Raw genomic sequence first — 139838 nt, 5'->3', positions numbered from 1 at the left:
ATGTATGTGCGTGTTTCTGTACAAGTCAATGACCGGGCTACGCAGATGGTCTCGCTGCTGCCCCCACAGCTGCCTTCGGCCCGTCTGAGCGCACTCCACAGATCAGCAGGACTCTGCTGTTCTGGAATCTCTGCCCGGGACCCAGGACACACACACTTTGTCCGTCTGTGCTCTCGGCAGAGGAAATCCCCACAGACTGAGCTGCAGCTAGCCTAGCGTAGCGGAGTATGGGCAGGTACTCTATTAGCAGTACTGAGTGCAGGGGCGACAGGACAGGCCATTCAGTCTTATTTATAGCCGGATAGCAGGAGGAGCTCAGTCAGACTCGCACCTCTCCCTGACCTATCGCAGCGGATTTATCAAGACTCGTCTGTGTCTCGGCACCCCCTCCTTAGTAGCGATGATATATTTTTTCCTCCTAACCCGTCCTCCCACCATGTCTTGCTTTGTGTGAGACCTGTCTATTCCCGCGTGTATTGATTTATTGATGATGTGAGTCGTGCAGCATCAGCTATCTATATCACCATCTATGATGCCATTCTCTTATTAAGTGTGTTTATCATTTCTTGAAAGGACCAGCAGGGTCAGCGCCTCGCAGTGACTTGTAGTGTCGTAGGAAAGATGAAAAACATCCTTCATTTACGTGTCCTATTAGCCACACTAAGAGCCTGCGATATTGAGCCACTAGTCTCTTGCTGGATGGATGATGTGATTTACAATCCACATGACAAAAAAAGAGTTTAATCTACCTCTAAGCGCTTAATATTTGCTCTCATGCTTGCTCATTCCTGATCTCTCTATGACTAATTATAGAGGAACAGCGAGGATTCCTGCACACCTACACAGGTCAGCTATATTAGTCCTCAGCTCCGGATGAAATTGGTTGGAGCTATGTGGAGAATTACATGGAGTTACCACGTACAAGTTCTTAAGGTGTAAGCTGTCTCCTCATTGAAGGTACAAGGTGGTACAAATCCACAGTTCCAGTTGTCTGAGAAGAAATTTAACCAAGCGAAATAAGTGGAAGTATCTGTGAGGGTTGACTGTTACTATTGATGTTACTCAGAGGTCCCCAACCGTTGGTTGAGTGATCACAGAGCACAGTTTCCTCGCATGAGCATATAAAAGTCTTATGACTCCACGATATCACTCTACTTCTTTACTAGCAACAAGATAGCCCCATTGATTGATGATAGGAGACAGTGATAGTCAAAGCGTGTATTCTCATATTCCTCAGTTTGGTCCTCGTCCATTACAAACCACTCCACCTCACAGAGATATGATGTTGGGAATGAAAGCAAGCTTTTCTTCATATAGAGCCTTGGCTTTGATCCAGAATCCCTGCATTATTATGTCGAACATACTCTTCAGTTCATTGTCATTTGGGACATATAAACAAATGAGCGAGGGATGTATCGTTTGTCCTTTGCGTTGGATCATCTGCCGTTTGAAGTAAATTCTGTCAAGGCCTGTCGACAGGTAATCCAGGTGACTACAAGAAAGATAGATAGATAGATAGATAGGTTTTATTTGTCACATGCACAGTTATACATAGTACAATGCACAGTGAAATGTATTGTTGTACCTGCAGCCAGTAGTAAAAAAAAATAGAAGTACTACAGTAAACAGTAGTTTGCACACAAGGTAAGCAATATAAGTGTAATGTACACCGATAGAGAAATAAAATAAAATAAAAATAAAATATAGACTGAATAAAAATATAGACTGGTAAACTTAGAGGGGGGGGGTAGTTGTATATGTACATACGTTTACAGTATTTAGCAGCTACATGAATAAAGTGCAGTGATATTTAAATCCAGTTAGAGCTAGAGCTAGATGATCCACCCTTAAGCTCCACTCAACACACATGCATTTCCAGTTTGGGTTTGAATTATGGCTGCGAGAAACAGTTGTTGTTTTTTTCAGTCCATTAATCTGTCGATTTTTAATTTTTTTTGTATCGACACTTTTCTAAGTAGTTGAATATTAATCTTTTGGTTAACTACTCAAATACGTATAACAGAGCTTTTCTTTGTACATTCTATTCAAACACAACGCCATATTTGAGCACGATATCTATGAGTGAAAAAGTCATTTGATTAAAACCACAGCAAAAGGTTGCTTCCATCCACTTAGAGCGTGAAGTTGATTGAAATTCATGTTGTTTAGATTTATAGGTTTACATGTGCAGACTCAATCTGCTTACAACTTGTGAATGCTCTGGAAAACGGCACTGCCACGCCAGGGATTAGTATCGTGATTAGTATCTGCTCTTGAGTCTCTTCTTATGAATACAGCGACAGATTGATTTCAGTGAGCGAGTTGAAGATGTCAAGTATGTGAGTTTTACCATTAACTCCTCTTAGTGTGACATTTTCTGTGACATTTTCTAGACACAGGTCTCCCCCATCACGTCATACTACCTTTAGATTACCTGTAATGTTGTACGTCTATTATTACATTTTTTTTTTTGCAGGACCATATCATCTTCATCTAAAAAAATAGCCTGGTACTGGTCTGTGGCACACTCAACAATGACCTGTACTAGCCATTTCAATATAGGACTATAACAGATTATGAATGTGGTTTTATTTGGAGTCTGTGGTTCTAGTCATGGAGATGCAGTCAAAACACACTGACCTATAAGACACTCAAAAGTTATAGCAGCATAGTGCAGGGACTGCTTCTTTATTTATACATGAAGACCAAAATAGATCCCTGGCTAACTTTGTGAGGCTGTATGGTACAATGTACTGAGGAGGGAGGGACACGGGAGGGCTGACTCACATCCCAGCTGCCCTCACACTAACACCCCAATTCATAACTGCTGCATGCCCTTTCCTTACCGCCGTAATGGATAAATCAAGTTTCCGGTTTGCCGTTCCGAAACATCACCTCACCAGTGGAAAATATGGCTGTTGGTCTCTGGGTCTGTATTAGTGCCGTAAATCTCGGCGTGCCGCCAGAAGTTATGACGAATAGTTTTCCAAACCATGGCGCTCTATTTATGGAGCCCCTTCACGCTTCTTCATGTGAAGCATGCTGATGATGCCAATAGATATGTGTGGTTATAAATCAATACAGCCAGATGCGGCTCCTTAATCTCATAAGACCATTAGCAGATAAAGTGGCCCCACAAGGAATAATGTAATTCTTTAAAAGCCCTTAGAGAGTAACAAGAGGGGTCTTGCACTCAGTGGCCCTGCAGGATTAGTGTATGAATGTATCTACAGTATGTGTTACCGTGGGTGAGGCTGTGTCTGTGTGTGCCAGTTTACATGGATTCATGAGTGCATCGGAGTCTGTCCTCGTTATGTGTATAGAGGTCAGGGTTTGAGTGAGTAGCAGAGGGCCCCCTTTTTTGGCAGACGTATCAGTGCAGGGGATGCTACGTGCCAGTGAGTATCTTTGCTGATGAGCCAAGCTTTTCCTCACACACACACACACACAGACACGTTTGAGTGATCGACGATCAGTGTAGGATTTCCTTTCTGAAAATATGCAGTTACATCGGTCAGTAAATAAATGTTCTGAAGAGACAAGGAAGTGCACATTGAAGGTGATTATCACAAGTCAGAGGACAAGCTCATGAGTTTTCCCCCGTGCACTATTTCTGTTGGCTGTGCTCCTCTTAAACCTTCACAGCAGCACTTGTTATAGTATGTGTGTGTGATGTCCCATGTTCTGTCCAAGTGCAACCACTGCAACATTTTTATCGCTTGCATTTTGAGTAATGACTGGCCAGAGGCTCCAGATATTAAATGCATTAATGACTGAGTCATTCTGCCTTCAGGTTTGCTTTTGCAGAGAGGCCTGAGTCAATTATAGTAATGCAGGTTTTAGCATTTATTAGATCCTTTTAAATCTTAAAAGATCAAACAAGGAGGTCGATATTGTACTGGTTTGTCTCATGTAGACTTTGTTGATCTACTGTTTCCATTTAGTATTTGTTATTAGTGTATCTGTATCAGTATGGATACATCCACGTGAACTTCTTCGCCTTAACTTATTGTTTTAGTGTTTATTGTTTAGTTTTGAAACCAAAGGTGGATTTTGCTTCACATTTTCATTTTGCATGTTGGATAAGAATAGACCGCTTGAATCCCAAGAAAGACATCAAAGAGATGTGTCATCATTAGTTTTTTTGCTACGTTGTTATGAGAACAAAAAGCCGTTCTGTCGGCTTGTATCAAGAGAACCATATAAGCTGTAAGGAGAGTGATGGGGCCTCGGGAGAGCAAGCTGTCATTTAATTAAGTAGACGTGAAGCATGGGGAGCTGTGTGTGCGTGAGTGCGTGCGCCCTGGATGTGTGCTGGTCCCTGTGCTCGTTCATCTGTGTGCGTTTGCTGACAGTATCAGCAGGGGATGCTCGGTGCTATAGGTTCCACGTTGGAGAACAAAAGACCAAGCTCAAGATCAGATTTCTTCCCGGCTCTTATCCCTTGCCTCTGAAATTATATAGAACAGAACAAAATTCAATTTTTCTTTGTATCATTCATGTTGTGATTGACCTAACGTAGGGGGAGGAGGTGGGGGGCTGAAATGCCAAACAAATGGATTTTCCTCATCTAATTCTCTTACCAAACAGCCCAGGTTAGAGCAATAATCTGGATCTGAGCCTTGTCACAGTCCATTAGCTTTACTCGCTACGGATTGCCTCCTCTGCAGAAGGAGAACTGTAAACACTGGCTTGGCCTGGTTGCGAAAAGTTGGGGGGATAAAGAAATTTCTAGTGACATGACCCTGGAAAAGTCTCCCAGTGTTAATGGGACGGCACCGGCACACTGGTGACCGTCCGGATACAAGCTGTTGAAGTTGTAGCCCTGACAGTGAAACAGAGGAACAGTCAGTCATCTGTCTGAATGGAGACTAGTATCTCTGGAATTTGTGCTGGCCTGTTTTCTATTGTAATGTGATGAAGTTTCATGAAGTGCTGACTGAGGACAGACATGCTTGTGTTCTCCTGTGATTGAGCCGTCATCAGAGTAATTTGGCTCACAGAATAAACAGACAGACAGATGACATCACTTCATCTCACCGGAAATGAGTTGGTAATTGGGAATATCTGTGCTCCATAGACATAGCCTATTAAGGTGTATTCATTTAGAGATTTCGAAGGCTTCGTTGAACGACATCCTGTGCTCTAAGGGAAGTGTTGTAGAATCAAAGCTCACATTTCAGAGCTGTCTTTAAGCGCAGTGTGGTGGCTGCAGATTTCAGCATCATTGATATTTCCTGACTAAAAAACAACTACCTGGTTAATTAAAAAAATTTCAAAAAGGGGGGGCAGGTGATGCCTAGACAGACAGCTAGCAACCTGTGAGCTAGCAACCAAAACTGTTTATGTACCCGGCTGTAAACATGTTTATTTCAGCTGTTAAGTTGGGCATTTTAACATGGAGGTCTATGGGGACTGATGCATGCACTTTGAGCCATTTGAGGAACTGCAATTTTTGGCACTTCCCTGCTGAAACATTTTTTAACCTGGTCTCATAGGAAATTTTTTTTATTTTTCTCTTTTCTTTGGTTGCTAAAATAGCTTTTGTTGTGTGTGTTAAACCCTATAAATATCAAAAGAGTTTTTTGCAAGTTGAAAGTTGTTGCCAGTTGATTTTGGCTTCGTGTACATCCAGAAAATCTAAACCTTAATCTAAATTAGTGCAGTTTTTGGACTGTTTTCAAGCTAGAAATCCTCTTGCAAACCACAACAAACAAACTTCAAGTATGAGCTTGATCAGCATTAAGGGATGGTCTGAGTTTAAAGTAAATATAATTAATAAACCATAAGGATTCTAAATAAATAATCCAAACAACAAAAACACACATTTAAAAGGATCAAGATGTTCTTACTGTTGAACTTGTAGCGGACTGTGAGGCTGCTTGTGTCCCGGTTTATAGCTCAATAAAAGCAAGTCCAAGACAGTGCACTAGAACAAATGTGTATTTTTCTGCATCAAAATCAAGTTTTCAACTCTCTGCCACAACACCACTATTTTTGCTGTAACCCTTTTCTCATCGAAAGAGACAGCAGTGTGTGGACAAGAATAGCTCTGTGGCATTATGCCTGGTGGTCATAGTCAGGGTCCTCCAGGGACCCTGATTCGGGTTAATATGAGGCCATCGTGGTCATATTCACCTTGGTCAACCTAAAGCCAGAGGTTAGGGTCAATGTGCAGCCATGACGGGAATGATGATGACAGCGGGTAAATGTGAAGTCATGGTTGCCATGGTGATATGAAGGAAAGAGGACTAATTGAAGGGACTAAAAGGAGGGTCAGCATCACAGCTGGGCTCTCTGTCGTCCATCATGAAGACGGCTCAGGCTTCTTCATGGCCCAAGGTGAGATGAAGATGAATATACAAAGACGGGAGGAGAGAGAGAGAGTCCATATAGAGGAGGGAGATGTGGGAGAGAGTGAGGGAATCGGAGAGGAAAAGTGGTAGGAGGAATAAAGGATGTGTTCATCAATCACTCAAGGCGCCTGCTGACATGGCAGCTACAGGACTACTTTTGTTGGCAGAGACAAGATCTATCTAAAGTAGGTGTTTTGGCAACTCTATACATACCGTATGTACCTCAGTGTTGAGGTAACGGCTCGTCCTCTGCTTACAGATTTAGTCATAGGATGGTGTGTGTGTGCAGCAGTGCTCGTCAGCAGTAGAGAGACACAGAGGGAAGCTCAGTAAGTTATCCATCTATTAAACTGACAGATTTCAGCATGTCTTTGCAATCCTTTCGATGAAATCGTTGTGTCAGAACTGAAAGCCTCCAGGTCTCCCAGAGGAAGTGCTGCCGCTCAGCTGTAGGGACAGCTGACCCTTTTGACGTACAAGGAGCTTCGTGTGATTTTCTTCTGAGACAATTTGTTTCTTCTGTTGTTTGTTAATTGAGCACAGCCCTCCTCCCTCTCTGCGTGGAATGATATTTAGCGCTGAAAAGAGACTCCCCTGGTGGCAACATGCCATGCTTGGAAATGGACCTGAAGAACATGAGGGAAATCGTGTGTGAAAGCGACGTCATTTTGTGCTGCTCATGCTGATGGCGGGAGAACTGAGTAAAAGAGAATCTGGTGTCAGGGAGACCATTAGTGGATCTCAATCTATAGCATCGGCTCTCTCAATCCTCCCCCCAGCCTCTTCCACATTCATGGTATGCTGCGAATGTGGGACAAACCACGCATGCTGCACAGATTGCTAATGGAATTCCCCTGCTGTCATCTGGGAGCACTTTCCTTTGCTGTCATGTCTGTAGGCTGTATGTATGTCACATTTGAGTCCCTGGGATTGTCACGGACAAATGGAATTGAATAAAAGTGAAGCTCAAAGCATGAGTTTCAGTAGCAGTCAATTCTACCACTATTGTCTCCTTGCCTCACATCTGTCCCATGGGTCTATCCCAGCTTAGAATAAACATCAGCAACCAGCTTTGTCTCTATGGCAACAGCTGTGCATGCTGAACAGTGGAGCAGGCATGCAGTAGGCAGGGAAGTGTTGCAGTGAATGTGATCTGCCGGTCCTTCGGGTGATTTGATGGAAGGTTTAGAGGCTTTGAGATGAGCAGATCCCCGGGGGGCACATTTACCTTTCAGGTGGAAACCAGAGGACAGAGAGCACAATTAAAGAGGGTGGAGTAGTTACTTGCCCCGGGTAACACAGTATAATAGGTCAGTGGGCTTGGGCTTTGAGAGGCAGTCAGTCAGTCTGTCAGTGTAAGTCTACCCTGACCCCCATCTCCCTTAACCCCTCAGTCACCCGGCTATCCAGCAACAATTAAAACAAGCTGTACCTCCATCCCACTTTCTGAGGAAGTGTTGGATTGATCCGGCCAATACGCTCAATCTGTTCAAGCATGCAGAGTATTTGTTTTTCCTTTTTTCCCAGTTCAGCTGTCTAAATATTATTTAGTTCCACCCTTGAGCCGGATTTGTCAGCAGGGATTTTGCCGGGCATGTTTTCACTCCCCATTTCTGATCGCTGAGTATTTCCAACGTTGGATGTTTTAAAGTTTTTTTTATTCCTGGCCCGTTTTTTTTTTTTTAATGCAATTTGAGGATTGTGCTCAGTTTTATGAATCTGCTTCCCTGGTTGTTTCCAAGCAAGGTGCAATCTGTTTCCAGAGCAGGATGACCCCAAACCTGATTAATGCGTCAGCAGACAGATGTCTGTTTAGACCTCTGTCAGGCAAAGGATAAAACTACTGCTAACATAGACATGATGTGACGTCGTCATTGCTGGTGTCTTCCGCTGTAAGTTGGCCGCTGTACTCACCACTAACAATCCCTGAAGGTTATCAGATACTAGCAGCTCAAGGTCGTTCCTTGGGGGTTGTCTCTTGACAGTCAGGAAGCGACTCTCGGCTGCCTAGTCCTGCGGTTGGCTAATCCTCTGGCCAATTGCATTTGTCCTTACTTCCTGCCTGTTTCTTTTAATATCATGTGCTTTTGTTCTGATAGATGCTGTCCTTTTATGCAAAGGCTGTGTTTTGTGCGGCGCAGGCTGATTTGGCTTTGTCTTCCAGTTGTGAGCGATGACCTAGAAGAGGCAGAGGCTCCATCTGCTGTTATTTGCAACATGAGCCATGCTCTTGGGCACTGCCTGGTAATTCAATACTACTTCCTGTCCTCACCTTTTTCAAACAGGCAAGGCCGGAGTGGTACCGTTTCAGGGAAGGTGAGGGAGGGGGAGCGTTATTTTTTTGCGTCAGTGTTCTTGTTTTGTAATTATGTGCAGGGACGAACGGCTACCTTCAAGGAGAAAACAAATGAGGTGGGCTTTAGAGCTTCTTGTTAAACCAGGCCTGATCCATCTTGGTGCATGCACGCCTGTTTGGCTAGAAATGTGCCCTTTCCCCAAGATGTGAGAAAACCTCCTCTATTCCAGATCCTCAGCTCTTATATGATCAAATACTGTGAGTATCACAGTGTACAGAGTCCAGAAACAAGGCATCTGAGATAGAGACAGAGATACCTTCAATGCAATACTACTATAAATGAGTCACCTTGGATCGTGGGAATTTGACAGGGGTTTTCTGTATTTTTTTTTGTTTTGTTTTTTTCACGTCAATGATGAAAATGATCATTAGAATCAGTCAGACACACCCTGACAAATGAGTCTAAAGTGAATTCAGACATCATCTGTCAGTCATGATTTTATTAATTTGTATTTAAAGCAAATTGAAAGATGATCATATTTTCTACTGATGTCTTCTCGCTGTTTTTATTGGTGGACACAGAGCTTTTATGCTGTACACTTTCGCTCACATGTCTCCTGCTGTTTATTATTTCTGAGTATTTTCTTTTTTCTTGTTGGACAGATTTGTTCAGAGTGACCAGACAGGAAGATGGATGAGCTGCAGGATGTACAGCTGACTGAGATCAAGCCTCTGCTGACCAATAAGGTGAGATGTGGCGAGAACCAGACAATGACAAGCTGCTACGGTGACAAACATACTGCACTTGTACACATCTGTTCACTTTGTGTATGGTTATACAGAAGTGGTGTGTGCTCTGTAAGTGAATAGTGCACCCACTGTGGTACTCCTGAGCAAATACATACGCTAGGCATGCATACTGTGCAGTCTTGTTCATCATAGTGAATTATTCATGTCTGCACAACTGACGAGAGGAAAAAGAAAAGAAGGGAAAAAAATTTAGGGAGCAAGTGGATAGGAAAGGAAGAGATTGGAGATGGGATGAGAGAGGGAGGAAGAGAGGTGGGTTTATAACATCGTAAGAGAGTCAGAGAAAACCGTTGAGCAAGAACAAAGAGATCAAAGCAGGAAGAGAGCTGTCTATTTTATTTTTGGGAGCATGAAAGGTTCTCGCAAGTGAGCAACAGCAAAAGCAGAGGGAATTACGGAAGCAAAAACACCTGAGTGGCAGATCAAAGCTCTTCACAGGAAGATAGCTCTTCCTGTCCTTCTCTGGCCTCATCCTCTTCTCAGGTTCTTCTCAACGGCTGATTAACTGATTAGAAAGAGAGTGTGTCTGGGGATGGAAAGGGGTTATTTTATTCTTTCTCCAGGCACAGACTGTCAGGGGGTACAGAGCCTCAGAGGAGGGCGAGTGGTAGATGTAACAGGTCTGAGTGGGCTGCATCACCTCAGTGGTGGGTCTGAAGAACAAGTGTTTCTCCTCATCACTTTCTGACACTTAGGGTAAATGTCTTGTATGAGGGGACAGCGTGGGTGATGTGAGTGATGGAGGCTGGCACTGACCTCTCACTCCACCTAGTGGCCAGCTCATTATAAAGATAAACAGGAGTCAGACTGAGAGGATGATATAACACATCCTGTAACAAGATCCTTGTTTTCATTTTGATCCTATGTAAAAGTGATGAAAACCGTTCCTTTAAAAGGCCGACCAAACAGGTCTAATCAACAAAGGTTAGGAATGTTTGTGATTATAGGTGGCTTTCAATCTTAGCAGGACATATGCGGTGATCAGCTGCAACATTAAAACTACCTGATTTTTTTTCTGTAGTCTGTAGGACTTAGATGATCAGACTGTGCCTCTCTTGCTGACACCACAGGGCACCTTCAGTGATCTTATATAGTCCATGACAAGGCTGGTCAGAGCTGTTACTGCAGTACACATGGCATCATGGCATCAGGCAGAGTTGGCATCTCACATCAGATTATGTAGAACAAGATGCTAATTTCTTAAGAAATGTAATTACTCACTAGCAATGCATTCATGTGATGATGGACTAATCAATTTTTTTTTTTTTCTGGACTGCAAAAACTCACGTAAACACCCCAAAGTCAGAACAACAACTCGGAAAGTGGTTCTAAATTTTGCTACACAACTTGCAGTTGTTGATGTCACATAGACAGAAACATGGCAGATGTAAATAATCTTAGTTCAAGTTCCTGGCAAAATTTACAGTTTTGTGATTTGCACACCAAACTTTTGAGCAAATACAGTTTTTTTTTGTAATTAACTTGAATCTGTCCAATGTCAAAACTTTGGAGCAGCAAAAGTGCAAGATCTTGTTTTTAGCAGACATGTTGCATTCACATTCAATCGTAAAAGCACATGAACAAACCAAATACAGAACAACTATTTCCCAACTTGGGAAACGACACCATCCAAAGAATCTCACAACCAACACAAGCACTTTCACTATCTTCATCCTAAGTTCACATTTCAGAATTTGAGAACTGCATTGTAGTGACATGGTGGAGAAGTATAGTCCTTGCAAATAGGATTCTTCTTACTAGTTGTATTTCTGTGCAGCAGAAATCATAACAATGAAAGGGAAAGCTTTGTAGCTACCATCTGCCTCCAAACTCATGAGCACCCTGCTGCTCGGCACTATAACTGAATTCCAGTTTTCTTGTCTACTGCCCACTCTCATTTCTCTACCCATCTACTCTGTAGCTTCCCGCTGACTCAGTACCAACTTAGACAACAGACTAAAAATGCTGTATCATCAGTTATACTGTACGCAGCAAAGAGTTTAACTTTTATACTGTTAAACTTAAGTATTGATCGATTAAAGATGCATAGAAAGAGGGGGTGTCTGTCTGCTGACTGGACAGTCATAATCATTCCTAAAAGTCTTGCATGAACGCATTCATTCAGACATAAGGTGTGTATGTAACTAATGCATGTTGGCTTTTTTTTCTTTACTTTCAGAATGCACGCAACTTCCAGGACTTCGACTGCCAGGTGAGTAATACTTTCTGCTGCTGTTTTTGGCATCGTTAGAGAAGATGATCTTACTCTTGTGGATGGGGCTGAAGTACTGGGACTCTGTCTGGGACTTAGGCCCCTACTACTGAACCTGTCCACTTGATTCATTGTTTCTCAGTGGTAACCCTCAACTTAACCACACAACACATTCAGCTAAAATTATTTTTTTCTGGATAATCAGTGAGGACAAGATATGTTTTTCCCCGGCTTGTTCGTCAAATCCTTTTTCACTCTGACTGTGAAGGGAAGAGAAAAAAAATGACAGTTGAGTGACTAACCCTGTGTGGTGGACGAAAAGGCAGAGGTTATTTCAAAATCCTTTCGTAATTTTGAATACTATTTTGCTGCCTACACTCCACAAGTGAGCAAACACAGTGGCACTGAGTCTTGATAGAAGGTATTGGAGAAGAAGATTATGTTGAGTGTGATAGATAGATGTTCAACTAGTATGCATGCACCCTAAATTTGTGTGAACATGCTTGTTGATTATTATTACTGATATGGAAACCCAGTACATTCACATGAGCAGCCTGTGTAGTGGAGGTCATGCAGTTTGTGGGGAGCCAAGGTGGTGCAGTGATCAGCACTGGCAGCTCACACAGTGAAGAGGTTCAGGCTGGGACGTTGGCGACATGTTCAATATTGCTATCTGGGATAGGCTTGACATAATAAAGGGGGAAACGGCTTTGGATACATGGTTCAGGGGCTTGTTGGGTCTTGTGAGTGGGTCACCCTTGCAAATGTGTAAAATAACGTATTGCAGGACATTCCTAGAAGAAAACTTCCAAGATTATATTTATGGATTTGACACTGTAGAGTTATTCACAGGACATTTCAATTGCTCTCTGGTTCTTCTTCTTTCTGTGGTTTTGTGATGTATGCAGGTGGTCTTTTCAGAGTCAGATCTTGTTGAAGAGGTATCATATCTCAGGTTGTGTCTTAGTGAGGATGTAGTATTGCAGAGAATAAGCTTTTAGCAGTGACTATTTCAGCCATAGTCAGATCTTTTTATGTGATAATGTGAGAATCATTATCTTTCCTTAAAATAGGAGATAGGCCTAGAGTGGGCGATGGTCCAGATTCCTTTCTGTGATGTTTTTTTTTTTAATTGCCAGCCCTCTGTGCCTCTTGTATTGCTTTTCTTACAAGGACTCTTCTTCATGAGGAGTAGAGCAAAGGCTCTCTGCTGTGTTTTAATGTGCGTCATGGCTGCGAAGGGTTAAATCTTTCATCCCTCCCTCACTTTCTGCAGTCAGGCCTGCTTCCAGCATCCCACCAGAGCTAAAAATAGCTACTGCAGGCAGGAAGAGAGAGTAAGCATGTTAGCTGGAGCAGGCGTGCTACATGCTCTCCAGCATCCTTTTTAATTTGCACTATTATTAATACATTTGTACACTGCTGCACTTAATCAGTGGCTCATATTCACAGCGTTATATTTCTTCCCCCCTCACCTTTTTGGGATTCACTTCATGTCATGCAGTTGTAAGTTACAGAAAGAACTGTACCAGAATTTGTCTCAGTGGTATTGAGGCAGACTTAAGTGTATTTGACCTCATTTCCATGGCAGCCATTTTGACCTCACACAGTTTCATGGATTAGTTGACAGAAATCCTTAGGATTTTCCTTCTTTGGATGGTTTTCTTTAGAAATACCATCGTAACAGTGTGAAAACTTAATGGATCTGAATGGAGATTTAAGAGTCAAAGTAGCTCACAGTCTTTATGAATTATAACAGAAATGTGTTGGACAATCACTCAGTGAGTTTTTACTTTGGCGTTCATTACTGTTGGCTAGCTTACTATATGTTAAGTAGTTGGCTACAGTCTAGGAGCAATATTTAGTTGACCAGTAATATAAAAATGTTCAAAGGGAAATTTGAGTTTCAGATTTTCCTACTTTGTCTGGAAATGTTGCAAATTTGGAGTAAACTGGTCTGTGTGTGTTTTCATTGTCCCTGCCACACACAGATGAAAGGAGCCCACACTTTGTAAGGTTTCAGCAGCAGACTATTCATGACTACAGTCAATGTGGGAGGAGTCCTCACCGCTGCACCATCACTCTGAGCTGTGACATTCCTGCAGCTGGAGGACGAATCCAGCTGCTCTCGTCCTGCTGCTAAAGCTCCCACCACAGGCCTCAGCTGGTTACTGCAGCAGTCAGGCCAAAGCCGCGTTCACCTGCATAAGTAGAGCAGTGATGGCGGTGAGGCGGGGTCAGACAGTAGAACCTGAAGGGGCCCTGCTGCAGTCTTGTGTCTCCTATGATGTCCTGCTTACGTCACTGAGAGCCGCAGAGATGGAGGAAGGTCTGAGTCAGCCTTCTCGTACCCATGAGACCTGCTTTAGAACACAGTGTTACTTCATAGACATGGAAAGTGCTGAGTGATGCATTCCTACAAACATTGCTTTGGATGGTGTTGTGGATAATCTGACGTTTTCATCATTACTTGTTTTATTATTATTATTCAAAGAAGTGACTCTGAAGTGATGTCTTTTGCTTTTTGAATCCTCACTGACTCATTAAGTTCAGCAGAGGGCGCCATCAGCCTGTTCATGTTGTGGTTACAGCTACTGCTTCTATCTGATGTCTTTTCTGTCAACTCTTGTTGGATTGTCCTCATGGGAGGCTTAGACATCACGTAAAAGCTAGAATTATCCACATATGTGCTGTCAGCATCTTAAATTGGGCTAAAAGTGACGATGTCATGTCGCATTGTGGAGAGCTTAATACAAAATGTTTTCATGATTTTTTTGCATTTTAATATAAAGAAACGTGTTTAAGTAAAACTGTAAATACTATGAATGTTGACGTAAAACCAGGTCCTCACCATGTACAGATAGGACACCTCAGACTGCAGAGCCGTGCTGAGACATTCGTTGGTGCAGTGTATGACTCAAATAGACACCCGCTCTGTGGAGGAAATATCGTAAATGTGTCTGATCACACACGTCACTGCCATCATCTGATGTGCCCCAGAGCATGTAAACTGTAACATCAGAGTGTCGGTTAGTCACCAGTCTGCCTAGAGTGACTAGAGAAACAACATGTGTATGTAAATAAAATGTGTTTGGCGTGGACTAGTTTAGTGTTTAGTCCTTAGTCCTTTTCACATTTTGTACATGCACTACATGTGTGTCAGTGGCACCATCTGTAGGTTAGAAGAGGGACATTTTAGAGAAGTTTACAACCAAACCTGCTGCTACATTAGCCGAGACAATGACGCACCCCTCGTCCCTGTGAGCCCACCGACTCCATGCTGTCTGCATGTTCGTCACTGGCTGCACTGTCTCAGACAAAGGCGTGACACGCTGCTCTGCTAGTACTTGTGGAGATGACAGAGGAGAGTAGAAAAGGAGAAATCAATACACTATGTGGATCAAATGACTCAGCGAGAACTTTAGAGGACATTGATCCCGATGATGTACGGCCGTAATTGTTGACAAAAAAAAAGTAGCGTTTCGTTTTCTGGTAAGGACGGAACACGAGAAGGGTTATCTTGTCGATACTGAAATGAATAACAGGCATTTATGTGATTTAAATGAGGCAACATTTGCAGGAAATCTATCTCTGGTGTGTGTCACACTGCTGCAATGTAGCCTAGTTCAGCTGAATGACTCACTCTTGCATTTGGAAATGATTATGTTCATTCACACCGAGGTCTTTCTTGGATGTTAAAGTCATTCAGGTACTTCTCCTTCAGAAAGGTAGTGAATGTAGAGGCAGTATTGTTGAGGCTTGGTGAAGAGCAGCCATTTTGCTGATGCAGAAAACAGCCCAGGGTGAGCTGTCAGAGTCGGCCTCCTCTCCCCTCCTCATCAATAACAACGTGACGTCAGCAGCCTGCCCATTTTCCTGGACTGCCTCTGCATCCTTTGCACCCCATCACCCCTCTACCATGCAGCCGTCCTTCTCTTCCTCCCACTCTCCCCCTCTTCCTCCTCTGCATTCTCCGCTAGGCCCCACCCTCTCCCCCTACCCACCTGACCCTCCACAATCCAATTAGATGCGCCAGTGGCTGGATGCACGGACGCGCTGTGACTACCAAGCACAAACTGCAGTCTCACTCTCCTCCCCCTCTGTCTCTTTTCCTGCTCTATTTCCCACCTCTTGTCTCTGTCTCTCTCTCTCTCGTTCTCTCTGCATCCTATCCGGCCCCCCTGCTCTCCTCATTCTGCTTTCATTCAGGCTATTTACCCATCTCCTCCTCACTCCGTCTGCTGTGTCTTTCTCCTCCCTCTCTTCCCGTCTTCCTTCCTTGTCGCTAGTGCTGTAGCCGCCTCACCCTACATCCCTCCCTTCCTACTAACGCTCCCTCCCACCTCCTCCTCCTCCCTTTGGGGATCTTCAAAGCTGCCCAGCTCACACTTGCACATAGCATAACACACTCCTGCGTGAGGAAAAACATGTCAGCTGTACTGGACCTGGACCAGATTGCATGCGCTGGAAATGCAGTGGTGAGTTACGAATGTGTCTTGCTTTACTTGACACACCTTGGTTAGTCCTTGCAGCAAGGAGGTTCTGGATCAGACGAGGGGTTGCTGTTGTGTGGTTTCTACAAAGACGGGGTGACAGCAGGTGGCTTTAGGAATGGAATAGCAGGCGGGGTCTTTCCTATCTTGCTTGCTGGGGCTTTTTGTGTCTGGGCACCTGCTGGTATAGGGCGAACATTTGGTCAATGTGTGTGTGTGTGTGTGTGTGTATATGTGTGCACCTACAGGTCACACAGTGCCCATGTGTGCAATCTGTGCAGGATAAACATGCTCAGGGTTCAGCGGTGCATAGTAATGTGATATGAAAGATGCATGTGTATCTCTTATTCTGTTGAAGCCGCATACCTGAGAATGTGTGTCAGTGTGTGCGTGTCATCTATAGAGCTGTTTGGTACATGGATGAAATGTGTCCGTTTTATCATAGCTGCAGGGATGTGTGTTCTGCCCGGTGACCAGTGAGTGGCTGTGGATGTTGCATTGTACATCCATTCATTGTGTTCATGATTCCGTTATCACTGAAAACAGGGAGGGAGGTCACTCATCCCTCCTCACACCAAAACCACTGTAGCGCTTCCTCCCCTGCAGAGACCTTGAGTTTGTAGGTGCTTTAATGACACACAAGTAGCATGGGTGCTGCAGGTCAGGAGGGGTGCACTTGAGTCAAAACTGGATCGTGAATAGGATGCATAGATGTGTGTCTTGGTGCATGCACTTAGTATATATACTGGCCTCTTGGTGTTTCTGCTCTGTAATGCTGCTTTCTGAGGTGATTGATTCCCTTCCTGGCAGGGCGGGGAAAATAGGGAGGAGAGATTGATAATCAGAAGATTGCGGGAAGAGCGTAAGCATGTCATAGTGCCCTCATTCTTTGTAACCAAAAATGAGACACCCCGTCCACCCCTCAAAAATTGCCCCTCTCTTCAAAGCACAAACCTTTCCTCTGTAGTCCTCTCTCACCTACCACCCCCAAACACCTGCACACACTTTCTGTCCAGCTACCGTGACTGTGTGAAAGGGGGGAAAGGCTAATGCCATTGCAGTGTTCTCCTTCTTCCCCCCTCTAGCTGTCCAGACCAGCAGCAGCCCCACCCCATGTCTGTTTTATTCCTGTGCCTCTATGTGTGCATATACACCCAAACATGTGTGTGAGAGGGAATGATTAAAGGCTCCCAGATCAATACAGCTTTGAAGTATGCTGAGGGCTAAATGGACACTCTCCTTCAGTCCCTTTCCTCTGTCCCTTCCTTCTTTAAGCTCCATATTTAAGGACATGTCTGGGACCCATGTTAAATTAAAGGGATGCGTCCTGTCCTGTCTCCAGTCTGTGCTTTAAGGCACACCCTTCTGTTAGTCATACAGGACTCCTTCTGTCTTCTCTCTCTCTCTTTCCTCCTGTCTCTTTCCCTGTTTGCTTCATGCTCTATTTCCTCCTATCCATTTCCAGACTCACTCTATCTCTTCTTCTATCTGTTCTTCATTCTGTTTCCATGTTCCATCAAGTCTTTTATTTCCTATCACTGGTGGGGTGCTTTTTCTGAAAGCAGGCACTTGTACCAAGTGTCGTTTTTTTAGAGCAAATCATTTCTTTGTGTTCACTGAGTGTCCTTGATTCTGTCCTTGTGTAAAAAAATAAAAAATAAAAATCTGCTGCAATGTAGCAAGTTTCCTCTGAATCTATAACAGGTTGTCCTGCTGCCCCACTGTGCCGAGGTTGCAGAGTCATTTCATTATCTGTGAAAAGGCCTTGCATGAGCATAAGGCTTCCTGTCAGCAGGAGACTTTCTTCAGGGTTTATTCCATCTCTAGAAGGCAGGGTTCTTAGCTGTAGCTGTAGATTGTAACACGCTGTCACTAGCGAGCAGCCAGGATTGTTTTATGCTGTTCTTGTATGAACAGTTTTCATGTTCAGTGCGACAGGCTAATCTCAGGCTGCACCAACTCCCACTCAAATGAAAATATCTCTTTCTGTTATTGACTGGATGGGCACTTTTCCTCTCACGTTGCTGCAACACAATTACTGCAGCCTTGTCCTTGAGAATTAACCTTCGTTTCCTCTGAAGAGATTGTGACACATATCCGTCAACTAAACGCGGACAGTAGAAATCCAGCAGGGGAAGCAGCGGTGCGCTGTCAGAGTCACTCTCCCTCTTGGTCTCTTAGCCATAACCCGTGTCTCTCTTTCGCTTCGGCTCACTCTCTTTATTATTGATGACCACTGGGCCGTAAGAACAGCAGAAACATTTGGGCCCCGCCTGCCGCTCTGTTCACTACACACATATATGCAAGTAGCTTCATCATGCGCATTGTTGTTTGCAGCACCATATAATGCTGACCTTGGATAGTGTGTGTGATTGTGATGTAAAACAGTGACTCTGGGAGAAATCTGAAAACTGGCATTGTTCACTTGTCTGTATAGTTTAATCATTTCTCTTTATGTCTGTACAAACACTGTTAAGAGAATGTGTTTGGCATGCCGTCTCCCAGCTAATATTTCTATTAATCCTAATCACATTAGTCACATTGAGTGTCAGCTGAAATTACCTTTAAGCCATTTAATGTGTTTCCTTTGCAGACGTGGGGCTTCCCTGTGACAAATTGAGATATTCAGAGAATAAAGGTCTTTGAATCTGAATCGTTCTAAGAAGACATTTGAATGATGCTTCCATTTTTGCGGAGTCATACTTGTGAAAGCGCTGCGAGTTTCAGACTCTGGGATAAAAAGACACTTCTCCTAGATGGAAAAGAATGTTTTGCACACAGCCCATTCAGTGCTTTGTTTGTCCAAGGGCACTGGGAATGTGTTGTGGAGCCAAGAGGTGCATGCTTTGCATCCCTAATTCTAGATACAAACCCCAAGTGTTGTGTTGTCCTGTGGGTGTTTACTTGGGGGAATATGTGTCTCGTTGTTGAAGCTTTCATGTAGATTTAATCAAACAGTATCAGTTTAATCAATTCAGTGCATGTAATAACATAGATAATGTTCTTCTGTCTATTTGACAGATGATGTTCCAGAAAACTCCAGAGTCAAATGATGCTAAAATTATGTCCAGCTTTAAATGTACTGAACATTTTTATATTATTGCTGAACACTTGAGAGAATTTGTATTAGGTGACATTCCTTCATTATAACAAACACAGACAGTGTAGTTGATCTTGGGACTGCATGTCCTGTCTCTAGTAATTATCTATGAGTCAGACTGGTTGTACTGAGTGTGCTTATGTTCCTTTTCTAGTGTCACATACTGAGAGAAACAGAATGCAGTGGTCAGGTTCGTCGTTGTGAAGAAATAAGTCATCCGAAGGCAGCACTATACTCTGTATCTTTCTTTCTAATTGTCTTTGGTCCGTCCTGGAGTTCTTGAGCTAAGCTACAACCGACTTTAGATACAATGACAAAATTGTTACTGATTTGTAACATAAAGCCAGAATTATCCTTTAAATGTGACAACAGTGGCCATGCTTCAGACAGATGTATATCATACTCTTTATTCTTCTCTTTGGCTGCAGGAGCATGATATTGAGACTCCTCATGGCGTTCTTCATGTGACAATGAGAGGTGTTCCCAAGGGCAACAGACCCATCATCCTCACCTATCACGACATCGGCCTCAACCGTGAGTCAGCCAACAGCAGACTTGCCAGTGTGCAGTGTCCTGGTTTTTTAATGAAACAGTTTGAAGTGTTGATTTTGAACTCCTGCACCTTTGCACCCTTCTAGACAAGTCTTGCTTCAACACCCTGTTCAACTATGAGGATATGCAGGAGATCACTCAGCACTTTGCAGTGGTTCACGTGGACGCACCCGGCCAGCAGGAGGGTGCACCTCCCTTCCCCAGTGGGTGAGTGATTGGTTTTGCATGCATCCATAGATAAGGATAAATGGGAGTACATTTATTCCCCTGCTGTGGCAGGAGGTGCAATCCTGACTGTTTGTTCCCTTACTGAACCACATTACCTCAGCAGTTTATTAGTCAAATTCCTCAAGTATTTAAATTTAGGATATCCTCTATTTCCCTGATTAACTGAAACCAAACAACCTGAAGTCGTCCTTTTTACTCATATGGAGTCACATGTGTTGTCTGGCTGCAGGTATCGCTACCCGACCATGGACGAGTTGGCTGAAATGCTCCCATCAGTGATGACGGAGTTGAAGTGAGTGGCACTCTGCTGATATCTGATCAGCAATGTGAAGAATGTGTATTCATCTCCAGTCCCATGGTAACCTGTGGTTTCTTTGTAGAGTCAACAGCGTGATTGGTATCGGCGTGGGAGCAGGAGCGTACATCCTCTCGCGCTTTGCAGTGAGTCCTCAGCATCCACAAACGCACCCCTCTTGTATTTTTCTCATCATTTCTCCCCTCCCAGTCTTTTTTGTGCGACTCTCTGTCTCGCCTGTAGTAATTGAAGGTTTTCAAACCATGCTGCTTGTTACACTGAACATTAAAGCCTCCCATCAAACCCACACGGGGCATCAGGTTGCTCCACAGTCTGCTGCATATGCTGCCATCCCCCTGACGATGAATCACCTTGGTGATTTGCTCTTTTTTTTTACTTGCCTCTGCCTTGTTTCCACACTCAGCGCAGTGGAGCTAAAATAAGCACAATCTAGCAGAAAGATCCAGAGGTGACAGATAGAAGTAAGGGAATATGAAATATGAATAATGAAAAGACAGGGATGGTAGAAGTGGGTGGAGATTAGAAATTGTAACACTGAACTCTCTGTGAAGAGTCTGTTCTTGTTTAGTATTAATGAGGAAAAATGGATTCTGAAATGCTTTTGCTTTAACTGGCGTGGAACAAAATGCATTTACCCATGATAGGCTAACAGCAGCTGTTGCCGCACTGTATTTGCATCACGGTAAAAACAGCATCCAGAGCATTCCCTCTGCATTGAGCAAGATGGATCTTAGATTTCCCCAGACATCCTCCTTCTGTTTTTAGGCAATACCAAAGCCACACATTTTAATCTAAAAGCTCAAGCCTCCATCTTCTCTGTTTCATTTAAGGAAGCAGCCCAGGTTCGCTTTTCATTATGTTTTATCAGTTTTTCCTCCTGTATCCGCCCCGTTCAGGGAATACACAAAATCATGAACAAAAGGTGCAAATCACCGTCACGATTCTTTCAGAGATTCCCAGGTTACACAAGAGTTAAAACAAATTCATTGTCTGAAAACTGCCACAACACTAAAAACTCCTACTAAACACTACTTATTGTCTTTGGCACTGACATCCATCTTTGTCTTCCCAGTTGAACAACCCCACGCTGGTGGAGGGGCTGGTTCTGATCAATGTTGACCCATGTGCTGAAGGCTGGATCGACTGGGCTGCTTCAAAGGTCAGTATTACCTCTGCACCACAACAAAGAGGGACATCATTACACTGTGCAATATAGAGCTATTCTTCTAATACCCTCTATGGACATGTTTCTAGATATACTCTCCTGTGAATAATAATTTGTGCCTTTTTTTTCTCCATTAAATTCACTTAACTGGTTAGAAATTACATCTACACCTCATCCTCAATGAATGATCCTGAATCTATGCTGCTAATGTTTAGACTTATATTGCTTACATCTTTTTGATTTGGTTCAAGAACTATAAATGTACTAATAATTATGGGAGTTTGTGTTTACCACATTTAGCGTTTACCTTAAATATGTATAATACATGTCTACTACTATGAAATATTGTGGTAAAGGGATCAGAGTGGCATTAGAAGCAGGCAGGGGTCCTAATCCTGTGTTAATTTGATTATACTTGCTGTTTCAGGGTTGAGCGCACTTCAAAGTTAATCAAACCTAAGCTTCAGCTTTTACAGAGCAACACCGACAAGTTTAACATAGTTTCATTTTCAAGGACACAGCGGGTCACAGTACTACCGTTCTGTTTCTTGACTGCCAGTGTTAGTCATGAGGCTGAAGGAGCTTGATGTGACCTTTGTCCCATATACTTTTAAAACGTCACACATGATGCTCTCTTGTTGTTATGTATTTGAGTTTCAAAAAAGGTAATGAGAGCAAAGGAACACAATGATGAAGTCTTCCAATTTCTTTGTTTGTGTGGGATTTAGAGCATTTTACATGTTTTAAATAATAGTGAAGATAGACAACTGAGGGTTGGTGGGTGTATAACAGGCAAGTTCCTCAGCCAAAGTTCATTGAAGGACTTTATAACACTGTTCTTTTTAAACCACTTGGTAGCCAGAGGTTTTAATATGTTTTAATTTACTTCTCTATATATTTGTTGACCATTATTAGTCATTAAATCTATAAATCTGTCAGTACATGTAGACACCTTTATATCCATATAGCCACATACATAATCATATAGTTCCCAAGTAACCAAAAATATCAGCTCCTGATCTCTTTTCCTTTTGTGTGCAGCTCTCTGGATGGACCAGTAACTTGGTGGATATCGTCATGGCTCACCACTTCAGCACTGTGAGTCCGCTGTGTATTTCTCACCCTGTACTCTTTCTTTTTTTTTAACAGTGCTGCTGACCTTTGTCATGAATTATGTGAATCTAAAACAGAGCCCCTGGAGATTTTATCTTGATTTCCCTCGATACCTTTACCTCATCTTGCTCTGAAGAATCACATTTGTTAATTATTTTTATTTCGGTCTTCCTGGACACAAACTTGTCGACAGTGACGTGAAGCTTCAGATCCAACAGCTTGAGTTACATGGACTATATACATGTACCCCCCACCCCACCCCACCCCCCTTACTGTTTTTAGTGGTTTTACTTGACTTAAGACTTCCTGTTTGGCATGTATTCTGTTCTCCAGGATGAGCTGACAGAGAACCAGGAGCTGATCCAGACCTACCGCCTCCACATCGCCCAAGACATCAACCAGGACAACCTGGCTCTCTTCTGTGGCTCGTACCAATAGTATGATTCAGTACATGATTATTATACATTGTGCATTGGGCGTTTTTGCATTTGTCCTCATTTATTGTGGTTTTAACCACATCTGAGACACATAACTCCTAACTCTAAACCCAGTATCAAAATTATAATCCACTAACATTCTTGTCCATCCTGTATGCTGCTGTGCATATTTGGATTATTTTATCCTTCAGCCACTTATATAATATTTGCACATAATCAAAAACCTGTTAAGTGTTTCTAAATGACTGATAGTTTCAGTGGTACTAACCGACCATAACGTGTCCCCCTGAACCAGCCGTCGGGACCTTGAGATCGAGAGGCCAGTGGTAGGCCTGAATGAGGACACCGTCAACACACTAACGTAGGTTATGAGAATATGATGATGTACATGCACATTTGCCTTTTCAGTGCATTGTGTGATTTGACACTGTGTACTCACCAGGTGCCCTGCTTTACTGGTGGTTGGTGACACATCACCGGCTGTGGAAGCTGTGGTAAGTCCCATCATCTCAGCCCATGTCCCATCATCTTATGTCCCATCTGTTACACCAAAACATGGCAGTCACTTATCTCTAATTCTTTTGCTCAGCATTGATTTGTGTTTGTTTCAGGTGGAGTGCAATTCCAGGTTAAATCCAACCAAGACTACATTGCTAAAGGTGAAGTTTTTGTAACATATTATCACATGTGTAAAATATATTTTTAAAGGTAAAATGGATTTATTAATGAGACTGATCATATCCTCCCAGATGGCTGATTGTGGAGGCCTGCCCCAGGTTGTGCAGGTGGGTTTTCATTCATTCAGATTCTTTTCTTTATTTAATTTTTGCTCAAATTTGAAATTTAAATGTTTATGTTTCATCTTTTTACAGCCTGGGAAACTTGCAGAGGCATTCAAGTACTTTGTTCAGGGCATGGGCTACAGTAAGTAAACGCGTCTTTCATTTAATGAGGCTTAAGGTCAAAACCCCCTAACTATATAATAAAACGGGTTCAAACTAGTCGACTCAGAAGTCGGTGTCGAAGAATTGTTGACAACTACCTGTGTAGGCTGACGTGTTTGTGGTCCAGGTTTCTCTTGTGATATTCGCTGAGTTTCCTGTTGACGTGAGTGCAATGACAAAAGTTGCTTAAATAAGGATTGTTTTCACTGCAGTCTCTATGAGCGGTTGCTAAACGCCCCTGCTGATGGGGTTTGGACTGTTGCCAGCGCTGCGTGAAAAGAAACAGTTTTTGTCAGCCTGGTCACGGAGAGGCAGCCTGTGCCGCTCGATGGATGCTAACACCATTTCATCTCTGCTCTTTGCAGTGTGTGGCACCCACAATCCTCAGTAGGTGAGGAGTAAGTGCTTCTAGCATGACTGAAATGACAGTGGCACTCGATGTGCTGAACAGCAATTTGCTTCCTGTTCAGTCCGGAGTGGACATAAAAAAAAAAAAACTCTATTTTTTTTGGTTGTTTTTCTTCATTTTTTTGCCCAGTGTGCTTTTCCTTTCTATCCAGAACTGTTTACTGATGCAGTCTCTCTCTATAAAGACTCGAGGTGCATAGTTAAACAGGCCTCCAGGTTTTACAGTCACATCTCTGCCAGACCACACTGAATTGCTGTGCAATAACCAGACTCTGATCCATGGATGGTTGAAGCCATAATAAAGTTGCTGTAGCAGATGACATCTATGTGTGTATTTCTTTAAGGCTAATTCTCTCTTGCCGTGTCTCCCTTTCCTAAACCCTTCACTGTGCGAGGCCCCCTCAGGTACAGCTAGTATGTTAGTGCCTCAGTGTTGCATTAAAGGCCACGAGTCCCCCCATTGAGTAAATGCCACTGCAGGATTACAGCAGATTAAAAAGAGTGTTTTCATGCAGAGAAAGTGTGGAAAATAAATCTTAACATCTCAGCATGCTTCTGAAAGCTGCTTTACCCTCATTAACACATTGCCACGGTGTGAAATGCAAAGGGAAACGGCCAAAGAGGACAGGAAATAAACATCATAGTTTGCACATGCCCTGTTTTCCTACCAGGTGCTAGCAAACACCCATTTGTCCTCAACAACCACCAAGCAGCAACAAAGCTCCGGTTTTAATCAGAAATAGGCAGAGGTGGGATAAAGCAACCTGAGATCTTCCTTTTCAACACGTCTTTCTCCTTTCTTTCCTTTTCTAATCACTGCTCACAGTTCCCTACGTTCTTCTCAGTCACCTGAGCAACGAATCAGGTACCAGCTTCCAGACAAGGAGGCTTTGAACCCAGTGGCCTCTAAACACTCTACACTGGATGAATGTCATGTATGCAGACATTTCCCCAGAGAGCACAGTTTGATATTTGTGATGGCAGCTCAGGCTGGTGGATACAGTCAGTATTACACACAGTGAGATTCTGTTTGCATACCTTGACAGCATTCATCTCACTGTAGGACTTTGTTCTGTTGGCATGGACTCTGCTCAGTGTCTTATTTTGCTGCATGCTCTGCTGGTGCTGCTTCTCTTCAGTTCGGTTAGATTGAAAATGCATCAGCTGTTTTATTCGTTCATCGTTTTTTCTTTTCAGTGGACACAACTTCCTGTCACACGTGTCTTTAATTTAATTTGATTAGTCTCCGTATTTTAGAATTGTTTGCATGGTAAGCATTTTTTCTGCGTTGTGAATGAGCCGTCTGTGTATGCCCTCACCTCACTGGGCCCGTGTGATGTGTGACTGGAATATTAATGCGTGTTTCTGTGTTTCAGTGCCGTCAGCAGGAATGACTCGCCTGGCTCGCTCACGTACCACCTCCTCTTCCAGCATCACCTCCATGGACAGCAGCCGCAGCCGCAACAACCTCAACAGCCTGCTGGAGGGCAGTGCCACCGGAGCCCTGGACAGCCAAGCTGGACCCCAGACCATGGAGGTCTCCTGCTAAACCCCACCCTTCCCCTGCACTCTCCCATAGTAACTTATGTGCCCTCACCCCCTCTCTTTCTCTCTCTCTCTCTCTCTATCATATCCCACTCCTAAGTCAGGAGGATCTGTAATGACCTATGTGATTAGAAAGGAGGATGTAATGAATATATTAACGGATGCATACTATAAAATATTATATTGAGTACACTGTCAAAGTCACATTCCTACCAGAAACCATAACTACATCAGATGTGCTGTATATTCAGTTCATATCACTGACCAAGAGTCTCAACTGTCCAACCTTGTATTTATTTTTTTTTTCACGTTGTCTTTATGTTAAATGTCTTCACACGCTGTAGAAATCAAAATAACTGTTTGTTTTTTTTTAACTCGATGTGGGCTACTTTTACCATGAGTCATTGTTTTTATCTTCAGACTTACTGCAATGCGAATTAGTCACAAAGTCACTGAGTTATCATTAAACCTACAGTCGCCGCAGAAATAGAACTGCTGTTCATGTTTAAAATCGTGCTGCCAGATAAAGTGAAGTGGGTGATACATGGTACTAGCGTTGCAAACTGTAGCACACTGCAAATAGTCACTTCAGAAAGCATTTGCTTTGGATTATCATTTTTGTAATTGAACTCACCACCTTCTTTTTCTTTCTGCTTTGTGTTGTTGTTTTTGTTCGGTTGAATAAATAATTCAGTGATGTTCTAACCTTTAAGAAGTTGGATCTGATGTGAAACGTTTGTGTCCCCTCCCTCGAGGGCCAAGCGGTGCTTCTCACTGTCTGCTGATTCAGCTCATTTATATTACTACTGAATAAAGCTACAAGATGAGAACATGTCGGGTGTTTTCATTTGTTCACGTGTCGCTGGGATGTTTACTAGGTGCAAGTAAACAAGTGTATTTGTTTCAATGAAAGTAAAAGAAAGAACATGTAGCTAGCGAGTGCTTATGTTAGTGGAAAAGTGAGGTGAGTGTGGTGAGTGAGTTTCCAACCACACTTGTCTAGTTTCCTTTCAGAGCGCTGATTGTTGATGAAGCTCTATATTTAGAACAAATTAAAAGAAAAAAAAAACTGATCAGCTGCTTACCAAATGAGATAAATATGGGCACCATGCTGAGAGTGAAGTAAAGGCCACTGTATTTCATTATCAGTCTGGGTTTCTCCATTGCGCAGCACTACAGTTTTCCTGATGGCAAATAAAAATGAACCTTTCAGCAAGCATTTAGACAGTGATACCTGTATATTACAATGAAATGCAGTGCAACAACCCTGTAAGCATCGTTTGCCCATTTTTTGTTGTCATCTTTACTGATGCCAGAGTGGATTGGACTGCCAAATACCAGGCCTGTGTGTGCTAAAATCCTATTTATTTAATTGGAATCCAAGCAAACCATGTTAGCAGAACTCGTGCAAAGTCAGATAATACATTACACATCGGAAAATGTGCAGCGTAGTGAACCAATTTCAAAATCTATTACAGAGAGATATGCCACAGCGGTATGGAATGATTCAATTCCTGATAGAAGCGTTCTTTCCATCCGTGAGAACGAGCTGCTCTGGTGATTTAGCACATATCTGATCTGTTCTTGTTTTATTTTTTCCGCTCACAGCAGAGTTGCTCCTTTGCTGCTCGTAAAGCTCGCAGTGTATCTGATTAAAAACTGCAACCTGGAGAGATCTGACATTTTTCTGTTAGACTTATTAACTTCAGAGACAAAACACTTATTACATGTTTTATTCTGCCTTCTCCAATGAACATAAGTTAATATTTATTCAGGCCCTTCAGCTGTCACTGAATAAATTATTATTTATTATAAAAAAATTAATTGCTGTTTGTCTTCGACATTTGCACATCAAAAAAATTAACAACCTGGCATCACTAATAACTTGTCGCAGGAGAGTCTTTGTCATAGTTCTGCAGAGGTTTGCCTCTTAACTGATGTTAATATTTATCCATAAGCAACATTTTAATGAGATCACAAGGAAAATGTGGTCACTGTCTTCCATCTTAGTTCAGCTGCAGATCCTGTGATCACTTATTTTGCATTAGCTGTCACCATGAATTGATGTCACCTCTTTAACCCACAGCATTTAACCACTGTAAATACTGCTTACGTCGATGTACAGTTCATTCCATAAACAAGCGACGCACTATTAGCTTCATTTTACAGCATCAGTGAGAACAGCACAAGGCGTTCTGAGTCAGGATGTTGAAGTCTTGAGCGTCACAGGAAGCTGCAGCAGGGTGACATACATAAAGACCATGCAGGAGGCCTCCTCGTTTCAGTCAGCCCACACTTTAAACAGCTGCAACAACATAGCAGTCTTTGTGGGAGCAGGGCAGAGGAGGCAACACGGTGGTTCTGATTGATCAGCAGGCCTGAGTGGGAACTTACGCATATATCACGGGTCGTCCATGGGTTCTACGTCTGTGTGCTGAAAGCAGGCGAGCATTTTTCATCAAGACGACTTGGAATTTACTTGTTGCTGTGAGAAGAATCTATCAAACTACTTGTGCTGAATTCAGTAGAACTGAAGGAGGTGAGCATGACAACATTTGCTTTTCTTTCTTTTTTCTTCCCCTTTTTGCTCTTGACTTGTCTTTTACCTCCAGGATCATTTAAACACACCTCACTGTGTATTTGTATTACATCAAATATCAGTTGTTTCCACTTGTCAATGCCCATGCACTGCGGCTAAATAAGTTATTAGTTCATGTTTTTCGAAGTTAATTGAAGGTATTTTACTCTCTTGTACATTTTACTCTCGTAATAAAAAATGTGAGCCAGCAGTGTGGGAATAAAATCTCATCTTTCTACTCTCATGAATAGCAGACCTTACTCCTGACATTACATGTTGCATGGAAATTTAACACAGGATATTGAAGCCTCTTATTGTGGTTAGGCGCCTTCCTGTATCATCTTGGTGTTGTTGCCGGGTAAAGAGTGATATATGGCGCAGGAGCGTAGTTGCATTTCTAAATTTGCTTCACGGTTCTAAACTTATCTCTTTGTTTTCTTTTAAAGCTACAACAGACATATAAAAAATTCAAAAAGCAAGCAACCGAAGAACATGGGGACCTGTCCAATCAGATGTCGATCAAACATGACAATCCTTGAAAATGCACCTGAATCTATGACAGCAGGTAGGTTCCTTCAAACCCAAGACATAAATATGCACAACAAAACAAAGGAAAATGTCACATCTAATATCCTTCCTTTCTCTCTGCAGACCTCCAGGAAAGCATCACTGTGTCTCTCAATAACTACCCAACATATGGAAACACAGAACTGACCATGTCCATTGGGGAAAGACTAACCATCCTATCAGAGTATGTGGTACTGCCATCAGTGTTTCGCTTTCATCCATGTTTTGAGCTAGACGGCAGAATACAATTAATTCCAATTTTTCTTTTCTCCATCAAACAGTGATGGCGATTTTATGATGGTGAGATCCACGACCACAGGACGTGAGAGCTACATTCCCACCACATATACTGCCAAGGTTACACACAGGTGAGTTGCAGTCTCAAGGACATGGCGTTGACATTTTGTTCCTTCTCTCTGAGAAAGCAGAGGAGTTGTTCAGAACAAACGAGAGGCGGGGAGTTCCCTGACAGGTGGGAGGAGTCTTTGAGTAAGTGGCATTTACCTCAGTGGCAACAGACGTTTGGAACATCTGTTCTCTCTGTGACATGATCAGCCTCTGCCTCCTGTAGTTTCAGTCCTCCTCCAGTGGGGAATGTGCTTTGCTGTTTTTTCCAGTGTATTTTCCAGACTTGAATACCACAGAAGAAATATCTGTGTCTATTTGTCATTATGGGCGGCACAGTGGTAGGGTGGTTAGCACTGATGGCTCACAGCAAGAAGGTTCCGGGTTCGAATCCAGGCAGACTGGGCCTTTCTGTGTAGAGTTTGCATGTTCTCCCTGTATCTGCGTGGGTTCTCTCCGGGTACTCCGGCTTCCTTCCACTGTCCAAAGACATGCTGGTTAGGTTAATTGTAGATCTGTCCAGGGTGTACCCCACCTCTCGCCCAATCGCAGCTGGGGTAGGCTCCTGCGACCCTTAAAAATTAATGAACGAACGTATTTGTCATTATGACATTCCGTCTTATTGTCCCACTGACGTGAATGTGTGACTCTTCAACAGGTGGCTCTTCACAGGCATCGGCAGGTACAAAGCGGAGGAGCTGCTCATGCATCCTAATAACCAGACTGGAGCCTTCTTGATCCGAAATTCAGAGACACACAGAGGTTAGAGGGCTGTTTACATTTTTCTTTGCAAATAGTATCACAGACATTTTAAATCAAGCCCAACCTATGGAGTAAAGTATCTAGGTACACTGCAATTTCGATGTATTCTTCTTCTTTACGTGAGCATTTCCATTTCTTGTTACTTTATATTCCACTACATTTCAGAAGAAAATAGAACACTTTTGATCCAAAGCAATTATTTGATAATTGTACTTGTTTCTTTCAAAAATACTTTCAAAATGCATTAATTCTTTAAAGACTGGATCTCTATTTTAAAAATAATAGACGTAAAACACAGTCTAGTTGGCCTTTCCACCAAAAAGATATTTCCTCTATAAAAATCTTATAATAATTTAGTCCCCCGGGCCATTTTATTCTGTGCTTATTTACTTTTGAATGATGGATATAAATTCTGAACCCCACATTTTTACACTTAGAACATCATATGCAACAGAGATTAGTGGGACAACATCATTCCAATATCTAATGCAGGTTGTTTTAAAAATCCCGTGCAGAACTTTGTATTCTATAATCATGACCACTGTATTGTAACTGCTGCATGTGTCCTATCATTAGATTCCTACTCGCTTTCTGTTCTGAAGAGAACCAACCCTTCGTACATGGACAGCGTGAAGCACTACCGCATCTCCCACCTCCACAATGGCTGGGTCTACATATCTCCACGACTCACATTCCCCTCCCTGCATCACCTGGTGGAACACTATGCAGGTGTGTACTGAGGTCGTGACACTATCTTCTTTCCTCAACACTCCAAACTTAACTTTAAAAGATTGATGATAATATGCTGCCTCCTTTTACAGAGTTTACAGATGGATTGTGCTGTCGGCTGACTGTGCCTTGCTTCATCCAGGGTGCAGACATGGACGTTAGGCCTATCCCCACAACTGTCAGGAGGCCTACCATCAACTGGAAGGACATTAGCAGGTGTGGTTGACTCCCTCTGTCTAGCTTTGCTTCTCTTGATGACTGCCACAAGATGTCGCCCTATTACTTGATTTGCAGCTCAGCATGAACGCCTTGTGGCAGCAAAAATGTTGATTCAACTGTACAGTAATGTGTGGTTCAGTGCTGAGTAAACTGCTGGTAGAGTGTGGAAATATTGCCAACAAATAAGCCTGTGGTTGCACTGGGTACGTGCCAGATGTGGCTGAGTGCGACCCACAAACATAGAGCAGGAAGTTCAACTTGAAAAATATGGCCTTAACAATGGATTCACTTATTTAATACTGTTCAACATCTCACAAGGATATTTCTGGACCTTACATGCATATTTGGGTCTCTTAAATAAGTAATATTGTAATCTCTTCAAGTCTCAAATCCTTGTTTGTGCATACAGGTCAGTGATATTCAGGAGGAAGAGAACAGAGTCAGAATCCCACTCTCTGGTGAGCGAGGGGCTGAGGGAGGCCATCCGTTCCTACCTCGAGATGACAGAAGGCCACGATCACAGCTGGGACACTTGAGCAGAGACCGTCTGTCAGTCAGAGAGAAAGAAGTCAGTCAGTCAGACGGAGCGGAGACATAATAACTGCCCTGCCTCAGCAGCAGCTCAGGCAAACTACTGGAAGAGGTCATCTGCGTGCCCTGATGTCATGTTTACGGACTGCCCCGGAATAGCAGGAGGGCAGAGACACTACACTGTGTGGACGTGGGAACTGGAGACTGTATCAGCAAGAGGATTGTTTTTGTGTCACCTGTGAGTGTCCAAAGTGGTGCACATTATTAAGTCAGTGAGACTTTTTTTTTTTTTTTTCATTTGACTTAAATGTTTCTCTTAATATAATAACTTAATGTGTAATGCAATTTGAATCCAATATTATATGTTAATATTATCGTTATATGATTGTTATCATGGTTGTGTTGTTGGAATCCAATAAATGATGCTAGCTATGAGATGAATGTGCAACGTATATAAAAATAACCACACACAAAAAAAAGTCTGGCCTGTGTTTTCTTGGAATTCTATTGTGTAAAGTTTGTTATCTATGATAAAAAATAAAAAATAAACAAAAATAAACAAAAACAAACAGACAAACTCCCAAGCTGCTCGGTTCTGTCGGAGTCTTCTTCTCTGCCAGTAGATGCCGCTTCATTACCTCCAACTATTCATCAAAGCCTTCCACTTCCTGCCTGAGCAGTTCAGTTCAGGAAGAAGAAATAATGGCGACGCTTCTGGGGTCCGAGTCCCCCTGTACCAGAGGAAAACGAAGAAATTTAAACGGCAATATCGTCAAGAATTTGACGTCCAGTAAAATTACTGGTCAAGGTTTCAGTCGAGGGACGCAGGTGAGAGAAACGATACGTGTTTGCGACAGTTAAGGCACCCGAAAATTGGTCGACTGAGACCAGGGACTTGCGCTTGTAATCAAGCCTAGGACTGAAGACGTTGTCCTGGACGCTTGGCATGAGATGAGTTCGCCCCTGTCGGCTTCTGTGATACACAGGCTAAAGCATTACCATGCAGTGTTTGAAATGCGAAGCTTTAATGTCGATACAACAGATTTTTGGAGACCAGTATTTGCTCCCTGACAAGCCAAATAACGCTAATAGCAAGGGTATGAAGAAAGCTGCGCTTCTGGTGGGTCTTTTGTTGTTAGCTCAGCGCTAGCTTAGCATTGTAGGTTAGGTTTACTGCGATAACAAACGCCTTCAGCAGACGTTTTGCGGGTTATTGTCGTTTCTGTCGGACATTTAAGTCTCAATGTTACTAAAGGGACCTCATTTTAATTATAGAAGCCCTTGGACCTGCTAATCAACGGCAGTAGCATTTGCTAATGTTAGCAAACAGGCTAACGTCAGTCAGCTAGCTAGCTAGCTAGCTAATCCAGCTGAACAGCTCAGGTGATTACGTAACGACACACAAACCACAATAACTATCGTTTCCATAAATGGTTACGCTACAACAGCTGTTTGTACGGGTTAACGTTAGGACGTTTATTTTTGTTTCCACACAAGAAAACATTTCCACGATAACTGTGACTTTAAAGAACACATTCGTTGGGCTAGTTTCGGTACAACGGCAGGGATAGATTGCGTCAATTGTTTTGATTCTCACCGGTCACCGTTGCACCTGGCTGGACATTTTCACCCATTCATCCACCGAGTATGTGTTTTACGCTCTTGTCTGTCGTTTGGGACCGTTATGAATAAAAAAAACATTATTTTGCTTAAGTAATATTTCCGCCGTGCTTTAAATATCGTTACTTGCTGACTTGCAGTTTTCAACCTAGTTTGTCTCAGTGGTTATTTTTACACTATAATTTTAAGCAGGCGTGCTAATAACCCATAGTATGATGACCCTGATAAATGTCCAGTTCGACAAGTTTTGTCAAAGTCCTGCAGTATGAGCAGTTTTCAAAACACTGGTGTCATGTCAGTGCTACAGACTCACCGCATCTTATTGATGAAATCAGCAAAGATTTTCAGGAGAGCAGGGTCTGAACACAGGCCCTGAACTTATTGGTTTGGCCGTACTGTGATTTCCTTAAAACCTTGTACATGCCAAGTACGCACTTAGAAGGAGGGCTTGCTTTCTGTTGTCACTCTGAGCCCCTGTCTAGATGAAATAAACGTATTATTACTCGTCATATAGGTAAAAACATTAGTTTTAGGAGTAAATATACAATGTCAGGAGAATCTTTTTCTACTAAGAGCCAAGCAAGGTGAGGAATTGACAAGTAATTTATGCAGAAATTAGTGCATGAAAAAATACATCTAAACAAACCCATGGCTTTGTTATAGTCTCTTATTTTTAAGATCAACCAGACTGAGAACTTTTTATGGCATTCATTACTTCACAAGCCGATAAATATTCTAGGTAAAGGTCCTCATCTAAAAGCTCAGCTCAGAAATCCCCAGAGGAGAACATATGAGCTAACATCGCTGTGCTGACATCCACTATGCTGTAAGATCTGCAGCTTGAGCTTCGTAATAAAAATGAGTTTACTCATGAGTTGACTATCAATCAACCTGACTGGGATTCTCTGTAGGTATTGGAGTGTAAAATTGATGAATCATTAAAACCCCATTGGAGCTCTAAAACAATGTATGTTGCGCTATTTAAAGTTGCCTCTGTTTGTGTGTGGTAGCTCCCCGGAGGCCTGCTCCTGGAGAGAGATAAACGCGCAAAGTGGAATGGCATCCCTACTCTGCTGAAGAAGCTCTATGAGAGCAGCCATCCCAACAGTGACCTCTCCCATGCCCACAGCTTTCTAAAGGTAGCCACACAGCTCTAGACTGTCCTACAGCTAGTCTGTGGAATTTTTTTGTTGTTGCTGAATGTTTCACTCTTAAACGTGAGTGATGGGATTTACATTTAAACAATGCTCTTTGTCAGGTATTATCATCCCAGCTCTCCATGGAGGCTATGTCCTTTGTCACAGAGGACAGGAAGACCGCTCAGGAATCCACCTTCCCCAACACATACACTTTTGACCTCTTTGGTGGAGTCGATGTAAGTTTGACGTTACTAGTGGGTTGATGATGTTATTATTGGACTTGGAGGTGATGAAGCTTGATACATGTAAAGAATCAGTTGTCATGCTGTGGCACATCTCATGCTGAGACACTGTAGAAATTGATTTCTCACTTTTCTGTTTCCTCAAAGCTGCTTGTGGAGATCCTTATGAGACCCACACTAACTATGCAGAAGAAAAAACCCAAAAGTAAGTATGACTGACACTAACCTGTTTATATGTCTGAACATTTCTGGTAAGCCAACACATTTTTATGACAATAATCGGTTTGGTTTCTATTGAAAGTGAAACAGTTGGACTTCTGTTTTTTTATTCAGTGAATGATGACTTGGTCAAAGACTGCCTTAGTGTTCTCTACAACTGTTGTATATGTGTAAGTATCCCATTACATTTTTAACCACCAGAAAATGTCCAAGGTTCCTTCAGTTTTAGCACATTCATGTTACTATATTTATACTACAATACTATATATGTATTTTCCTCTCATTTTGTTTGTGCTCTACTGTTCTCTTTTCTCCACGTCCCTTACATAACGGAATAAGCATGATTTAATTAACATGCATAATTTGTTCTTTCAATTCCTAGACGGAGGGAGTCACAAAGACCCTGGCAGCGAGAGACGACTTTGTTCTGTTTCTCTTCACACTCATGACAAACAAGAAGACCTTCCTCCAGACTGCGACCCTAATTGAAGATATTCTTGGAGTAAAGAAGGTCAGAGTTAAACCTGAATCCTAAGCATAAACATGGAAACATTGTTTATTTTAAAATGTTTAGATATCTGTAGCATTGTTTTTTGAAGATCCGTCAATTAATTACTAGTCTTATATTTTCTGTGAAAGTACTCATCAACTTTGGTTTGCCGGTAACTTCTAATTCCCTCGGGTGAAATTCATATCTTAAATTTGAATGCTGCGGTCAGATTTAGTTTAACTTTTTTTCCACTGTATTGTGAAACTTAACTTATTTGCCAGATTGTTGGCAAGCAATACATCTCTGTAGCCTGTAGTTTTAGAGATAACACCAGTCACGGTTGGGATATAATCTTATATTTATCTTACTTACTAATTGTAACAAATTCATTAATTTAATTATGACAATTTTCCAAAAATGTCAAAACATGGAGTGAGAAAGCATATAAACACTATAATTGACTAATCAATTACTATGCTAATCAATTACTTGTTTTGCAAAGGAAAATATTTTGGATTACATTTGTTGTTATGCTTTAAGTATTATTTAACATTCCTCCATAAATCTGTAATAGTACTCAACCTCGAAACGTCCTGCTAGTAAGAATGCAGCATGGTCTTTGATAACGGAGCATCTGTTTGTTTTTGTCAGGAGATGATCCAGTTAGAGGGCATCCCCAACTTGTCAGGCCTGGTCCAAAGCTTTGACCAGCAACAGCTGGCCAACTTCTGTCGCATCCTGTCCGTCACCATCTCAGAACCTGATGTAGGAAACGATGACAAGCACACCCTGTTGGCCAAAAATGCCCAGCAGAAGCGCAATGCTAGCCCCTCACGGGCAGAGGTCAACCAGGGTACGTTGGCTTTGGAGGAGAAAGGGGCAAGCTGCATATCATGGTTTGTGCCAGTGCTCAAAAAATGGACTAGTAACTGAACTATCCAACACTCTTTTCTAACAGTAACCTTGCTGAACATCCCTGGCTTCATTGAGCGGTTGTGTAAGCTGGCCACTAGAAAAGTGTCTGAAGCCACAGGAGCTAACTTCCTGCAGGAGCTGGAGGACTGGTACACGTGGCTGGACAATGCTCTGGTGTTGGACGCCCTCATGCAGATGGCTACGGAAGAGGCTGAACAAAGCAGTACAGGTGAGACAGTGGTCACTTGTGGTGGTGCTGCTTCTTCTCCCTGGTTTAAATCTTATGAACTTTTTATTCAGATTTTTTTGTATCTCACCTTCAGAGTCTTCAGATGAAAGCTCTCTGGCCACCAGCCCTCTAAGACATCGATTGCCCCAGTCCATGAAGATTGTCCATGAGATCATGTATAAAGTGGAAGTGCTCTATGTGCTCTGTGTCCTCCTTATGGGCCGACAGAGGAACCAGGTACCGTCTTCCCTCCTGTAGAAGTGAACTGACGTGTTGGGTCTAAGCAGAATTAAACAGTGTAAATCTTGTATTGTCTCTTCACAGGTTCACAAGATGCTGGCTGAGTTCCGTCTCATCCCGGGGCTCAATAACCTGTTTGACAAGCTGATCTGGAGGAAATACACGGCTTCAAATCACGTGGTGCATGGCCAGAATGAGAACTGCGACTGTAGTCCAGTATGCACTTTCAATCCAGTCTATGGGCTATTAAAAGAAATTTTGCATTTCATCATTGACCATTTACACTCTTTATTCTCATTGTGCAGGAAATATCCTTCAAAATCCAGTTCTTGCGGCTACTCCAAAGTTTCAGTGACCACCATGAGTAAGCAAACCTTTATTCAATAACTTTCAATCAAACTTCTCCTTTCTGTTTATATTTCTTAAATGTTGTCTCTCTTTCAGGAACAAGTATCTCCTCCTGAATAGCCAAGAGCTGAATGAACTGAGTGCCATATCCATGAAGGCTAATATCCCTGAGGTGGAAGCTCTCGTCAACACAGACAGAAGCCTTGTGTGTGATGGCAAGAAGGGCCTCCTCACACGCCTCCTCACGGTCATGAAGAGGGAACCTCCAGACTCCTCTTTCAGGTTTGCATCAAAGAAGGCCAAACATACAGTTGCTGACATTAACTGTCAGTGTTCTTGTTCGAGGCAAAAGTCCCCAAATTAGAGACCCATGATGTCTGCTGTTTTTCAAAGATTGCTCAAGATCTAGTTCTGCTTCTTTGCTGAATCTCCTTTCTATATGTGTACGCAGATTCTGGCAGGCAAGGGCAGTGGAAAGTTTTCTCAGAGGAGCCACATCCTATGCAGACCAAATGTTCCTCCTCAAGAGGGGACTACTAGAGGTAAAACTGGAGCCGTGGATGTTTTTCCTTGTCACTCATGAAAATCAGCTGCAATACTCAGATCTCTATTTAATTTCCACTTGAATGAACGCCTGCTCACTTTCTGATTCTGTCCCTCCACAGCACATCCTTTTCTGCATCATAGACAGTGGTTGTACATCTCGAGATGTCCTTCAGAGCTACTTTGATCTGCTTGGAGAGCTCATGAAGTTCAACATTGATGCCTTCAAAAGATTCAACAAATATGTCAACACTCCAGAAAAGGTATAATTGTAAATCTTAAGTGTCTTGCACAAATATGTTTCATATAGTGGCTTAATACAGTTAAAATCTGTTTATTGTTAAAGTTTATAATTGTGGCTTGATATCTCTTTTTCAGTTTCAGACCTTCCTGACACAGATCAACAGCTCTCTGGTAGACTCTAACATGCTGGTGCGCTGCATCGTCCTGTCACTGGACCGCTTTGAGAGCCAGACTGAAGATGTCAAAGGTAAACAGGGATGTAAGGTTTACACTTGTGGACTAGGTCCTTTAATTAAATCCAGAAGTACTTGTGTTTACAAACAGGATATTTGTTAAAAGTCGTACCGCGTCCGCACTAGTATAAATAAATCACTGAAAACACTGGCTATGTTTACACAGTGAATATTTCTTCAACTGATTGAAATCAATCTGATAGAGATTTCAAGTTAATACTAAGGTGCTAATATTTTAAAAGTTTTACAACATACCTCTAAATCTGATTGAAAAGTCCTTCTAACCAGGCCAGTCTATTCCAATTGAGGTGGTTACATGAGGCACTGTGCTTTTATTCTGATCATGAGAACAATATAAGTGTAAATGTAAACAATGCTGGTGTTAAATAAGGTTTACTTAGGCCACGTCCACACGTACGAAAACGATCTTTTCCCTCTCCGTTTTCGAGGGCATCGTTTCAAGAAATATCCGCGTCCACACGGGTCCGTTTCAGCACGACCGAAAACGCTACTTCATATTCCAGGCCTATAGGTGGCGCTGTTTCAGTTTCAGAAATTCACCAAAAACGGAGAGGAAGAGGCGGAGCATGCGCACAAATCTTGAGCGCTGTTTACAAATCGCCTTTTTTGCTCAGCGTGGTGGCACAGGAGCATGATATGTTGCCCTAGTAACCCTAATAGGCTCAATATCTTCTCCAGCAGGAAAACTAGCATGTAGTCCGCCATTGTTGTTGATGTTGTTATGAGACGTCTTGCGGGAGGTGGAAGGCTGCTCGGGGGTGTGGCGATGACATCATCGTTTTCTCCGTTTTCGCTGTCCACACAGAAACGCAAGAGTTGCGTTTTCGAATTTCTCCACCCTGGGACCCGTTTTCAGAAAAGTGCGTTTTAGGGCTATGCGTTTACAGGATACGTGTGGACGATCGGCCAAAACAATGCAAAACTTCTGCGTTTTTGCGTTTCCGTGTGGACGGCCCCTTAGACTAGTATTTTAAGAGCTTTAGCACTCGTTCAGATTTTCTTCCATTGACTTGGGTGTTTTTTTTCCTCAGTGGTGGAGGTACTTTCAGAGTGCTGTTTGCTGTCCTACATGGCCAGAGTTGAGAACAGGCTCTCCTTCCTCTTCCGACTGATCAACATCATCAACGTACAGACACTCACACAGGTCTTGTTTTATTTTCCTTTCTGTTTAACAGAGAAACACTTCAAGAATGACAGATTATTATTTGGCTAAATAAGTTAATGACTATATGATATAAACCTGAAATAATGTTAGATCAGTTCATTTTAATTGTTGTGCAAAACAGTTTCTCACTGAATTCTTTTCCATCTCTTTCTCCTGCAGGAGAATGTGAGCTGTTTAAACACCAGTTTGGTGATCTTGATGCTGGCCAGAAGAAGGGCTAAACTGCCCTTCTACCTCAACGCCTTGCGGGAGAAGGAGTTTGCTGAGAAGTACCCGGGCTGCCTGCTCAACAACTTCCACAACCTACTGCGTTTCTGGCAGCGCCACTACCTCAACAAGGACAAGGACAGCACCTGTCTGGAGAATGTGAGTAGCTGTCACTCTTCTCTGTACTCAATTAGTACCTATCTTTGTTTCAGAGTTCATAGCAGCTGCATCACCAGCAAGTTAAGAATCTCCTCAGTGTTTGCTGATTCACATTCAAAACATTCCTGAAGAGAAATCACAAGACTTTTAAGTGCTTACAGAGCTGTGTCATAACAGCACGAATGTGACCGGACTGACATACAAGCTTGTACTACCAGTTTAGACAGTACTGCTTCAAATATTCAAAAACAAATTATTGTAGAAATTCATGAGTTGTATTCTCTGTAGTCAAGATTATGTCTTGCATTTGTGGAAATCACTGTTGTTTGCCAAGCACATATTCTGTGCAGGAGCTCATAGATTGTACTGTGTCCTCTTCCATATTTGATTTTGATATTTTTGTGTGAATGTTTGTCTCTCTGTGTTAACCCTTGTTACATGAACGACATGGCCAGGGTGATCCCCAGGGTATACCATGGCCCCTGTGAACCTTATAGACAGTGAATAGATTTTGCTACTTGAGAGAAAGAGTCAGCAATGTTCTTCTTGATGTCTTCAACATCAAGGATCTCACCTGTAGTGACAAACCTACAGAAGATTATCTCCTCATACAACTTTACTTTTGTTCACTGTCGATGCTTGCGTGAGGTGCTGTCAAAAGCCCTATTCGCACAGGACTAGTTTTACCCGGGGACCTCCGGTAATTTGTAATAATAGCGGAGGTCGTCTGTGATCTCAATCCTGTGCGAATCGACCATGTCCGTAATTTGTAAAGTAAAGATTACACCGCAAATTACCTACCCTATTTCTCGTAACACAGAGGTCCTGTGATAATACTAATCCAGTGTGAATCAACATTTTTGTGATTTTGTGGTGTGTTTTTACTTTTTCAAGACTTTTGTTTGATTCGCAGCTTTTTTCTGCCTCTCGTCACTTAAGAATTATGAAGGATTTGCTGTAAATCAAAGTCTGGACAGCGGGAGAAAGGTCGTTCGTAATTTCTTTCCCGGGATCAATAGTCTCATCATGTTTAATTTTTAAAAATATATTTTTTTATTATCAATTAGAATTCGCAAAGTAACTGAAGCTGTCAAAAAGGGTAAAATGTCCTCTGACATGCAGTGGAATGAACCGGAAAGTAGCAGAGACATAACTGTGCATAGTAAATTAGAGTAAAACACAGAGTTTGCTTATCCCGTGCGAATGCGCCACATGAAACACAGACGTAGGGGGGTCGTTTCTGAATCACATGGCGTCCCCAGGAAAAAGTAGTCCCGTGCGAATAGGGCTTTAAATCCACCCTAAACAACCTGCTCAGCACGAAGCAGCAGACAAATAAAGTCAGTGTTTAGCTGCTGAACATAGTGGAGCATTCAAGAGTCAAATATTTCTCCTAAGGGTTAAGGAGGGTGAAAGCTAAAAGCAGGGCCAATGTAAGCCCAAGATAGTGGCCAGTGGAGTCAAAATGAATGTCACAGCCAGTGTCTTCTGGATGTGTAAAGTGACAGCTCTTTGTCAGACATGTTAACTTTAAAAAGGTGATGGCACTGCAGTTTTTTTTTCCTTGTACTACTGCCCCCAAGTGGCAAAAAATATAAGGCATGGCTGTTACAGCTTAACAGTGTTTCATAGAATCGTTTGGTGTGTGTAAACACAAACCTGATCACTTTGGTATGCTGCATTATTTAACAATGGAATTATTAATTTTAGATCTTTGTACTGTAAGTGTTAATGCTGCCAGTAGACGTCCAGCAGTGCAGCTAAGCTATGCTGAGTTGTTCTATCGAACACTCTCCCAGTCTGTCCTTGACATCAAAATGCTAAGTGGACAACCAGTTGTAGCAAAAAAATCAAACCATGTGTTGCTGTTCTAATTGCTCTCTGGTTTCCCTCTCAGAGTTCCTGTATCCCCTTCAGCTACTGGAAGGAGACGGTGTCAGTGCTGCTGGGCTCAGACAGGACTTCTCTGTGTGCCATAGCGAGCTACATCGATGAGCCCTTCATGGATCTTGACAGAGACCTGGTGGAAGATTGACCTGCAGTGTGTTCACTCAGTGGTCTGGGGATGGGATGGGGCAGATGGTCGCTGGGAGCATGGACATCTAAAGCTGGTGATGATGACTCCACTGAGCTGAGGCATCCAGGTGCTCCGTTATTGCCCTCTGGATGTAAAGACTCAACTGATTGCTGTCTGTCCCTTCGCATGGAGGCCGTCATCACAAATGTGAGCAGACAGGGAATTTTTAAGTTGCCATCCTCTTCTTGACAGGAAGAGATGGACACCCTGAATGCCCTCTCCAGACTGGCCACACGGTATCACAGACTATTAATGGACCTTGGAAAATGACGCCTGCATTGGTTGTTGGCTTTAGGTGAAGTTCAAAGAGCCTTTTATATAATCTATACAAAATTCTATAAAAATATATGTATGATTCAACAAATGATATGTTAGACAAAAAGATTCTTTTCACATGGACTTGGTTTGGAAATGATCAGAGTGAACTTTCGCACAGATGCTACCAGGAGTCACCAGCTTCACTCTCACACTACCTTTATGCTCTCCATGTCACTCCACTGCCTGCCCTGAGTGCAAAGCTGGTGACACTGGAGCTTTTGCAGGGGTCTTCTCAAAACAGCATTTTCATTTAATCTTTCTGTGGATCTGTTCTATTAGGTGGCTATTGTTAATCGGTGCTTTTTGGCTCTACTCTGCACATTTAGGTGGCTCGAGGGCCGGCTGAGTTGTCCCACATATCACACGGGGTTCCTCTCACCTAAAATCATCCATTCTGTCAGGGCTTCCGAAGCCTCACCCAGGAACTCGTCCTTTTTCCGGGTTATTTTGTTGATTTCTTTTTGTCTTGTTTAAAACAACGGCTTTTAGCTCTGGATAAACTGTAGAATAAAACGTTGCACAGATGGATTGTTTTTGGTTATTATATTTTAACACGTGTTCATTAAAAACAACTTTATTGTGTAAGTGAATTTGTGTCCATGATGTGAGAGAAGCTTGGGGAAGAGAATAAACTATGCAGGCGTTAGTGTTAAGACACAACTTTTTGTTTCACCCCGCACAAAATTTTATGTGAATTAGATTTCAGTCTAACATCATCAGCATCAGATTGAAAGTCGGCCTCTTTCTCTGCTGTCTCGCATTTCTCAAAATTTTTGACTACAAGCTGAGAGTGACAATCTTTCTGTTTGACGGCTCTTTATGCATGGCGCAACTTGAGTTCGGGTTGAGCGGAAGCAGTGAGCGCGGCTGTGTTAAACTTGTGTCAACAGCCACAAATAATTTGGTTTCTTGAACAGACCGAACGTGAGATAAGTACAAATAAAGCAGCTACCTCATATTTTATGCTGGCACAGTACAGATCAAACCACTTCTAATGACTAGTGTACAGATTTGCTCCCAGCATGTCATGAGTCATTATACATGTTCACGTGAATGTATAAGGGCATTTCTACAGTGGACCCCATGAGGCACTTGTGCTATGCTGCTTTAGGATGCAAACAAACATGTCCTTCACACTTTCAAAGCCTTTTATTTGCTTGCTTATTTGTTAAGTTAAGCTACTTAACTAGAAACATTAGCTTTCATTCAGCATGTCTTAAATCTCTCCTGTGCATATTTTGAATTAGTCCATCTCTTGTGCTTTGCAGTGAAGTTGACTCTACATTTAACAAGTGCTTCTCTTGCGATACTCAGTTTCTCTGCCCGAGTGGCTCGGATGCCCGAGAAAGTCTGCAATGGTTTCTTGATATGATTTTTTTCTGCAGTGGTTCTTTTGTACTGGTTGTGTATTATCAGTCCTGTCACATCCACAGCAGAAGTCAGGGAGGCTATTCGTATGAAAGCATGAATGTTGTGAGCTCTCTGCAGCAACTACAAACAATCTCTGAACCCTGACTTCTGTAGCTGATTTTCTGAGAGAGCGATTACTTCTGTATGATGCACAAGAGAACTGGTTCTCAACAGTGAACGCTGTATGTGGTGTGTTGCTCCTAGTAGGCCTTAGATTTCATTCATTAGTTTGTATAGAAAATGGTGAGATGTTATACTCTCGGCCAGGAACATGCTGAATTATATAACGCACTGAGTTTTCTTTTAGACTCCTGATATTTTGACTTCAACTGTAGATTTATGTAATGTTTAGCATGATGAGAACCTTATTAGACACTCTGAAGCCGACTACCATGTGGTGCTTTTTCTGATTAAATTGTGATTGTATCTCACCTCAGTAGGATTGGCAGCACACTGCTGACAGTGGTGTTGAATCTTCATAAGATTTTAGAAAACAGCCCACATATTTTCTTCTTTACACCTCAGTCTTAATCTCCTTCTAACCCTGTTTGACTAACGAACAAAAAAAGAGTCCTGTTTCATTTTCACATTCTACTATAACCACTTCTGTAACCAACTTTCACCCTCATGCTTCACCTCTAATGCTGGTAATGAACTTCAATTTTGTTATTTAACAGCTGTTTGTCAAATTAATTATATAATAAATTCTTTAGACCGTCACTTTGGGATTGGATGTTTTTATGACATTATCCAGACTGGAAAACACTGTCACACTTAAAAGTTGAAAAGTCTTTATTTGGGTGTGTCGTCACAGTTGCAGCTTGGCTGATTGTGACTGGTTTGTCCGTAGCTTTCTTCCTCGCCACATCACTCAGCAAGCTGAAATGCACGAGACAGGGATGTTTATTAGCAACAACATACACAGTGTCAAGAGTTGCTCATAACCACATGAGAAGGCTATGTGAGTTCATCTTTACTGGAGGATTACATCCAGTCTCTTCTAATATTAGCTCTTGCTATGTAACCCGCTGGCTAATTTTAATAGATTCTTCCAAAGGTCAGACAGTTTCGTCCGGTGGCATACTGTGATATGAATTGTAGGCTGTGTACCAACCTTGCCGCCTTGGTCGCGGGTGCGGACGCGAAGCTTGTTGACCTGCGATTCGGCCATATCCGCCCTCTCCTCTGCGTCGTCAAGCTCGTGCTGGAGCTTCCTGAACTTAGATAGGTTGGTGTTTGCCTGATCCTCCTGCAGAAAGTAAATCAAGGTGGCTATTGAGTAAACGGTGAGCTGAAGCTGAAGAGGGTTTTGCACTGACTGTGAAGACTCATCTCCGATAAATTCTAGTCATCGCCTCTAACTCACCGCTTCTTCAGCCTGTCTCTTGTAACTTTTCACTTTGGCCTGCAGCTTGTCAATTAGGTCTTGCAGGCGAATCAGGTTCTTCTTATCTTCCTCTGCCTGCAAAAACGGCACAAGGAGCTTAGACCATTCTGTTGTGTGACCATTGAGAGTGTGGTCAGTGCGTAAACACAGTGGTGGTTTTACCTGGTAGGAGAGCTCTTTGATTCTCCTCTCATACTTGCGGATTCCCTTCTGATACTCCTGGCTCTTCTTTTGCTCAGACTCCAGTTCACTCTCGAGTTCTTTGACCTGCCAGTGATATATGCGAGTGAGCAATCCACGCAAGTCATAGCGGGTGTAAATATACAAACATATATTTGAAATCGCCTCGGCTCTTACTCTGGCTTCCAGCTTCTGGAGTTGTTTCTTGCCGCCTTTGAGGGCGATCTGCTCAGCCTCATCCAGACGCATCTGCAGGTCCTTTGTGGTTTGCTCCATGTTCTTCTTCATTCTCTCCAGGTGGGCACTTGTGTCTTGCTCCTTCTTCAGCTCCTCTGCCATCATGGCTGCCTACAAATACAGAGAATCTCTATAGAATGGGCCTGAAGGGATCTCTAACGGCACTGAAACCATTGACATTAAAGGTCCTCTGGCATAGATGTATGTACGACTTTGAGTAGACAGAATCTCCATCAGTTGTAGATATTCTTTAAGGTACGCGAGTGTAAATAAAGCATCTTGTAGTTTGATGATTAAAACTCTTGAACTTATATATTTTGTTTATTCAGGTTCTTACATCAGTGATAGCCTTCTTGGCTTTATCTTCTGCGTTGCGACACTCCTGAACAGCATCATCCACCTCATTCGACAGCGTGGTCAGATCATTCTCCAGCTTCTTCTTATGGTTGATCAGCCCAGTGTTCTGAAATAGCAGTCAGTTAAGTCACTTCCAAAACATATATATAAATAACCACACAATTTAAAACAGACAGTAACTAAGAGGCTAGGAAAATGTACCAATCACAAAGAGTAGTTTGCTTGCACAAACTAAATAATTAATTTACAAAAGTTTGGGTATTGGGTATTTCTACCTGAGAGTGCAACAGGTTCACTCTTTCTGTGGCCTCCAGCAGCTCATGCTCAGCCAGCTTGCGTGCACGGTCGTTCTGCTCCAACAGGCCCCCGAGCTCCTCCACCTCAGCAGCGAGCAGGTTGTTTCGGCGCTCTGTCACTGCCACCTGCTCCTTCAGGTCTTCATTATGGTGAATAGTCTCATCCAGCTCTAGCTGAATGTCCTGGAGTCACAGATCGCATACGGGTAAGTGACTTTATTGACCTGATGCACATGAGCCTGTGCCTGTGGTGTTGGACTCACCTTGATCTGGACCTGAAGGTTTCTGAGGAGTTTCTGGGACTCTGAGGCCTGCCTGTTAGCATGGCTCAGCTGCACCTCCATCTCATTCAGGTCACCTTCCATCTTCTTCTTCAGGCGCACTGCCTCGTTGCGAGACTTGGCCTCGGCATCCAAGGTGGCCTGCATGGACTCCAGTGTTCTCTGGTGGTTTCGACTAGAAGGTGGAAGCTGTAAATAGGCATTCTGTAGGATAGCAATCGTGTGTGTGATGTGTTTGATGGAGTTATTTAGAAAACTCACCGAAGGTTGTCAATTTCCTCATCCTTTTCTGCCAGCTTCCTGTCAACATCAGCCTTGATCTGGTTAAACTCCAGCTGGATCCGGAGAGTTTTGCTCTCTTCGTGCTCCAGAGTGGCCTGAGACAGACAGATGCAGCAGCTTGAAGAGATTCTCCTCACTCAGGAATATCCCACACACCACAAAAAGGAGGAATTGAGAGTACTCAGTAAACGCCTTACTTCTGCTTCCTCTAGTGCAGCTTGAATCTCGCTTTTTTCAATGTCCAGGCCCTTCTTCATCTTCTCCAACTCATGGATGGTCTTTGCTCCCTGACTGATTTGATCTGAGAGGTCAACAATCTCCTCTGGGGGAGCAGAGGTAGAAGAGTACTTTTACCTCACATTGCATCAGGAACAAGGAAAACCAACGTCCCACTTAATGCAGCTTTCCGGTAGGATTTAATGAGCTGTACCTTGGAGGTTCTTGTTCTCCCTCTTGATGGTCTCCAGATTGTCCAGGGCCTCCTCATATGAGTTCTTCAGTTTGAAGAGCTCTGTGCTCAGGCTGCGAGACTCTTTTTGAGACATCTCCAGCTCTGACTGACACTCTTCATACTTCTGCCTCCACTCAGCCAGCACCTTCGGGACAATGACAATAGCTTTTAAATAGCATCTCTTCGCAAGTGGACTGGAGCCCAGTCATTTGTAATAAGTTAGTTTAGAGCTATATCCCCCAAAGCAGGCAAATGCAATCCTTTCTAGTAGCTGCAGCAACAGGAACACATTACTTTTGTAGACATATTGCCAGTACCTTGTCAAAGTTACGTTGCTTTTTGTCTAGGGTAGCAGCTGCAGCATTGGCACGCTCCAGATCAACGATGAGGTCCTCAATCTCTGTCTGGAGACGATGTTTAGTCTTCTCCAGGGAGGAGCACTTGGCGTTGGAAGCTTCCACCGCCTCTTCCGCCTCCTGCAGACGTGTCACCAGCTTTTTCCTAGTGACAGTTGAACAAGTTTGACCATTACGTCTTCAAATAATCATTCGTCACCATCTGGTTCTAAAACTTAAAAACACATTTCGCTCACTTTGCTTCCTCCAACTCCTCAGTCCTCTGAATGGCGTCAGTCTCATACTTAGTCCTCCACTGAGCCACCTCAGCGTTGGCTTTGGACAGAGCTCTCTGCAGCTCAGCCTTGGCCTCTTGCTCTTCGTCGTACTGCTCTCTCAGAAGATCGCAGTCGTGTCGAGATGACTGCAGAGCGTGAGCCAGGGCGTTCTTGGCCTAAAGAGATCAGCAATGATGGTCGATAGCATTTAGTTTTGTTTAGAGAAATTCAGGATGTCTGCTGATGTAGCTACTGCTGTTTTACTTAATGAATATTGACAAGTGAATTGTTAGGTAGCTGACCTTATTCTCCTCATCGTGCTGCTTCTTGAGCTCCTCCACGTTCTGGCTGAAGGAACTCTTGGCACGCTGGAGCTGGGAGACCATGGCTTCCCGCTCTTCAAGTTTCCTTCCCAGCTCGGCTAAATGGGAGAGGGGAGGCAAAGTAGGAGCATGCATTACTTACAAATCTGTGAAATTTGTAAGTGAGATATTTCTATTAATCAAAGTCCCTTACCACTCTCAGCCTGAACCCGGGCCCTATGTGTGTTGGTTTCATTGAGCTGCCTCTGGAGCTCCTCCACCTTGGCTTTAGCCTCATTCATTTGATCTTCATAGAGACGACACATCTTCTCTGAAGCGGCCTGCCAACGAAATGGAAATTTTATCCTTATGAAGCAATGCTCTAGTTTGGTTCTGTACTTCTCTCTGTATGCTTCTTGTACATTTCTCTACCTTTCCTTTGGAGAGCTGCTCCACAGTGGAGGCCAGATCGTCTGCCTCCATCTTTGCTTCGCTTCTCTCCTTCTCCAGCTTCTGTTTGACACGCTGCAGGCTGTCGGTCTGTTCGCTCAGCTCTACAAGGCTGTCAGCATGCTTTTTCCGTAAAGCTGCCGTCGTGGCCTCGTGGTGCAGCATGGCTTCCTCCAGGTCTCGCCGCAGTTTCAGAAAATCTGCCTCTCTCTTCTTGTTCATTTCAATCTGCGCCGAAGTGGCCCCCCCGGCCTCCTCCAGGCGCTCGCTCAGCTCCTCCAGCTCTCGAGCCACATCACCACGCTGCTTCTCCACTTTAGCCCTGCAAGCCCTGTCGGCCTCCAGCTCCTCCTCCAACTCCTCTGTACGAGCCTGGAGGAAAGATGTAGTTAGTTATTTTATGCTCACGCTTCATGACTGCTCTATTAGAACTGAAGAGACAAGTTTCCACCTGTAGCTCTTTGATCTTCTTCTGAAGCTGAATGACCAAGGCTTGCTCATCTTCAACTCTGTTGCTCAGCTCATTCATTTCAAAGTCTTTCCTGTGGAAAATATTTGGTGATCATTCTTCATATATAGCCTCAAAGGCAATATGATGTTTATCTGTGAATATACAACAAATCTCACTTTTTCAGCTTCTCTTCAAGTTGCTGCTTGTCATTTTCAAGGTCCATAACAGACTCCAGGGAGAGTTTCAGATCTCCCTCCAGCTTACGCTTGGCCCGTTCCAGGTCCATACGCAGCTTTTTCTCTTGTTCTAAAGTGCCTTCCAGCTAATTCACAGAAAGAAGAGAATAAATGTTAATTACAGTACATAATATTTCGACCACTCTAGACTTAATAACACAACTGTATAGATTTTCCCCTGCTGTTTTCTTAAACTCACATCATCAACTTGTTGCTCCAGCTTGGCCTTGGCTTTGGTCAGAGAGTTGACTTTGTCTTCCTCTGCCTGTAGGTCATCCAGAGTCTGCTGGTGATTCTCCTGAAGAGCCTTCTTCTCCTTGGTTAGCTTCAGGATGGTTTCATCCAGAGCTGCCATTTCCTCAATCAGGTTTTTCACCTGTGACCAAGAGGGTGAAAATAAATAAACACATTTCTTTTTCTTTTTTCCACTACATATACAGTACAATCCACTGAAAATGAAGTGGGACCTTCTGTGTCCTCTTAGCACTTTCCACTTTCCACTATGCTTACCTTATTTTCAGTGGCATGTTTCTCCTTTTCCACTTTAGCCAGGGTCATCTCCAGATCGTCTATGTCTTTCTTCAGTTCGGCACACTCATCTTCCAGCTTGCGCTTCTTAGCGAGCACATTAGCGCTCATCTCCTCCTCGTCCTCCAGCCTCTCCGTGATTTCCTTGACTTTGGCCTCCAGCTGGATCTTAGTTTTGATGAGCAGGTCACAGCGGTCCTCTGCATCGGCCAGATTGTCCTGCTCCTGTTGGAGAAAAAGTCTGCGTGTTCAGTGCCATCACGCATAGAATCTGTAAATGCTGTGAATGCTGTACATCATGAGTGACACTTACAGCCTGCAGCTGTAGAGAGAGGTCATTCTTCTCTTGGACCAGGCTGACCTGCCTCTCCTCCAGCTCTTTCCGCTTGACCTCTGATTTCTCCAGAGCCTCCTTCAGCTTGGCTAGCTCCTCCTTCAGAGAGGCCAGCTCTTTCTCTGTAGCAGCGCTCTTCAGTAAAGGCTTTATTTTGAAAAAGAGCCTCATCCAGGGCCAGTGCTTCACAATGTTGAAGGCCCGGATGTTCCACTGAATGATCATCAGAGCATCCCTGTAAATGATAAAAAAGATGGACTGGTCAAATGAAGATTTTAAAACTGATATATCTGTTATTTGGCCACCAAGGTCCCATTGAGATACGATATTTCTTCTACCAGGGAGAGAGTTACTCCTACAGTTGCCAAGGGGAATGTAACAAGACTGTAGAGAATCTAAAGTAATCAGACTCTAGACCGTATTTAAAAATATATAATTTATTCACAAATGGAGTATTAATACAGCAGAATTACCCAAACATCAGAGTTTGGGACTGAGCGTGTGTAACAAAGCGAGGCAGAGTGGTCATTTTTAGTCATTTTTATATCAAACTTCGGTCCAAAAGTAACATTTTACATAGAAAATAGATAGAGAAAACACAGGATAAATGCTAAAAATAGCCCAAACTAACTGATAAACTTGTGCCACACGTGCACATGTGACCAATCTTTTTAATATTATTCTGACAGTATACTATAGTCTTATACTATAGTCATATAATTATGTTAAACAGCTGTCATCTTCAGATCAGTTCAAAACTTAAAGTTTACACCAGTGAAGTTCAGAGCAAACAGGTCGAAAAGATTCATCCTGGATGTTTATTTGTTCAGTAACTTCTCCTTGGAGCTTGATGTTTTGGCACTAATGCTGCAACTATCCATTCCCTTGTATCTAATCATACGCTGAGGGATGCCACATGAAATCATACACCTAATGCTGCTTTTGATGTTTCACGGCACTAAATATGGACCCAGTGCAGATTGGTCAAGGACTTCCCGTCAGTGTTTAAAGGGTCCAAGTGAGGTGGGAGAAGGGAGGGCGACTGAATGAGGGCGGGGGAGCCGGCTGCATTTTTGACATGACTCCATGGCGGGCTCTTTTCAAAGGTGAGCGTTTGTGTTTATTTAGGAACTAAAACCCTCTGTCCAACGGCACCCTTTAATCCTGCCACCCGCCACACATCCCATCTATGCACTCACTTAGAAGTGCAGGCGCCGTGGACAAAAGGAGCCAGGGGCCATTGGACATCCAGGGAGGGGGCCGGGGTTATATTTTTAGGGAGGGCCCCAGCAGCTGCCACTTGACACATGTCGCCACCTGGCTCTGAGGACACCGTCCACATTGTTTAATTTAGAGAGAGTGGAGGGAGAGAATGGCCAGAGACCTGTGAGTGTGTGGTGTCTGTGTGTGTATGTGTGCGTGAGAAAGGGATGGGACCCTTATTAACAGCACGGCCACACACATGCCTGGTAACCATACAAGGGCAAGCACACGCCTCACACACGCCGATAACACTGCCCTTGCATGCCACACATACTTGACCAAGGGAGTGAACGCTAAGGTATAGTGTATCACGAGCTGGAAAGCTCACGGCTGACCGTGTTATTAAACCTGTTCAGAGAAGCAACTGGTGCTGGAGGTCTTTCAGTTCTTTGTGCTCATGTCGTCACCTTCCTGTGAGCTGGAGCTCAAAGACCAAGAATACATTTTATATTCTTTCTGTGCCGTGAGAAGTTTTCTTTACCTCCTTTCCATCATCTTCAGCAGCTCCATCCTCATGATTTTGCCGCGAGCGACTGCCTGGAACAGCGTCATTACTTTGGCCAAGCGCTCGTCCCTCACCTCCTCGAGGTGACCCAGCAGGCCTGCTTTAAAGAACACCTACGTAAAACCAAGTGGAAAACAAACAATAATTAAGTTGGCAGCGCAATTTGTCTTGATTAAAAACTAATTAACTGAATTGTGGAAACAGTATGGATCACTGAGATCTTTTGATAATTAAGGTCTCATTCATTATTTCATTTTAGGTATCGTTGTCGGTCCGTGCATTTTTTGGTATTTCAAGTTTGCTTTTAAAACCGAGAATGAAACTGGAAAAGCAACTGTTTAATTTAACATTTAATAAATTTATTTTTAAATCCAAAAACAAAAAACGAAAAAAAGAAACCCTTCTTTTATTCTGGCATAAAATAAAAAGTAGAAAGTTAATATTAGACTTATAACTATTTCTGCTAACGTAAATTAAAAAAATCAAGGTGCAACAGGTCTAAAAACAACGTGGAACATTGCGACGGCCCAGGGCGTGTTCAGGGTCCAGCAAAACATTTTAGAGGTTTGTGGAGGAGGCACACAACGCTCAGAGATAAATTCAGATGACATACCTTATGTCATAAAGTCTAAAATTACATCTGAATATTATTCCAAAGTCATGTACATGGTCTGTTTGGATCAAGAAAATATTTTCGTAGGGATCAACAAAATCAATGACTGCTGTAAACAACTTCTTCATCGTCTTCATCTTCACTTATAAAAACATCTGGTTTTATATGAATATTTCTCATTTAGATTTCTTTCTGTTTTCTAGTTTTATATATTAAAAGACAAAAGTTAAATTTACTACCATTTTTTTGTTATTTTTTTCTTGTTAAATTGAAAATAGAAAAACTATTAATTTTTTATTTTTATTTTGGAGTGTAAAATCAAACTTGAAATACCAAAAAGCATACGGACCGTTGTCTTTGTGTTAAAACATTTTATTGTCATATTGTTGTTATGAAGCGTGCTCTGTTTTTTTTAAAAGTCTTTTCTAGCTGACGTTAAATCTGCCAGAGTATGGCAGAAATGTTATAAATGTTTATTAATGTCATTTTCAATACTAAAAAAAGAAAACAAAAATTCTATATCAATAACCTTTTTTTGAATTATTTTTACATACATCCCTGCACACTATACTATAGAGAACTAAAGTATGAAAAGCACATTGTTATATTAATGGATTATTAACACTGATGCAATAACATTTAAACATTCTCATGTAATTTGTCATCAACTGGCTAATTTTGCTACTTTTATAATATATTTTATAATATATTCTACCTCATAATTTGTGCTAATGTGCAAATTAAAGTACCAACAACTAGAATCTCCAAATTGTGCAGATACTGTATTAACGGCGCCCCACTCCACAACTTTTTCTGTACAGAACACAAGCTGTATCTGTTTTTAAGCTTTGGGTTCTGTAAAGTATCTTAAGACAAATTTGCTTATTGTCGACATTAAATAATAATAATAATTGAATTGAACCTTTGTGTGTCCAAATCTGTACTGGTTGTGGTCTAAATCCAGTGAGGCCAGCAGCTTCTCTGCAGCTTTCCTGCTGTCCACAAACGTATCATCAGGGATGGCGTGAGGATTCAGGATGCGGTAGCTGAATGAATAAAATAAAAAGAGTGGCTGTCAGTATCAATGCCACGATATTCCAAAAGCGATCTGATTGTGAATGCGTTTGTTTTACCGCTGTTTGAACTCAGCATAGATGGTGCGGTTTGGAAAGCCCTTCCTACAGATCCTGATGCCTTCCAGCACGCCGTTGCAGCGCAGCTGGTGCAGCACCAGAAATGAGTCCATGATCCCTGTGCATAACCAGTTATAGACATGAGCCTGGTCCCTGTTGTTTAACCACCTGTGATTGGTGATGATTTTGCCTTGTGTTACCTGGAGTTTTGGTCTCATTAGGGATGATGCAGCGAACGAAGTGGGGCTGTGTGCTGCGGAGGTTGGTCATCAGCTTGTTCAGATTTTCCTGCAGGAAGAAAGAAACAATCGATATGAATGAATAAATAAAAGCACGCTGACATTTCTATTAAACTGACATTTCTATTAAACTAACAACCACAGCAACATCGTCATGTGAAACATTTTACTCTGCAGGATTTTGTGGTGCTCACATGCGAAGTCGACGTAAGGAGAGAGGAGCCAGCACAGACTTAAAGTGATGTTCATGTGATCATTGCCCTAAACATCACTGCAAGTCTTAACTGCCTCCATCCCCGTTGTCCAGTGATGTCTGCAATTTCTCATAAATTCGATGATATTGACAAATACAACATCTCATTACTTTCAATATGTGTACAAGGCCTGTGGTGACTTCCTCACCTTGTGAAGCTGAGACACAGTCTGGAAAGAGGCCGCTTTCTTTCTCTTCTCCTTGGCACCAGTCTTCGGGTCAGATGCTGCAAGTCAATCAGAGGAGTGAATAATCTGACCACCTTCAAGCATTTGTTATTTGTTCTATAGTGCTCTGTCCTGTACCTGTGTCTGATCCAATGTAGTTCTCATACAGACAAGCTAGCAGCTTGTTGGAGGACTTTCGGAAACACGCCACCACTGTCTCGTTCAGTGGGTCCTTGTTTTTGTCTAACCAGCCAAAAATATTGTATGGTACCTGTAAGAAAACACCAGTGGCTTCCAGATGAATAAATGTGCACTGAATCATATGTAGCATTTAATTTTGTAAGATTGTGTTAATGCTTTAGTGATAACACACTTACCACACCAGCGTAGTGCACCAGCTCAAAATGGGCCTCGTACTTGCGCTTCTTGTCTGGCCGAGGTTTTTGGAAATTGGGCGATTTGCCAAGGTGATTATCATACATCTTGGCTTTAAAGCTCTGGTCTGTGGCTTTGGGGAACATGCATTCCTCTTCGAGGATGGACATGATGCCCAGTGGCTGTAGGAAAAACGGTATTAATTAGTACCATATAGAAGAAATCAATGTGGATTGAAAATAGGCTACCATGAATACAGGTCTGTGTTTACCTTTTCAATGAGATCAATGCAAGCCTGAAGGTCCAGCCCAAAGTCAATGAAGGTCCATTCAATGCCCTCTCTCTTGTACTCCTCCTGCTCCAGGATGAACATGTGGTGGTTGAAAAACTGTTGCAGTTTCTCATTCGTGAAGTTGATGCACAGCTGCTCAAAGCTGTTGAGCTGCAATGAAATGGAGCAGATGTTCAGAGGAAGGACAAGTGAAGTGAACAGCGTGACCAATATGACAGTCTGTTTAGAGATCCATCCTGCAGTTAATTCATCAGGAGGATGATACACAAGCAGAGCATCTGTTGATACTTAAACTGTATACCACCATGCAAGCACACAACTTTGACCCTGTACTGATTATAATTATCCATATATAGAACTAACTGGAATCAACTTACATCAAAGATCTCAAACCCGGCAATGTCCAGGACTCCTATGAAGTACTGGCGAGGCAGGGAGGTGTACAGGGTCCGGTTGATGCGTCCCACGAGCCATTTGAACATACGGTCATACGTAGCTTTGGCCAGAGCACCGACTGCATAGGTAACCTTCAGCACCCACGCACAAATACACACACACACACACAGAAGGAGAACAGCTGTCATTCACATTGATAGCCTCTGTTGCTTAGATACCAGACTCTAGTGTGCGTGGAGAGGCAGGCGTATTGATTGACAGAGTATTAAGAAGCCGTTCTCCATCTGCATACTGGTCCTGCAGCAGGACTGAACACACAGAACTGAGCAGTTCTTCTCTTTGGGCTGGATTTTATTATCTGAAATTATTATCTTTATTTATCTGAAATAATAAAACAAAAACATAGACAGCACAGGTTGTAGCCCCTCACCTGCTCGACATTCTGCCCCTTCACCACATACTCGTTCCCAACCTTCACCCTTGGGTGGAGGAGGCCCTTTATGAGATCAGCTGAACTGACTCCCATCAGGTACGAGGCCTTGTCTGCACCTGCCCACCACAAATGACAAAAATTAAAAAAAGAAAGTGAACCAACCTCATATTTAATGTCTTTGACTACTGCTGGAACGCTGCTGGATCTTACTTTCAGTGCCGTCGGCCTCAGCCTGCTCCTCACGTTGCTTTTGCTTGAATTTCATGTTGCCAAAGTGCATGATGGCTCCGACTATTTTATAGCAGCCGTACTTCTCATCAGGGAGAAAGCCTAGGATGTCCATGGCATGCTGTAAGAAATGATCACAGCTCAATGTGCTGTATTTTGTTCAGCGCTTCACTCTCCGTGTAAAAAAAGACAAAATCTCTTACATCAGTGGCCATCAACTCCTGGGCGTCGTCCAGGTTCTCCACAGTGGTCACGCCCTGGGAGCAAAAGTGGTAGTCGTACGGGTTGGAGGACACCAGCAGAATGTCTGGAACAGAGAGTTTACAAGATCACGTCGTGGTTCTGAAGAAGTGAGCAAATACATATCTAAAGCAGTCACAACGACTAACCTAAGAGTTCGGGTTTCTTCTGCGACATGATCTGGTAGTAGATATGGTAGCTCCTCTCACCGGGCTGCTGAAATATCACTCTGGATTTTTCCAGGAGATCTGAAGGAAAGAAGCGCTGCATGTTTGTAGTGAACCAACATGCGAACTGCATGGTGTTTAAAGACAGTTTGTGACCATTTACTCACATATATCAACATCAGCCGAGGCCAGTTTGCCAGTCGGTCCAAAGTGGATCCTGATGAACTTGCCCTGCAGGAGAAAGATCAGAATAAGTAAGAAATGAACCAGAACAACAGAATATAAACCCAGCTGAATCTATTTACTGTGTTCTTCACACAGGGAAATTTACAGGTACTCACAAATCGGGATGAGTTGTCATTCCTTAGCGTTTTGGCATTCCCAAACGCCTCCATGGCAGGGTTTGCCTCAATGATCTGATCCTCCAGAGTCCCCTAGACAGAACAGAAGCAAAATATAAAAATGCTATGCCACATTATTTTCACAATTTAGTTTTCATTTCTGTTAAACTCACCCTTGTTTTAGTGGCAGGACCTTGCTGCAAAAAAAGATAGTGAGAAGCATGTGAATGTCACATCATGGAAAGAACAAAGCTTTCTGAGTCAAAGGGGAACACCATGACCGACTGGAAAATTAGGAACCGAATGTTAAAGCCGAGGTAAAAACCAATGGTCACCTTGTTTTATATGATGGTGAACACAGGGGAGAAAAGGGAGGACAAATAAGCATCAAACAACATAGAAAAGTCAAAAAGCAAAAATCAAGGCAAAGGGGAAAATAATGGAAAATGGAAAAATAGGAGCCATAAAAAGGACATGGGAAGGGGGAAAGAAAAAACATTTTAAACCAATGAGAAAGCGGAGTGGAACGGCTGGAAATGGCTACAACACACGAGGGAAAAGACATGAATGTAATCAACTGTCACATTCACCATTTTGACAGTGAGGACAATGTATGGACACGGTTTAAAGGGAGTACACTGAAGGATTCCTGGGACCAAAAAATGGAGGATATAAAAATAAAATACAGCAAAAAAAAAAAAAAAAAAAAAAAAAAAGCTTAAAAACAGGAGGTGGTAAACAAAAATATGAGTTGCCATATCGGCCTTACTCCTTTTTTGGCAGATGTGTCCCCAAGAGCTGCCACAATGGCAAAATACTGAATGACACGTTTCGTGTTGACAGTTTTGCCAGCACCGGATTCTCCGCTATAGGAGTGTAAAAAATAACAAAGTGTACATACAACTGGTCAAAGTCACATGTTACAAGAGGGACAAAAAAAGAAAAAAGGCCAGGAATAAATTTAAGTCAAAGCAAAAAACTTGTATGAAAAAAATATGAAACCTTTAAAGTGACCGTTACTTTCTGCATGTTAAATCCTGTTTATACACTTACAGGCTGCGTGTTTCTTCTCTAATCTGTGGCTAGAAACAAGACAAATATATTAATCTAAGGCACTTAATACTCACGTAATGAGCATGGACTGGTTCTCCCGATCTGATGAGGACAAGATAAACACGTGTTGGTATTTGATATGTGTTTGAGTATTCTCTGTCTTAGTTAATAAATGTGTGTTGCACTCACTGCGCAGCATGTCATTGTAGGCATTGTCTGCGATGGAGTAGATGTGTGGCGGCGCATCAGAGCGGCGTTTGCCTTTGTAGGCAGCGACCACAGGAGCTGAATAGACAGGCAGCCATTTGTATGGATTCACGGTCACACAGAAGAGCCCGGAGTAGGTCTGAGGAAACAGGAGGACGTGAGACAAGATTAACTTACTGTGATATCCTTACCTAAAAACATCTTGCTACTGTCAGGTTGACATTGCTCAAGCTCACAGTTGTTCTCTGTAATTTAATCTGGATAATCTTTCCTCTCAAGGAAACATGGGAGAGGGAAAGTACCACCTCACATTACTCACATAGATCATCCAGGCAGCGTAGCGTCTGCGCAGGTTAAAAAGCACAGAGGCCTCGTTGAGGTGTGTCAGCATGGCCATGTCTTCAATCATGTCATACTTAGGAGGATTCATCTGCTGGATGTCACAGTCCTTCACTGTCAGAGTCTAGAGTCATGGGCGCAGGGGAGACATGAGGAGGGGTCATGTACATATGTTGAAGTGTTAAGAAGAGGTGTCAATAGTTTCTGTGGACGGATGGAAACTTACCTTCCTATCTTTGGTCTCAACAATGACTTTGTCACCAGTGAGCTCCTTGATCTCAACCTCAATGTAAGCCTCTTTTTCATCAGGGATCCAAGCTCGCTTCTTACCTAACAGCACAGCAGAGAGATGTGTATTTAATGACAGGGCAAAACTCTGTCAACCCTGCACATTTCTTATTTAAATTTTAAATTTTAAATTTAACTTAGAAGTTTCCTTGTTTTTCAAAAAGAAATTTACAATAAAAAGGAATACATTTTTTAAGGCCCTGTTTGACTTTTAAAACAGGAGGCGTTGTGTTTGTTTCCATCAGAATTATCTCTAATAAAACATATATTTTATACAATACATATACATACAATTATGTTATTTATATACATATATACACAGTATAGTACACAGTTAAGATAGTTTAAACATTGAACCAAATACAACTGTAATTTCTAAGAGTTATCCCACAAAATTACCTTATTTAACCACTGATAGTAATTTAAGACAGCATCAAAAACTAACTTAATTTCTCATATAAATGTGATTAACGTGGTGTGCCCTATAAGGGTCCGTTCCTTTGCAGTTTCCTTATTAGGCCTACCGTCAAAAGCGATGGTTCGCGCCGCCAGCAGCTCCAGGTCCGTTTTGCGCAAAAACGGCGCAGCCTCTCCAAACTCCTTCATGTCAAATTGGTACGACATGTTGGCACAGCCACTCGCCGGCCCCGGAAACTGGAGACACAGACGAGTTGAGGAATTCCTCTGGTAAGAAAACAGATCTTTACGTTAGGGTCAATAGTTCGTTACAAGCTAAAGCTGCTTTTTGTCTCTTCCGGCTTCCAATACTGATGAAACACTGCCTGTGTGTAAAGAGCGCAAATCCACTATCACAGACGGATAGCGCCGAAACCGAGACGTGCCAGCGAAGACAAAAGTTATTGCCCTACTGCTGAGAATGAAATTCAGACTCTTTAAGAGGAGTCAATTCTCTGTGCAACTGCGCAGTGATCAACCTACCAAACAAATGCAAAAGGTTGTCCACCTACTTCAGAACGACCACAACAGCTTACTGAGATGTGCCCTCCTTTATATTATGTTCCTCAAGGTCATGGTCAGTGGACATTTGTCCCTCATTAGCATATGCCACCTCCTCCGACGCCTATTGGTGCGGAGCACTTGTCTCAATTGACACAAAAGGAAAGCTACGTTTTTGTCATTGCGCTAAACTCAAGCCGTCTATTTTTGTATCCCAGTTATTTTATGCACTGTACACACTACGAGGGAGTGGGAGAGAGTTTCATCGGGAGCATCCCAGTAGTGGGAGATTTTTTTCACTCCATAGACTGTGAAGGGCAAAAAAACACGGAATGATTAAAACGGACAAGAAAATGAAAGTTACATCCAGTAGTAATAAATCCGCATCTAGAACGGTGTTAAGTCCTGTACCAGGCCACCTGCTGAACACACCACATTCACTCACTTTGGGTGACTTTGATGCTGTGAACTCATGCTGGCCTCCAGGCACTCAGCCTTTGTGTTGTGCTGCCAGGGATGTTTGCTATTGTGTGTGGCCTCAGAGGATGCAACCTTAGAAGAGATTATTTCAGGAGCTGCATGGTATTAAACATGCTACTATAAATACACAACATTATATTAATAGAGAGAAACATGGCGTATGTTTAATACTACACAACAGAGTTGCTCATGTTTAAAGCTAATACATTTGTGAGATATCGTCCAATCGATGTGTTGAACTATTTTGAATTTATATTTACAGTTTTTGTTTTTTGTTTTTTGTTTTTTTTTTTAAAAATAGTATTGCACAGAGGGTCCAGAAACCTTTTCTGAATAGGACATTGGGCCTCTGAGAAAAATGTGACGTATCTTGGTAACTGCTCATTGGTAGCAAGGTGCGTTATATTGTTGCATGTAGCTGCTGCAATTTTGTGTATCCAGTAATTGTGTCATATGCAACGTGCCTCTTGTTCCACCAGATCTGACCTTCAGAGCAAGGGGAGAGGTTGGTGCCTGGTATGAGAGCAGGGTGACAGTGTAGCGTGGGGGGAGGGAAAGGGGACCACAGTTTCTCAGAATAGACAAAGCCAGAGTCCAGCATTCCTGATAGGGAGATCGACAGTTAGCTGTTGGCTCCGCTAGAATTCTGCAAAAGTTTCATAGATAAGCCAGAATGGCCGCCAACTGCCAACAGAGGGGCCGTAATTTCTACTAAACCCTGAGAAGTGATAGGCCTTCCAGCGATATGCTATGAGGGGTTTGTACTCCATACACAAAGACACAAACACAGAGAGAAGCAACACAACAAGTCCTGAAGGGATGTTTTGGCTTTAGGGTCAGCCATCTTTGTTGATGCCGCTATCTGTTGCCGTGGCAGACTGAGAGGTGTTGCCGTGATGGCTCAAACTTTCTTGGGCATCAGTTAGATAGAGCTATTCTGGGACAAGGGGCTCTTCAGAGAGGCAGAGGCTGGTTTATGTACTATGTCACTTGGTGCACCATTTGAAAAGTTGGCATGCTGATAACACATGAGGAGGAGATGAATCCCAAAGTCCCCAGAGCTGCTGGCTTTAAATAAGTCCACATACGCCGGCAAGTAAACACACACAAACGCATAGTGAAGTGCGTGCGATGTGAGCGTCGTCCCCCAGCACATCTCTCTGCACTGCTATACTGCAGCCCATTGCAACAGCTGACTTCTCAGAGAAACAGCTCTCCTTACGTCCCTAGTGTTCCTCAAAATCATTTAGAACCCAAATGCAGCCAGGCCCATTAATGCTCATGTTTTGATTATTGGACATTTGTCCAGCTTTGAATTACCTCCCCATATAAAATATCTGAACCAACAGGCAGCTGTAGGCCTCAGCACCAAAATGTTGGGACAGAGTCGTCAGTTCATTCTGGGAGATTGGGGGAGCGAGGAGCTGACATTTTGGGCATCAAGACTTGATCTGGGGGTCAGTCACAGTTGTTTTAGATCATCATGCACTGAATGCCAGCAGGCTTAGGCTGCGAGATGGAGAGAGATTGGGAATTATTACAGCATTCATTCTCCGCTGCGTTCAATCACACACAGCACAGACACACCTCTCTCCATGTTTGGTCTCTGCACAGGTTGGACTCTTCATCAGAGACAGCAAAATGTAACTTCCCTAAAAGAAACAAACAGCCTTTCAAGCTCCAATCATGATTGTATCTTTGAAAAACAAAAGTTCATTGGAAAATGAAATGATCAGTACTTTACATTTTGTTATTTTTATTGCATTCAAGTATTGGGAGGGTGTTAATTTATTAAAATAATGCAAAAGACAGTATCTTACATGGTGTAGCCACCATTGTCTGTTTCATCTTTTATGTTGACTCTCACAAAAACATTTAGAAAATTCAAATTTGTGCGTCTTTTTCCTTTGTGCTTTGTGCGCACTTTGTGTCCTTGTCTTTTTACACAGTACTATCTTGTTGGTCTCTGTCGCTTGTTTTTGTTTTCTTTCACGTATAAGGAAGTTGGTAGCTGCTGTATTAAAAGGTGCAACACTAAATAAAGTTTGCTTGCTTGCTTGCTTCAGTGAACTGTCCTGTACTACGGCAGTAACCTAAAATTGGCCGGTGAAGCAGTGTTTCATTTTGGATCAAAGCATTCATCGCTGGTGGATATTTCTGTAATCGCCTCGTGCCTGCCCACAATACCTTGCAGCAACTGTGTGGGCTCAGGTCTTAGCCATCGGTTCATCAGAGTGGAGACGGGCAGACGCGTGGCACAAACACACTCTAAAGCCCCAATTACTCTTCCACACCCCGCTCTGCCTCCTCTGTCATGTACCCATACACAGGCAACAATAACACACGGTGGGGTTAATCAGCCTTTTAGCGATCTGTTTGGGGGGGTTGATACCTTGGCTATTAGCCTCTGGCTCCAGACAATAACCCGTCTTTCATTGTGCTAAGTTGCGGTCTGGGTCAGTGGGCCCGGCCCGCCTGGCCAGCCCTGCCCTCAGAATGCATGGCAGCCCTCAGCTGTCTTTCTATTTCAGGAGCATGGAGGCATACCTCGGCCCAGCTGGGGCATCAGAGACAATGGGCATACTGCCTTATCCAAACACAGGCCCGCAGACAATCTGACGCACTCCAGGATCCCAGTGACAGCCCCTCTGCAGCCCCCTCCTGTCCAATAAAGCTGAAGGAGAGGGTTGCTCAGGCTCTTAGACCTACTGTATCACTCATAAACTCAAAGGCTTCCTTTAAACACATTATGTTCCATCAGCTGCAAGGAGAGATCAATTTGTTGTCTGATTTGTAAAGATGGACTGGAATGTACTGGAGAGTTGCCGAATACAGCGTGATACAACTTTTTAGCTTGATATTTGTGTCTCTGTAAGTTGTTTGGTTTGTAGATAAATTTCAAATACAGTATGCAAAATGATTTTTTTATACAAAATATGAGTACCTTTCTAAAATTTAAATTTTATTTTTGCTGATGAGTGTTTCCAAATTGAAGGTACTATCTACTACCGTATATTATTACTCTATCTACATCACTACTACTACGTCACTGGTGTCAGTCACATCAGAGTGAAATTTTAAGTGTGTGCCTTATGGATTTGTATAAACATTCAGGCCTATACACAACAATTCATTTCATAAAAACATATTCCCCAGTGTTTTTAATCTCTTCTATTTAGGTTCCAGTGAAATCACTGTTTCTCAAGAGCAGGCCGTGGTTTCAGTTGCTTTGCTTTACTTTAAATAGACTTGGAAGGGAAACCTGTCTAGCTGCCTGGAAAGACCTTCAGTCAGTGACCTACAGCATCTCACTGTCAGGGTAGACATAGTTTAACCTAATTTACTGTCAGCCCCGATGAGGGTCTGTTAAAGATGTCCAGGGATACATGTGGCAGCGCTAGGCCTCTGACCATGACTGCTGTTTAGACGGAGCCACTGTCACAATGAGAGGTATTTCAGCGAGCTGCGTGGTGGCTCTTTCACAGTTGACACAGGCTCCGAGCCCTCGTACATTTCCTTTATACACACGTGCCAATACAACAAAGCGCATACATACACTCGTTCAACAGCACCACCTATGCCACAGACGTCTCCTGTCGCCTGTGGAGACTGCTCAAGCATCCATCACGTTGTGAGTTCAGTCAGTTCATCTGGTCAGCAGACAGACACAGATCACTCAGATGAAACATCAGCTGAACAGAGAAGGAGCATGGTGTGTATTAAATTTGAGAATATTTAAGTTTGCTGCTACCTTTCTTTAAGTCATTCTTTATGTGAGCTTTGGAAGTTACATTTAATAACCTGAGATAATATTAACCTAAATAACCTAACAAATGAGCATGTACCAAAGCTTTATCGATAATAAGTCAGGAGGTTTTGTGTAGTTTCATGACTTTGTCTTGTGAGAAAATACTGAATCATTAATTCAGAAATCTTTGATCCTTCTTACATTTCTCTAAATAAATACTATCTAAATGTCTAAATTTGTGAATATTATTAAGTTGTTAATAAATACACGTGAGGAAGCTGCCTGAGTTTTTCTCAGTTTGATTTGACATAGTCATGAAATCAAACCCACAAACAACAGAATACACACCCACTGTCCACATTATTAGGCACACCTTGCTTGGATGCCCTTTGTCTTCACAACTGTCTTAATTCTTCATGGCATAGAATCAAAGTTGCTGGAAACATTTGTTAGAGAGTTTGGTCCATACTGACGTGATAACATCACAGTTATTTCAGGTGTGTCGCGTGCACATCCATGATGTCAACCTCCCATTCTACCATATCCCAAGGGTGCTCTGTTGGACTGAGCTCTGTTGGACTGTGGAGGCCATTTGAGTACAATGAACTCACTGTCATGTTCAGAAACCAGTTGGGGATGATTTTAGCTTTGTGACATGGAGCATTATCCTGCTGGAAGTAGCTACCAGTAGATGGGTACACTGAGGTCACAGAGGGATGGACATGGTCAGCAACAATACTCAGGTAGGCTGTGGCATTTAAACAATACTCAGTTGGTACTAAGGGGCTCAAAGTCTGCCAAGAAAATATCTCCCACACTATTACACTACCGCCAGTCTGTACTGCTGATACAAGGCAGGAGCCTGCCATCTGAATGTTACAACAGAATCAAATGGTAATGGTAAATGGCCTTGTGTTTATATAGCGCTTTTCTACCTATTGGTACTCAAAGCGCTTTAGAGTCACAGACGCATCTACCCATTCGCTCACACTAGTACACACACATTCACACACTAGTGCCATGCACTGGGAGCAACTGGGGGTTCAGTGTCTTGCTCAAGGACACTTTGGCACGTGGCACATTCCAGGTATCAAACCGCTAACCCCCTGGTTTGTGGACAACCCACTCTACTCACTGAGCCACAGCCGCCCCGCTAGCTCAAGACTCATCAGACCAGGTGGTGTTTTGGTTTTTTCCGTCTTCTGTTGTCCAAGTTTTTTGCTTTTAGCTTACAGGTGCGATCTGTTTCAGCTGTAGTGCATCTGCTTCAAGGTGTGACGTGTTGTGCATTCAGAGATGCTTTTCTGCGCACCTTGCTAGTAAACAGTGGCTATTTGAGTCCCTGTTCCTTCTCTATCAGCTGGAACCAGTCTGGCCGTTCTCCTCTGACCTCTGGCATCAACAAAGCCTTTCACTGGATATCTTCTCTTTTTCAGACCACTATCTGTGAACCCTAGAGATGGTTATGAGTGAAAATCCTGCAGTTTCTGAAATACTGACACTGGCACCAACTACCAAAGTCATTTAAATCACCATCCTTCTATTTTGATGCTCAATTTGAACTTCAGCAGATTGTTTTGAGCCTACAGTAAAAGCACAGAGTTGCTGTGCTTAATGAGTGGTTTAACAGGTGTACCCCTTTTACGTGAAGGGCCACAATGCAAAGTACGGGCTGTAATTATGTGTGATTTACTGTAATGTACTAAATCAGATAAAAGGACCTGAACAAACCAAATCTGTGCACCATACTGTGTTGTGAATGTGGGAGGTCTAAATAATACAAATGTTTGGGAGTCCTGGTTTAAGGCGCCAACAGCTGACAAATGTCAAAGCATTCTGGGTTCACATTCAGCCAAGAGGCGATACATGTGTCCACACATCTTTTTACTTTAACTATTTAATAAATCAAAGGGATAACACTGTGGTACACCCACCTTTTCTTTAATATCAGTGTGATTCCACACTGAAAATCCAGTTGTAAAGATTGTGTATTCCACCCTAAAAAGATCTCAGATTTACTTAACTGGCTTCCACTGATGCTCCTAATATGAATAACAACCTGTTCATCTTTCACATGATCTGTGTGGGAATCGTGGAAAGTCTGTTTTCACTGTACACATTTCAGAAACTATGAAGCCAGAGATTTGCTACTTGGCTCTAGTTTTTCCAGTACCAGCAGAGGGCATCAACCTCTGTCACACCTTAAACTTCCTCCCCAGGCCTCTGAGAGATCCTGCCAACATTTAACAGCTAGTCCGAGTTATGTGGGGCCCCAGGACGTCGAGCAGTAAGAAGTTGGAGAAGGAGCAGGTGAAGAGAGTCCTGAGGGAAAGCTCCGTGCTCCTGCTTCCCTCTCTGAGACGTAACAGAAGGATCAGCTTGGCATTCAGAGAAGTGCTACTTCCTGGCAGCAGGCCAGACACTTGGACAGCTGGTACCATGTATGTGTCTCAATCCTCATCTTCTCTCACACTGCATTTAGCGCACAATACAACAGTGTGTTGGCGGCCTGTTGCCATCTCCTAATTGGCAGTGCCAGAATAGTGAGAACATCAGAGGTTGGAGTCTCAAGAGGAGTCCTCTCATCTGAGGCTGATGCTAAATCAAAGGCAAAAGAAGCTCTGAATGTGCGACCATCGGTTGTAGAGTCTGTGTCAAGGATGTTTACTGTGTGTCAGGTAAAACAGAATGGCGATGCGGTACTAATTTTCTGTTCTGGTCAAAGCTGACCAATGCTACCCTCTGCTGCTAAAGAGCAATAATCACAAGTCCTTTCTCACTGACATGTGGCTACATCCTACTGACTGGTCTCAAATAACTATTTATCTGTTTATATATACATAGTTTTTTAGATTACTGATACTGAATTATCTACACAGAATATAAAGCAGATACAAAATGATGCACATGGTAGATTGGTTCTACAGTAGAGAATACCCACTATCATTTCATATTGAAAGAAAATGTTATTTTATCTTTTGGTGACTTCATTCTTAATAAACAAAAACTACGTTATGTAGACACTTGCTGTGCAAAAGAGACTCTTTGCTGTGAATTTGAATTATCTCTCCATATGTGCTTTAACTGTGGAGATGAAAATCAGCAGCAGCACGGGCTCAGACTGAAAAAGTAACTTCTATAAGTGGGAGGAAAAATAATAAATAAACAACAAATAAAGCCCTGAGTATGTGGGCCAAAACTTTTATACTTTGTAGGACTTTTAATGTAGTGGTTCTGATAATACAATACATTTAAAGCAAATAATCAACAATTTTATTATTAGACAATGCTGATGTGTTAGATTATTATTAAATATTTTTAAATTATGATAAGAAGCCAATTGAAAAATCTTTAAAGAAAGCTTTTAGTACTTTTAACATTTATTTTTAAGGTATTTAGAATTTACTCTATAACATTTTTTTTCTATTTTGACTGTATCTATTTTATATATAATTGAATTCTTTATTTTTTATTTTTCACACACCACACACACACACAGTCCCATCATATTGTACTTGTCTACCAGTGCAGTTTTTCTTCTTCGCCAGCAGAGGGAGCCAGGTACCAGCATGTGAGCGGTAACCTCATCGGTTTTGAATCTGGTTGCATGTGATCATTTCGCCCTGAGAGGAAGCACAATAGAAACCTTATGAGAGAACTGCACCTTGCAAGCAGCTGGTTACTGGTATTCCAGAGGAGGAAAACGTTTTATTTTACAAAATAACACTTTCTAGATATTATTGTATTGTTAAGATAACTATAAAACCTGCTACACTTGCCCGGTGGAAGAAAGGTTATTTCAACAAACAGTCATTAACATGGTGTTTCTCTATATTTCTCAATGACAGGAAGGGACTATCTCACAGGAAGTGGAAGTAGGAGCGTCCCTCTCTCTCTCACACACACATAGGCACCCTCCCTCTGCGGCCTTCCACTCGCCTGCCCATCCTGTGGCTGTGCGCGGTGTGAGCCAGGAACACCCCCTTTTCACAAGGCTATGGCTGCCTGCTAGTATTTTGGTAATCGTCATCCTCCCTGACCTGCTGGCCCGATCCTGGCGCCAGGAGTCTCCACGCCTCCCCTCCACCTCCCCTATACCCGACCCCACGGATAATTCAGACCAGCTGTTGCAAGGTGCCTTGCCTACTCCCGCTATACACTCACACTTGTCTTTTCTACAGGCTTGAGTTTGTCTCAGGGAAAGAAAAAAGAAAAAACGAGCCTGGCTGTGAGCTTTTTTGGAGGCCTCTCAGTCTTTGCATGGGGTCTCACTGGTGCATAAAATAAATCCAAGTCAATCACAGGCCTGGTTCCTGCTCTGCAACAAATCAGCACTTCGTCTGGATTTGATTTTGCAACGTGGAAACACATATTCAGCTGGTATTGTCTCTATATTTCTGTTTGCTGTCCTGCTTCTCCACTGGTGTCACTGACCTGAATTTCTACCATTCCTCCGACGGTTCGGTCTTAATGAAGTGGAATGTGTGTCACTGTGAAATGAGAGTCCGGGACAGAATCGAGGTTTGTTGCGTTAAGCCTCCGCAGAGCCGTCTCTTCATTGGAGTCACATGAAGAGCATGTGCATCCTCTATGATCAAGTGATACTGTGAGGAGATTCAGTTATTGCCAAGAGAGAAAAAAACAAGAAAGAAAAAGGGCTCAATTTGCCACAGAACTTTTTTTTTTTTTTTGTCTGTGTTGAATTTGTGTTGCAAGAAAGAAAGCAGTGCAGTTTTGTCTTTCTACTTTTGTATACTTGACTGTTTTTGGCATTTGGGGGCTCTGTGTAAAGTAAGGTGCCTCTCTGTCTACGGTCTAACCACAGTGGGACTTTGGACTGAGATGGAGGGGAACCCCAAGCTTTTGATCCTCAACCCCTAGTACTGCTGAGTAACGGCCCATGAGTGAACAGCATATGAGTGTGTGTGTGACAGAGGTTTGGATTGTTTTTTTTCACAGTGGTGGTGGTGCGGTTGCCTCGTAGAACAGCAGTGGATGGTTGTCAGAGACAGAGGCCCGATGGTGGGGGCGGGGGACTGGTACAAAGAGCTGTTCTGGTGGAACTATGGAGGAAAATAGTTCATGCTGCATTGGGATTTCCTGCCTTTGCCCTGGCTAGCCCCCCTCCTCTCTCCTCCTTTGCTTGTCTACCCGCTCTGTTCTCGACGCCCTTCAGCTGTATATGGAAAGGGCTCGGACAATATTTTGGGATGAGATGGGCAAGGCGGTTGAATTAATGAAAAGATTCATGGGGCGAGAGAGTCGTTGTTGATCCAGACTCATGCAATCAGGTTTCCATAATTCCATTTCCTCCCTTAATCTGTCCACTGGATAGTTTTGACTGTCTCTCACACTGACCTGAAGCACGTCCGAACAGTGTTATCTGAGCTTATCATCCGCAGCTGGAATACACATTGAGTCGCTCTGACATTGGTCCTGTGGAAGGCAGCCACACTACGTCTTGTGTTAAATGTAGAAAGGACAGGTGCGTCACCATTTGGCTGCACTCAGACTTATCGCGTGGGTGTCAAAGAGGAGGTGGATGGGGGCGCGGGGGGGTCCGGGTTTAAAACTCCTCTTCCAGGGCTTTGATCTGGAAGTGTCAGCGGCCGAGCTAGGGGGCATGTGTCACTCATTAGCAGCGTGGTGAGAGTGTGCTGGCTCGCAGGTTTTTACTAAAGTGGAGCAGAGTGGAGAGGATGCTGTGAAAATGTTCTGCTCATGGGGTGTTCCTGCTAATAAACCCTGAGGGTGGCGTCGGGGCCTGGGGGTGGGGAGCTAAAAATAAAGCCCAGAGGAAAGCAGTGCAGTTCACTTTAATAACTGCCTATGCGCTGAGCATCGCTTTCATTGCTCTTTGTGGCACACACACTTATGCTAAACTGATAGCACAGGAAGTGGAATAGACGATTTCACTGAAAGGCCCCGCTGCCAGCATTCACTGTCTTGGGAAAGAAGGGAAATGGAAACCAGATGTCTTAGATCCACCGTGAATATGTCAAAGCTCTCAGACTATGTCAGTTCCTTCGTATCCCATTGGTGGAGCGAAACTTTTCTGCTCTGTCATCAGTAATGTCTATAATACTCCCTCCCTGTGGACATCTCATACGGTCTTGGCTGCAGCTACGACCCAGAGGCTCCGGGAAAGAAGCTTCGCTGTTCCAGTAGATGATCTTTTTCTATATTCCTTAGGTTTCAGACCTCACCACATTCCTCAAATTTCAGGGTAACTTCCCATATCCCAGGGCTCAGTCGGGTGGCAAATCTCTCAGCACTCCTTTGTGGATAGATTGCTTTCTCTTGCTTGAGAAAATAACAAGCTATAGAGTAATGACTTAACAAGCAACAGGATAATGGCTTCAACATGTGGAGGGCTGTGTGCATGTGTCTCTGTGCGTGCATGGATTTGGGATTGTGCGAGTGCTTGCTTACTGGCCTGTGTGTATCTATTGTTTGGGAACCAACTGTGCAGAATCAACTGCTTCTCTGTTTGGTTGGTGGAGTTGTTTGAAAGCTGGACTGCTGATGAATAGATCGCTCTCGTCCAAGCTCTGGAGGCTCACAGCCTTTGGGGAATCAGCAGCCCCTGGTATGTCACAATGACAGGACTGCCTGTGGGGTGTCGGTGGGAGTGTCGGGTGTTTTCCATCATAACCAGCTGCTGCGTGGGCCTCCCACACAGAAGACAGCCTCTCAGTATGTGTGTGTCTGTGTTCACCTATGTCTGTGTTTGTATGTGGGGATGTTGGAGATGTAGGATTGAGGACTGATTCATGACAATCTGACAGCTTCTCTGTGTGTGTGAACATGAGGCATATTGTTCGTGTTTACTACCTCAAGGAGTGTTCTGATACTTTGCATCTGTTCCCGGTGCACACCGCCTCGAGCTTTAGCTTTCTTTGATCTCCATTGGAACAAATGGGACGCCTTCGACACCTCAGCCTTCAATAGTGACAAACCAGACTCCTCCAAACGGGCCTGTCACTCTCACACTGGTGTGGCTTTAAGACTGTGAACCTCTGAGGCTGTTCATGGGAAATGACAAGTTACAGAAACTATCCTGACTCAGTTGGCAATCCGCTTCCTGTCAGTGATATTCCTGCGTGCAACACATTAGCCATGGCATGATCCGGCATGCCCGAATAAGTTTTGTTCTCTTTCACACACAAACACAGCTCTCTAAGTTTCAACAAATCAAAAACCATGAAAAGTAAGGAACAAATGGTAAGACAAACAGTTTCCCAGTGCACCCTCTTTTGCTGTTTATACACGGTTACACAATGACATGTTCTGACAGGTGGGCACAAATCTTCACTGCCTCTTTCATAATACTCTGTCAAGCCTCGGGCGACAGCTCAACGACGACTTGCACTTTGTCTGGGAAAATGTGCTCAGGTGCATTCTAGTGTGGCAAACAGGTGATATTTCCTCCACTGGCAGGTGGAGATGGATCTCAGGTCTGACTTAATGTGAACTGGTGACTTTTGTTTTACTACTTTTGCTTAGGCTTACAGTAAATGCCTCGGATTACCAATGCAGTTCATATAGGCACTCACATGTTTTAAGAGTGAAACCTTTTGACTTTTGGGATCTTGTAGTAAGGTTGACAATAGTGGTTTTAAAAAATGTTTGCTTCATTTATGTCCACCGACATCATATTGAAATCACAGAAGACATTCTCCATGTTTGGTGTTAATTAGCCAAGTCAGCTTTCCTGCATGTTAAACTACATTACACCTGCTAAACATATGTGTTGTGAGCAATGTGCTAAAGTTTGCACCTACTATAAGAACTGTCTCTCAGAGCATGTCTGTACACTTGTCCTGTTTTAAATGCTCATATTAGATTTCATTATCTCTGTGAATGTCTTGTTTCCTGTCCCAGGGTAGAAGTCAGGCTTATTTTCTCCCTCCATCTCCTTTCCGATCCCATCAGCCCCAGTGTGAGGCAATGCCCAGAAGGACACACAGAGGAAAAGCAGAGAGCTCAGGCGCCATCTATCCTTCTACCTCTCCCCCTTCTCCCCTCTTCCTCTCTCTGCTTCTCACTGGCATCGAGTCCAGAGCAACACATGTCTCTGATCAAGTCCAGCCTGCGTCATCAGTTAGTAAACTCCAGGCTCCAGGAAAACCAACAGAGAGCACATTCATAGCCGGCGACCCTGTGACTGAGTGTGTGATTCATTACACTTTAATATGCACCCCTACCCCCATCCCCCAACCCACCCCAACCACTTCTCCAATCCAGCCTTGGGGCAACTCCACAGCCTGATCAAATCCATCATTAAGCATACTTGTGGTGTTACCGCTGCTGGCCTTCTTATTTACCAGATGCAATGGTTTTGTCTCTGGCCTGTTTGCAGCTCAGCAGAGAGGAATTAGCTCTACGTTTATGACATTTACATCAGTACTCCAAACTTTACTGTGTTCAGAGTAAGACAACAAAAGTCCTGATGATCTTCCAGGGAGAAAAACTCCCACCAGACATAGCCAAGGAAAGTTATTAATACCAAATTTAAGAGAGCAATGAAATGCTCTTGGGAAAGGTGCTAATCTTGGGGGAGGAAGCCAAGGTAGTAATATGTGAGGTTGGAGGTGTTTAGGGAATACACCTATTAAAACTTATCATTTTTTCTGTCCTTTTGTACAAAGCATGTGGATGGCTTTATTTCCATCCCCCCTGACAGCCGCCTTTTTGCACAGATACCACTGTTGACGCTGGTATTATACACAACACGGTTCCCAAGTGACACGCTTTATTTGGACTTGTCTACCGGTGCTAATCAGCTTACTGTCAAGTGACTGTAACGTGCCAGTAAAATGAGCGCAGACTCTCAGGTGATAGTCACAAGTATATGCATATTCGGTGTCAATGTTATGGTTCATCCTGAGCGGCAGCAAGCATCAGACTCGGCTGCAGTCTGGAGTTAAAGTGGGTGTCTGAAGGTTTTTCCTGGGAGAGCGCTCTCCAGGTCTTGTGTGTCATGAGTGCAGGATGAGTCCTGTTTATGAGATGCTGACAGCTACTTCCTGTCTCCTAAACCATGATGCCTAACTGCTGCTGCAGTGAAGGCCACTCTTTAGTTCCCAGCCACCCAACTCCACCCCAAAAAACTTGGCTGCAACAGCGGCCATGGGTGGGACAGCTGATGGGGGGATGGGACATGGCGCTGGCAGCGCCAAAGTGCAGCAGTAGAAACACCACTTGAGCTCTGCAGCTCCTCGACCCAGGGCTGCTTTTTTTGGGTAAAGTAGGCCAATGTAAACTCCCACTTCCTGTCGGCCTTGTCTCAGAGGGGGAGAGATGATCCTCCTGCGAAGAGGGAAAGGGCTGCTGCTCTGTAGGGACCATTTCCACTTACTACACACACACACACACACACACACACATAAATAGAAATACAGGCAGCCAGAGAGTGAGTGGGAGAGAGCGAGCGAGGAATACACAAACACAGTGGGGTTCAGGAATGTTAAACACATGCTTTATGGCATAAATAGCAGCCACTTTTGGTAAATTACAGTGAGTGCTCTGGCACTGTAAAGCACACAGCAGGAAAACGCTCTCAGATTTCAGATCCAGGCCCTCCACTCTCCCCAAGGAACAAGAAACGGTGCATGTTGTGTTTTCAATTCTCTATAAAAAGGCAGAAAGAAGTTCAGCAACTTGTAATGCAGCAAAGGTTTGAAATGTATGATCTTTTACCAGCCAAACTAGGCTGTGCAGCTTCTGGAGAAACACTGGCCTGGTAAGGAAGGTAAAGGAAACAAGACGTGCAGAAAAAGCCACATTGAAAATCTATATCTGTAGCATAAACATGCCAGGGCTCTCATATATTCTGGAGAGACCACACTTAATCTTCGTCTCAGCCGACAATAGATGAAAATCCTCTGACATCAACAAGCAAACTTGAGAGAAAATTTTAAACTGGGGACTTGTTTCGATTGTCCCTGCAATCAAAGCTAACACCCTCACCTCAGGGCATACCAGTAGAGATCATCAAAGTAGTCCTAAGCCAACCTCCACCAGCTGAGCTTTTTATATATAACCCTTTCATCCAAGAGCATCATAGGAAAAAACATGTGGCCAAAAGGAACCACAATCAAGAACTCGCACATTAGTACACACTGGACCTGGTTGGTGTTTATGTGCACATGTTTGAGAATCTGTGAAAGCAATCTTACTTGTACTGAGTGTGGTGTGAGTCACTGCTACATGCTAAAGAAACCATTCTGGTAACTGCGAGCATATTTCCCTGACTCAAAGGGAAATAAGGAACTGTGCCGTGGAAGAGCTTACCTCACCCTGTGCTGGCTCAGCTGGGCCTCAGCCCACGCACACCGACTAACTGACTGTTGGACTGACTAGTCGCGTAACTTACTGACTGAGAGGAGAAAAACTATGGGAACCCTAAACTCCTGTCTGGGCAGACTCTGACTCATCGTCTAGGTAGTGGAAGAGTGGAATGGTTTACCCAAAAGTATATACAATAAATATGTACAATCGCAGATAGCTAACTAACTACAATTCCACCTCAAATCATTTGAGGAGTTGTAGGTGACCATGTATGAAATCATGTTACATCTTGAGGTTGCTAGTAAACAGAAGTGGAAGTTCTCTTTTTAACAGTACACACAAAAACACGCTCACATTTGCGTATCAAGCAATGTTTGCACAGTGACAGTGAGAAGTAGGTGGCAGGTGGAAACTGGAAGCAGGTGCAATCGGTTGTTCCCATCCATCAGAGTGTGTTCACCTGCACATCTACAATTCAGTTATTACACAAATGTCAGTTCACTCCCCACGCCTCATTACAAGACGCTGAACAGAAATTTCCCTGTTAATGATCAAACAGAACCAACAACTACAATTACTACCATTCATGTCAAAGCAGTGATGATACTGCACAGTTGCTTTTCTTTTGCTAAAGTAATCGACAGAACTTTAGAGTTTTAATAAACATAAATTAACTTTATTGAATGAAAAGGTATCCGTTATGACATACAGGAAATAGAAGTGAACACACAAGCATGGTACAAAAAATGAAATAACACATCGTCTGCACATTGCACTAAAAAACACAGCCACAAAATGTTTAGGAAAGTTAAAAATTCATCTTTGTACTGTCGATTTACAGAGTTATCATCACATATCAGGCAACCATGCTTCCATGGTGTAAAACTGTAAAAAAACAACTTTGGTCCCAGCCTTTTCAAATTTTTATGTAATTTCTACTAATACTGCAATCAGTTATTTTAAAGCCACAACTACTTAATGAGGTAAAAAAAAGGCACATTTGGTTTAAAAAGACAAACAATTTCAAGGCACAAATTTATGGCTTTGGCTGGTATTATTAACACTGTGGTAACTTTGAGTGCATGGCTTGCATTGTTATCCACGTTGCAGCAGAGCTGAACAGTGAAACATCTTTGGAAAATAACCGAAGACAGAATGGCTTTTCCTATCTCTGAAGCTCATCAGATTAAAGAGAAGGTATGGCTGTAGTCAAAATAGAGGCTTAAAATGATCCCCACTGATGAAAAACACTAACTGCTGCCATTCTTTTGTGATGACACGCTTCCTCTTTTTTCTTAAGCAAACCAAGGGCAGTGGAAGTCACCTGCTATCAACCAGTGAAGGTCATGGCTGTAGCACCTGTTAGCACCTCGTCTATCTACACCACAGTACCAGGGACAGCTGTGTGTGCATTAGCTTTTGTCTGTGTGTGTGTGTGTGTGTGTGTGTGTGTGTGTTTTGAGGCCTGCTAAGAGATTTATTCCACCCACGCACCCCTACCTCTGAGCAGCTGTGTCTAGGCCATGATCCTGAGCTGACCAGCACCAGGACAGAGGCAGGAAAGAGCACCTCTTATCCCAATGAGTTGACTACATATTTGGTGTTTGGAATGGGCACAACAGCAACAAATGGGCTGATGTCAAGTGAGTGTTTGCATTGTTCAGTTCAGATTTGGTCCAGCCTCAAGACCTGAGTCTAGTTTGGAAGAAAAAGCTGTTTCTCTGCTTTTAATAGAACAGAGAAACTAAGAGGCTTGTAAAGTCATATCCATAATGAGGTTTGATTTCCTCCGTGTCTCTTAAAGAAGGCCATTTCATACTCTTTGGGGCCTTACAGGTCCTTAACAGGCCTGCCAGGCTTGTGTAGACCTCTTCTCCATGGCCCCAAGCCCTCCACCTCTCTGAGCTCTGAGTGGGTTCCCTCTGTCTCTCTCGTGGTATCTCACACTGAAGTGGAGCAGCACCCTGAGGAGCTGTGTTTCTGCAGCAGAGACATGCGGCTGAAGGTGCGAGAGCAGACGCCACACTGGTACTTCTTCACCTCGGCGTGGGTCTGCAGATGAGCCCGCAGGTTTGAGCGGTCAGCGAAGGCCCTGTTGCAGTGAGGGCAGGAGAATGGGCGCTCACCTTGATGGAAAAGGAAGGAGACAAATGTAGTGTGACTTGAGTAGAACTCCTTTTAGATTTGACTACAGCAGCCATATGCATATGATTACTGCCAGTGCTACTGTCAGGCAGCCCTGAGTTCACAAGAGCTTTCCATTAACACCTCACACACTCACACACATTGTGAAGATAATGAAGAATCACATGACAGACTGGTGGGGTCAGACCCTGACTGAATTAGCATGATTCAATCAGAGCCAAATGAGATTAGCACGCTAACAAGTTGCTGCAGGTACTAAGTGCTCAGTGATAGCGCTGAGCCTTCAGGCATTTTTTAAACCTTTTGTCACTCGTATGTCCCTATTCCATCGTCTTCCCCAGCAGCTGTGATAAGATAATTAGCTGACAAGTCATTGTTGCTGGGACGTTAAACACAATGAGAGATCAATGAGTACAGAGGGCTTCCCTATGTGATAATGTCAGCTGATCAAGTGCTGAGCTCAACAAATTGATTATCATGGAAATCCTGCTACCTCACACAAATATGGGGGAGTGACCTGCTGACTAAAAATGATTGCCAGGCAAATCTATAGGTACAGTTTACAGCAACAAATATGTAATTGCTTCACACTGAATGAACAGGATGAACAAGGTGGAAATTAGCCAGGGGAGAGACTGTACAGTGCTTTCCACTATCTTACAACATGGGTCTTACCTGTGTGTGTGCGGATGTGGCCGCGCAGCAGCCATGGCCTGGAGAAGGCCTTTCCACAGGTGGTGCAAACACAGGGCAGGGTGTGTGAGCGGATGTGCATCTTCAAAGCTCCCAGGCTAGTGTACTCTTTGGGGCAGTGTTTGCAGAGGAAAGCTGGCCTGGCTGCTGTGACAGGGGTCTCTCTCTCTTCCTCCTCTTCTGGAGGACTGATATGAGCCATAACACCGGTGCATTTCATCCGCTGTCGAGGGGCATATGTGTGGACAGGTTCAGGGCTAGGGGGGTCTGATGTGCGCCCTTCATCCTCCTCTCCACTGCTGCTGGCACTGCTGCTGAGGCTGGACGGGGAGCTGAGGTCCAGGGGACCTGGAGTGGCTGAGGGCTCTGTTTGGGACGTGGGCAGGTAGAGGGCAGGAAGGACACTCAGGTCCCACACCAGTCCTGTGGTGAAGCAGGTGGCAGTGGAGGTGCTGTCTGCTGATGAGAGCTCAGCAAGAGGATACCTCTCCAGTAAAGTGTCTGAGAAGGAAAGGAGATGATGGTTAAAACTTATAAGACAACAGAAAGTACATAAAAGTTATATATTTGATTTTATTAAAGACCAATGATCTGCAAATTCACAATTTGAAATACATTTATATACTTTCACTAACTGCACATGTTTTGTGCTCATTTTTGTTGCAATCTCCTAATTTGCTGAGCACAAAGTCAGAGCTCTGGGAAGGTTCCATGGGCCGTTTCCTCCCACGTATTCACAAGTGCTTGTAACATGAATGGAGCTCTGTCTGGGTGCAGAAAGGGGGGAAAGTGCATATAACGGGCCCCGACTTGATCATGGACGGGGAGTAGCCTAGTTAGTAGCTGAACCAGACTCAAACACATAGCACTTAGAAACTGTTCTTACATCTGACATGAAATCTGAGATTACACTTATATAAACAAGTGATTTACAGGCTGGTTTGCGACGCCCATGTAAGGATGCTTCCATAATGAAAACAAGTAATAAACAACTTCATAACTCACCATTCTGACATTCCAGTTCACTGTAGTTTGGCTTTTGTTTAGCGAAGTACTTTTTGACCAAGAAAGATCGAGGCATTGTCCTTTTTCAAAGAGAAATAACTGTGCGTAAAAGTATCCTGTGGTCACGACGCACAGTTTCTACTGGAAGAAAAAGCAAATCCACGGGTCCGTAAACAGAAACACAAATATCCTCCTCTAGTCCACAAGTTAGAGTGGACTTCAGCAAAGAAGTGATATGTTCAACTTTCATGCAGTGACTAAATGCTGGCCTCTGTTCTCAAGTACTCTGACATAGGCGGTAGGGGTGTGCTCGCCCCGAGGGCCCTCCCCACCTCACGTATCACTGCTCAAGTGCTCAGGAAGACGCCTTCATGCTCACACACTTTACAACAACAAAAACACAAGCCGCACAGAGTTTAGGAATCCAGTGGAGGTGACAAGAGAAGTCGTTTTTAACGACCGTGCAGTCCATGTGAAACCTGGAAATGTGATGAAAAACAAGTTGTCGTCTGTAACGCACATATGAACGTTACCTACATGCTGTAGATACAGACGTAGACTCTATGAATATTCCAGCTCCTACTGTAAATATGAATGTATGGTTATTCGTGTGCGATGAGAAGCAGCTCATTCAGTCACTAGTGTCCCCCTTATATAAAGATTTTGGAAGGAAGGTGACTTAAAACCAAACATCACGGATGTCCGTGATATTTTCACTATATTCAAATTTCATTCATTTCAAATAAAAAGATAAAATTTACTTTTCCTAGGCTGCCCCTTATAGTTGATCAGCCTCGGTGTCACCAGACCTGCCAAACTTAACTTAATAAAGCTTCATCTATAATGTACAGTAGGATAAACAAAGCCAGTGCATCAGTCTTAGGTCCTTTACTAAGACGTCTTCACTAGAGTTACTGCGCCATCTCCTGGAGGGAAGTGTGCAATGATTATGTGACAATTAATTCCAAGAAACACTGGGTGACTTTATAATTTCACAGTCAGTCAACAAAGATCTCAACAATGGATGAAGACATATTAAAACAATGAATGAAAAGACTGTGTTTTAAATGTGATTTCTCTAGAATTCATTTTCGAACAGCAGCTTTACCAGCTCTATTTTCCCACAGTCCGCTCATCTCTATTAAAATCCTGCCACCATAGGCCTAAATCCTGCAGGAATACTCTATATATTTTGTCAGTGCTGGGCATCAGGGAAAGAAAACATTGCCAATTGTCCGATGCTCTAGCCTGGTGGATATTTGTGCATCAAATGGTAATTTCCCTGTCCACAGTATTCAAGGTCTTTTGTAGATATGTGGAACCTTCTCTAACATGGACACACAACAGGGAACACAGGAGAAACAGTGGTAACCACAATCAGCTAGAAACTGAAGGATTCCTTTGTAGATCTGATGCTTCCTTCATTGTTTGATTGGCTTGTGTCTTAACCTACAGTTAAAACCAGATATTTACATACACTGTGTTAAAAGACACATAAACCTTTTTTTCTCACTGTCTGAAGTTACATCAGACTAAACCTCTCCTGTTTTAGGTCAGTTAGGATTACTAGAATTATTTCTATTTGCTAAATGCCACAATAATGAGAGAGAGAATTTCTTAGAGAATTTTTTATTACTTTCTTCAAAGTCAGAAGTTTACATACACAAAGATTATGTCTTTAAACAATGAAGGAAAGCCCTGATGATGATGTCATGGCTTTGCAAGCTTCTGATAGGTTAACAGACAACATTTGAGTTAACTGGAGGCACAACTGTGGATGTATTTTAAGGCTACACCTCAAACACACTGCTTCCTTGTTTGACATCATGGGAAAATCAAAAGCAATCAGCCAAGATATCAGGAAGAGAATTGTGGAGCTGGTTCATCCTTGGGTACAATTTCCAGATGCTTGAAGGTGCCACATTAATCTGTTCAAACAATTATACGCAAGTATAGACACCATGGGAATGTCCAGCAATCATACCGCTCAGGTAGGAGACGGGTTCTTTGTCCCAGAGATGAATGTGTTTTGGTCCAAAATGTGCGAATCAACCCCAGAACAAAAGCTAAAGACCTTGTCAAGCTGAAGCTGGTAAGAGAGTGTCATTATCCACAGTGAAACGAGTCCTGTACCGACATGGACTGAAAGGCCACTCAGCGAGGAAGAAGCCATTTCTCCAAAAGAAGCATAAAAAAGCCAGATTACAGTTTGCAAATATACACAGGGATGAAGACCTTCATTTTTGGAGACATGTCCTGTGGTCTGATGAAACTAAAGTGGCACTGTTTGGCCATAATGACCATCGTTACATTTGGAGGAAAAAGGGGGAAGCTTGAGAACACCATCCCAACTGTGAAGTATGGGGGTGGTAGCATCTTGTTGTGGGGATGTTTTGCTGCAGGAGGAACTGGTGCACTTCATAAAATAGACGGCATCATGAGGAAAGAACATTATGTGGAAATATTGAAGCAACATCTCAAGACATCAGCCAGGAAATTAAAGCTTGGGCGCAAATGGGTCTTCCAAATGGACAATGACCCTAAGCATACTGCCAAAGTAGTTACAAAGTGGCTTAAGGACAACAAAATCAATGTTTTGGAGTGGCCATCACAAAGCCCCAATCTCAATCCCATAGAAAATTTGTGGGCAGATCTCAAAAGGCGTGTGCGAGCGAGGTGGCCTACAACCCTGACTCAGTTACACAAGTTCTGTCAGGAGGAACGGACCAGAATTCCAGCAGACTATTGCGAGAAGCTTGTGGAAGGATACCCAAAACGTTTGACCCAAGTCATACAGTTTAAAGGCAATGCTACTAAATACTAAGGAAATGCATTGTAAACTTCTGACTTTGAAGAAAGTAATAAAAAATTATCTAACAAATTCTCTCTCTCATTATTGTGGCATTTAGCAAATAGAAATAATTTTAGAAATCCTAACTGACCTAAAACAGGAGAGGTTTAGTCTGATTTAATTTCAGACAGTGAGGAAAAAAGGTTTATGTGTCTTTTAACACAGTGTATATAAACTTCTGGTTTCAACTGTATCTTTTCTACAGTCCAAACACATTTTTTGGTCTACAGTATTAATCTAATACTGAATATAATCTACGTAAACAAGTAAAAGCTGCATGTTTACACTTGTTTTGCTGCCTGCTGTGGGCATCCATTGGCACAAGACGATTATAAGACACTTATGCCAAGCATCATTGATATTTACACTGCACATAAACACATAACACAGAGTGCACAGAAAGGTAAAGAACTTTAAACTGCAATTTCCCCATTGCGGGACAAATAAAGATTTTATCTTATTCTTATTATTCTTATTCTCCACTGGGTCGTATTAAAAGGTGGGAACATATAGTTAACAATGTTTCCGTTTTGATGGTATATGAAACATGGCACAATAATAACAAACGTATCAAAAATACGTATGCCCCATGCATATTTACGAATATTTGAAAATCTATTTTGATTTTAGGCCATTTAATCTCAGGTGAGGATCTCCCACTTCCGCCTTCGTTGCAATAGGTAGTCAGACAAGCTAGTATTAGGGAATGATGCAGTCGATGTAAATAATTTACTGGAGGCTTGCTGAATTTTCATTGCTGCAGTTTACTCAACTTAACAGACCAAACAAGCAAGAATGAACGTTTCTTGAAATGTGACGGGAGTTATTTTGGGAGTTGGTTTGATCTTTGAAGAGACTCAAATTAAAGCGCATGCGCAGGGTGCAGTCTCCGATTGGCGCTTTGTGTTTTGTGGGCGGAGTCATAGGCGGGTCCTCTGTTGTCAGTGATCGGTTGGATATTTGAAATACAAAATAACAGCCTTGTTTGTTTGGGTGCAGAAGCAGCTGTAGTCTTTCTCAGGGTCATAAAGATTGTAAGGTGGAAAAACATTTCTAACTTTAAACACCACAATGGTCTGCGAGTCAAACTGAGACACTCTAAGCGCAGGTAAGGATACTCCAGAGCTACCGTTCATTTACAGACAGTTGCGTTAGAAATTAAAGGGTTTGTTCGATTATGATCACAGAATTGTATTTGATGGATGCTGCTAGCTGTCACTGGCGCTTTAAGACAGTTTAGTTTATTACGTGACGTCTGATTATTGTAAACAAACGAGGAGCTCTGCGATCATTTGGCATATGAATAAAACTCTGTGCACAGAAGACATGAATGGTCTGTGTTCATCGTAACATACAGCCAACTGTGTCTACTGCACTGACAAGATGTTCGATGAAAGGAGCCCCTCCCCCATTTATCTAGAAACAGATGGACTCTAACAATGAGTACTGGGGGAGTGGGCTTCTTTATTCAAACCACTGTAATAGTAGAAATTTCATTGGATAGCCCAGTCAGCTGATCCATGACTGCGTGAATTTTAAAAAATAATAGGAAGGGTCTCATAGCATCAACAGTCAAAGGGGGATTAGCCTACTGTTGATTTGAGACGATGGTAAAGATATTTTTATGTGCATACTGTATGTGTGCTCCATGACTCAGTGTTTTCTCTTGTCTCCAGCTGTTGAAGACTTACACTTACTGAACAAAGAAGGGAAGGTAGGCAAGGACAACAGGAGCGAACAGTTATGTTCAGAACAATCACCCGTCTTCTTTTTGGTGGAGAGGAGAAGACCCCTGAAGATGTCAGGTCTGGAGAACCGGTGGAGGAAGGGTGGCTTGTTGTCAACCACCAAGGTCAGTCATGCAGCATATAGATTCAAAATATAACAGTTTATTTACAACTATGTGGTAGATCATTCTGACAGAGTATAGTTGAACTTTATGTCAAAGGATTTATAGATATTTGCAAATCATAATCTGGAATGTTATGCAAAAGTAATGCTAAATAGTAACAACATTTACTGCAGTTAACTGTATATGATGGTCTTGTTTGTTATGTACTGTACATCAGTTAAATTAAACTCAATAGTACACCTGTTATTGATTCAGCCCGAAAACTGTTAACATTAAAATGATGAACGCTTGTTTTACCACAGAAAGTCTGTGCGTAGTGTTCCTTAAATTATCGTTATATGACCGAGGTCCACTTGTGTCTTTACAGAGGCAGATACAGCAGAAAACCAGGATGCACTGTTGACTGATGTCCAGCCATTCAACTCTGCTCTTCATGGAAACACAGCTGCAAGTGTTGAAATTGACAGGTGATTCATTTTAACCATATTAAATTGGAGGGTAGAGGAAACAGTTAACTATATTTCAAAAACTGCAGTTTAACGCATAACTTTATTTTAATTCCATTACATCCAATTGCCATGGCAGCTCCTGACAGATCTCCGTGGTGGAGCAATTGTTGCAACAGTGTGATAATACTTAATGTCACATTGCATTGGACAGTTGGTTTTTGCTGATATACTCAGGTAGCAATACCACATCTAACCACTAGGTGGCAGCAGCATACACAATTTCCCGTTATCTACAAATTACACAGTATTTGAGGACAGCTGCTTCCTGACATTGCCAATGTCTGCAAGGAGTTTGTCTCTACAATGAATTGTGATCATCAACAGATTGGTTGCCAGATTTGTATGAGTTCAGCACCCCATGGATGTCAAGCCAGTTACTTTAGTATTAATGATAAATAAAATGACTCCTAACAATCATGTCTGTGAAGGTTCTCAGTCATCCAGGTCATGGTATATATATTCACCACTCATCCGAGTAGCTTCTTCAGTTCTGAAGAAGCTACTCGGATGAGTGGTGAAACGTCTTCTCAAAAAGCTCTACAAGTCCAGTTGCCTTTTTTTTAACCTTTGTTGGATCCTAACAATCATGTGATTCAGTTTAAGACACCGGGGTTGATGGATTAAATAATTTAGTTAGTGTTGATGTCAGTTAGTCAGTTAATGTTAATTGTCTCCCTTCCAAAACATCAGAGTGATTAGACAACTTCTTCCCTCCCCATGACATTCCTGACCTACTGCGTAAAAGTAAAATAACATGTTGTGTAAGAACAAAATGTCTGTAATTGTTTTACATGTTTATATGTGTGTGTTTCTCTCTCTAGCGTGGCAGATGCAGAGGCCAGAGTCCAAAGCAGCAGCAGCACCCCGAGTAAAGTCATTTCTTTTTCCCAGCCTAAAACTCTGGCAGAGATGACACAGTCAGCCTGCATCCAGAAGGCTAAGGCCTGGCCAGTCCAACAACATGTGTCCCGTAACGCCATTCAGCGCCAGAACCGTGTTCGGCAAGGAGTCCAACACCACTCCTTCCACCTCCAACAGCCAGGACATCGCAGCCTCAGCCACTGAAGCCCTGGTTGTGCAACCAGGACATAATTACAGCAGATTGCCTCACCCACATTTAACACTAACTTTAATACACAGATAAATGCACAACACAACGGACTCAACAATAAATGTGGGATTCCATCATGATTTTGATTCAAGCTTTAAGTCAATTCTTGATGTAACACTTCACAACACTTAACCAAGTAAAAGGCAGCTACTTTAGTGTTTTAACTTGATTTTCGGAATGAAGATATTCACCTCATAAAATGAGATACACTATGGTTTTTTTTTGTGTGTCTGTCCATTTTAACTTGTGTTTACTTAACCTTTTTACACATCAATAAAAACATGATTTTGCAGTTTATGCTTTGATTATTTGTTGATTTGTGTTGTTTGTTATTGTGCAAAATATAATTTCCTAATGACACTGAACTACTCGCAGGCTGACAAATGTGGATCTCATTAGTGTGGAGGTGGGAGTGTGTTTTGTGCACATGTGTCAGGAGTAGCAGATACAAATGTGGATCTCATTAGTGTGGAGCTAGGAGTACGTTTTGAGGATAACAATAAGTAGGTGCTCTGTCTTCTTGAATTAACTTGTGGGATTACAGTAAAGATGGATGATTCTGCTCAATCAAAACTAAACAAGCAGTCAAGATTCAGTTACAAGAGTTTCAGCATCTCATCTCAGTTGGATGACGGCTCTTCACCCAAAGACTTTACAATTGACTTGACTAAAAAACATGGTGAGATGAAACAAGTATGGTGTACGCAATAGTGTACAATTTGATTTCTAAGTAAATGAGATGCTGCTGTATTTCTCACTCATTTACACCTGCCATGATGCTAATTCACAGCACTGCAGGTGTAAATCACTTGATTAGATGTCGAGGGAGACCCACAGGATGTGTGCTGAAAGGCATTTCATTAAGTTCTAGCTTGAGATCCCTGCAAATTTTCACCAAATTCATGTTTTTAATTTTGTTTCCATGCTGCTGTCACAGATCTTATCCATTTGAAAGAGCTGCCTGTGGCCTCTGGTAGTTTACTTTTGTCAGACAAAGCTCTGTCCAGCCTAAAAGAGCCAGATGAGGACCGCTCAAATCAAGACAAGCTTATGCCGCTATATGCTGTCTCTGTCATCTTTGCTGTTGGAGTGACCTGTGCTTTGGTCCTACAAATCTGCCTGGGTGAAAGTTTGGTATGTCATGCAACATATGCAAGTCAAGCTGCATTGTTTTACCCTCATCACTGTTGCATCACAGGACGTCACAAGAGGTGTGGTGGTTTCGGATCATGAGCGCTGCACTGCACTCGGTCAAAGAGTCCTTCATGATCGTGGATCCAGCGTGGATGCAGCCATCGCTGGCGCCCTGTGTCTGGGTGTTATGCATCCACATGTGTCAGGAGTTGGTGGGTACGTGACTCGCTGACATGATTTATGTAAAATAAGCATGGTTGTATGTGATAATGGTCACAAATTCATCCTTGTTCATTCCCTTTCTGTAGAGGTGGAGTGATGCTGGTTCATGACATCCTTAAGAATGAAACCAAGGTGATAAAGTTTCAAGGAACTGCACCTAAGGCACTAAGAAAGGAGATGCTGCAAAATGTTTCAGAGCATAAGGTGATACAAATTTAAGACTGAGGGTGCCATTTCTGATTTTATCATTTCGAATGTTAACATTTGTAATGTATTTTCAGGCAGGTCTAAAAGTATGTGTGCCAGGTATGCTCATGGGGTTGCACCGTGCTCACAGCATATATGGGAGGTAGGAGTATAGAAAAGTGAATCTGTTCTGGCGTTTAGTGTTTTCCTCAAACATGTTATACTACAAATTCACTCACCACAGGCTGTCATGGGAGGATGTTGTCGGCAGAGCTGCAGATGTAGCCAGAGAAGGTTTCAGTGTGTCTCACAGCCTCTGTGAGTCAAACTGTTTCTCTTTATATTTTCTCACTTTCCATTTAACTAATTTTCTATTACACTGATTTTAGCTGTGATTCATATACCAAGATGTGACTCATTTGTTGTCCTCTACAGCTGAAGCAATATCAAAGGTAAAAGGTGAGCAGCTGTCACAACGCTTCAGGGACATGTTCATTCCAGGAGGCCAAGCTCTGAGCCCTGGTTCATATGTGAGGATGCCTGGTCTGGCAGGGGTGCTAGAGGATGGTGTGAACAGTTTCTACTGTGGAAATGTATCACGCGAAATAGAGGATGAGGTAATTGATATGCATACATTTCATGGGACAAAATTAGGTGTGAAATTTAGTCTGAAGTGGTCTTTTCATAAAAAGGTTCGAGAAAATGGCGGGATCTTGAACAGAGAGGACATCGGTAACTATCGCGTAGAAGTAGAACAACCACTTGAAAGCCAGTACAATGGTAAAGACTAGATTTTATCACACAGTTGACTGAAATGAATGACTGTGTATTCTCAACACTTTTATCTATGCTCTCTTACTTTTGTCTTAGACTTTATAATTCAAGTTTCTCCTCCCCCATCCGCTGGGGCGGTGTTGATATCCGCTCTCAACCTTTTAAAGGCCTTCCATCTCAGTGAGAACAATATGACAGAAAATCAAACATACCAGGGGAGGGCTGAGGTACAGTACTGCAAATGTGTGAATGCAGTCTGTGTATTGTCGATTTGAAACTGTAGTTCTCCAACACAATTGTTTGTTTACATCCTATACAGGCTCTGAAAGCAGATTTAGCTAAGGTCAGAGGAGTGACTGACCCTACGTATATTTATCTGGTCACTGAGCTGCTCTCTGACATGCTGAGGTAAAGAAACCCTGTGGCATTGCCTGTAACTAATTATTATCAGATTTCTTGTTTAACTGAATTGTTTTGTCTATCCATTGTCACCCTGAAGGGAAAATTCCCATTAAGGCCAGAGCCAAAAGGGATATCTCGTTTTTTCTTTTTTTTTCCCCTTTTTAAACGTATGTCTCGCTCTCTCTCTGCTCTGGATGTAGCAAAAATCAGACTGGAAAGCTTCAGAAGATGAATTCCTCCCATGAGTCCCCATCTGAATACTTCTCCACCAACCACTCCCTTCAAACAGGGCTGATGATTGGGCAAGTGGTAGTCACAGGACTGGATAACCTCATAGTGTCTGTTGCAAGGTACAGTAGTGGTATAACTGCCTACAGTGTGACTTTGATAACAACAACAGGGTATGTGTGGTATGTGCTCCTGCACAGTGTGACCGTCTTTTATCCTATCTGATGTCTTTATGTTGCTGCAGTTCCTTGAGCAGGACATTTGGGAGCAGAATCGTGACTCGATCAGGCATCATTCTCAACAGCCTTGTCCAAGACTTCTCCTGGACAAATAAAACCAAAGGCCAACCTCAGACTGACCCGGTGCTAAACCATTAGACATTCAGATAAAATCAATCAGATAGAAGGTATTATCTTAAATATTTATCTCTACTTGTCATTTGTACTGTAGAAGAACATTGTGGAGTCCGGACAGAGGCCCCCATCATTGCTCATGCCCACAATAATCATGCCGGCCCCACATAAATGTGGGATCTACATGGCACTCAGCAGTTCAGGTGGACAAAACCTGTTGATCACAGTCACCCAGGTCTCCCCTCTTTACATATTTCTTTGTAGAAAGAAGGGTTCAGATTTGTGTTTTTTGTAAATCCATTTAACATTTATACCATTTGTGTGGTTTAGATGTTGAACAGTGCATTCTACTTCCATAAAGACAAAAAAAACAGCCTCTCCCTGAGAAGACATCACCCCCACCTCCAGACAAACAGAATTCTTGGTGATTGTAAGTATGACCTCATATTCAATAGTTAACTATTGCCTATATTGCTATTACATTAGTCATTCTTTAATATTAGTAATTTCCTCATTTTCCAATTCTCTCCCATCAGCTGAGTTTCCAGAAGCGAATGAGCAGTTTGTGCATGCAAAGGGCCACGCTGTCCAGGGGATCCTTAGGAATAAAGATGATATTGTGGCTTTACAATTACTTCAGTTGTTGCATAGTTTATTGTAGTCTTGTTATCATAAATGTTTTGGTAATAAATATTCTAAATGCATATAGCTGTTGTTTAGCTTTGTGGTTGTTCTCCAGTTATGCTCTGATCGTCTTGCTGTCACCAGCCAACACAGGACAGTCATCCCTATGATTCCCTTGTTGATATTTTGTATTTTATTTTTTTTTTTTAAACAAAGCAAAACAAAGGTTTGATGCTGGTTGAAGGAACGTGGCCGGTTTTCCTGCTGAACAAAATGAGGGCTGTTATGTAAAGGAGATCTAGAGTCGAGATACTGTCAGACATGCACGCTGACTGCATCACAGGAAAGGACATGTGACATGCTTGAAATCTGCACAAACATGTCACTCAAAGCGCTGTACCACCAGGCTTTGGTTACTGTAAACATTTTGCTCACTATCTGTTGACACTGTTCTTTACAGCTTCCATAACCACTGAGTAACAGTCCAGTGATGACTCCTCACCATGATATGGTGAACTCCCACATGGTTTTTAAAATGGAAACGAATCCTCGGATAGCAGAACGCTCTTTGTCCACGATGAACCCATTTTGAGGAAGTATGCCGGAGCAGTATTTCAGCATCTTAATGTTGATTCTTGTAACAATGTGCAGTTTCTGTAGGAAGGAGGAAGATGAGTCAAGTGTCTTAAAATGAGTTTAAATGCTAAGCAAAGACGGCAGCAGTCCCAGAAAATATGTCATCAGTAATGATGCTGACAGATGTAGAGTTAAATATGTATGGAAATATTCTCATATTAGGCGGCACAGTGATGTGGTGGTTAGCATGGATGCCTCACAGCAAGAAGGTTCTGGGTTTGATTCCATCTGGGGCCTTTCTGTGTGGAGTTTACATGTTCTCCCTGTGTCTGCGTGGGTTCTCTCCGGGTACTCCGGCTTCCTCCCACCGTCCAAAGACATACATTTAATACCATTGAGGAGCGGTTGTCTGTCTCTCTGACTTAGCCCTGCGATAAACTGGAGACCTGTTCAGGGTGTCCCCCACCTTTTCCCAAATGGGATAGGCTCCAGCCCCCCCCCCACCCATGAATGAATGAATATTCTCATATTATTTATGCACTGAACTGAACATTTGAAGAGGAAACATCTTGTTGCATCACAAATACAAGAAGGTAAGATCAATAATTGGCTATAGATTCACGAGGAAACTATTGAATTGCTCAGAAAGCTTCATAACTCGACTAAAAGTGATTTAAGTTTTGTACTGTATCAAAGTCATCCGGACACAGGCTATCTGACAGTTGCTCTACGAACTCGGCACAAAGGAAACGTTCAGAGTTAATTCTGCGAACTCCAGGATGTAAACAAACGGTCCTCATGTTGCTGCCCACGCTTTTAGACCCGGGTTCCTGTAAAAGTTTACATCCCAGCACAAGGGAATACTTTGAACTGGACATTTTACAAAATACTTGTTAATACTGTTGAAAGAACAAACTCGTCAACTGACACTGAAGCTGCATGATCATTACATTAAACCAGATAACGCCGCAGCTACGTGCTGTAACACACGAAGCAGCTTCCTGCTGACACAAATCGGACAAAATGTAAACCAAATGATAAGTCAATTGCGATTACTTTAATTTCCTATTAACCTACTTTTTTATTAGATTTTTTGGAACCGTCGATTTGTGTAAATCTCGGAGGAGACGCTGGGGGCGGGGAAGCAGTGCCGTCAGGTGGGCGTTGTCGGTCACATGTAGGTCAGGCTTTAAATACCTGCCGTTCAACCCTCCTCCTCAGAACAAGTCAGGAGGAAGTGATCCATCTGGAACTGGAGTCACCTGCTTAAGTTTGTAGTTCATTCATGAGGTAACAGTGGATTTTTCGACAGCGGATGGTTGGTTCATGACAAATAGTAAGTAGGCTAAACACAAAGTAGCTACGCTAATTTCTGTTTTTAGGTTTCAGAGACTAAGCTGGTTGTGATGAATGTTTTTGTCATGCGTTATGTTACAGAGTGGGTGTGTTTATTTAAACAGGTGGAGTATCCTACATCCTGTTTTAAACTAACATTTAAAACACTAAAAGGAATTGTTTTTGTCCCTGTATACATAGTCATTTTATACTATGTGTGCTTAAATAACAATGAGAAGACCACTGCTGTTTAGGAACTTGTATTTTTTACTCTTAAGTCTTGAAGTTTTTTTTTTTTTTTTTTAACGCTTCCATGTAAGGAAACTCAAGACTACTGTATAATGTTTGTATTTATACAGGGTGGCTGATTCCATAAGCACTTCAAACCGGTTTAACAGACTATCCTGGTGAAAATAAAGGGTTTCAATGGAGCCCAAACCTGCAACAAATGAAAAGTTCTTCCTCGTCATCCGCGGAAAGTCGAGGAAAGGCTTCTGCAGAGGATGCATTGGCCGCGTGGAGGCAGAGACGCAGCGCGGGGAGCTCACGGGGCTCCTGTACAGCGGCGGCAGCAGCGCTGGGAGCCCCAAGAGCGGAGGCATCGTGAGGAGAGAGGACACGTATCCGCTGACCCGCCACCAGGCCCAGCTCTTGCTCTTTGTGTCCACGGCGAGCAAACGCCTGGAGGTTCTGTGCAACCCCCAGCTATTTACGGCCATCTGCGAGCTGTCTCAGGACGATCTGGTGGTGGTGAAGCACAAGAGGGGACACATGCCAGCAGTGGTGAAGAACCTCATGCAGATTGGAAGGAAGGAGAACAAAGAAGACCTGCACATGCTTGGCTTTGAGGTGGAACTTTTGGTGGGTGTTTCTTTTTTCTTTTTTTTTTTTCTTCTTTTTGTTGCTATTTATCTGTGGGTGGAAACACAATAATAATTATTCTCTGAAGCCAGTAATTGCACACTAATACTGCTTCTAGTGACTAATGACCAGTGTGAGATCACTTTGGGTTCTGCGTGGGTGTCTGTTTGCTTTTCACTAACAGTTTTTCTTTGTCTCTCTTACAGGAGAGTGATCTCAATGTGTCATCCAAGAAACCTGCGCCTTTACCTCTTTTCAGTGCTGCAGACATTGTACAGGTGGTCCCATCGTCCTCCGTCCCCCTTGGACTTCATTGGAAAGATGGCAAATGTGGGGGTAAGTGAAATGGTTGAGGTCACAGTTTATCTGTAAAATATGCAGTTAACATGTGACATTTCAATCTATTCTCTAATGATTGAGAGATAATGATTAATGACATCTATTGTCTAATCCTTTCTAATAATCACACAACGGGGTTTAAAAAAAAAAAGAACAAAAATCTTCGTCATCCTCCAACTCAAACATCAAATGAAATCCTGAAAATGTACTGTTAATGCCAAACACTTGTGACTCCAGATGGAGTACAGAGGACACAGTCCTAGAACACAACTGGAAAAACTGGTCCTGTTGTCTTGGAATGCAGAACAGTACATCACATGGTGTGGCATTTTCGCACATTGTGCACTTTAGAATTGTCTACATACCTCATATGTAGACTTGAGCCATGTTAACCTGAGGTCAATCTGATCGGGCAGCATGTGACAAGTCTCAAAAAATGTCATGACTTTCACACTGCCCATATCTGTCCACAGGTCTAAACAGAAAACAGGTGACACGCATCAATTCCATGCCAAACATTGGATCTCGTCCACGACAAGTGATTGAGAACCGTATGAGTCAGAATGTTGTTCAGAACCAAAATCTGAGCACATCTCCTATCCCTCTGGAGGTGGGATCCATGGTGGAGGTGGTTTCCAACTCTGGGGTCACAGTGTATGGGGTTGTCCAGTGGTTGGGGGTCCCTGGAGGAAAGACTGGTGAATGGGCCGGGATTGAATTGGTGAGTGACTTGAATTTTCAACCGTTGTATTTTTATTTTGTCAGCTTTAGCTTTCTGTCATATTTATTATATAATGAACCATTTCAGGACTATGACGTGAATGGCTGCTCTGATGGGAAATACGGAGGTCAGAGATATTTCACCTGCAAAGGGAACAGGGCTTTGTTTGTTCCCATCACAAAGTGCAGCCCTGATAGTAGGTTTGTGTCCTCTACAGGAAGGGGGACCTTCAAACCCACTGAAACCCCTCCAAGTAAGACACATCTCCTAGTTTGAAACATGCATACACAATAACTGATAAAAATGGTAGACCGCATGTTGCACTGTATAAAAATGAAAGTGCTGTACAAATTGACCTTTTGATTAAGTTGTCAATATTCTGTAAACTTATATAAAAAAATATATATATATTTTGAGAAGGGTGTCTGAGAATCGGTCATTAATAACTGTGCGCTACACTGCCTGTCAGTTGTGTGGTGGACAGTGGAAAAGCAAGTCGTTCTTTGCAGTTGGATCAGCCAACATTAGTATCACACCCTTCTGCCTCAGGAGTTGGTGAGAACCGGAACAATGCATAGTTTGTGACACACATTCAGTAGCTTCCTGCTTTGGCAGATTAATCATTATCCTTTAAAGGCCTGTGTGATTGTCCATTTGCACTGCTTTAAGCCCAAAATCTAAAGCAGTCAATGAAATCCTACAGCCTGTGTAAAAACACTATGCTTAAGTTTTTTTTTGTTTTTTTTTTCTGTTTTAAAAGGGAATTTTCCTTAGCTATCATTGACACTGTGCTTACTCTGAAAGTTTGAAACACTGGATTCTTTAAACAATTGTCAACAATTATAATTGGCATTATGTAAATGAGACTGAACTGCATTTCACCTAATTCGTCCATCTGTTTTTGTTCATTTGCTTGCTCTTTTCAGTTCCACCTTTTGAGGACTCAGAAGAGGATGCACCACCTGTCCCTGAGTCAGAGGCGTTGTCTTTGTTAGTGGGGAAAATGAAGGGGATTCAGGGTCACATAAATTCGTGTTACCTTGATGCCACGCTCTTCAGGTAAAACCAGTTCACCACCCTTCTGGGACTTTGAGTCTCCTGTAATGCAAGGTTATAAACGTGGCTAAGATCCTATTGAATCTCATTGTCTGAAGTCCTTTTACCATGTTGCTTGTGTACAACACAAGCAACATGGTAACCTGTATGCATATAAGCCCAGAGCTTATAAAACAAAATAGCTTTCTCTCCTCAGTTTGTTTACTTCATCTGTGACCCTGGATAGTATCTGCCAGAAGCCTGCTGACAAAGAGCAACCCATAACTTGCACTCTGAGAACCATAGTCAACCGTTTGCGCAGGTATGAACACTACCTTCACGACTGTTTGTTTACCTTATGCATTTCATGATGGCTTAGTGTGGGGAAAAGGGACATAATGACCTCTTACATAATCTGCTGGTGCTAAAGAAATGCTATAGTTTTCTATGTCCTGTATTCACAAGTTTTATAAAGTGCAGCTGTCTAATATGTAGGTGTGTCGTTCTGTTTACCCTAGTGTGTTTTTATGGTTTGTGACTGGGAGCTCTTGCATTTGCTTTGCTTACTGATCACTAATGTGTAACCAATTGGTTGCAGACAAGGGTTTGTACCTGCAGAGAGTGTGATGAATTTTCGCAAGCAGCTTGGCTGTGACACCTTTCGGACAGAGGAAAAAGGTACACACTCATATCTTATAACATTCATTGTTGAAAAATGTTAACATGATCATTTCAGCATAAAACATATCATTTTTTTTTTTTTAACTGCCTTGCTTTACTACAGACCCAGAGGAGTTCATCACAGTGCTCTTTCAGAAGGTGCTTTGTGTGGAGCCCCTGCTAAAGCTCAGGTATGATTCTGAGCTGCCTCATATTGAATGTATTGCCCTATTTGACTGTGTATATTTGAGTTATTAAATATCTGCGTCCCTTTAGATCGAAACGAGAAGCATCTCAGGGTGCCTACACCTTCCAGATCTTTCTGGAAAAGGAACAGATGGGACGGGTTCCCACCGTGCAGCAGCTGCTGGACACATCTTGCCTGTCAGGTGACCTCAAATTTGAAACGGTGAGCCTTTCTGTTTACAAAAAAGAAGTGTGGCTTCATCACATTTCCCTCTGTACAGTCATATAACCACAGTTTTGCATTTATTTTTTTATGTGCCCCTCAGATGCCGTCCTGTCTAATGATTCAGATGCCAAGGTTCGGAAACAAGTATAAGATGTTTTCTCACATCATTCCCTCAATGGAGCTGGACATCACAGATCTCCTATACAACTGTGAGGAACAGATGTAATCAGTGCCTAATCAAATAAGTGAAATTAAATGTGTTTTTCAAGATACTCAAACATCACCTGTTTTTTACCACAGCACCAAGGGAATGCTTTGTCTGTGGGCATTTGGCAGAATATGAGTGTCTTCAGTGTCTACCAGATCGCAAACTGCAACCAGGAAGAATCAAACAGTATTGTGCTACCTGCAACACACAGGTAAACCTTAAAGCCATTTCAGATGCCAGGTACCCCCCACACACTGTATTTGTAATGTTCACTACTCTGTCTATTTTTCTTTAAGGTGCACACTCTTCCCTCGCGGCGCTGTCACTCTCCCAGTGCTCTAACAGTACCAGCAGATGTGGCCTCTGATACTTCTGTGGCCAGGCACACAATGCAGCTGTTTGCTGTGCTCTGCATTCAAACCAGCCACTATGTGTCTTTTGTCAAATATGGCACAGACTCTCACTCCTGGCTCTTCTTTGACAGCATGGCAGACAGATGTGGTAAGTTAAATTTTAGCTCATTTTATTTACTTGAAGTTAGTTCTTGGCTTGAACTAGAAGCAACTACTTTCATTAGAGGCAGTGAATTACTTAAAATTATTCTGTTTGTGCAAACACTGACTTGATTTGGTTCGAAGCGGTTACCCATGGCTGCTTATTTTTCTGATAATGCAGCCTCGACAGTGTTAGATAACGGCACTGTTGAGAGCAACTCTGACGTCTGTGACAGACTTTTATCTTCTTCTGAGCTGATGTCTAATCTTGAGGCCACTCTTCCGTGTAGGTGACGATAAAAGTGGCTACAACATTCCCGAGGTCCGAACTTGTCCGGAGCTGGGTGACTTCCTGTGCCAACCAGAGGAGGAGTTGGCTCAGACCAACCCTTCCCAGGCTCCAGAACTAGTGCGAAGGCTGCTGTGTGACTCCTACATGTTTTTATACCAGAACACAGCCATGCCAGTTTGAAAGCCAAACAATCGGGAGCCTTAAACACACATGAGGAAGAGACACATTGTTCCCATAACAGTGCCTTTTAATAACCTTACAACTCTGCTTAATCAGCTTTTGTGCACTTTATAACGTCCAAACAGCGGGAACTGTAATGGATGCTTTTAACACCAAGAAGAAAAACAACAGTGAAGTTCAGAAATCTCCCTTTAATTTATCCTATTTGAAGCTGATGTTGGTATATAAGGATTGAAAGCAGTGAAAATACACTCTGAACTTTTACCCCCCCCTCCCCTTTTTTTTTTTTTTTTTTTTTTTACCCCCCCCAAATGTATTGCTGTTGTTAAACTGTGGTTATTTATACATTTTGAAGGAAATTGTGGGATATTAATGATATTTTTTTCCCCCCACTGCCTTTATTCTTACTTTTTTGCCTGTCATTTGGCAAATTAAAATCCACTAGATGACATGTTTATGATGTGGTATTGTATGATGATTTTAATTCTGGATCTGTCACTTGACAAAACCAAACAAGAGAGGAAAAAGAAATTTGAGGGTTATCTTTCAAGGTGGAAAAGGTGAGGTGAATAAAATAAATTCACAAATAAGTCTTGTTGGTAATCAGTACTCTAATACCCTCTTGTGGACAAAAATGAATTTGCATTGACCTTTAGTCATTCAGATTAATATGTATATACAGTATGAATATGTGCTGACTGATCAGCTAAAAATGATAAGTTATTGTTATAACATTTATTTTCTGATGGGAGCAGATGGAAAAACATTCTGTGGGATAGATTAAAGGATTATTTTATTTTAGGTGACTCTGAGTCAAAAAAATCTAAAACTAGCCCATGTATTAGGGGTTCACCTGTCATCACGCTTGGGTATTTTAATAATCTTTTCAATGTCCAGTGAATTTAAAATCAAAACATACTTTAGAGAATAGTAACCATCTGATTTAGGCACTCGTTCTAAATCATAACACAGATTTTGAGTTCACCATGGTTCATCACTTTGCCTTTAAGTTGTTATGTGATAGGCCTGTTGGCCAAGGTTGCTGAGGACATGACGTGCTCCTGTCTGTCACATGCCATACATTCTGGCCTACACCATTTTGTAATTCCTAAAAGTGGCATCAGTCCTATTCCAGCCAGGGCCCTCCCTATTACTAATTAACATGTATGTCAATCTCTTCAGATTATGTCAGTAATTTGTTTTGGGTATGTCATCAGAAAAACTAAGAAATACAGGCTGATATGCATATTCACTAAACACCCTAAAGGTGAATACGACTAAAACACAGGCCTACTCAGACATGATCATGATGATAGTTTTTTTTTGTTTGTTTGTTTGTTTACATAAGTTTATCCTCGTTCCTTTTGCGCTAACTCATAATTTCAAATGAATGCGGAGAAGTAGCTGCACTGATCCTGGAGCGACTTGAGGTCCTGATCCATGTGGACCTCTTTCAGCGTGACCAGTTACCAGCGTGGTCCCAAAGAGCAACACGTTTTGTGAAGAGGAGGAGCTAAGCTGTTCTGTACCATTTAAACTGTGACGCATGCGCTGTGGGGTACAATTGGGACTTAGATATCGCTTACGCGACGCTATCTTTTCTTCATTCTGCCTGCATCTTCTCGCCGGTGTGTGGTAGCCAGTTTGTTTCTCTTTTTGGTTTTTTTTTAATCAAACAACGCCTAGGAAATGAGTGGGGACCATTCCCACAACGAGGACCAGGTAATGCCAAAATCTGTTTTGTAATGTCATCACTGTTAGTTACTGTACACTGTTTTTGTGACCATTTTTATTTGCCTGGTTTGACAAGGTAACTCGGCTAACGGTGAATAGTAACTGCTAGCGCGCGTTAGCCTACTGTCTGTAAGCCATGTCATTTTGTTGTTATCAGCGTCCTGACAAGTTGTCACGTTTTCATTTGGAGGGCCTAAAAAACGTACTGTTTAGGTGGCACTTAGTGTTATGTAGGTGTGTATAAAAGTGAGATGGCTATATTTATTTTGGGGTTAGCTATAAGCAATGTTAGCCTTAGCGGCTCCGAATGTAGCCGCTAAGTCATATTGCCAGCCAACGTAGCATGCTAGCCTAGCTAGCTAACAAACTGTCGCTCTGCTATACAGCAAGTTCAAAGTTAGTTAGCCGGCTAGTTAGCTAACCTACTACGAAATTTAACAGTCATATGTCTTTGGTTTTTCAGATTGACTGTGGCTCGCGCGTCAATGGTAAGTTTATAACATTGAGCTAACGAATGGAAATGAGGGTTTTCCTCAAATTCTGACATGTCTTAACTGATCTAATGTAACATTACGTTAGTTCTCAGTAGAGGACAGAAATGGCGTCCAGAGACTAAGTCCTCGGTCTCACTCACAAGCGCCTATTGTTCAAAAGGGAGGTCTTGTAAAAGCTTTTCGGAACATTATTTTCTCGATCCAGTTCTATATTTACACACAGATGGAGGTGTTTTATCAGTTTATCGTATCAGAATTTCTTGTTGGTTAGCTTTTAATAGCACATTTCTCACCTGAAAGTGAGGGTTTGGGGGTTGAGGACTTAGTCTCTGCGCCATTTTCTTTTTCGGTGTAGCGGCCTGGCTGTATTGCAAGCTGAACCCAGGCTATGAAGTGCAGATGGCTGTGAGGAGGAGAAATGCGAAGGCAGAGTGCTTCAAGTGGTGATCAAGAAGACTATCGTTTTTTATACCCGACATTCATAGCTTTATGTTATATTTTATTATCGCTACGAGGACAACATGCCGGGAGAAAGTGGATCGTTTTAAGTTGGATCCACATTTCGACAGTCAACATATCAAGTCACTAACTTTAATGTACAGCATACTGCGTGTATTCGACAGTGTATTCAGTATTGGCTGGGCTTTACAGTGTCTTAAAGTAAGAAAGATGAGTTTTGGGCATTTGTAAAATTTGTTTTTATGGTCAAACTTTAGGAAAAATTGAACATATTACATAAAACACACCAATGACTATGAGTGGACATTTTGTTTAGTTTGTTTCATTGGACAGTTTGCTTTTCTAGATTATATACCATTTACAACACAAGCCAATCTCAGTGTTTGTTTTTTATGTATGTTTTATGTAAATTGTTCAGCCATTGTTAAGGGAAAATCTAGCAACTTGGTGATGTGAGTCATTGATCCGAGTTGGAGTCTTTTTTTAAAAAAAAAAAATCCTCTAGACTACGGAAATAAGTCCACAGGTTTATTAAGTCATTAAAAGAAAAGTAAACGGGGACGAGATTCAAGTCTGTTTAGGGCTTAGTCATCTCTTTACCTCTGATCAATCACTGTTTTTGTTTTTTTTGTTTATTTTTGTTTTTGGTTGATCTTGCCTGTGTTTGTCCTGTACTGTCATGCCAGTGGTACATGGAGTGTTGGGATATCGGTGAAAGCCTTTTTTTTTCTTGCATGTTTCAACCTGTCAGTAGTTTCATATTGTCTCAAAATACGAGCCTTATGCACACAGTAGGAGGTGCTGTGCTACTGTGCAATAGATGTTGTTTGCAGCCGTCATCTTGACATTCTGATTACGGTGAATGTATCATGGCGCACATGTATAATGTTTTTAGTCCAATCTCTGTGGACTTTTAGAGCTTCATTGGTTATCAGTTGATAAACGTATTGTCTTAGTTGGCCTGTCAACTTTAGTCCCATGTGCTTCTTGTCACCTGTGTATAGGATTGTACCGGTCATACTTTCATCCTCGGGTTGGATGCTGGTCTCGGTGTCGGTAGACACAATTATACCATCTTAAGATGTCATTTTTTTTCCCCCCTCTCCCAGACTCTCACAAGAATAAAGACAAGTATAGAGAGAAGGAACACAAACATAAAGACCACAAGAAGGACAAGGAACGGGAGAAATCCAAGCATGGCAACAGGTACAGTGTGTGTGTGTGTGTGTGTGTGTGTGTGTGTGTGTGTGTGTGTGTGTTTTCAGGGTCTGCAGTTGTTTGATTGAATAGCCAAAGCCGAATCAACCTAAATGAATGGTTTTGCATTTATCAAACTCTAGCGATCACAGGGACTTCTCTGAAAAAAAACACAGAGACAAGGAGAAGGAAAAGATGAAGCACAAAGATGGCAGCACAGACAAATACAAGGACAAGCACAAGGAGAAGAAGGTGATATACTATGTAGATAATTATGAAAGGAATTATTGTTTGGGCATGTGAAGTTTATCAAATAGTGCAGTCATGTTAAACCACAATCAAAATATTAATTCAGCTTTATGAGGGTATTTTTCTTTTTAACAACATTGTGTTTACATTTCAGATCAAGTCCCTTGATGGTAAAGTCAAGAAGGAAAAAGAGAATGGTTTTGCCAGGTATGTGCTTTTTCATGTGTGCTATATGTACAGCTCTGGAAAAAAATAAGAGACCACTGCAAAATGATCAGTTTTGCTGGTTTTGCTATGTATTTATTAAAATGAACATTTTTGTTTCATTCTGTAAAGTGCTGACAACATTTCTCTCAAATTTGAAATTAAAATATTGCCATTTAGAGCATTTATTGGCAGAAAATGACAACTGGTCAAAATAATGAAAAAGGTGCAGTGTTTTCAGACCTCGAATAATGCAAAGAAAACATTTCTTAAACAACACAACACTAATATTTTAACTTGGGAAGAGTTTAGAAATCATTATTGGTGGGATAATCTCAATCTTTAATCACAGCCGTGTTTTTTTATAATCTTCCTCATGAAATAAGATTTGGTTCAGGTGATCACCTGATCAGTGTCTCAGTAAGTAGAATGAGGAGGCTTGTGTTGGAATTGAACAAACACTGGAATGGACTGGCTGCCATAGATGTAGAGATGCTGATTTAAGAAACATTTGTGGGAGTGGTCTCTTATTTTTTTTCCAGAGCTGTATATGATACATCAGATGCTTTTCCATATGAAGCAGTGTCTGATATTTATTTTTTCTGTTTTCTTTGGCAGTCCTCCACATCTGAAGTCCGAGCCAGAAGATTTTTACCACTCTCCTAAACTCGAAAAGTCTCTGAAAAGAGAAAGGGATGATGACAATGAGTAAGTGGTCTATGCTTCTGTTTCAGAGGTCTTCAGCATCTGCTTAGTCATTCTAGTGTCCGAAGTCTGATCTGTCAGACTTGTAACATGGGGTGTTTGTTTCAGCTCTGAATTCAAGCCTAAGAAAATAAAGACTGAAAATGACAAGAAGGCAAAGAAAAGGAAACAGGATGATGAGGTAAGTGGAGGTTTCCAGCAGAATGCAAACTTGCTCTTGGGTTTCTGATTTTCTGTAATCGGTTTATTTACAGAGTTGAAGAACTAAGAACTCTTGAGCTTCATCCTAATATTAACACTGGAAAAAAAAAAAATATATATATATATATATATATATTTTGTTTTCTCATACCTGTTGTGGAGTTTAAGAACTTCAAAACTTTCTCTTCCTTTTTTTAGGACATGAAGTCCAAAAAAACAAAAAACAAAAAAGGAGAAGTAACTGGAAAAAAGAAAGCAAAGAAAGAACCAGAGGAGAAGTGGAAATGGTGAGTTGTAACGTTAGCCTGCTCTTATACTGTGCCTTAGTTCTTATCAATGGGGTGGTATCAGTCTGTTGTGTGTTGCTGGATTTGTTCTTCCTCTTCTTTATTCAATATTCTTATTGCAATTGGTTATTTGTCATCAGGTGGGAAGAAGAGAGGTACACAGATGGTGTCAAATGGAAGTTCCTGGAGCACAAAGGGCCAGTGTTTGCACCACCTTATGAGCCTCTTCCTAGCAATGTCAAATTTTACTACGACGGTAAGATTACATTTTGTACAGGAGCACTCACCCTTTGCATCTATCAGATGCTTCTTGGTGGCAGGTCTAAATGTCACTGGCTGACACTATATACTTTTTTTCTTATTTCAGGTAAACATATGAAGCTCAGCCCAGAAGCAGAAGAGGTGGCAACTTTCTTTGCCAAAATGCTGGACCATGAGTACACCACTAAGGACATCTTTCGTAAAAACTTCTTTAAAGATTGGAGGAAGGTATGGGGGGGAATATGCACTCTTCTGAATAAAATGTACTTTCAACAAAATGTGTTTTGTAAGGAAGATGTCTGTATTTTAATGTGCCATATTGACTTCAGGAAATGACTTCAGAGGAAAAAGGTAAGATCACTGACCTGAAGAAGTGTGACTTCACTGAGATGGGTGAATACTTCAAGGCACAGTCTGAAGCCAGGAAAGCCATGACAAAGGAGGCAAAACAGGTTGGCTACTACTTTACGAAGCCCTTGTCCCTAATTCAATATTTTTTTTGTTTTTGTTTAATCTTATTTTTGACACATGATCTGAAATGAACAGCAATATGGAAGTAATCCTCTCCCTTTGATTGCCACATAACCGCAAGCACTAAGTAGTGCCTGTGGAAATGATCCACACTCCTGTTTTATACATCGTTCCATTTGTTGTGCTATTTCCTACTGTTTGTAGAAAATAAAGGAAGAAAACGAGCGGCTCCTACAGGAGTATGGCTTCTGCATCATGGACAACCACAGGGAACGTATTGCTAACTTCCGTATTGAGCCCCCAGGCTTGTTCCGTGGTCGTGGAGACCATCCTAAAATGGGCATGCTCAAGCGTCGCATCAGACCTCAAGACATCATTATCAACTGCAGCAAGTGAGTGATGGGTTGCTTTTCTCCAAAGCTGATAAGCGGTTACTTTCAGTGTAATAAGTGAATGTTTTAATGTGCTCCACAAAGGGACTCCAAGTACCCTGAGCCTCCTCCAGGCACCAAATGGAAAGAGGTTCGTCATGACAACAAAGTGACTTGGCTGGTGTCGTGGACGGAGAACATTCAGGGCTCCATCAAGTACATTATGCTGAACCCCAGCTCTAGAATTAAGGTAGGCTATTGGGCTGAATTCTGCACTGCATGAATGTTTTGACCTGGTTTAAAATGTGTCTCTAGCAAGCCTTCTGTCTGGGTCAAATGACTACACAGTATCGTCTATACACAGTTTGTCTGCAGGTTTCATTGTAGACCTTCTCGTGATGTGACCGTTTGCTCCATGGGGAAAAAATTGTCACTGCAAGGGCACATGTTGTTTCCCAATTATTTTTTTTCTGATAAATAGGGTTATGAACGGTGTGCTGCTTTACATGGATTCACGTGACTAAAAATGACTAATTGATTAGTTACTCTTCTCTCATCTGTTGACGCTATTTGTCTTGCAGGGAGAGAAGGATTGGCAGAAGTATGAAACAGCTCGTCGTCTTAAGAAATGTGTGGACCGTATAAGAGCCCAGTACCGTGAAGACTGGAAGTCCAAGGAGATGAGGATCAGACAGAGGGCTGTGGCACTCTATTTCATTGACAAGGTGAAATTCCATTACTTATGTTTTTTTATTTACATAGTGACTAACTTGCAAGTGTGCTTAAACTTGGCTTCAGTCAGGGAAATGTCTTTTTATAAGCCATATCTAATCGAACCATCCTGGTGTGCACTAGCTGGCTCTGAGAGCGGGTAATGAGAAGGAGGAAGGAGAGACTGCGGACACAGTGGGCTGCTGTTCGCTGAGAGTTGAACACATCAAACTCTATCCAGAGAATGATGGTCAAGAGTATGTGGTAGAGTTCGACTTCCTGGGTAAAGACTCTATCCGCTACTACAACAAAGTCCCTGTGGAGAAAAGGGTAAGGACCATTTAGCTTGCTGTTACGTAGTGTTGAAGTGTGTTAACTCTGCCTCTGTGTTCACTTGTGGTTTACCTTTTGTAGGTATTCAAGAATCTGCAGTTGTTCATGGAGAACAAAGGGCCTGATGATGACCTATTTGATCGCTTGAACGTAAGCTGAATATTAAATGGAAAATATATCCTATAGTTTATACAATTTATCTGGCAGAAAAAGTATTATTATATAAAGGCTAGTTTGGAATGATTTCTAAAATAAAGGTCTCAAAGCAGTGTTTACTTACTTGATACCAACATGATTACCCACTGTGTGTTTCTACAGACTTCTATTCTGAACAAGCACCTTCAGGAGTTGATGGACGGTCTAACAGCCAAAGTTTTCCGTACATACAACGCCTCAATCACCCTGCAGCAACAGTTGAAGGCGCTCACAAGTGGTACATATTCATTCATGCCAGTCATTTATTGTCAAAGGATGTATGAATTTTGACTGTTTCTGTCTTGAGTTGACTAGAGGAGATGCAACAATGTGGTCTCTAGAAAACTATTGTATATTTTACTCTGTCTGTCTAGCGGAGGAGAACATTCCAGCCAAGATCTTGTCCTACAACAGGGCCAACAGGGCTGTGGCCATCCTGTGTAACCATCAAAGGGCTCCACCTAAGACGTTTGAGAAGTCTATGCAGAACCTGCAGACTAAGGTAATGTGTTTTCAATGCTTTGGACAATGTATGTTTTTAAACATTGTTTTGTTTTTTACTTACTGGGGGTTCATATTCCAAATTTTCTTTTTTATGTTTAATTGAAGCGCCACCATCACGTTACTTGTAACCTTGACTTTGACATAGAATCTCACATTTTGCTGATCTTTAATACTTTGTTGCATCACTTTGCTCAAAAGGGGAATGATAAATGTGTCTCCATCACAGTAACAACCTTATTACCAACAACATTCTGCAAATATAGAAATTGAAGGGATGCTGAAACACCCCTGCCATAATTTTCAAACATCATGTTCTGCCTTCTCATTTTGAACAGTGGGTAAGGTCAGCACAAATAATGATCAAATGATTCAAATACCAAAAGAGTTACGTAAATGGTGGTTAATGACATTATTGTGGTCTGTTTTCAAAAAGTCACATTTTTAACTTGATTGCCTCTGCAAGATGTGGAGGAGTTTGTGAGTACCAATAAGAGACCAACTGACCAGCATACAGTGTAGTACTGTACATATCTTCAACCAGTTCTGGTCGAGCCAAGAAAACGACTTTATTCACGGTCTGTTTTCTTTCAGAAGCCCTTTGACCATATGATTTTAAAAATCACCTGTATGATAGACCTGTGAGTGATCAAGTGTGATGTATAGCATTATTACATAACATACCACAATACTAGAATTGAACCAGAGAGGCTTTTCTCCTCTGGACAGTGGAGACCTGTACAGTTTCACGGTATTTTTGACTTTTGCAGCAATTTATTTAAAAGTACAGTGAAGTGCAGATTTGCTGACACTACAATATCATTTGACAATGTGTGTTTTCCCACTTAACAAGATTTGAGTCTTCTATCTGTGGAGAGGTCATTTTCTCAGTGGGTGTAGCCTCTTGCCAGCTGAGTTACTGTAGTGAGCCGACTCCTTGCTCTCTGGATGAGTGAGAGTTTTCTCTTACATTTAGCATTTCTGATATTGTGAGCATGGAAATGTCTAGGAATTTAACAGTTTAGTCCCCAAATATAAAATGACTTGTACTTTCTCCTTAATCACTGAAACCATTTACTGTCCTTAGATTGATGCTAAAAGGGACCAGCTTTCTGATGCCAAGAGAGAACTGAAGAGCGCCAAGGCTGATGCCAAAGTACGGAGAGATGAAAAATCCAAAAAGTAAGTTACACTTAGACAGCTGTATAGTTCCCCCCCCCCCCCCAAGACATCCCGTTCACCACACCTTGAACCATTTGCGTTACTGGTTTCCTCTATAGGGCAGTAGAGACCAAGAAGAAGGCAGTTCAGAGGATAGAGGAGCAACTGATGAAGCTGGAAGTGCAGGCAACTGATCGTGAAGAGAACAAGCAGATTGCCCTCGGCACTTCCAAACTCAACTATCTGGACCCTCGCATTTCTGTGGCCTGGTAAAATGATGGTCTTGAATGTTTTTAAAACAAAAAAAACAAAACGCCACGGTCTGCTTCCCCTGGTGTGTCCTGAGTGTTGTCTAGCATCCTAATCTTTATCTGTTTCTCTCGTAGGTGTAAGAAGTGGGGCATTCCCATTGAGAAGATCTACAACAAAACCCAACGTGAGAAGTTTGCCTGGGCCATCGACATGGCAGATGAAGACTATGAATTTTAAATCCATTTGTGGTTTTAAACAATGATTCACTTTTTTTTTTTTTTTTTTTTTTTTTTTTTATTGGATACTTGTTTTTTAGCTTATCTGAATTTTGCTCGATGGCCAGACCTGACAAGGAATTCCAGAAAGGTTCAGCAGGAAAAACATTGACGACACGTTAACACAAAATGAGGCCATTATGAAGTGACACAAGGGTGTTGTGGATAGTCTAAACATCTGATCTGAGATCAGGCAGCCAGGCTGAACTATACCCACAACTGAAAATCGAGGCATAGTCCCGTAATTGGAAGGCCCTTTTTCCTTTGTCGCTGTCTTTCCTTGGGGACGCATCCTGACAATGCCTGAACTTTGAACTCTGTGGTCCTATAGCTACTGTATTAATGAAAAGAAAAAGCTTTGTATGGTTTTATTTTCTTGGTTCACTCGCTCTGTATTTTAGCCCGCTCATGTATTATTAATGAATTCTATATTTTGATAGACAAAGTAAAATCAAATGAATCTCCTTAACTACACCCACGCGCCTTTCGAGGAAATGGAAGCTTGAGCGTCTGTGTGTGCGCATGTGTGTATGAGGGGCTCAACCGTGGAAGCTGTCTGTTTGGGTGGATATTTTAAACTGGACTATGTTGAATTGTTGAGCGTGAAAGAGGATGTCTGTGCAAGCAAAGGGGGAAAATACTGCAACCATGTCAATACTTACTTTAAGCAAGCAGAATGTGAATATTTTGTTTTACAGCCTCTATCAGGGACTTTTTCTTTCAATGTAAATGTGAACCAATCATTGTAATCCTCTTGCGTTGCAAGCATCCTCTGAATCTCTCTGCATAGCCCTGTGTACATCTGATTTTAACTTAATTTAACAATTGTTCAAGAAAACTCCCTCATCTGTTACTTGAAAATAATGCTATGATAATGTATTTAAAGTCAGTTAATGGAAAGTGTTTTTTCTCCTAGAGGGGTGTGTGAGGGATATCAACTTTGCCAAAAAAAAAAAAATCACCAAACTGTTACAATTTAGGAAGGGTTTTAAATTGTGTAATGATTGCGGATAACGACATGTAACATTTAATGTGAATTACCAATTCATTTTATTCCACTCTGTTCCACTCTTACGATAGGAAAGTTGATGTAAGTAGCTGTAAAGCCAACGTCCTACTCCAGTTTTACCTTTTTGTCATAGCCTTTGATCATGTTTGAGTTTTTAAGCTCATTGTAGGTTGAAAAATTAATAAAACCCTACAGGTAAAAATATATGGCATACTTGTGAGTTTTCTTTCGGTTCATGGCAGTTTGCCGTACTGATCTTCCGCACAGTCTTTCTCCTTGAGTAGAGGGCCCACACGTAGCATAGCTGAGAGTAAGGTGAGTTTGAAGTTGGTCTCAGAACATCAATCCTGTGAAATGTCATATTCAAGGTTAAGAAGATGTAAAGCCAAATGAGTAGTTAAATTATTCAGTCTAATCATTTGAATTAAAAGCTTTCTGAGAATATTTGGACTTTTAGTGGAACAGCAACGTGACTAAAAATATTTCCATGAGGTATGGTTTCTTTAAAAACACCTGGAAGGCTGCTTATTTTGCAGAAAGTCCACACACTCCCACCCCCCCCCACTCCCTCACACAAGCACACGCACACACACAATCCAGTATCTGCATAATTGACGATATCTACAGTAAAAGCAAATAGGGTACTCTGCTTTTTGCAGAGTTGCGTGCAGTAGAATGAGTCTCAGCACAAACTGTATCTTCATGTGCTCACCAGCAGGTGAGGCTGTAAGCATTTCTCAAGTCCCATCTCCCTGCACGCTCCTTTCACACTCCTCACGCTGAATAATCTGGCTGCTAGAATTCACTCCTGGTGCGAGGTGCTGAACAAATAATGACACTTTACATCTTGGTGAGTATTCGGTTTATTCTGTAAAGATTCAGAAGTGTAGAAAGGATGATACAACAGTGCTTTATGATCAGACTATTTCATAAAAGTTTTTTTTTTTTTTTTTTTTTTTTTTTTTAAGTGATCATAACACCGTAAGTCCAGATTCCATTTATCTCAAACCAAAATAAATTTGTAACATTCGACACAAGTGCATACACTGCTGGTAGGAGATCAACCTCCAATTTCACTTTGGATGGTATAGCACCGTTCTTAGCTATTAGCAGCTTGACAAAGATGCAGCTTAGTAGGATTCATGTAGTGACTGTATGTTTATATAAACACAAGAAAATTCAGAGGAGAGCAAAGATCTCCCCATTTGGCTCTCTAGCTAGCACAATATCTCACTCTGTCAGTGTCTAGGGATCAAATTGATAATTTTGCTTTAAACAACATTTTGCCAGTAACAATATTTGATACAATTACAGCTTAAAGTTAAACATCTCCAAGTGTACAGAAAGCAGCACAAGATTATTATTTATTTTTTTCACAGATATAGACCAACAGTGACCATCAATGCACTGGCATGTTTTTTTTCTTCAGTTTTTTTTTTCTTTTTTTTTTTCTCCTGGACAGCACAGTAGCTGGAAAGCGAAGTGATGGACAGACAGGTCATAAACACATGGACAGAGCTGAGTAAGGCAACGTTAGCGTGACAGGCTTCTCTCTGTTCAGTTTGCAGGGCAGTGTAGTGTATTGATCTTGACAGAGCTGTCAATAACTTTACTGTGGAGCAGTGTGATTTTTAGCATTGCTGTCTTCATTAGTGCATTGTATATAGTCTCTTGCGTGTAGCTGAACTGTAAAGTGATCACCAACATTTATACAGATCTAAATAAAACATGTTTGATTGCATCTGGACTTACAGTGACTATAGAAGAGTAAATAGAATTGAAAAAAAATAAAATAACGGAAAAAGTAAAATTCAAGGCAGTGCTGAAGTACTGGTTGCTAAAAAAGTAAAAAATATCACAAAGCCAACAATAACATTTCCTTGACACATCTTTTTGTTTGTCCAGTCAGTACAAACCCTCTTTTATAGTGCAGTTTCAATCATATATATATATTTCTCCCTCTGACCCAAAAACAATATCTCTCGGCCCTATCCTACCCTATCTTCGCTCATTCAAGTCAGTTTTCCAGTCAGTGTGCGTCTTTTCTCTTTCTTTACTTTGATCCCTCGTACTGACCTCATTGTGCACCCTCCCCACACAACCACAAAGAAGCATGAAAGGCTTAAACATCACAGGACTCAAAGGTGAGAAGTTCTTTCTTTTGACGATGGCAGGAAGTGATGGCAGATGGAAGAAGAGGAGGAGGGGGAGGAGGGGTGGGGGGTATTCACAGTTACAGTCAGAGTCCAACGGTCCAGCTACAATCACATCTGCTGTCATTATGAACACTCTTTATTTTATTTTTTTTCAGACCACAGCCAGGGGAGCAAGCCAGCCTTTTAAACGCGGTGTTCTTCTGGCGAGACTGGGACGGCTTCATCACACCTCCAGCAGCTCCATCCTCAGGCGATCCCTGTCAGCAATACACAAACACAGGCAAAAACAACATGAGCAAGGTGTGAGGACTCGGTTGTATTGTAATACTGTTGTATTGTAAGCAAGGTACAATTTGAGAGGGAGCGCTGTAAAAAGATGCCTGGTTAACGTGCCTCTCGGAAATCCATCTCACCAAAGACAATTGTCATGATTTATTCACATATATTAGCATGCGCTCTCAATCTATAATTCAGCAGGCCAGACTCCTACTTATCTAAAAATAGCTACTTAAACACAGACCTTTGATTGTCTGAATAAGCTACTCAGCGTGACTACCTGTACACACTTCTCCTGCTTCTTTTTTTTTTTGTTACTGTACATCATGCACCCGCCACTACAAACAACAAGCTGTCATCCTTTTATCACTCCATCTGGCGAACATTGTTTTTGCTTTCTTGACTGATAAATAGCACTAAGCTTGTAAAATGTCAAAAGACACAGTGACTGAAAATATTTCTTACTTCAGTAGTATGTAAATAGATTGTTATGACTCAAGTACCTGGCCTGATTGGCATCAGTCTGTTGTTCAATGAGTGACTGATTAGCCACTGGCTGCTGGTGGTCCTCTGCTCTCTCTGACCAGGGATCCTGCAAGACCCCCGGCTGCGCTGATTCCTCGGTTCGGCCTCGCTCGCCGCTCCCCTCGGACCCCATGAGACCCAGCAGCGGTGAGTATGAATCCTGCCACACAACTCGCTGCCCTGAGTTCAGTGCTGCTTCTCCTTCAAGGTGCTTGTTCATGTCTTGCTCGACAAGTTTCTTTTTGGCCCCTGGAGGGTCCTTCTGCGACTCACCCACGGGGTCTGCGTGGCCCTTCTCATCGTCCGACTCTGTCGGTGGTCGCTGATAGGTGTCCAACCACTTGAGCTGCCCGTTCTTGTGGCTGTACCGGCTGTCGCTGAACCAACGTACCACCTCTGACTTGGGAAGGCCTGTCTGGACGCTTAACTCTTCGTACTGCTGACTGCTGGGCCAGCGGGTGTTGGAGAAAACCTGCCGGAGGATGTGGAGCTGCTGCGGGGTCTTGTTGCCCCAGGGGGGTGAGAATGACGGCTGACAAGCAGACACCTCGGCAGTCTCAGACTTGCGTTCTTGAAGTACAATCTCAGATGTAGTCTCTGGCTCATTCATCTTCAGCCTCTTGAAGTTGATCTTGATGGGGTCAACTTTGAGCTCTGGGCAGCTTCTGTCCCCAGCAAATGGGTCCTCCTCCTTAATGAGTTGCTGTAAGATTGACATGCCTTTTATGGGAAAGTCTTTGTTGCATTTGCCCTCATCTAAAATGGACGAGCTGCTTTTTGTAATGACAGTGGTGCTGGTGCTTTCAGTTGGGGATTTGCTGGCATGGTTCAGGCTAGGGACACTGTCATTACAGGGCGTAATGGAGGGAGTAATACTGCTGTTGTTGGTTTTATGAATGTAATTGTTGCGCTCATCGTCGTTCCTCCCGTGGGCCGGCTCTTGTGCAGTGATGCTGCTGCTGTCGTGATTGTTACAGGTGATGTTGGATTTGCTGGTGTTATTGATTATCACTTGACTCTTGGTACTGTTTGAAGCTTCCAATCCGATTGGTGAACTGTTGCTTTTGACATTTGGTTTGCCGTTGGTGTCAGCAACACAGTGCTCATCATTATTGCTAATGTTGGCAGAGCAAGTGGCAATGCTGTTGATGCTGTTGGCTGGGCTGTTGTTTTGCACCAGTTTCCTGGTAACGAAGTCAGCACCATTACTACTGCTGGAATAGCTGCTGATGCTGCTGCTACTACTGCAACTGCTGCTGCTACTGCTGCTTCGACTGCTGCTGGTGCTACTGACACAACCACTGCTTCCAGCCATGTCCAGGCCATTGCTCTTGTCTGGCTCCACAGTGAGTTCAGTATTCTTGGTCAGTACCTGTGTTGTTCTGACTATAGATGGAAACTTAGGGGGGATAATTGGAGTAGAATACGAGACCCTGGTGACATGGGGGTTGGTTGACAGGCTGGCCTGTGTGGCTATGACTCCGACAGGCCTGGGTTTTATACCGCCATATGGAACTTTGGCCATCTGAAAGTTTGGTCCTTTTGAGCCTTGATGGGCAGTGACAGTGTGGTGGGTTACGATGTGATTGACGCGCCGTGGTGTAGTGGGTTGCTTTTGGGGCGCTCCACCTTGGAACACGGTGTTGAACATTTTCCTCCTGGCCTCTTCGATCTCTTCAGGAGACCAACTTATGCCCTGTTTGAGCCTTTGGGCAGTAAACCACAGTTTGATCTGCTCTTCAGGGAACTCTGAAACCACCGTTAGGTAGCAGAGCTCGGCTTTGGTCGGGTAGGGGAACTTGCCAAAGGATGTCTTGAGAAAGCTGCTGGTGTCCATGGCAGCATCATAGGTGGGGATGCTGCTGAGAGGGATCATCACCTTTGGAAGGTCTTTATTGGAATCAGTGGAGGGGGAAGAGTAAAGGGAGGGAGTGTGCTGGTGAAAGACTTGGTTGGACACTGTCGTCTTAATCAGGTGAGTGACAGTGGTCCTCGGCATAGCTGGGGTACCAGAAACACTGAGAGCCCCGTTTTGGAGTTCAGGCACATTTGTCAGCATATTGGGATCTACATCCTTTCCAGTGTCTACCTTCCGTACCTCGACGGTGTGAGAAACCACAATCTTTTTGTGTTCTCCCTTGGCTTTCATCATCTTTGCAATTGGTGTTTTGGTGAGGGAGATCCCAGATTCTCGGTAGTCTTCTCCGCTGTCCGTAAAGAGGCTTTGCTCCACAGTTGTTACACCATCCCTCTTGTTGACGCTAAGAGAGGCAGTAACCAAGCCCTCCATTATCTTAGGGTGGGCGTTGGCGTTATGCAGTGCAAGAGCCTCAAATCGGACGACCGACACCCTACAGTTCAGGCAGTAGAAGGTGGGCTGGGCCCTGAAGTCTAAGTGGCAGTTGTGCATGTGATCCAAAAAGTAGTTAAGATCTCTGGACTCGAAATGGCAATTCAGACAGCTGTATGTACCTCCTTTCTGCATCTCACTGCCACTTTCAGATTTGGAGGAGCTGTGAGAGAAATGACCAGACTTTTCGCCAGAGATGCTGAGTATACTATCTTCTGGGATTGTTGGTAGGAGTTCTGGTAGCGAGCCCAGTATGATTTCCTCACGCACATGTTTGGATTTGGATGGTATCATGCAGGGTACAGTGGATTTCCTCTTGCTGGCCATAGTGCAGCTTTGTGTAAATGAGAGATTGAGTGATTGGTTTCCGGTGTAATGAGAACAGAGGGCGGGTGGATAGTGGAGTGGGTTGAATGGAGTTTAGTGTCATGGACCAGCCACTATGATATCACAGTGTTGCTTCATGCCTTCTGCCACTTCAGGACTCCTGTCACATGGACAAGTTTAACAGCTCCCAGGGAACCTGCGAGGAAAGAGAACAAAATTGAGAGACTTGTGACTCTTCAAGCCCATCTTTGACAGGAGAGATACGAAGAAAAAAAAATGTCAGTAAGACACTGATAGATAGAAAACAGAGGAGAGAAAATGTGGGGAATGAGGGGAATTAAATTATTCAACCTGAATATCACGCAATTGACAGATAAAAATCTGACGTGTATGAAAAGTAGATTTTTTTGTTTTTGTTTTTAAATTAAACGCATTAAATATTTATACATGACATATTACAGTGAGCAGGATTCAGAGGAAATAAGTAGCTCCAAACAGTGTAATACGTGTAGGTGGAAATACAGCCTGATAAGTGTAGGTAGTATTTACCAGCAATTACAGCACCAAAGCAAGAGAATCTAGGGCTTTTTTTGAAAAGATTATTTAATGCTCATAATCAGGAAAGTTGCAATAAATTACTGTGCAGAAAGATGTAATGTGAATCTTTCTCAGGACACACAATGTCAAAAAATGCATAATCATAAATTGTGCACAAAATCATTATTCAAATTTTAACTTCATATCAACTGGATTTCCTAAATACTGAAACATATTTACAATTAAATATTTCAAGGCAATCTACACATGGAAAGGCTTTCCATTATTAAAAATAATTCAGGGCCCCACCAGTGCAAATACACACACACACACACACACACACACACACACACACACACACACACACACACTCTCTTTCAATCATGCAGCCTGTCAGTGTGTTCTGGTTATTTACTTGGATTTACTAGACTTGTGTCTAGCTGTCACTTTTTATGAGTCCAGGAAAAATGTTCTTTTTTGTCAATCTCACTGACAAAAAAGAACGTAATAATTGACAAAAGCCAGAAATGACGGTCTAGTCTCAATGATATTTGTCGTTTTATTCCCCCCTGCTGCCACTGGATCGTCTCTTCTAGATTTTGATGGTATGTCACTTCAGAAGTATTTTTAGTAATGCGCGGTGATATTAAGAAAACATGTCAAACAAAAAAAGGCTGAAGTTAGTATCATGTGAATTTGTTGTAATGCGTTTGAATCAGTCCTGAGATCTTTGCTACCTCCCTCTAGGAAACAGTTAATATCAGTAAATAAATAGACCAAACACTATCCTGTGGATTTTGCACCTATTGAGTGGGATGCTCTTCACTACAAATTAAAAGTGCTGAATGTATCTAACCTTACCAACTGTTTCACATTGTCTCAGCAACCACAAATATGCAAAATATGCACACTGGTTTGTATCTGCCAAGAATATTTTGTTCTCAGTGTGTGTTAGAACAGGTCTGATTATTTTAAATTATCTGTATTTTTGTGGCGGATGGGAAGGGGGCATTATATTTATTTTATATGTTCAAAATTCATCACATTCATCACATGCCGTTTTTGTTGCCGTCCTACTCAGCTCTCCCTTGGTTTGATATTTTAAAGCAGTCATAGGAAGGTTAAACGGTGAGCATTTTATTGCCACACTTGGATGTGAGCTTTGTGTTGTACATTGTACGTTGCAATGTACCTTTCAGGCATAATGTTGTGTCAAGATGGAAATTGGATAGTGTGTCTGGTGTGTGTGTGTGTGTGTGTGTGTGTGTGTGTGTGTGTGTGTGTGTGTGTGTGTGTGTGTGTGTCGCAGCAGCCAGCCAACAGCCAGCACTGTTAAGGACTTGAAATATTCTCATAAGGTTATTACAAACACATCTGAAGCCATACACAAGCTGCCGGCTCAAACCGTCTCATCTCGCATTTGTTCACCCGGCAGCATGGCGATGCATGCATGCATACAAACACAATACACAGATCACTGGGTGCACAAATCCATTAGCAAACAACTTCCATGGGCTTTCCCTTCCTATAACACTGCCGTCGTAAGGATGGGTACGGATTGCTGCTGCAGTTTTTAACATATCTCCTCTTTCCTCTCCGCATTAGCATAAAACGTGACTCTGTTCTCTCACAAAGCCAGAAATATCCAACGAATTTTGTATGACATGACAACGGACACATTGTTGTCAGAGTTTCATTAGCGCTACAGCTGGTTTTAATAGTTAGTTTAACGTTGGAATGTATGAAATATGCAAAACAAATGAGGAAAAAAAATATCAAAGTGGAGCTCTGCAGCTTCTGCCCTCTGCATGAACTCTTGACACACACACACACAGCCTCTGTATATCACTCCCATCTTCACTTCTGAGAACGGAGAAGTGTTGACGTGTGACATTCTGTTGAGAACTAGTCTCACTCCAGCATCATATATCCATATTACTCAGGTTTTACCCACACCTGCAACCCTATCATCCTGAGAAAAACCATCAGCTGCATAAATTCAAGCCCCCTAACAACCCTGCTTTCTGATGAAATCCAACATAACCCTGCATTGCTGCTACAAAGGGGATCATTTTCACGCATTTTCTGCAGTTTTTTTTTTTTGTCACACTATTTGTACATGCCGAAAAGCACTTTCATTTTACAGCATCCATGTGCGTGTTCACCACGGCCGGCTGGGCGGTAAATAAAAGATGAACCTGTTCCAGAATTAAAACCCTCAAATGACTGCCCGGCGGTACACACTGATCCCAGACAGACTGTGACGTCTTCCTTGTAACTACCTCTTTTTCATTTCTACTGCGGGCTGCTGCTGCTCTCTGACAGAAAAGAAAAACCTAAAACAAAACAAAACCAAACAACAACAACAAAAAAAAAACTAGGTCACCAGCATCTTATGCAGTAATCCCGGTTCACTGCATCCAGACGCGGGCATGTGCTGTATGTTTTGCCGCCAGAGAGGTCATGATATCCTCTGACGGCACACTCGATTAACCCCTGGTGAGGACACGGCGTTCATTGAGTTCCGCTGAATGAGGGATTTAGGAGTCAGCTTTCACGCAACAGAAGGATGTAGTCATGCACATCTGAAACATCTGTGTGATAGATGTCACTATGCTATAGAACTTTGTGAGAAATCAATGTTGGCTCATCTGGGCGGCGCTGAAGTGATGATTTTGTTTGTTGAACAGACTATAAGCCAAGACGCTTCAGAAAACACACCGACGAAGAAGGTAATTTGGTCACGGCTGTGGGGCTGTGGCTGGTGTAGCAGCCTCCACAGGGGACGCCGGTCTGTGACGAGACAGAGGCTGGCCTAGTACAGACGCTCCCCTCCCCGAAAAAACACTCCACTTCCTGCATGAGAAAACCCAAGACGAGCCAAACGTTGAGAAAGGTTACATAAAGAATCAGGTCACCTATCAAAAGAATAGGCTGCTTTATCTGGCGAGCGAGACGTGCGATCAGACACAAGACAAGGGCTTCCCAGACAGGGAGCCATTGAATGGTTCCCCCTGAAAAGCCTGGCCTTGTGTTTCAGCGCAGAGGTAGACAACGCTCAGACGATCGCTGTCCCCGGTGTGTCGTATGTCCTTGCACTGGCACTGGCTCCGTGGCACACTAGAAGGCAACTCTTTTCATCTCGGCGGACCAGTGGGAGTTGTATCTGAAGTGAGGGAAAGTGGCAGAGCTCTCAGACGTGCTTTCTGAACACCCACGCTCAGCGTAAGCGGAGAGGCCTTGTTCGCCGGACTAAAACCACGTTTGGACCATTCAACTTTTCAAAATCAAGCGTTTCAAAACAAATGGGATTAGGCTAGGTTTAAATTCTGATGGGGTTTATACGTTCCGCCTGATTTAATAGCAGCTTTAAGATTTACAGGAGGGCCTCCCCTATGCGCTCTTACGCCGCCATTTCCATAACAATATTCTAATTACATCTCATTAATATTTAATCATATTCCCAATACTTTTAAATGCCAAATGGATGAGTGTGCTGTTCCCATTTCAGCAAACCAGCTAAAAAGAAAGCAGTGTGTATTCCCTTTCATCACCTCATAAACTGCTGCAGTAATTACAATATTACAACAAGAAAAACATGGCCAATCTACAGCGTGCTGCTACCAGAGGAAAAGGGAGGCGAGGCTGCAAAGTGGCTGGTAGCCATTAAAATTTAATTCAAAACAGTCAACTGATTCAGACACTCCCAGATTGTTGGGTCACCTACAGTTGACATTAACAAACAGAGATTGGTGTTTTTGTTGTGCCGCCTGTCACATGAACGAGAATGTGAAGGCTGGAGGAGGAGGAAGGACAAAGGAAGACAAAACTCAGACATTTGGGAGTGAAGTGAGAGGATGACTGATGATGATGACAGGCTGTGCTGTTTCAATATTCCTCCCCGCTGACACCTCGTAAGCACACATCTCCACACACACTCCTCACACACTCCCTCCTCACCTCCACAACATTTAGCACCTGCACCGTTCTGAAAATCTTTTTCTTTGAACCGAATAACTGGCGAGGAGTCTCTCGGTGTGACAGTTGCAGAGGAGCTTTGAAAAGGAAAGAAAAAAAAAGGCCTAAAAATTCTCTCACTTGTGACAACATTTGTTTTGTGCGTAATTTGCTCTGACAGTGATCTGCAGCTGCCTCGAAAAACCAGCCCAAATAAACGACCTGCCGTCCGCTGGGGGTTGGGGCAGCGAGGGGGAACTCCTGACAGATACATTTGAATGATCAAAAAATCTGTTTAGCCGGAACATTTTCTGCCAAATGTCCATTAAATAGATTAACGTCATGTGAGTGGATCAGCTGGACACCCAAATATAAGCCAGAGACAGAGAGCAATTACTGTCTTGCACAGAGAGGAGATTGGGAACAATGGCGCCTCATTTATAAGGGAAACGTGATCCAGCGTTGGGAGCCTTTAGACGGCTGACTGTCGAATTGCGATTGTTCTGTTTCCCGCGTGTCTGGGTGTCTCCTGTGTCCATCATGCTGCCATTGTGGACCAATGTGGGTTTCCCTTTAACAGTAAGGTTGGACGGGTTTTAGTTTAGGGACATATTTGTGCTAAAATGACACTGTATGCGCGCCGGGATGAATACGTATCAAGCTCCAGTGTTACGTGTGCTGAAAAATAATTCAGAGTCACAAGGGTCATTAGCACAGCGCTAATACAGTGCGCAAGTCCACAGCGTCTTCCCCCGCCTGTCCAGCTGAAGACATACGCAAAGGATTCAGTGTGTAGTCTCTGTCTCGGTTGTGGGCTCCTATTTTTTTCCTTTGCATGGGTGTGTTTGTGTGTGTATAAGTGTCTGAATGTCTGAGACGCAGGTGTTGTCAGCCAGCTTCTCCGCGTCCTTCTCCTCACACACACACACGCGGGCACGCACGCACACACTCTCACACACACACTCCCCCCTTACCTCCATGACTGCAGCCTCGTCCACTGGGAGACCGGTCGGTGGTGCCACTCATGTGTTAACATCGCCATGGCAACCCCTCTCTTCCCCTTGCCCACCACGCCACACACAGCAGAGTCACTCGCCCACACCCACCAACCTCAAGAAACACACACACTCACACACACACACACACACACACACTGGATTCCTTGGACTGCATCCGGTGCAGGACAAACTTAATCCACATGCCCTGCCAGCCATCTTTGAGAAGTCCATTCATGTTTGAAGTCTCTTTCAGATAACTTTGGGTGAGGTCGGCAACAACAACTTCGCCTTTTTTTCTTTCTCAATCGCGTTGCAGCGGCACAGAAAATCTCCGCTGCGCTGTTCTTATGTGTGTGACGGGATGAAGAAAGAAATATCGCAGCCGAACAGGCTCCAAATGACCCGCTGTCAGGGTTATTGTCTTGCTAAATCAGTGCAGAGGCCAGGAGACTCATGCGGTACAGTATATACCTGCTGCACTCTGCCTGACTGCGCATCTTGGGGTGGCCCTGTTTTGTGTTAATATGAGCACACTCTGCTGAAATATTACATTGTTCTCTTTACCCTGCTATCTCTGGCCCAGATGAATGACAGACAAATAAACCATGGTGCACAGAGAAAAAAAAACTGAGTCATGCATCCTTTTACATCACTTCTGATGAATAACTTCTTCAGTTCTGTAGCCAAGACTACAGGCATTCATTTGGCAACTTAAGAAGAAAAGGAAAAGAAAGATGGCGGCATACCGCACATTGTACTGTCCATCCTAAAATGGCTGACATCACAGCCTCTTCTAACTGCCAAAGCCTGGCGAATGCCAGCTCCTGCTGACCAAACCTTTCTCACATGGGACAGAGAAAGTTGCAGGGGCTCTCTCCCCCACTAGCCCCAAGGTTTGCCCCCCTCCCAAATCCGCGCACGGACGTTTCTTTTGGTTGGAACTGTGCAAACACGCTGTTTCTGTGAGGCTTTTGAGCGGACCGGGCTTCGATGCGGCATTGGTCCGATGACAAAAGCAATACCAAAAAGGCTGAAAGACCCAGATAAAAGTGAAGTTGTATAGAACTCGGCCCTTTCTAGTGGGAAAAATAGCACTCGTTCTGAGAATTTTATGTGAGGATCCTGAGGTATGCCGCTATCATGAATGCTTGCTTTTATAAAAGTGGCATGGAAATGGATCTGGTTGGCATTAGATAGCTAATTTTCCTCTCTGAACTCAAGGAATGTTATACACTCAATGTCAGCTAAATCTGCAAATCATGACCATATGACCTTCCTTGGTATTCTCTGGCACGGGATTCGTTTTGAGTTGTGGGAGGCACACACAAACATAAGAGCTACAGAGACTGCAGTTAGAATTCAGAACATCAAATCCTGAAAGTACAGTATTCCAGGTATACGAGGGGTAGCATGCGCGGAGATGCTGTTTTTCGGAGGGGAGTGGGCACTCTTGGCCCACCACATTGTGTCTGTGTATACAAACACTCCGCTGTGGCCATAACGAAAACTATGAGCTGTGCCTAATTGCAGGGAGTGCGGATGAAAGGCAATATGCCTGGCCTCATTAGAGAAGTTCCGAGAAGGGAGATAGAAGACCGTTCCCAGGGACCCACAAAAGGGAATTGACATTCCCCCAGTGTGAGCGTCCTGTTGGAGTGAAAACCTCCACACACACAGAACACACCGGGCCAAGCTGAACCCGGTCTGCCGGAGCTGCACAGCAAGAGCTCATTTACCTTTGTTTTGCCCGTCATCACACACGCCTGCAAATGAACTATCCGAGTGCAGAAACGTCCGCTAGAGACTGGACTGTGCTCCCCACTTGGAGTTACTTCCCGCAGCCCAGAACACCTACTCTCTCTCAGGAAAACCTCAATGGCAGAACGGTTGCGCCATATCCATGACCTACATTATATGTAACAAGCTTACACCGTTAGATAATTAAAACACATTCCAAAAATTAGCAATGAATGCCGATTGTCTGGCTGCGTGCTTGAATAAGTTGGGGTTGTCTCTTGTGTTATGGATACTGGACCCACACATGATTCACGAAGGCAACATTAGTCAGCACAGAGGTCCCTCCCCTTAAGGCAGAGGGAGACACATGGCATTCAAAGCTGGGTCAATATTTATGTACAGATAGAAAATGTGACCTACGGGATGTGATATTTTTCAATACAACGGCTCACTGATAATCCACGATGGGCAAAATATCTCCTGAAATGAGCAGCTCCACTTACTGTACCATATATGTATCGGTGTGTACTGCATGTGTGTGTGTGTGTGTGTGCGTGCGTGCGTGTGTGTGTGTGTGTGTGTGTGTGTGTGTGTGTAGGGCAGCACATGTTGGTAGGAGGAAGAGAAGGAAATGAAAGAAAAAGAGTCCAGTGCACAGAGATACAGGCCTACCTTTCTGCTCTGGCAAAGGGGAAGAAAATGGTAAAGGGTGAGCGATCAATAGATGAAAACTGAGACTTGGCGTTCAGTTTGAACATCTATGAACTCAGGAGCTTTCTTAAACCAGTCGACAAGCCCTCCATAGCACTGTGTTCAGAAGTCTTTCTCAACTAAAAGCGCTCACACTCACGGCACAGTGGGGAAATACAGCGCGTTGTGCAATAAAATAAGCAGATACGCCACATTGTATAGCGCGAGAAGGGAGCGCAAATTCAGCCAGGCGGAGGATCCGTTGTTGTAACTGTAACAAACTGACGAGTTAACCCGTTTCACTCCATTCACAAGGCTGTGGGGCAACACACTGCCTCTCAGTCGACTTGCCGAAAGCGATCTAGCACTCTATATAACCTTATGAATATTCCCAAAAATCCTCCACCCCCCTCCTCCACCTACTGTCGCCATTTTATACATTGGCGACTTCATATAAACTGCCTTCACTACAGCACCAGATGAAAATTCAATATTCAATAGCGAGACATAATTTCAGTAAACAACTTTGGAGGTAGCGCCTCGTCAATCGCGAGACGTATTCGTGTTGTGGAAGAGTAGATGTGCCCTTACCTCAGCAGTCGCTGGGAAAAAATGGAATCCGACATTAATATATAAATGAATAATATTGGATTAGCTCCGATCGTTGCGCTTTGAGAAGAAGAGGAGGCGAGCAGGGGGTGGGAGCTCTCCTCAAGTGAACCCTGTGAACTGGCGTGAACCCGTCAGTGGCCACGGCAAGGTACATTACATTACATTACCTTTCCACCCCTGCGCTACACTGTATGAGGACGGCAAAACAACTATGGTCGGCGGTGCAGGACGAGGCAGCTCCAAAAAAATTATAGCGAGTGTATTTCCTATGAACACGTGATACGGAGCGTCATCCAAAATCCAAAAGCCCTTTCATCTAAAAATTTGGAGAGGGGCGGGGATGAGATGGGGATATGTGTGTGTGCGTGCGCGTGTGTGCCTGTAGAAGGGGGAGGAGGGTACGTATACCGAGCCCAGTGCACATTTGGGTATGTCGTTATAGGGGCATGGCAGTGCCCCATCAGACTGGGTTACACATGGCTAGAAAGGCGCCGCGGAGCGGGCTGAACACGCATTGTAATTTGTGTGTAATTTTGCAAGTTGACAGGAGTTCAGCGACTTGCCGTTTCAGTGAGCTTCATCACCAAAACGGTCCTTTTAATTAGGCCACATGCTTTTTCAATAAATGGCTGTCGTCTTCAGAAAAAAAACTCTTGATGGGCTACTATGAATATTAATCGTTGTGGGACTTGTCATTTAAAGCTCAGGCCTATTAGCCTACCGGCTTAAAATAGACATTTACGCACACACATAACAGTTGGAGAGCAATTTACGTAGATGCACATCCACTGTAGCCTAGTTGTTCATGTCCGTTTTAAGGCTCAAAGACAAGAACGCATTTTACTTGAATGAAAAGTAGCTATCAGTGCAAGTTGTGCGTCGTCGTGTACAAAGGGATTTGTGAGGCGTGAACCACTGACCTTGTTGGCCTTGTGTGCGTAAAATCGCATACTGGGAAGCGCACTGGCCTCAAGAAAACTCAAAGTATAAAATAAAGGTCTAATATAAACAAGTGAAGGAATACATAAATATACTGGATATTACAAAATATATCATGGATTCACATCAACATGGATAGTCGTATATATTCACAGTACTAAAATAGCATGATAGAAGTATGATAAGGTCACTCTAAAGCCACTGAGTACTAGAGGCACATTATGCCTAGTTAAAAATATCACAGCAACATTAGGGATTTCGACATGATTCATTACGTGTATATGTACGTGTAACAGGTGGAGGGGGGCGGTGTATAGCCCGAAGTTCACAGTACATGCAGCATATGTAGCGCCAGTGTCTGCTTTAATGGTATAAAACCACAAACTGTGAAATCGTTCGATGCATGCATCCAGTATTTACAGAGCATGGATTCTCTTGTCCTGACAGGGTTCAAACGTTGACTGTTGCTGTGTGTACAGTCAGGAAATAACCAGATCGTCTATTGACAAGATGAATCACCCAGTGATAAAACAAAAACCCAAGCGATGGTTCCAGGCTGCAGGAACGAGACGCGTAGCTGTGCATGGTCTAAGATGAATAGGCATGTCCTGATCTGCAGTTATTCAGTGCAGCATTAGTATGTATAGCTGTAGGCTAAATTATTTTCAGACATGCGCGGTGGTGGTGAAGTGGTGGGGAACTGAGGCACTGCTCTTCTGGACCTTTTCGGCCTTGTGGCAAAGTAAATTAGTTTAATGTGAATCGAACCTTATGACTAAACCAAACATGTCTTCTGACTTTTATTTTGTTGTTAAAAACAGAACACTTCTATAAATAACGACACAACTTTTATTGTTCCTGCCCACTGCTCCAAGTCTGCTCACTATACTCTGTGTGTTCGGGATAAATGCAGGGAGCAAATTCCCTTATGTGTGTGTGCATTTATACATGGTCAATGAAGCTGTTTTACATTGTTATTTTGGAACATTTAAACAGCGAATTACAGTGTGCTTACTGAGTAAAGCGTTTTAGAAAAAAGGCGAATTATACAACATTGCTTTTTGGAAGAAAAAAAAAGACCCAGGTCAAACAAACAAGCTGCGTGACAGACGATTGCTAAAAGTGAGGAAAATCTCTTGACAGAAGCATCAGTTCTTAAAACAAAGGGGGAGTTTGTTTCTAGTACGAGGTGGGGTTGTCGAGGAATCCTGACGTCTGTGGTTTCGTGAAAATCCGTCAGAGTGAGAGCTCTCTGCTCCTCGCTGTTCTCTGCTCTGCCGTGTAACCGGATCGGGGCAGGGCGGAGGGAAGTACCGTGGGATGTACAGGAGGCTTGTTTTCCTCCAAACGAGCCAATGGGACCGGGTTTACATTAGACTGACAGCCTGGTTCGACGAGCCCGGAGACGCCGCTCTAGCTGTAGAGCCAATACGGAGCCACGACGGACAGGAACGGAGGGAAACAACAAAATACAAAATCTTCCTCCTGTAGGTCGAAACGTTACCTGCCCGCTGCGACGCCTAGTCTGATTGAAGGGAAGTGGGGAACCGCAGCAATGGCCCTGTCGCAGTGCCTGGAGGACTCACCTCTGAGGATGGCTCCAAAACACGCCGGGGCCGATCAGCCTAACGTTCAGGAGGTGTACAACGAGAGGCACCGGTTGGCTCTGGAGGAGCTGCTGTCTGGGGGGCCCGACGACTTTCTGGACTTCCTCAGGAAAGAGAGGATCCCCAACTTCCTGTCCGACGATGAGATCCAGCGGATCCGGACCGCCGCCGTGGCCCCGAGGTGCCTGTCTCTCCACGGGGAGGATCAGACGCTGGAGCAGTCGCTCGGCAGCTCCCTGGACTGCTCCTCCGTCACGTATTTCCCCGAAGTGTCAGACGTGGAGCCACCGCTGCTGGAGATCGGATGGCCCGCCTTCACCGCGGGGTCCTACCGGGGGGTCACACGGGCCGTGGCGCACTTCCAGCCCAGCTACGGCGAATGCATTTACAGCTGCAAGGAGGCTGCGAGGCGCATGATCAAAAGTGCCAGAGAGGTATACACAAAGAAAACAAGAACTTGACTATAAGTTACTGACTGATTACCTTTAAAGTCACTCTCCTACAAACAGCTGCTTCCATAGTATGTCAGTATTTCACACATTGTAGTCTATCATCTATTCCACCTTTCTAAACATTGTGTTATTCATATGTAACACTGTATTTTATTCCCTTTCTAAATACTACAGTGATAAAATCAGAGTAGCTTTTTGTAATAGTTCCCTAACAGGACTTTTATTTGGGTTGTCTGTTATATTTCACATCAACTAGGCCTTATCCCCCACCAAGGAATAATAGTGTACATGTTGTTCCGCATTAAAATTATTTTGGAGGGAAAACACACTCTCTCTAAAACCGCTAAAAAACTTAAAATATCTGTCATATTGTCCCTGTGGAATTTCCTTGATCAGTCAAAATTTTAGAAGTTTAGGTTTTTGAAATCATAATCAGCAGAAATCACTGACCAAAAGCATAAAAAAGAAAGAATAGAAAAGCAAACGGAAACAGAGCGTGAATGTTCATTGTGATGAGCTCTCAGTCCAGCCTCTAGTTTTGAAAAAAAAAAAAAAAAGAAAAGAAAGATGTTCCAGGATGAAGAGCACGAAGGCAGTCTGCGGCTGCAAACAGCACCTCAGGCCTGTGAGGAACCTGCGTACCAGATGTGCCTCAACTTGCTTTGCTCCGCTCTATGAGAGCTGCATTCCCTCTTTCATTAGATTTTTTTTTTAAAAACACTGCATTTCTTCTCTGGATTACGGCTAAAATGATGCGAGGTATACCTAGTGTTGCCTGCGAGCTGTTGAGACGTAATCCAAGTCTAACTGTAAGGCCTTTTGTTCTTTTGTAATGTTAAACCAGTCACTGCACACAGTCTTTATTGTACAAAGAAGCCAGTCACTGTAACAACACACTGTGTTCATATGCTGCTGCTGCAGCTCAAAGCAACAGCCCGCTCACGTATTTCTGTGAATTTTTAACTCAGTTTTACTCGTCCTCTTCAAAACAATCATCTACACGCCATCATCCAAATAAGGCGTGGTACTCTTCAGAAAGCTGCATGTGGATAACGGCAGTTTGAAACAATAAATCTAAGCTATGTAAACATCCGTGTCTAATCCCTGACACGCAACCTTTACCACAGCATGTGAAATTCCATTCCTCCTCGCGAAAAAAGAGAATTCTCAGTGCAAAAACAAAGCTCAGGAAAATGGAGGCAAACCCTAGGGTGCACCTACTTGTCTCCTGTATAAAAGTCATTTGTTTGTTGACCAAGCGTTACCGCCGATTGCCATGGTAACAGACCACAGTCAATAGAAAGCTCATCAGCACACACATACAGAGAGTGAGTCTGACAGAAATTCGCAGCTCTGTTTGAATAAGGCCTTGTATTTGATAATAATGAAAACACAATCATGTGCTACATCTGGGGGAGCACGGCTGCAGCCCTAAAAGGAATTCTATTATATTACCTCTGCAATTTTCCACTGCAGGTGATTGCCATAGTTACGGACTCCCTGACAGACCTGGATATCTTTAAGGATCTTCAGGAGGCATGCTCCCATCGCAGAGTCCCTGTCTACATCCTGCTCGACCAATCATGTGCTCCCGCTTTCCTCAAGATGTGCAGAAATGTTGGCGTTCGCCTTGATGACCTTCAGGTATGTGGTTGGTTCAGTTAAGCTGGGTGTGGCTCTGTGTGCACAACATGCACATCTGATGGCACCATAGTAAAATATGTCCTTAATCCTTACAGCAAATGAGAGTGAGAACCATAACTGGTACGACATACTACATGAGGTCTGGAGCAAGGATTACTGGGAATGTTCATGAGAGCTTCATGCTGATTGATGGAAATAGGGTGGCTACAGGTTCCTACAGGTGAGAACCTTTTAAGCAAAGACAAATGCTTTATTTGCTTTACCAGCTGCCTTTGTGTAATAATAGGCTGCTTACTTTAAGTCATGCATGTTGTTTGGTCTCATTCCTGTTCAGGTTCAACTGGACTGATGGCAAACTGAACAGCAGCAACCTGATTGAGCTCTCTGGTCAGATTACAGAGAAATTTGATGAGGAGTTCAGAATCCTTTACGCCCAGTCTCTGCCCATTAACACCCGCGGACCTCCAAGTGTCCGTAACAGTGCCATCTATGAGCACCTCACTGTCAAACACTCAGATATCTCCTCCCCTCGCCTGGCTAGAGAGAAGCCTGTGGGGTCGGTGTGTTTGACCAGCACGCCCAGCCGTAAGCCCCAAACACTAACAGCACAGCCTCCTTGTGAACCCTCTTCTCCGATCCGTCACAAAGCAAACCCTGGGTCCGACTCCTCTACAATAAATGGGGACTGGGCGGAGCAGCAGCACCTGCAGGAGGAGATCCTAGCTGGTTGCACGACTCAGTGTCTCCCTGCAGAGCTTCAAGCAGAGAAAGAACCGGTCGCCCTCAGTACCATCTGCTGCCATGTCTCCACTCAGACCAGCTGGTCAGTGACGGACAGCGACACCCAGACTGACGTCCAGCTCAGCCAACTTGCCAGTCCTGCTACACCTACAAACAGTCCAAAGCAGGACATCTCTCCATCCTCGGTGCCTTCCAGGCAGAGTCTGCCCACACATGCAGCTCCAGACACCACTTTAAAGGACTGCTTCCACAAGCTGACCAAAGAGCGCCAGTACCACTACTCAACCATCCGCTCCAAACTGGAACACATGGTGACCGCCCTGTCCGAGAGGCGAAACCTGGCGGACGTCACCAACATGACTCAGGGGCTTGGCGGTCACAGCAGGCAGAGGATACACAATGACTCTACGCAGGAACCCAATCCCAGACTGCCTGTTGAAAGTGCGGGCGTGGGCACATGGCCAAGAGCCAGATGTGTACACTAGTTTGTCTTCAACGATTTTGGTGATGGGGTATTGTGCTTCAAAGTTTCTCTGTTCTGAATCAATGGTTTTGGCTTATGCAGTAGAATTTCAGATTTGTTTTTTTGTCAGATTTTCTGCAGTGCTCACTTTTGTCCTTTTCATCCCGTGTTCTGTAGAGGTAGGCAATTGGAATTGTCATTAACGTCTTCCAGAAACTTTAACCAGAGACACGGTGCAATAATGATCTTTTTGACCATTCCAGTGCAATGAATATCATCAGCTGAGGTGGTTAAGACTGGATAATATCTGCTGATTTGGCTGATGTTACTACATGGGAACATCATTCTTGAGAGCATCTGGCTCTCAGCTGTGCCTTGCAATTAAATAAAGTAGTATTTTGCTATATTACTGCCTTGTTTTCACATTTCGTGCTCACGCACCCTTTGTTTTTCCTGTTAATCTCATTGTAGTTTAAATTGCAGCTCATAAAATATTTGCTCAGAAGTTCCAGGATAAACAAGGAAGCAAACCACGCCAAAGTGACTTCACAAAGAGAATGAGCACCTGCGTCTTACGCACTGCAGTGCCTTCATGCAATTAGTGGAGAGGAGGCATCTGTGATACTGGCACCTTTGCTGATTACGCCGCCAATCACAGTTGCTGTCCAGGGTGAGTTTGGAGAAGGAGCTCTGTTACAGATTACAAACCTAGATTAGAATGAATCTTAAATACACACTGCTTTACTCACACAGGTGGGATTTCATAACTGTCCACTCCTTGCCGTGATATTAGATTTTAGATTCATTTTCCACAGACAGTCTTTTCATTTAACTGGAAAAAAAGGCTTTGTTATGCATTTGTTATCCAGTCAACCAACAGAGGACGGCAGTCTACACAGAGTTATCCTGAGTCGCTCTGTAAATTGAATTCTGACTGCACATGGAAGCAATGTGCTCCACAAACAACATTTCAGTATTCATATCTCACACTTCAACACAAAGGTCCTTCTGTAAACACATCTCAAAACACATCAGTGTCGTGTGAAGTGTGCTCAGAGTCCCTCAGTTGTAAATGTATTACTCACTCTGGGCGTTACGTGACTAATGTTTAACTACACTGAGGATATGGGGTGTAACTTCCATAACACGATGTACAGCTTTATTCCCACAGGACTGAGACCTGTTGGATGAGGTTTCAGCTCATGGTGGAGAGCAGGAGTTAGTAAATGATAAAAAGACTGTTTACAGCTCAAGACAAGTCCTTTTCGTTCTTGCAGGTTTAAATGTAGGAAACAGACTTTTCTGGCATCGTGTTTTAAAGCAAACACTGCAGTCACACACAGAGTTTTAGAGAGATACAGATAATCCGAACATAATAGGCTTGCTCTGGGGGTTCAGGCCGGGTTTCAGACCGGAAGTTGTAAAGCGTCTTGAGACAATTTGTATTGTTATTGACGCTATATAAATCAAATTGAATTGAATTAAATTGAATAATGGAGTATGATGTGACATAACATAATGTGCTTATTTTTTACCACCTATAAATTACTATATATATATATATATATATATATATATATATGTGTGTGTGTGTGTGTGTGTGTGTGTGTGTGTATATATATATATGGTATATATGGCATGGTATATATATAAAATAACTACCTTTTACTCAACTACTATAATACAATTTTAAGTATTTGAACATTACTTAAGTACTTTATTTTTTTCATTGTACAGTTGCATTTATTTTATAAATTATTATTTAACATGTAAATAATGTATTATATCATCATTTATTGAATCAATACAAATAACATCCAAAAATGAAAGCTGCTAAAGTGGATAGCTTGCCTGATAAATAGATGAAAGGGCAGTCATGCAATACACAAGAAAAAAGATTGAAGTCAACTGATGACATATGAAAAATACTACTGAAATGGAAATATAACGCTGTTAAATGAAACTCCATCTCAGTATTATATTAGATAGTATTATATACCAAGAAGATATTGATAGACGCCATTATGCACAATTAAGGATCTAGAGTCTAAACAGTGTTAACATTTTTTAAATGTAAAACCTCAAACATAAATCCTATCAGAACACAAGTACCTTTATTTTAAATTTATGACCTGTGCAATACCACTAAAAAAACCATAAAAAAAATACCATAAATAACTGCCTAAACTATACCGGGTGTACCCCCTGAATGGCTACTTAAGCACTACTTGATTTTATTTTTCATTGTAAGTGCTCATACTTCAAGAACACTTGGTTATGTCATTTTATCGAAGAGATGTATTGTAATCTTTTATCACAGATGAATGCATTTCCTGCTAGTGGCAAAGATGGCTCACCTAATATCCATTAATGATTTAATTGTATTATATTATATTATTGTTATTATCCCAACTTTACTAATGAATTTCACTGCAAATGTTAACCACCAACAGTATGCCACGTTATTACCATTCAGACTTAATACAGCCGGCACTTCAAACTATTACACGGCAATAAGGTAAGAACAGCAGACTTTCCAGCAGCTCCTCCTGTGGTGTGTGCATCTCCTACCAGGCGAACACATCAAAAGCCTTCGCATTCATTATGTAAAATGGCGCAGCTGAAGGGAATTGATCTACAAGTAAATACAATGGCGGTAATATGTGAGAGAATGGTATTTGATTTTAATTGGCTGCTGCAAAGCAACCACTGGCTGTAATCAAGGAAGCAGTGGGGGATCCACAACACAACAGTCTGCACCCTTGGCATTAGGCTCGGCTCACTGGTAAACAGAGAGGCTTGTGTATTGGGACAGGGGACAATTAAAAAACTATAGCTATGATTTAGGTTTTAACAGTTTTTCTTTTAATTGAAAGTGCCTATTTGAACACATTTCTACTTGTGATGAACATCAGCTGTAACACTAGCACTGCTCCGCCACCAGAGAGAGCCCTGCCCTTTGCTAAAACCTGCTGACTGCTTCATTGTCCTGCTCTGTTCCCCTTACACAGAATGCTGGCTCTTCAGAAAACACCAAAGGTTCATTTCTTACAATACAATGGAACATAGTCTCTCTTATCAAAAAGATAAATTGTCACGGTTAGATTCGAGATGTATTTGTCTGTCCTTCGCCATAATTCTGGTGGCTGCCTCATACTGTAATCAAATATGTTCAAATAAACGTGGACTTCGCATAAACAGACACAAAGCGGCACTGTCTGATGTCCTCTTCAGGTCACTTATGATCCCTGGAGGACTGTAGTGGCAGAACCTCTCCTGCTGCATGCTGGGTAAAATCCTTGTGGATGTCAGCATGTCTGACAGAAGGTGTAACATTATATCCTACTAAATATTGTGTTAAGCTCTAATCCAGTTAGTCAGCACGCTCAAGCTATTGTGCGCCATCAAAAAACAACTTTTAAACTAACACTTTTTTTTAGCGATTATTTTTTTTAGTGTACATGCTGAAAAACTAAAGGATGCAAAATGTGATTTTTTTTTTTTTGTGTATTAAAAAAATGCGGCTTTGAAGGCCAGAGTGTGTTGTAGTGTGCCAGCAGTTTTTTACATTAACAGCCCCCCCCCGTCCTCCTCACAGCCCCGCAGGGTCCCACAGGACAAAATAGATCAGGACGATGCAGGCAGACAGCACTCCTCACACTATTGATTATTGGATTTACTTTATATCCATCATCGTGTACATTCACGTAGGTTCCCTCAGTGCCTGACTGAGAACGCGTAGGCTGGACGTGTAACTGTAGCTCAGTGTATTTGTTGTTTGACATTTTATTATGATATAAACTAAATGAACAATTAGAACGGTGGTTTTTGTATCAAACATTTGGCTCTGGCACACATCAGATCTGGATTCTGACTGACGGAGTCAAACGGCTCTCCTGATGCTGAACATAAACCTTTTAATTACCGCAAACATGGTTGATGAGTTTGAAGCTTGATTACTTGGCCTTCATTAGTCAGATTGTGAGCTATAGTGACTCCCAGAGGCGCAATTTGGCATCTCTAAACACCACCAGCCTCGGCGTTAAGCAATTACACTGACCCTACAGTACACCCAAACAGGTGTGCACAGACACGCACACACACGCACAAACAATGTCATGTCCGTGCACTCCCACATTTTATCAGCATGAAATCCTGAATGTGTGAATTTCAGTCCGTTCTTTAATTTGGAGAACAAACCGGACTGTAAGAAAACACTGATAAAATGTGCTTAGTGCGCCTAGTCCTACTTTGTTGAACTCCGCCTGTCATAATGACTTGATGTTTGCTGTGCCATCTTGGCTTTGTTTTCCATCGGGGCGGCCGGTGGTTGTCACTACATCGAGGAGGGAGCGTTCTGCCTCAGGCCACGACACACTGATAATGAATGTTCAGCTCCCTGAAAAATAAAGAGTGTCTGAATTGTGTGGTCGGGATGCGACCGTTGTTTGGGTGTGTGAGTCAGACGCAGTGACATGAGTGGACGTTCAGTTTGCACAACACTCACTGGTTTCCTGTGTTGTAATTGCTGATGCTAGAGACCACACTGGAGATAACGCAGGTGGCAGGTATTGTTGACGGGCTCATAGTGCTAAACTGCATGTTGTGCTTTAACACACTGTCCGGCAGTGGCCTTGCTGCTATTTTTAGACGTACAGCTGCTCCTTAGCACCAACCCTTAAACCAGCCACTCACCAGAGATTTATGACACAAGCCCATGAGAAACAGCTGTAGTGTCTTACCAGCAGAAGAGCAGAAGCTGAGACCTATCAAGAATTCTATGTTTTTTGGTTTATTATTATCATGCATTTTGGCAACAGCTGACATCCGTGTTAAATGCACGTATCAGTTAAGTGGGATGCCTCACACTGTTGGACGTTTAAACCACAAGTCTAGAGCGTCCGGTGCTGCAGCGATGAGTCAGAGTCTTGTCACAGCGCCACCTGAGTCCAATGCAAGTTCAACACTTGTGACGAGCTGCTCCCCCACAGCACCATGTGTCCCGGCACGTTTGCTCAGCATACTGTTTTACATCTGAAACAAAAACTTCCTGTTTGTACCAAAAGTGGCCTGAGGTTCGCTTGTGTGTACTGTGTCGGAGCGGAGGATAAAAGATTCCTGAGACTTTGTGTTTTGTACAAAACGTTCACACTGTGTCACACATTTCATCATGTAAACTTATAGGAGTGTGTCTGCATGTGTCTGCATGTGTGTGTCGGGGGCTGGGCACTAAATACACAGCTCTGTTAGCCACAGCGTAGCGGCTAAGCTTAAGTTTAGCTTATCACTGTCAGTTTGTTGTCTGCATTATTCAAAAGGACACCTTATCAGCCGGGGGCGACTCATATTAGCCTTCTCCACTGTGTGCTCAACACAATAATGTCCTGCGCTGCTCTACATTGGCGGTGGTGTCTATTTCAGCAGCTCCCTATCCATTTATTGACGCATGTCCTCCATTGATTCCCGAATTGATTCACCATGCAATCCATTACCCATCTGTCTGTTTCAGCGGGCTTTTAAATGATCCATCAGGTTGAGCTATTAAGGGGAGTAGTGGTGAAGTCCAAAGGTTGGTGATACATTTAGGCAGAGAGGGGTGCTCTCTCTCTCTCTCTGTCTCTTGCTCCGAGTGTGTGCGTGTGTGTTTGGGGGTTGGGTTCAGGTGTTGTTAGACATTTGGACGTATGCTACACAGTGGTATGAAATTTAACAAAATACTGAGTGGAGACCTCATAACCAGTGTCGATCAAAAACATCAAAAACTATTAGAACCAGATTCCAAAGTGTCTACAGCTAGACTTCAATCCTTAGTACTATTAATAATTTTACAGATGAAATGTAGGGGTGTTTTCTGTTCCTGTGTTTTGTATGGTCACAACGAACGTCCACATAAATGTCCCCCTTGTTGTATTTATGACCTTGTAAGTGAAGATCTTCATTAAGGTCAGAGTTCACGAGCTGCTGAGACGTGTCCAGAAGTGGCGGAGGTGGGTGGGGAGTTAAGTTACTGTTATATAGTGGTATAACGTTTTCTTCATAATTTTATAATGTGTCTGAGGAAAATGATATTTACAATGACCTCGTCCTTTTGCTTGTCCCACATTAAACAATCTGGTTGTTTGCATGCTAAACTCAGTGGCTTCTAGGCGCCTGCAGTTGCTCTCAGCTAACGGCTGATGTTAGCACTTAAACCCCAAGCCTTTTTTTTAATACATCTCACTCCTTATCTAAAACCATTTAAAGGCAACACAAAATAACTGATATCTGCTCAGATTTGTCCCTGGTGGTCTGGTGGTAAGGATTCAGTGAACTCACAGCCATGGCCCCAGTTTGATTCCTGATCTGGGAATACAGATTTACACAGAAGCTGTGACTAGAGGTTGGAGTAGTGGACTTTAAGTCACTGGTTCAAATCCCCTCTACATCTATGGCTGAAGTGGCCCAGAGAAAGACACCTAATCCCTTATGGGTCCCTGCTGCTCCAAGTGTAGAAATGCAGAAAAATACAATCCCTGTGTATATATATATACATATCCATTTATACATTTTTTGTTATTTAGAAAATTAAAAACAAACATTTGAAGCATATGAAAAATGATTTCATGTCAAAGCATTTTAACATTTCTTTAAGTAAGATACTGAAAAAACTATAAGATATAATATTGTTATTGGTACTAAAAGGGGGAGTACCAGCACCACCATCAAGAATTCTCAAATGATATCTAGCTGGTGTCAAGTGTTATTCCCGTTTAACCAAATTTAAACAGAATAGTGTGAATATGTGAACATACTGAGGTTCGCGTTCAGGTTTATTTGTCATGTGCAGGTTGACACAGTGTTAACGGTGCAATGAAAGGTTCTGGATGAGAGAACTGGTCAGCTCAGCTGTGAGTAGAACAAAAAGTAAGAGCGCAACAGTATACAGGATTACTAAAATGTGCAGCATAAAAATTACAAAATGTAAAGCACATTAACAAAAAGTGACAAATGCAGTGCAGCACTGAAATCTGCCTGTTAGCCACCAAGCTTTAGATAGGAGGTATTTAGCTAACTTTCACATAAACCCAAGGAGTAACCTGGCAGCTAGCCTGGCTGAGCAATGCTCTGACACCTCTAGGTTGACTAATTTACATGTTATACATTATTTGTTTAACCTGTGTGCGATGGAATTCACAGATCTAGAAATCATTTAAAATGTTGAAACGTTATCACTCTATTGCATCACCTCTTGGACTTGGCTTCGTTTTGAGTAGTTGTTTTGCACTAACAAATCTGCCTTTTGCACTGCCTTATTTGGCATAAACCACTACCTCACTGTCTTGTACAGTACATTTTATAGTCTTAGCAATTATTTTATTGTAAAGTTTCCACCACCACACTGTACATACAGAATGTCTTTATATTTCTGTTTTTCTCTATATATTTTTCCGGTGTTGTTATTTTTTTGTATATATATTGTATAGATTTTTTATTTTTTTTTCAAATGGAAATTTCCCATACGTAGAATGGATAAACGTAGAATGAATAAACATTGTCTTACGTCTTCTTTTAAAAACACTGGCAAGTTTCTTTTGGATGTGAGGAGACCACTTGCTGCCGTTTTGCAAGAGAAATGTTAGGACTAGCCACAGTATTTCCACTGCTCAACACTAACTTTGTAGTATTTTTAGTTTCTTAATGCACCAAATGTTTTCAGTGGGTGACAGGTCTGGACTGCAGGCAGCCCAGTTTAGCACAAATGCACCTGCATAGCATCACAGATGCTGGTTTTTGGACTGAGCACTGAAAACAAAGTGGATGCTCCCTCTCCTCTTTAGTCCAGAGGATAGGTTGTCTGTGATTTGTAAAAGAATTTAACATTTTGATTTGTCACAGGACAGTTTTCTACTTAAGTCCATATTGGATGTGTTTGGTCAGAGAAGGTGGCTGTGTATCTGTGTCTTGTTTATACTGTATATGGTTCTTTTATTTGTGGATGAACTGTATTCTCTGACAATGGTTTTCAGAATAAGTTACAACTGAAACATATTTGTTTTTAAAGCAGGGCTGCCAGAGATGTTGTTCACTATGGCCAGTGTTTTTTTTCTTTTTACCAAATTCAGAGTGATAAAAGGATCACATTTGATATATTGTATTTTGACTATATTAAATTAGATTACATACTGTATGTCATTATAGATATATTGTATGTTTTATTTTCAATTTAAATACTACCCCAAACATGATTGTAAGTGTTGTATATGTCATTTCATTATATAATTGCTTTTTGATTGAGGTTAAAAAAGTAGTGTCTGTGGTATATTGTGAAAAATGTCCTCAAATGATCAGTTAATCAGTATTAATATACAACTGGCCCATTCTGTGTGAAGGATCTTAAACTATTCATAAGATGACAAAAAAAAAAAAAACAAACCCAAAAAACTGAGAGAAATAAGACATCACTCGGGTAAACTTAAAATTGCTTGGTCATCAAGCTGAACCATTTGTGTTTCCTGTGACATTTCAGAGGTTTTCACCCGACAACAGCATTATTTAAAGAAAAAAACAACAGCAAATCCTTCATGCAGCGCAGCTTTTAATATGTGGAAAGGTATTTTTACACCCAGGGAAGTATGGTGAGATTACCGATGTTTCATACTTTTTTGAATTATGGTCCATGTTTTTCAGGGTAACACTTTAAATCTTCCTGTGAGAACCCACTTTGAAGAAACAAAGAAAATGCCACCAGACAAACATAGGCGTGGGGGCGCTAAGGCGGGAAGAAGGGGATTCAGATTGAGACGCAAGATGGATTCATATATATTCATGAATTCAGTCAGAAAAGTCAAACGGAAGCAGTATGATAATCTTGCAGTAATTGCATTTTTTTCCCTCCAACTGTTTTTGGCAGAGCTGAGAGCCACCTTCCTGAGACGGGGAATGCAGTGACGAGGAGTGTCACAGCCGTGAACAGTGGATACACAGTGACCCTGTACCAAAGGCCAGTCAATCCACACCGAGGTCAAGTGGTGGTTATGCCAAATCCATTGGATTCATGGGTAATGGGATGGCTATCATTAGTCCTTGGATGGTCAATTATATGTTTAATTAAGCAAGACAGACAGCAGATAATTGAACTATTGACTGGCCTCTCTATGTCACATTTGTCTTCTGATCCAGCGAGAACACAGAGGAAGTAATATCAGATTTATTTGGATATCCTGATGAGAGTGGGAATATAATAATCTCTTTTCATTCATTTGACAGCTCCGTTTGATGTTCTGACCTCTGACTAATGTGAACTTTTTTATCTATTTTCTGACGGTGCACTGTTTCTCTCTCTTCGGGGCCTCAGGAAACACCATTTCAAGCATCCAAAAAAATAAAAAAAAAGAGAGAGAAATATCCAAAGGACTGCATTTCAAAATATCAAGCGTTTTTTTCCCCCCATACATGTCAGTCTACTGGATACATGTCAGCAGCCGTCTGAAAAGTGCTGACATCGCTGCCCTCCTGTCCGGCAGCCCGCTCCCTCTGTGTGAACTTGGATTTAGCTCAAGGGTATAGCCACCCTGCTAATGTGATGTAGCTCCAAGAAGGAAACAAATTGGCCTGACGTCTCATACACTGCCTTGTCTTGATTGTGTGATGGCTTCTGCTGCTAATGTGTTACGATGGGTAGACCTGCATGGGGAGGGAGACACATGTGTGTGTGTGAGAGAGAGGCAGAGAGAGAGAGAGAGAGAGAGAGAGAGAGGGAGAGGGAGAGGGAGAAAGAGAGAGGGGGTGAAGATGGGGGAAGGGCCTCAGTCTGCAAGATCAGCACAAGTGGAATTGCATTGATTCAGTTAACTGCAGAGTTGGAGCGTGATGTGGAATTCTGTTTATCAAGGGTGGAGTTTACACGATAGGCTCCATTTTGATCTTATTTTCTACACTGTATTCATAATCAGCCGCTGCTCTCTTATTTTCAGCAGTAAAATCTTACATCAACCGCACACACATAGCTTAGCTCCACCTGGAGTATTATTTTCAATAAAAATGAGCAGATACGTGCCTCTTACTGATATGGTGTCTTGAATTAAATGGCCAGTACCATGCCAGCGCCTTTATGCAAAAACCCCTAACTGGAAACGCTCGCGCTGCTCAGCCGTGATGATACTGGCAGATACACAGTGCAAACATCATCATGATCTGTATTAATCTACAAGATCAGATGCAAACAACTGACATCATGTTCTGTAAATCACCAGGAAAATGCGCAGCTCAGTCCAAGTAAATACCGCCTCGTGTTTTATATTCAAACCGAAAGCTGCTGGCCCAGAAACGACATCTGCTGAATCTTAACAAACTGCGGAGTAAATCTCAAATATTTTATTAATTAAAGGGAACAAAGCTCAACACTGTAGCTCCGTGGTATGTTTTCTATAAATGTGGGGCAATTTTATGGTTGGGTATATGCAGGAAAGAAGATACATTTATTTACAGAAACAGAGAGATGTTGCCCTATAATAAATGTACTTCAGGTCAGATAATAGTGGACTTTTAAAAAAATGAAATCTCTACTGCTGGTGTTTTATGTGCAGTCTGTTCATGTTTTTGGCACCGAGAGGATACGTGCATTTTAAATTAATGAGGCTCTCTTTTAAACATCCATTTAAAACGATGGAGATGTATATTTTCTTTTCTCCTTTCCCTCTCTGCCCCACTCTTTCCTCTCCTCATTTCTCCGTCTAGCTGTAGGGAATTTGTCTCTGAGGGTTTATCATGACTGCCTCATATTTCCCCCCCTGGTTTGTCATTTTGCTGATCCAGACGCTTTTTCATATTTCAGTATTCTTATCATCCACTGGCAGTAAGATGATCCATTTCACTTATTTCTTAGAAGTGTGACTGTAGCCTAAGTCAATATCTGCAGAATGAATTCAGAGAAAGGAGGACTAGCTGAGGAGGGGCAGCTAGTTAGTGGTGGTGGTGGTGGTACTGGTGGCGCAGGACACTTTTTTATCCAGAGTCAGCAAGGGTAAAATGTCAAGCATTTCTTAGGGAAGCGGCTCCATAGGATTCCATTCGAAGCTTTAATCTTAATTGAGAGCATCGCACATTGATATTCCATAGGCCTCTTTGCCCTTCGCCTCTCAGCTACTTTCATTTAGAGGACAGCCGTACTGCACTACAGCATGGGGATTGCTTTGTCAGACAGCCAAGAGGCCAAAGGCAAGGTCAACTTCTCTTTGTAATAGTGGCTCACTATGGAGTGAAGGCGTCACCTCTTTGATGCTGTCATCGCTTTTGTGAAAAATTTCTGAGTCTTCCCAAAGTAAAACTGAATAAAATACATCCAGGCCTAATACTGGGATACCTCTCTGATTTATTTTACTATAAAAGAAAAGTTAGATGTTTTAACAGCTTTCTGACTTGTGAATCTAACAAGATGCTGCTTTCCCCAACAGCTAGAGGCCAAACAGACAGATGATTTAATGCAGCGTGGAGTAAAAGGAGATATTTGCATATTTAGCAGTCAGAGAGAGTTCATCGTAGCACTCAAAGAGTTGATTCAATTAAGAGAATGTGCTTTATATTCCTGCCATCTCCTGCACATGCTTGAGAAAAGATTAAATAATTTCCCTCTCAGTACAGGAGATCCGTGACACATCTGTGTCAGAAAGAAACACTCACAATGGGAGCAGTCCTTTAATCCTTAAACAAAGGTGAAGGACTAACTGGCCCAGCAGATGCAGCGATAAGGCCCATGTCATCAGCTAGGAAGGTGCGGGATGGCAACGCTCCGCTCTTGCCACTCCTGTGGGAAGACTCGTCATGCCACCTTTCCAGGAGTGATGAAAACAGATGGAAATAAAGACTAACCACACACACAGGCAAACACACGGAGAAACTGTTTACAGCTGAGTGCACAGCCCCTATCTGTGGGACTGAGGACCGAGCTCGCCTCCATTTCTCATGCTCCTGCCTCGGCCCAGTGCTGACACAGATATACTGAAGAGAGATAGCAGCACAGATAGGTATGCATGTGCATGTCAAAGTAGCCGCGGGGGTTAGCTGGTTTAAAAACACAAAGAGAGAAAGGCTACCATACAACCTATCTGCCACACTTTCCTCATCAATCTCAAACATTTATGCAGCCTTTTAAACAGATCTGGAAAGCAAACCTTCAGGTAAACAACTTGAGATCTTTGCAGCAAACACAAGTGTTTCTTCTTCTGCTGATGAAACACTGAATCAGGATTAAAGGATTAGTCCTTCAAAGATTTGCTTTACTAACACATAGTATGAATAACAGGTTCCTATAGAGAGACTGCAGCTTCTGACAGATTTATCAGGTAATCAGGGTTTGACAAAGCTTCACAAAAGCTACTCCTATTACAAAGTCTTCTCGTTTGGTTCTGTGGGAAAGCCCAATGCTCACACTTTCCACTCCTTCTCCCAGTCAACCGTCTTTACCAAACGCCTCAGCTGCCACTGACAAATCAACACAGTCAGCCTTCAGATCTGTTCAGAGAACACAGCTCCTGAACTCCTCAGCAGGACATTACCAGAGAATCTCTAAAGAGAGACGTCCCTTTATCACATCTTGATCAATAAAATCCATGCCCAGCAGGCAGTGATACTTTACTCTTTCCAATAACATGAGACATGAGAACTTGATCCAAAATATGATTTTACTTTCTGTTTCCTTTATGTTCACATTTAGTTTCCCCTTTGGGAGGTGCTTTTTATTTAAAAGCTAACAGTTAGCTAATTCAACAGCTAATTCAGCACATGATTTCACAACCAGCGCCTTAAAATAAGTATTGTCCTAAAGTCATATGAAAGCTGGCAGATTTATTTAGGGCGATTTAACAAAAAAGAGTGGTTTCATTTTTTTGTGCGGAAAAAGGATGCGTGGGGTCCACACATGAGTCAAGGCTGTTCCTCTCCTTGCAATTTAAATATAGCCTTGCTTACCATTACTGCTGTCACTCACAGACTTATGGCGACCTTCTGACCTAGCCTGTACAAAAGAGACTTGAAGATGACACACTCATTTCCAATGCTGTGAGCCAGGGAAGAAAACAGACAGAGAGTCTCCTCTTAAGATATTTTTTCTGGGCTGTGATCTTATCAGTCTGAACTCTGATATTTGGCCATGGTATCATTTTCACTCATTTGACTGAGGTTTCATCTGTGCCTTCAAGAGCAGTGTGAATGCAGCGGAGGAAGGTGGATAGGGGGGTTCCCACAATAATCGGACAGTTGAGCATTTTTCAATGCCTGATGCACAAGTTTGTTCGGTTATGAGTCAGAGGTCACCGGCTCCTGTCGTTATACAACTTGGATGTGTTGGTGCTGCACACTACTGCCCGGCCACGTGTGGGCGGTGTGTTCCTTTACACAGTTCACTTTCTCTTTACTGTCAGAGCTTTAGTTTAAAAAAAAAAAAAAAAAAAAACTATTAACAGTTTCACTTCAGTGTGTCCATACCGATTATGGGCCTGTAAAGTGAGGAAACTATCAGTCGTATTGCAAGATATTTAATTATTAGATAGACAATACATAAAACCCATCAGTGGGACAGCCCTCACAAAAAAAGTTTAAAGTTGCTGTCATGAGTATTTTCAGCCATACTCGCAGTGCGGCTCAAGAGATGGCAAAGTTG

At 42.6% G+C, this 139838-nt stretch overlaps 10 protein-coding genes across 16 annotated transcripts in view; 7 read left to right on the top strand and 3 right to left on the bottom strand.

Annotated features, from left to right (window-relative positions):
- Positions 1–26870, top strand: part of ndrg3a (ndrg family member 3a) — a 31039-nt gene extending 4169 nt beyond the window's left edge. Inside the window, exons 2-16 of the mRNA XM_084543034.1 lie at positions 9316–9399; positions 11642–11674; positions 19696–19801; positions 19906–20026; positions 20277–20339; positions 20428–20488; positions 21436–21522; positions 22570–22626; positions 22975–23078; positions 23374–23439; positions 23521–23572; positions 23690–23737; positions 23828–23863; positions 23951–24002; positions 25807–26870. Coding sequence (XP_084399160.1) covers positions 9343–9399; positions 11642–11674; positions 19696–19801; positions 19906–20026; positions 20277–20339; positions 20428–20488; positions 21436–21522; positions 22570–22626; positions 22975–23078; positions 23374–23439; positions 23521–23572; positions 23690–23737; positions 23828–23863; positions 23951–24002; positions 25807–25979 — 1116 coding nt within the window. The 5' untranslated portion in view covers positions 9316–9342 and the 3' untranslated portion in view covers positions 25980–26870. The remainder of the gene's footprint in view (positions 1–9315; positions 9400–11641; positions 11675–19695; positions 19802–19905; positions 20027–20276; positions 20340–20427; positions 20489–21435; positions 21523–22569; positions 22627–22974; positions 23079–23373; positions 23440–23520; positions 23573–23689; positions 23738–23827; positions 23864–23950; positions 24003–25806) is intronic.
- A 1165-nt stretch (positions 26871–28035) lies between these two features.
- Positions 28036–32223, top strand: sla2a (Src like adaptor 2a). Its single transcript, XM_084543036.1, has 8 exons — positions 28036–28514; positions 29000–29118; positions 29205–29304; positions 29402–29488; positions 30124–30227; positions 30804–30956; positions 31049–31172; positions 31585–32223. Exons 2-8 carry the CDS (start codon positions 29046–29048, stop codon positions 31709–31711), a joined length of 768 nt encoding a protein of 255 aa, XP_084399162.1. The 5' UTR covers positions 28036–28514; positions 29000–29045; the 3' UTR covers positions 31712–32223.
- A 161-nt stretch (positions 32224–32384) lies between these two features.
- trpc4apa (transient receptor potential cation channel, subfamily C, member 4 associated protein a) lies at positions 32385–42699 on the top strand. Its single transcript, XM_084543026.1, has 18 exons — positions 32385–32534; positions 34337–34465; positions 34585–34701; positions 34855–34912; positions 35041–35096; positions 35309–35437; positions 36068–36269; positions 36375–36560; positions 36655–36797; positions 36885–37016; positions 37106–37164; positions 37245–37430; positions 37600–37690; positions 37814–37954; positions 38070–38181; positions 39220–39332; positions 39513–39719; positions 41617–42699. Exons 1-18 carry the CDS (start codon positions 32409–32411, stop codon positions 41752–41754), a joined length of 2325 nt encoding a protein of 774 aa, XP_084399152.1. The 5' UTR covers positions 32385–32408; the 3' UTR covers positions 41755–42699.
- Positions 42700–44369: 1670 nt separating this feature from the next.
- myh7ba (myosin, heavy chain 7B, cardiac muscle, beta a) lies at positions 44370–59335 on the bottom strand. Of its 3 annotated transcripts, none has more exons than XM_084543021.1 (42): positions 58966–59335; positions 58380–58483; positions 58134–58277; positions 57797–57953; positions 57682–57709; positions 57324–57420; positions 56728–56751; positions 56555–56647; positions 56381–56444; positions 56196–56294; positions 56010–56113; positions 55789–55927; positions 55576–55694; positions 55127–55276; positions 54729–54899; positions 54460–54639; positions 54221–54353; positions 54065–54141; positions 53624–53711; positions 53424–53541; positions 53213–53336; positions 51654–51790; positions 49889–50144; positions 49558–49800; positions 49247–49423; positions 48988–49133; positions 48812–48902; positions 48343–48732; positions 48125–48251; positions 47911–48029; positions 47588–47784; positions 47313–47496; positions 46975–47140; positions 46742–46866; positions 46524–46639; positions 46245–46437; positions 45961–46164; positions 45666–45791; positions 45269–45439; positions 45074–45178; positions 44891–44986; positions 44370–44773 (listed from the first exon to the last, which is right to left on the bottom strand). In XM_084543021.1, the coding sequence occupies exons 1-42, from the start codon at positions 59063–59065 to the stop codon at positions 44531–44533; spliced, it is 5925 nt and encodes a 1974-aa protein (XP_084399147.1). In that variant the 5' UTR covers positions 59066–59335; the 3' UTR covers positions 44370–44530. The 3 variants fall into 3 exon arrangements, with proteins under 3 accessions (XP_084399147.1, XP_084399148.1, XP_084399149.1); XM_084543022.1 differs by having other exon boundaries at positions 56728–56748; XM_084543023.1 differs by lacking the exon at positions 56728–56751.
- Positions 59336–74573: 15238 nt separating this feature from the next.
- snai1a (snail family zinc finger 1a) lies at positions 74574–78089 on the bottom strand. The gene is made up of 3 exons (XM_084543035.1): positions 77763–78089; positions 76740–77258; positions 74574–76045 (listed from the first exon to the last, which is right to left on the bottom strand). The coding sequence occupies exons 1-3, from the start codon at positions 77836–77838 to the stop codon at positions 75861–75863; spliced, it is 780 nt and encodes a 259-aa protein (XP_084399161.1). The 5' UTR covers positions 77839–78089; the 3' UTR covers positions 74574–75860.
- A 3502-nt stretch (positions 78090–81591) lies between these two features.
- Positions 81592–88099, top strand: LOC311486976 (glutathione hydrolase 7-like). 2 transcript variants are annotated; one of them, XM_084543031.1, is made up of 18 exons: positions 81592–81721; positions 82290–82465; positions 82833–82932; positions 83796–84764; positions 85023–85219; positions 85284–85435; positions 85528–85645; positions 85723–85790; positions 85872–85945; positions 86063–86244; positions 86320–86407; positions 86498–86628; positions 86721–86809; positions 87004–87153; positions 87276–87393; positions 87482–87619; positions 87715–87814; positions 87921–88099. In XM_084543031.1, exons 4-18 carry the CDS (start codon positions 84635–84637, stop codon positions 88043–88045), a joined length of 1860 nt encoding a protein of 619 aa, XP_084399157.1. In that variant the 5' UTR covers positions 81592–81721; positions 82290–82465; positions 82833–82932; positions 83796–84634; the 3' UTR covers positions 88046–88099. The 2 variants fall into 2 exon arrangements, with proteins under 2 accessions (XP_084399157.1, XP_084399158.1); XM_084543032.1 differs by lacking the exon at positions 81592–81721 and having other exon boundaries at positions 81750–82465.
- Positions 88100–89817: 1718 nt separating this feature from the next.
- On the top strand, positions 89818–95845 carry cyld2 (cylindromatosis (turban tumor syndrome) 2). 2 transcript variants are annotated; one of them, XM_084543030.1, is made up of 15 exons: positions 89818–89920; positions 90279–90780; positions 90987–91116; positions 91593–91840; positions 91928–91967; positions 92058–92093; positions 92767–92899; positions 93093–93197; positions 93474–93553; positions 93660–93726; positions 93812–93944; positions 94048–94156; positions 94248–94366; positions 94452–94656; positions 94940–95845. In XM_084543030.1, exons 2-15 carry the CDS (start codon positions 90346–90348, stop codon positions 95119–95121), a joined length of 2022 nt encoding a protein of 673 aa, XP_084399156.1. In that variant the 5' UTR covers positions 89818–89920; positions 90279–90345; the 3' UTR covers positions 95122–95845. The 2 variants fall into 2 exon arrangements, with proteins under 2 accessions (XP_084399156.1, XP_084399155.1); XM_084543029.1 differs by having other exon boundaries at positions 91928–92093; positions 94940–95842.
- An 863-nt stretch (positions 95846–96708) lies between these two features.
- On the top strand, positions 96709–106383 carry top1a (DNA topoisomerase Ia). 2 transcript variants are annotated; one of them, XM_084543027.1, is made up of 21 exons: positions 96709–96843; positions 97319–97343; positions 98918–99014; positions 99149–99257; positions 99409–99461; positions 100077–100166; positions 100272–100344; positions 100563–100651; positions 100792–100907; positions 101019–101140; positions 101242–101364; positions 101588–101775; positions 101860–102004; positions 102336–102479; positions 102610–102795; positions 102880–102948; positions 103117–103231; positions 103368–103495; positions 104582–104676; positions 104775–104924; positions 105042–106383. In XM_084543027.1, exons 1-21 carry the CDS (start codon positions 96811–96813, stop codon positions 105142–105144), a joined length of 2253 nt encoding a protein of 750 aa, XP_084399153.1. In that variant the 5' UTR covers positions 96709–96810; the 3' UTR covers positions 105145–106383. The 2 variants fall into 2 exon arrangements, with proteins under 2 accessions (XP_084399153.1, XP_084399154.1); XM_084543028.1 differs by lacking the exons at positions 96709–96843; positions 97319–97343 and adding an exon at positions 97757–98009 and having other exon boundaries at positions 105042–106382.
- zhx3a (zinc fingers and homeoboxes 3a) lies at positions 105175–120656 on the bottom strand (the record flags this gene model as incomplete). 2 transcript variants are annotated; one of them, XM_084543025.1, is made up of 3 exons in its annotated part: positions 120336–120656; positions 109127–112021; positions 105175–108604 (listed from the first exon to the last, which is right to left on the bottom strand). In XM_084543025.1, exons 2-3 carry the CDS (start codon positions 111823–111825, stop codon positions 108571–108573), a joined length of 2733 nt encoding a protein of 910 aa, XP_084399151.1. In that variant the 5' UTR covers positions 111826–112021; positions 120336–120656. The 2 variants fall into 2 exon arrangements, with proteins under 2 accessions (XP_084399151.1, XP_084399150.1); XM_084543024.1 differs by lacking the exon at positions 105175–108604 and having other exon boundaries at positions 109090–112021.
- A 1279-nt stretch (positions 120657–121935) lies between these two features.
- On the top strand, positions 121936–126608 carry fam83d (family with sequence similarity 83 member D). Its single transcript, XM_084543033.1, has 4 exons — positions 121936–123336; positions 124831–124998; positions 125094–125218; positions 125333–126608. Exons 1-4 carry the CDS (start codon positions 122851–122853, stop codon positions 126222–126224), a joined length of 1671 nt encoding a protein of 556 aa, XP_084399159.1. The 5' UTR covers positions 121936–122850; the 3' UTR covers positions 126225–126608.
- The last annotated feature ends 13230 nt before the right edge of the window (positions 126609–139838 follow it).

Source organism: Chelon labrosus, assembly GCF_963514085.1.
Source record: "Chelon labrosus genome assembly, chromosome: 4".
Classification (NCBI taxonomy): domain Eukaryota; kingdom Metazoa; phylum Chordata; class Actinopteri; order Mugiliformes; family Mugilidae; genus Chelon; species Chelon labrosus.
The sequence above is the reverse complement of the archived record's forward strand: the minus strand, read 5'-3'. Positions and strand labels throughout refer to the sequence as shown.

Bases quoted from the DNA above. Each gene is read 5' to 3' on its own strand.
- trpc4apa (XM_084543026.1), top strand. From the start codon at position 32,409: ATGGCGACGCTTCTGGGGTCCGAGTCCCCCTGTACCAGAGGAAAACGA. The intron at 32,535-34,336 runs GTGAGAGAAACG...TGTGTGTGGTAG, and splicing joins GTTTCAGTCGAGGGACGCAG to CTCCCCGGAGGCCTGCTCCT. The intron at 39,333-39,512 runs GTCTTGTTTTAT...TTTCTCCTGCAG, and splicing joins ACGTACAGACACTCACACAG to GAGAATGTGAGCTGTTTAAA.
- cyld2 (XM_084543029.1), top strand. From the start codon at position 90,346: ATGGAGCCCAAACCTGCAACAAATGAAAAGTTCTTCCTCGTCATCCGC. The intron at 92,094-92,766 runs GTAAGACACATC...TGCTCTTTTCAG, and splicing joins ACCCACTGAAACCCCTCCAA to TTCCACCTTTTGAGGACTCA. The intron at 93,727-93,811 runs GTATGATTCTGA...GCGTCCCTTTAG, and splicing joins GAGCCCCTGCTAAAGCTCAG to ATCGAAACGAGAAGCATCTC.
- snai1a (XM_084543035.1), bottom strand. From the start codon at position 77,838: ATGCCTCGATCTTTCTTGGTCAAAAAGTACTTCGCTAAACAAAAGCCA. The intron at 77,259-77,762 runs GTGAGTTATGAA...TTTCCTTCTCAG, and splicing joins TGAACTGGAATGTCAGAATG to ACACTTTACTGGAGAGGTAT. The intron at 76,046-76,739 runs GTAAGACCCATG...TTTTCCATCAAG, and splicing joins CCACATCCGCACACACACAG to GTGAGCGCCCATTCTCCTGC.
- LOC311486976 (XM_084543031.1), top strand. From the start codon at position 84,635: ATGGATGATTCTGCTCAATCAAAACTAAACAAGCAGTCAAGATTCAGT. The intron at 85,646-85,722 runs GTGATACAAATT...ATGTATTTTCAG, and splicing joins AAAATGTTTCAGAGCATAAG to GCAGGTCTAAAAGTATGTGT. The intron at 87,154-87,275 runs GTACAGTAGTGG...ATGTTGCTGCAG, and splicing joins CTCATAGTGTCTGTTGCAAG to TTCCTTGAGCAGGACATTTG.
- top1a (XM_084543027.1), top strand. From the start codon at position 96,811: ATGAGTGGGGACCATTCCCACAACGAGGACCAG. The intron at 96,844-97,318 runs GTAATGCCAAAA...TTGGTTTTTCAG, and splicing joins ATTCCCACAACGAGGACCAG to ATTGACTGTGGCTCGCGCGT. The intron at 104,677-104,774 runs GTAAGTTACACT...TTTCCTCTATAG, and splicing joins AGAGATGAAAAATCCAAAAA to GGCAGTAGAGACCAAGAAGA.
- myh7ba (XM_084543021.1), bottom strand. From the start codon at position 59,065: ATGTCGTACCAATTTGACATGAAGGAGTTTGGAGAGGCTGCGCCGTTT. The intron at 45,792-45,960 runs GTAGAAATACCC...CTGCTATTTCAG, and splicing joins TGAACCTGTTGCACTCTCAG to AACACTGGGCTGATCAACCA. The intron at 44,987-45,073 runs GTAAAACCACCA...CCGTTTTTGCAG, and splicing joins TCAAAGAGCTCTCCTACCAG to GCAGAGGAAGATAAGAAGAA.
- sla2a (XM_084543036.1), top strand. From the start codon at position 29,046: ATGGGGACCTGTCCAATCAGATGTCGATCAAACATGACAATCCTTGAA. The intron at 29,489-30,123 runs GTGAGTTGCAGT...ACTCTTCAACAG, and splicing joins ACTGCCAAGGTTACACACAG to GTGGCTCTTCACAGGCATCG. The intron at 30,228-30,803 runs GTTAGAGGGCTG...TCCTATCATTAG, and splicing joins AAATTCAGAGACACACAGAG to ATTCCTACTCGCTTTCTGTT.
- fam83d (XM_084543033.1), top strand. From the start codon at position 122,851: ATGGCCCTGTCGCAGTGCCTGGAGGACTCACCTCTGAGGATGGCTCCA. The intron at 123,337-124,830 runs GTATACACAAAG...TTTCCACTGCAG, and splicing joins TGATCAAAAGTGCCAGAGAG to GTGATTGCCATAGTTACGGA. The intron at 125,219-125,332 runs GTGAGAACCTTT...ATTCCTGTTCAG, and splicing joins GTGGCTACAGGTTCCTACAG to GTTCAACTGGACTGATGGCA.